General features: G+C 39.3%; 2 protein-coding genes and 1 pseudogene across 2 annotated transcripts; 1 reads left to right on the forward strand and 2 right to left on the reverse strand.

The window, feature by feature from the left end:
* Positions 1–824: 824 nt before the first annotated feature.
* On the reverse strand, positions 825–3,538 carry LOC121944084 (uncharacterized; annotated as a pseudogene).
* A 6,940-nt stretch (positions 3,539–10,478) lies between these two features.
* LOC121944083 (nuclear receptor subfamily 5 group A member 2-like) lies at positions 10,479–46,652 on the forward strand. Its single transcript, XM_088077231.1, has 7 exons — positions 10,479–10,725; positions 13,508–13,626; positions 14,130–14,271; positions 15,289–15,944; positions 33,332–33,451; positions 36,926–37,073; positions 41,284–46,652. The coding sequence occupies exons 1-7, from the start codon at positions 10,704–10,706 to the stop codon at positions 41,535–41,537; spliced, it is 1,461 nt and encodes a 486-aa protein (XP_087933357.1). The 5' UTR covers positions 10,479–10,703; the 3' UTR covers positions 41,538–46,652.
* Positions 46,653–54,252: 7,600 nt separating this feature from the next.
* On the reverse strand, positions 54,253–108,421 carry adgrd2 (adhesion G protein-coupled receptor D2). Its single transcript, XM_042488886.2, has 25 exons — positions 108,026–108,421; positions 107,711–107,768; positions 106,331–106,570; positions 105,613–106,242; positions 102,243–102,365; positions 97,999–98,093; positions 96,714–97,004; positions 93,371–93,482; positions 88,649–88,783; positions 88,173–88,281; positions 87,134–87,239; positions 86,998–87,053; positions 86,681–86,807; positions 86,429–86,532; positions 86,101–86,203; positions 84,356–84,509; positions 80,866–80,999; positions 78,227–78,342; positions 74,312–74,432; positions 68,007–68,048; positions 67,814–67,867; positions 67,447–67,594; positions 61,745–61,803; positions 61,633–61,663; positions 54,253–56,680 (listed from the first exon to the last, which is right to left on the reverse strand). Exons 1-25 carry the CDS (start codon positions 108,068–108,070, stop codon positions 56,673–56,675), a joined length of 3,201 nt encoding a protein of 1,066 aa, XP_042344820.2. The 5' UTR covers positions 108,071–108,421; the 3' UTR covers positions 54,253–56,672.
* Between the last annotated feature and the right edge of the window lie 35,758 nt (positions 108,422–144,179).

The following is a 144,179-nucleotide window of genomic DNA, read 5'->3' on the forward strand; positions in this document are numbered from 1 at the left end:
CATGTGTCACATGACTAACTGTTGCCAGAAAACACCGTGGGGCCAGGGTCTTACCCATTTACAACTTCATCGCCATGACCACTTTACATTTTCAGCATCTCAGTCAGTCAATAAGAAAATGTAGGACATAAGAATATATTTTAGTAGAAATGTCTGATGGGAAGTTCCCTTGAGCCTGTGGAGGTATTGTAATTATTGTGTTTATGTCTTTTATTATATATTTAGGGCACTTTATGTCTTTTATTGGATAGCCTATCTAAGAGAAGTGTCAAGAAATTAAGGAAATACACTTAATATAAACCCTTATAACCCTAAAGCCAGGGCAAATTGGCTTGAGTGCTTTCAAAAACATGGGACAAAGGCAAAGAGCCACTTAAGAAGAAATGACCCAGAAATTGGCAAGGAAATATTAAAAATAAATAAATAAATAAAAGCACAAAAAAAAAAAATATCTGAAAACAAACAAAACAACAACAAAAAACCCAATCAAACAGGAAAGTTAAACAAAAAAAAACAACAATAGGGAAATGACCTGAAAAAAAGAAACTGCATATAAATAAAATTACTCTGTAAAATAATTTTCAATTTTTAATTATGAGGATTAGAAGTGTAGTTTTCTGGAAATTGCTCCCTAGCTGTTTTTGGTGTGTAGATAAATCCGTGGATGCGCTGGGACACATCTTCAGTGATGTATCATGAGATCATCGGGTGTTTCGGGTCTTTCAACATCAAACTCCCTCCCTCAGGTGACCCAACCAGGGGTGATAAGACCCTGACTTGTGTCCCAACAGCGTTGGCTCACTTCTCTGACCTTTTGCTCCAGATCAGGTTCTCTCTGCAGCCTCTGTGGTGGACCTGATGGCTCTCTTTTTTGCAGCTCCTGTGATGCTAAGCAGGGTGAAGATCTTGCTGAGGGAGCGGGCAGCAAGCCTCGACATCCCACCTCTATTGGCTCGCAGCGGGTTTTCCAACCTGTCCTCTGGCATTCCTCTGTGAGTTTGTGATACTTGAGCCGCTTGTGTTCATTAGCCTCCTCCATGCGGTCCTCCTAGGGAAATGTTAGCTCCAATACGAGGACTTGCTTAGAGGAAACAGATGTAAGCACCACGTCTGGTCTCAAGGAGGTCGGTGTTATATGCTCTGGGAACTTGAGCTGCCTGCCCAAGTCAACTCGAAGTTCCCAGTCTGATGCTGACGAGAGTAGGCTGGCTGCTGATGTTTGCTGTGGTTGTGGCTTTTCTCCAGCTTTCACAAAAGGTATTGTCTTCTGGATGTGGATATGTTTGTTGTTGGCCACTGCAGTAGAGATGTCTGTCTTTAGTACCTGGTCATGGTGCCAACGGTAGCGTCCTTTGCTGAGGGCTGCTGGGCAGCTGCTCAGGATGTGCTCTAATGTGTACCTTCCTGGACAGACAGGGAAATGTTGGAAGGTCACTCTTTCAACAGACATGCAGGTTAGATGGACTGGGTGGCACATCATATACAACTTGGATGATGAACTTGATCCGCTGTGGCTCTGCCTCCTTGTGCGGGAAACCCTGAATTCCTCTTACGCACTGTTGAAGGGAAGCTGGAGTTTGTTGCTCCTGCCGTACAGAGCAGCACTTGTGAGACTGCGTGGAAGACCCAGCCATCTTCGGAGTAGGAGCTGATCTTTCTCTCCAGGGTCTCTACAATGGACATAGTCACCTCATAGACCAGCAACAGCCACAGTACATGGGTCAGGATGCCATGTTGGTATAACCATGCCTTGAACCTGCCAGGTAGGCCAGACTTGTCTAGTGCAGACAACCAGGCTTCGAGCTTCTTGACAGTAGCTTGGACTGAAGCTGTGTCTCTGAGGCTGCAGTTGAAAACCCTGTGCTAATGATTGTTTTCCCAGTGATGGATGGTATTGACACGCCGTCCACAGACAAGCGAAACTTGTCCACAACTTGCCCTCTCTTCAGGACCATGGACCTGGATTTTGTTGGTTTAAAACTCATCCTAGCCCAGCATATGAGCTTTTCCAGGCCCTGAAGGATCCACCTGCATCCTGGGACTGATGTGGTGGTAACCGTCAGGTCATTCATAATGGCACAGATGGGGGACTATCGAATTCCAGACTTTGACAGGGGGCCTCTACACTCCGTCTCAGCTGCCTTCACCAGCATACTCATGGCAAGGGCAAACAAGATAACTGAGATTGTACAGCCAGTTATGATCCCTTTCTCGAGCCGGTGCCAGTTGGATGTTATACTCCCTGATGTCACTCAACCTGAAATCCCCATAGTAGTTCAGGATGAGGTTCTTGATCTTGCAGGGTATGTGGTGTCGGTTCAGAGTAGTTTCCACCAGCTTGTGGGGGATCGACCCATATGCATTGGCTAGGTCCAGGCAAAGCACTGCCAGATCTCCCTTCTCCTCACGTGCCTCCCTGATTAGCTAGGTGACCACCCCGGTGTGTTCCAGGCACCCTAGGACTCCAGGAATGCCACCTTTCTGTACTATGGTGTCAATGTACTTGCTCTTTAGGAGAAAGTCTGTCATTTTCCTAGCAAGGATGCTAAAGAAGACCTTTCCCTCCACACTGAGGAGTGAGATGGATCGGAACTGCTCCAGCCTGGTTGAGTTCTCTTCCTTAGGTATCCAGACTCCCTCCGCCTGTCTCCACTGATCTGTGATGGCCCCCTTCACCAAATCACTCACAGCAACTTCCAGAGGATTCTGAGAATGTTTGGGCAGCGCTTGTACACCTTATAGGGTACCTGACTAGGACCTGGAGCAGAGCTGGCACTGTTACCACCTCCTGGACTTCCTTCCAAGTGGGATCTGAGGTGTTAAACTCAACTAGAGGGGCTGGCATGTCCAGGAGAGCTCTCTGTGATCCAAGCTCTTGCTCTCTGTGTGGGTCACTGAGGGTGTTGTACAGGAAGTTGTCTACTTCCTCCTGGGTGCACTCTGAGCCACCCACTTCGTTCCTGCCCTAAAAGTTGCTTTGTGAAACCAAATGGGTTGGCTAAAAAGGAACTTCACTTGTTGGCTCTCAATCCTCCATCTCCTGTGCCATTCAGCTCTATGCAGGGTCTTGAGAGACTTCCGGATGGTTTGTCGGAGCTCAGCAAGAGGTGGCTTCTCCTCCTCTGTTGCTGCCTTGAACGTCTTTGCCAACATCCACAGTTCTTTCTGCAGGTAGTGGATCTTATCTGCCCTACGGTTGTTGGTGTGAGCGGGCTTGCTGGACTTGCTCCTTGACGCCAAACCTCTCAGCCCCAAAGCTTGTAATGACAGTGGTCAGGTTCTTGAGTCAGCCTTCAACACCTCCCCTTGTTGCATTGATAATGCTAGATGTATCCTTATCAAACTGTTACCACAGACTGTGCTGCTTTGCTTGAGGCCACTTGATCTGATGGTTCTGGACTTCTCTGCTAGGAGTAGGAGTGCTGGGCACTTGGAGTTTCTGGGCTCTGTGGGTTGTCTCTGGACAGGGCGCCTCCTGCGTCTCACCAGGCGTTGGTTCTCTGCGCTGTGCTGCAGTCTCCTTCACTAAGCATTTCATCCGGCTCTGATGGACTTTCAGGCCTCAGTCAATCTTGCAGACCTTTCCACAGATGCATCTGCTTTTCATGGTTGATAGTCCGTTTTCCAAGGTCATCATCATTAAGTCCATCCTGTTGGGGTGCTCAGCTGTTGGGGGTATTTATCCATGGGATGATCTGTAGCTTGGGGGCACTCTTCCTGCCCCGGGTTGCCATCTCTCCGTGCTGTCCACTGTCTCTCCAGTTGTCACCAAACTTTCCTGGTCGTCACCCATTCTTTTCCTGGGAGTCACTGGACGAGTCAGTTGAAAGGTGTGTAGATACATCCCTGGATGCGCTGGGACACATCATCAGTGATGAAATTCTTTAATGACTAATTTCTTGCAATTTGGAGGACAATTCTTGCCAAGATGTTCATTGCTTTTTTTCCCCCACATTTTCACAAAAAATCAAAAACATTTTTAAACCAACTGCTCACGGTTAAATGTTTTAAATACTTGTGGAAGGCATCTGAATGCCACACAAGAACAGTGATGTATTATTGATCTAAGTTTCAAAGTATTCAACTTTTCATTATAACATAATGGAACAAATTGTTGGAAAATGTCAATTTAAATATCACTAGTCAGAAGGCAATTTGAGTCTGTCCTCTGTTTCAGGATAACAGCAAAATGACCTTTAGCATATTTCTGCAACATAGTGGGAAGTAGCATTACATTTTTATTCTTCCAATGAAGGTTGTATGGAAAAGGTCAGATTTGATGAATGAAAGATGAAACTGCACAGCTGAAGTGAGCGTCCTAGCTCTGACAGAGCTGTCGTTAGCATGATCAAATCAGATCAGATTAGAGAATTTTGTCTTTGGACTTTCAAGAGAACATAGGTGACAAGACCACACACGTACAATCAAACCACAGTTAACAAACAGTATCACCTGCAGATCCACACACTTTAAAATCTGACAAGGTGGTCTTACTAATTTTTTTGAAACCTGAGCAAGTTTGCTTGATTTCATTCAAAAACATCTGAAGAAGCCAATGAGCAACAAAAGAAGAAATCACAGTGAAAGAAACAGTGAAAAGTACAAGAAAATATCCTGAAAATTTGAAGAAAGTGAAAAAAGAATGAAAAAGAAAAAAGAGAGTGAACAAGGAAAAAGTGTTTAAAAATATAAAAAAAACATTTAACAAAAAAAAATAACATAAAAAGTACAAGGGAAGTTTCTTAAAATAAGCAAAACAAACAAACAAACAAACAAACAAACAAACAAACAAACAAACAGGAAAATTTGAAAAAGGCCTAAAAAACCCTCTTAAAAATACTCTGTATAATAATTTTAAATTTATAGTAATGATAATTAGAAGTTTAGTTCTGTGGAATTTTTTCTCCAGCTGTCTTTAAATTCTAAAACAACTTATTTCTTGCATTTTGCAGGATAGTTTTGCCAATATGTTTGTTGCTTTTTACCCATTTAAAATAAATAAAAATAATAATAAACTAATGTGCTCAGGGTTCAAAGGTTTGAACACTTCAAAGGATCAATGCACAAATGCCCTACAAATATTAACTACACAAATCTGATCAATCCATCCTGATTACTGAACAGACAGTTTGGTTGGATGAAATAAAAAGGTTGAATAGAAGTAGTGCCAGAAACTCCATATCATCAAAACCCTCTTCTGCACCAACAAACAGCCTGTTAAGTAAACTTGTTGAGCCATTTCTAACTTTAAATGCACCTCAGTCTGACCTTACAATAATGAATACAGGATTTAACCTCTACAGAGCCCAGTTCTCTAAACCTTCTGAGACCAAACTGAGGCATTATTTAAAGTAAAACAGGTGTCCACTGGTAACAGAGATTGTGGGTTGATTTAGACATTTAAAGGTTATGAAAGGTTGATCTATGAAATATGGTTTTGGATTTTGACTTACACTACTGTCTTAACTCTAGGCGGTTTCCATTACAGATTTGTGTGAAACCTGAGCGATATTTTTGAAATGTAGATAAACCACAGTTGTGAGATGCCTGGGTTTCCACTGAGTGATATTCTGTGACTTCTACTCTGGAGATAACATTTCAAGAAGCATGGTAATGGATGTTCAAAACATTAGCAGCTTTATTGTAGCCACTAGCTGTCATTATTTCTAATCCAAGGCCATGTAGGTGTGAAGTTGTCACATGGTGACGGTTGGGCAGTGACTGTCCATGTCAGCCTATGACATTTTAGGTATCCCCGCCATGTCAAGTTTTGACATTCTGAGTTTGGAGTGAGAACGGGTGGAGTAACCATGTAAGGAGCGCGAGTGCGCTTATAGAGGGCAGGGGGTGGATGGGTCACACAAACAATTGACTTTTGTGTGGGAGTCGGGAGTGTGTGTGTGTGTTTTGTAACTTAACCATTTGTGATTCTGGCGCCTAATCCTAACCATCATGACAGTTTGCGCTGTTGTGGGATAATGTCGCTTCATCTAACCACATGTTTTGACATCATGTCAAGGGGCTGTGTCATCCCGGCATGACGTCATCCCACCACATGCATATCTGTAGCAGCAACCTGGCACAACATAGCTTGGCTTCGCAAGGATACCTAAAACGTCATAAGTTGAGTCTGAAGGTCACTGACCGTACGTTGGCATGTAATAAGTTCGGAGTGAGAATGTGTTGGCATGTTATACAAGCGATGATGGAAAGGCGAGCCCCTACTACGTGGGAGGGTCCACATACGAGTGATTTCTGGAAGGTGATAGTCCACGATTTCACAGAGGAATTGTGGATTCACAACTTCTGGGATAATCCGCTCAACTTTTGATGAGTTCCTCTTGTAGCGACTCTTTGACTCTTTGCTGTACATCATGTGACCTGTAAAAGCCAAAAAAAGTTATTTTTTTTATTGCAGTTTTGCGACATGTGACTTTTTGAAATCACCTGAAATACCATCTCATGCAAGCGTAAAAAGTTTTTTGTGATGAATGGAAGTTTTTTCTGGAATGTGTTTCCATTAGGCGTAATTTATTTTCGCATTTGCGCAAGTCGAGGGTTAATTGAAACCTGCGTACTGAGAGTGCAAGTGAGACTGTCCTTCTTGTCTAACTGGAACAATTCTGGTAAATTACAGGAAAGCTGAATGAACATTTATCGGACCCCACCTCCTCAAGGACAGTCAGGGCTCTGGAACATGTTACTGAGAGTGACATCCTAAGATGACGAGGGCGAGGAGCCTTCAGATACAGAAACCTTCACGCTTCTGCAGAGACTAAACCCAGCTGACAATCCAGAAAGGCGACACTACTCAAAGACAGTGACTGGATGTGAATGTTTAATGTTGACTTCAGCCATCTTTGTGTTTCCTGTCTTTAAAATGGTGCCGTGGTCTCTCTAGCTAAGGACCCTTAGCTTTGTTCATGTGTCCACACAGTGACCCTCAGCAGCCACCCACTACTTCCTGCCTCAGCTAACAATAGACAGTTTGACTTTCCACAGCGCTTACCAAGCAAAATGCCCTGTCAGGGTCAATTAATATTAATGCCAATGTGTTTCATTCTGCTGAAACATATGCACTTAAACTGTGCACTGTCCACCAGCGAAGATAAATGTAGAAATCTACAGAATGAAACAGCCTGCATTGTTTAAACTGCTAGTGTAAAAATAAACTGACAAGCAGTAAATATACCAAATGATCATGCACAACATATTTCTGTTTGGTCAGTTTATCAAACAAAACCAAATGTCTAAGGCCCAATTAGCATGGTCTACCAAATGTATTGGATGGACCCTGGTAATTTTGGACTTAAGGTAAAATAGAACAAATAAGGTTTTCCATCTTGGGCTCTTTAATTCTTTGAAACCTGGATTGACATCAGTTTTCTACTGCTGCGCTCAGAGACACTTTCACAAATGTAAGCAAATTGGAAAATAAAGACAACCAGCAACTTGGAATGTCCTGCAAATTGCAAACTGAAAAAAAAACAACAACAAAAAACATAATTAAGATAAAATCTGTAAAAGGTGACAAAAAAATGCGCGCGCACGTGAGAGAGTCAATATAAAATTATGAAACTCAATTTTCAAATAAAATATTAAGAAATGTGTTCAAAATTGGGTCATTTTCAGTTTTTAACAGCCATTTCCTTTTTGCTGGTTTGCTTCTCTTTTCATTCTTTCAAGTTTCAGGTAATTGTCTTAAAACTTTGAATTATTTCCTTACTACTTTTTAAGTGATTTCTTGTCCATTGCCTTCTTTCAAGCCAAACTGCTCAGGTTTCAAAGGGTTAAATATTAACCCCCAGTCACTGAACATGTTCCTGACTTGTTGCTACAAATGTGCTTTACATAAAATATATATATGTATATATATATATATATATATATATATATATATATATATATATATATATATATATATATATATATATATATATATATATATATATATATATATGAATGATCTGAGATAGATAATATGGGTAAAGCAAAGACTTAAAGAAATAAAAAAAAATACTGGTCACAGAAAAACCATGTGGCACATGGATTTTCTCATGTTGGAAATAAGAGGGCTACCGCAAAAACAATAAGGGTGCAACAGCACGAATGGCTGTAGGATGTTGCATCATATTAACTATTTGACTTTTAATCAAAATATTTCCCCCAAAATACTTATGTTTTATGACAAAGGGGTTTGTGTGAGTACACAATCAGGTAAAGCAAGTAAAACTAAACATTTTTCTGAAGTGAAACCAACATATTTTTAGGCACAATAAATGCATGACTTCTGTTATAGTGGCCACTCTGTAATATGTAGCACGGTAAGTCAGAAAAGAGAAAGCATGGCAGAAAGTTTGACAAACTTTTTTTTTTTAATGAATAGCCATAGGTGAATGATTTAATGATATAATGACTGAAATAATACATTTATTTAAAAATTTAAAAAAACAAACATGATTGTCCCATTTTATCTGAACATGTCATCAGAGCAAGGTTGGGGTTTTTGATGTGTTTCAAGGTCCAAAGTTGCTGAATTATATTACTTGGCAGCAAATTTTCTTTATGGCAGAGAACCATGACAAGTCCTAAAAGTAAAACCTATGGTAGTATTAAGAGTTAGTTGGCTTAGTAATCTACCAAAAAGTGTCCCACATGACCTGACTTCACTCTATATGATTGTGTGCAACATATTTTTGTTTGGTCTATTTAGTTTAATACCAAACAAAGCAAAATATACAACAACAACAACACTACTATTACTTCTATTAATAATAATAATAACTTTATTTAAAAACAATTAAACAAAAAACAATTGTTTACAAAGTGTTTGACAGAAAAAGCAAAGGCAGGACTTGTGACATAATAAAATTAACATCAACAATCTACCAAACAGAGAAAGGTCAAGAAAAGTCAAACAAAAAGGCCAGAATAAAATGCAAACACAAAAGGTCAACAGAATAAAGCAAATAAAAAGAATAGAAAACAGGCAGATCTCGAAAGATAGTTGAAGCGCTCAATAATTAGGTTTTAGAAAAAATGAGAGTAAAAGCAGTACAATGACAATGAGAATGATGATAAAAATATTATAAGAAGGCGACATCACATCAGTGCATGTGGATAAAACAAAGATAAGAAGATATAAACAGATGAATAAAAGAAAGATGAACAAGTAAATAAATGAAAACATGAAAAGATGGTAAGAACAGGACAACAGAAGGATAAGGTATGGAAGCAGCAAAATGAAAATAGGAAGAGATAAAAAATGAATGAATAAATACACAAATAAACAAATGAATAATTAAACAAAGAAAGGTGAAACAGCACATAAAAGCAAGTCTGTAAAAGCCAGTTATGAGAAGTGATTTAAAAAATGTCACTGGACATATAAAGACTAACTAGCAGACTTTGCCAAAAATATCCCGCTTATTGCTTTTAATAATATAATTACAATTACTATTTTGATTAACAATATTTTATTACAGCTGCAGCTAGGTATATATACAATAGAACTTAAGAATAGGATCTGTATCTGGGTTGTGAGTCATCTCAAAATCAAACTCATTTTAAGAGCAAAAGTTCACTGCAACAAAATTTCCCCTAAAATTATGATTAATTACTGAGAACTCTAGCTGCCAGCATCCTATTGTTATTTTATGGTGTCAGAATTGTATCCAAGTTCAAAGGCATAGGATCAAATTCTTTATTTTTTTTAAGACAGACATATGTTGATGCTCCAGCAGCTTTAGTTACAAAAAATCCTATACTGCAAGGGTGGACTAAACCATTTTGCGTGAGAGGGGCTTCAGAGGGCTTCCACTATTTCTTTCATACAAAGTTCAGCCTTCCACATTATTTATTTTGGCAATTTCAATTTAATTCTAGTGCTAATTACTAAATAAAATATCATAAGATAAATAAAAATGAATAAAAATCTGAAAAAACAAACAAACTGGCTTTGCACCCCCCCGCTGCTATTACATGTATCACAGTACATGTGTGAGGTTAACAGTGTAATACTGTAACGAACCCGAATGTGGCCTCTGTAAGGCCTATTTCTAAAATAAAAATTAGAATGTATAATGCAAAATGTAGTCATACACCCTGCTGGTTTTGTTAACAGTTGTTCTGGCCCCAAAAAGCATTATGCAGTTTTTTCTATATTTTGGAAAAATAACAGTGAATTGTTGTTAGACTTTGAATGTTTACAACAGTTTGTCACCGTGCTATTGTGTATAAATCCTCTCAATTGCTGACTGTGTGCACATTTCAGACAATTTTAATGTAAAAAGTTTGGATTCATTTGAACAGTCCTTGTGTGCACATGAGGTGCTACTCCTCCATCAGCACCGCTCGGTTCCTCTGTCCAAGCATTTTCCCGGAGGAGGCAGAGAGCATCCGTCACGTGATTTGGCCTCCACCAATGGCGTCGCGGCAGTCTAACTTTTGTGATAAGGGGAGAGCAGTAAAGAGCGAGCGGACTTAAGGAGTTTCAGTCTGAGCTCTTCAGTGGTCAGCATCACACACGAAGCCCACTGACTCTAAGAGCAGCTCTGTCACACACACTAATCAGCAGGATCGTATTATTGCTCTTTTTCTTCTTCTGGCTCTCCTCAGCAGCCCATGCAAGGCTGCAGCAACACCTCCACCCAGGTTTGAATTATCTGACAATCATCAGTGACTGGCTGCTGGCTGCTGATCAAATGTTGGGAGACAAGGCTCACGGTAAGACTGTCTGCTATTCTACAGTCTGTGTACTGCACTCATTGTTCGTATCAAGAAACTAATAAGCCCAATAAATTAAGATAAATATTGAAAATTAAAAGCCTCAGTAGTTGAACCATGCAGTAATTCCAGTGCATTCACTTCTAACCCGTTGTTTATTTGTGAAGAGTAATAACTGTTGATGAGGACATTTTAATAATTTGGTTTTAGCGCCTTTATAAAAGAATTATAAACGGAACCAACAGACCAAATAAAAGCAGAATGGCGCTTTTTTTTTTAAAAGTAGGAGTATTTTAAAATAAATAAATAAATAAAACAATCATATAATTATGAAAAGTTCCTGATAATAAACTACAATAATGTATTATATAAATATTAGTAAGAATGCCCCCTATGTAATATTTAGTAATAATTAGTGATTAATAATAATTGGTGACTCAAACTTAAACCTTTGCAACTGTGCCTACAATAGAATATCTTAGAATTTTAATCTAGTTGAGTAACAAGTAGTTGTAGGAAATATATAAATAGGTTAATAATTTGAGTAAATGTAAAAAAAACCCAACCCAAAAAACGCATAATAATAATAATAATAATAATAATAATAATAATAATAATAATAATAATAATAATAATAATAATATTTGAGGCATTGTGTTTGACTTCTGATGCCAGTGGTGCCGACCACGCAAGTCTCATTGTTGCGCGTGTCCCCCGGGCTGCTTCGCGGGGCGAGAGTCGCTTTTATTTCTTGGCCTGCACATTTGACACCGATCCCGCCCGCCCTGTTCGTTGCTTGGTTTAATATAACCCTCTATGTTTTTAATATGGTATTTAATCAGCAATAGCTGAATATTATATTTCAGCTGGCGGCCGGATGGTTGTTTTTTTGAAACACTGAACCGAAAAGAGACGAGTTGAGCTCCGAAGGAAAGGCTTAATAATATTTGTCACTGTCATCATTTTAATCAGTGAATTCGCGAAGTGAGCGATGAATTCACACTCACACACACAAACTGATAAAAGGCTTCATGTGTCAACCATCAGGTGGGTGCGCGTGCTGCTTGGCCTGACAGGCAACATCATCCACCTCCGCAAAGTGACGGCTGCGAGCCAAGAGGAATGAAATATTTTATAAATGCATGTGCAAATGCGCAGGATGCAGTAGCAGTTAACCCTTTCAAACTGAGAAAATTGTCTTGATTCATTTAAAAACACATGAAGAGAGCGACGGACAAATGGCCCCCCAAAATAGTAAGAAATTAGATTCTAAAAATCACAAGAAAATTGCCAGAAAATATACAAAAAAAAAAAAGAAAAAAAAAGTTAAACAAAACAAAACTAACAAAATCAAAGAACAAGAGAATAACCCCAAGCAAGTGTGTTTTTTTATTACACGATTTTAAACACATATGTAAATGAATTATAATTATACTTTTTTGGACATTTTGTCACAGTTTTTGTTTTATTTTTTGTTAACATCTAGCCAAAGAATGCACCCCCAATATTTTCAGATCATTTCCTTGTCACCTTTTTTGCAGTTTGCAAGACTTTTCTTGACAAGTTGCTAATTATCTTTCTTCACGTGTTTTTGTCAGAAATAATGATAATAAAAAAATCTCAGGTTTCAGAGTTTTAAATGCTCGTGAAATGCAGCATAAGAAATGCCGAACCAGGCGTTAAAGGGCCACCTTAGAGAACAGTTTGGCCACCGTGATATGAATCCTGTCAAATGGAAATGCAGGCATATATAGAGCGGTGTCAAACTGATGGGACTAAAAAGGGTACGAGAAAAATAAAATCAATACGCTATGTCTACATTTATTAGTGATGGTTTTGGTTGTTATTGGTTTGAGTGGGTAAACGAGTGGAGACAGTGCTTTATAATGTTCCGTTTATATTTATCCGCTGTGACAAACTGCGTACGCCTTTATACGCGCTTTCAGTATACACGCTGTTTGTACCACGAATGCGAAAATATTCGCTTGGAAGTTTACTGAAAATGTATGTTCATAATGTTGGTCTACACGGAAATATTCTGCACAAATACAAATAATTTATATTCAATTGTTCAATAAATGCAGGCCTATATGAATTTAGGTCTATTCATGCGTGTCTGTGTTATTATTAGCCTATTATTATTATTATTATTATTGTTATTATTATTATTATTATTATTATTATTATTATTGTTATTATTATTATTATTATTATTATTATCATATTAATACTTATGATAATAATTATTAGGCTATTTCTATCAAAATAAATGTCTATTTATGCAAAAAGTTTATTTAAACTTTCTGTTTCATGAAAGGTCTAGGGCTAATAAATATATGTGGAAGCTTATTTATTTATTTATGGGTTTTTTTTCACGGCAGATTAAGTTTGCTTTAAATGTCAAACAAAGAAACAAACAAACAAATAAAGAAAATAGTAACCTGAAAGCACTGGAGCCATTCTCGTAATATTAAACAGCGTAAACATTTAGACAAATTACAAATAAATGCATTTTAGGTTTAGGAAGAAGAAATATAGACGAAACATCATGTGTGTAGAAGAACATTCTATTATCCGCTGTTCTTCAGTCTGATGTCAGACATCTGACGATCAGATCAAAAGGCATCCTGAACATATACCCCAAGTGCATATTGCTTTTTCTTTTTGTTTATTTTTCCTTTCTAAATGACGTAGAGAAAATTCTGCATCGTGCGCTCTGTCGCCGTGCCTTTAGCAGCCTAATGCATGAGTCTGTGTGTGTATGTGCACGTGTGTGTACCAGGTGTCACTTTGAAGGTTATGGAATACACATATGATGATGACCTGGAAGAGCTGTGTCCTGTGTGTGGAGACAAAGTGTCCGGATACCACTACGGCCTGCTCACCTGCGAGAGTTGCAAGGTAACAACAAATCCGAGCCTTCCCACAAATAAAAAAACCTTTATCACCAAAACCTGTTACGAGAAAAAAAAAATTAAAAATTAAAAAATTTTGCCGTTTAAACTGATCTTTTCATTATGGTTTATGTAATAAAATATCACACATCTTCAACACCCTCCACTATTAATTAAAATATTTTGACATTTAAAATATTTTTTTCGGTATTTTAAATGTGTCTTTTTCTATTAGAACTACTTTTCAAAGTATAATAATAATAATAATGATAATAATAATAATAATAATAATAATAATAATAATAATAATAATAATAATAATAAATGTAACATTACATTTAATCGCTTTAGCTAAAAATACAGTCTCTAAGCACAGTATTATCGAGTGTTAATCAGGATTATGCAATAATAGAGAGCAGTATGGTTTAGCCGCGACGTTTTATTGCGAGCGCGTGAATTTGTATCTATCAAAGTCAGTGTCTCTTCTGCTGTTTCCGACGCGTTTTTCAGGGCTTCTTCAAGAGGACAGTGCAGAACAACAAGAGGTACACATGTGCGGAGAACCAGGAGTGTAAAATAGACAAAACCCAGAGAAAGAGATGTCCTTTCTGTCGCTTCCAAAAGTGCCTCAACGTCGGGATGCGGCTCGAAGGTACGTTTTACAGGAAAGTACAGGTAACCAAGTGCCTTGAATATTTTTCAGTAATATGGGCTAATTATTAATCTTAAATTTATGTTTACTTTATAACTAATGGAGTTTACATAAAATTTAGTGATATTTGCTTAATTTCGTCCAAACTGACAAGTGGAATTACATCAATATTTCTACATTTCTTCATTTATATTTTCTTAAATATATTAGGAAAACCGAACTTGCAGATCTCCTCGAGTCATCATTGGAAAAATCTTCTTTGTCATAGTCAAGTTAAGTCAGACTAACTTGATTTACTTATGTTGCTAACACTTAGAATAACAAGTCAATTTCAAGTGTCATTTTTAAGTTGGAACAACTTCACAAAATTAAGTAAATACAGCCAAATTTCAATTAAACCTAACACTTTGATATAAATTAAACATAAATTAAGATTCTATTTTGATTTTAGATAATATTTACCTTTCTTATAAAAGGCAATCAGTTTCCAAGATTTTTTTAATTCAGAAAAACTTGTCAGCTTTTACAATGTATTGTGTGTATATTCATTTTTATTTTATTTTTTTATCTTAAATGATTATCATATAATTACTGTAGTAAAAAAACCCATGAAATATTTCTTGATTTGTAGACTGGTGGCTCTGATGTTGTTTCCTTCTCACATGGGATGGGGTTAATTCCCAGACAGCAATGCAGGAAAGCACCTGCTTCCGTAGCAGAAAAAGGACACATTCTTGACTTACTGATAAAAACCCAGAGACTCCCCTGTTTTAAATCAAAAGCTCTATTTAGACTACAAGGAGGAGTGGAGCTTCTCAGGCTCTGGGGATTCTTCTCAGGCCTAAAAAGGGACGTAGAAATGACCAACATGCTTATTATTTAGTCTGTAGGGATAGTTAGGAATACGCGATGATTTTACTCTCTGGATCTGTTCTCATTAAGCGGATCTTGACAGTTCAGGAGAGTGGAGTCGGTATTTCACCTGTGGATTTGTTTTTCACCTCTCTTGTGTGACAGCGGTGCGTGCAGACCGCATGCGTGGGGGGAGGAATAAATTTGGCCCCATGTATAAGAGAGACAGGGCCTTGAAACAGCAGAAGAAGGCTTTGATACGATCCAACGGCTTCAAGCTGGAGAACGCAGCTCCTCCGCCGGCCTCTCCTCTGCAGACTGACTACGGCTTCACCGGCACCGTGCACAACCTGCCAACCATCTCCAAAAGTCTGATCCCCTCCACCCCGAGCTCCATCACCCCTACAGACTACGAAGCCAACCTCTACGGACCCCCGTCCCTGGGCATATCCATGCAGTCCCATGTGCCTATCACCACTCAGTACCAGTACACAGCCTTCCCCAGCAGGGCGATTAAAGCTGAGTGTCCCGACTACACTAGTTCCCCAGAGTCTCTGACAGGATACCCTTATCCAGACATGTACCCCTCAACCTCGCCGCAGCCGCCCAGCCTGCCGCCACTGGTGCTGGAGCTGCTACGCTGCGATCCAGACGAGCTGGTGGTGCAAAATAAGATCGTTGCTCATCTGCAGCAGGAACAGGGCGGCCGGGGACGACTGGACAAACCCAGCACCTTCAGCCTCATGTGTCGCATGGCAGACCAGACTCTCTTCTCCATAGTGGAGTGGGCTCGCAGCTGTATCTTCTTCAAGGAGCTCAGGGTGAGTCAAGTCCTTTATTCTGTCCTCATGCTCCCACCAATGCGCATGCACAGACTCAGGTACACACATGATAATGTCACATTTTAAAGCTTCACTACACAGTTTCTTTTATGTGAAACTCCACTTTAGAGCTGCTGTCAATCACAAAAGTTCAGCACAGCTTTGGCTTGTCTCCTTTCTATTTACCAGCTTTTATACACACATGCTATCAAATTCATTGTTATATTCTACAAAATGCTACAGTCCTGTATTTGTGGCATTACAACAAAATTCTATTTGATATTTCTGCAAATGCAGGATTTTCATGTGTCTGTACCAACATAAACCTTCACATCCATAAAAAAAAGATTAATCATTTATGATGCAAAATAGAGGGGGAGAGTGACAAAAATATGAAATATTGCATGGAAACATGAGGGCAACACAGACCCTGCAGGGAAACAGCTGAGCTGTGGCTCTGCTCTGATTCTAAAATAACCCTCTCTTTTATCTTACAACATACACATTTTGTTGTCACTTGTTACTTCCTTTCACTTTCTTTTATCAATATTTCTCCCGCTCATCTTGAGACATCAATGGTCCTGTTTTAAGTCATAAAAATCACATATAATGCAATCAACTGTTTGTAAGGCAAAAGATGCAAATGCTTGAATGCCATGTTCCGTTTTTCTCTGGTCTACTCAGACTAGAGCAAACTGAGCATAAACTGGTGGGATTGGTTGTGATGTCTGTTTCACAATTATACCGGAAATCATAAGATGAGTCTATCCCTGTAGGAATTTATGAATCAAAACTAAAATTTGAAATTCAGAAAGACCAAAAGCCCAGAAAGAGCAGAAAGAGCTCTCACACTGGCTGCACCTTTTCAATATCTTCTCCCATCAATCATGCGGAAAATTAAAATCAAGCTGGATAGAAAAATAAACATTCATGTAAGATTGTTTGTGGTAATGTCCTGTCTCATTTTAGGCCTCAAAATGTACAAACATAGAAAACTTGGATGAATCCACCAATAAAGTACAAGTCACAACTAATGTTATTAGTACTATATGAAAAGCCGATAGATGGTTGTTTTTAAAGGGCAGCTACATGCTAATGACAACAGCTGATGTTGCATTGCAGATGTCACCAAAAAGGCTCATCCCATCCCAGGGGAGTCAATAGGCCTGGGCATCCAAGTCTCCATATATATATATCTATCTCTCTCTCTCTCTCTATATATATATATATATATATATATAGCCTATGCTCTGTGTTTCTTAAAAAAAATGGCCTAATAATAATAAAAAGCTCAAGAATAGTTACATTCCACCACTGTTCACATAAATGCATAAATTTTACTTTTTTTTTTCAATTCTAGTCAATACATTTTTAATGATGCTGGTTGTAATATTCTGTTTCTCAGTTTCTACACAGTGCTTATTACTAACAAATGCTAATAATTTTATTGTCACCATTTATATTTATGTGGAAAGTAAAAACAGATAATTGGGGGGCAAAGAAGGTTCCGGAGTGTATAAAAATCATCGAAATAGAGCTTCCTCATTAAAAAAAAAAAAAAAAAGGAACAAAGGACCAAGTTAACCCCCCATTATCCTCAAATCCTAGAAATGCCCCTGGTTCATTCAATCAACAATCACAGGCTTTAGCAAGGACATGCCATCCTGTTCTTCTTTTATTTCCATTTTCTATTTGTTACTTTTTCTCTTACATTACATATTAATAGCACAAAAATAGTACGATTACATAACATTTGCTTTGATATAAGAGAATAAGAAAGGTTGTTTTTAAGATGAGGCGACTTGTTTTAAGTCTGTATTCAGTTCACAGGCCTACATGCCTTTTCAGTATAAAAAAATATCCATGAATGCCTTCACAGTTGATAAAGTTGACTCATACACCCACGATTCACTCACAATTCAGTCACAATCCACGCAGAATGGACTCACAGCTTTCTGTAGGAGCACAAACCACAGTTGGCAACAGCTAATTCTGGTATGTCATGAAAATCTACTTGTGGAGACTAACAAACCTGCTTTAGGTAATAAATGTTAATCTTATTTTTGGTCTAGTATTTGTCAAAGTTAAAGGCGCGCTATATAAAATTCAGAGCGTTAATATATCAGTACACCACTATTTGCTTTGTAAGGATATGATGGAGTAATGAGGTGCTGAGCAGAGAGTGATGTCACCCTCCTTCTGTGTGTGTTGTAATATGTGCTTCTCTGTGGTTTGTTGTGGTAACCTGTTTTGGCCGTGTGTGCATGTCCGTGCATGTGAGTCCCTGTTTGTGTATCCCACTGGCTAGCTCACTGACGCCACTCTGCATGGCCCCCATTTGGCAGCCCATTCTCATTCAGAAATTGTCAAATTCCACCACTTATGCAGCGCTTTCGGTGTAAGATCACAATGCCTAAGGCCACCTTTCACATCTGCATGATAAACCATTGGACTTCACCAGCTGAGAACGTGGCCGGACAGACCTTTCTGCAGTGTATTATGCTGCTGGATGACCAGACAGTACCTGCTGCATTTGCATAACACATGTACAGTCAACATCAGTTGAGAACGCAACCACATAGAACCTGTGACGTCTGCATGATACACAAGGTTGAAATGCTGCCAGTAACAAGATAATGTAAGGAGCGCAAGGGTGCCTCAGCGGCATGTCAGAGGGGTGATGGATGGATTTAACAAACCCCAGATTTGGGAGTTCTGTGTTCACTTCCTATCTGAATGTGATGATTTTCCGAACCACGTGCCCTTTTGCCTAATTATAACCATTTGTGCCAGCATGTGCTTTGTTTGCAATGTAGTTTTGTTGCCTAAACATAATCACATGCAGTGTAATCCCACTATTTGCTTATCTATCTATCTACACATCATGGTAGCAGCATCCGAGGACATAAACAGCAGATGCACAATAATACAGAGAGCTTGATATGTAGACAAGGAAGTCCACTGCAAAGCGACAACATGTGATGACTTGGGATGAGAACGTGTTGCATTCTGTGGTTACCACTGGTATCAGGACGGTGGCATCACAGAAGTGTTATTGTCCATACTCTGGTTCCCCTCAGGTTAACACCATTAGCTCTGTCAGCACTGTGGCTGGAGCAGCTGCCTGCATGAGCAACACGGAGTCTGCCTTTTTGTCAGAGAGTCAGAGAAGCTATGCTGCCTGCATGAGCAGTGCTGGTCAGCTGTGTGCAGACAACTTCTGAAAATAAATACACTCTGAATATTGTATAGAGCCTCTTTAATATTAGTTGTGATGAACTGCCTAATCACCCACGTCTTTGCAATTGGATAACCATATATTAGGTAATGACTGGAGTTTGGAAGGGAAAAACCTGTGGTTTGCTTGACAATAATAATATAAAGTACACATAATTTAAAAGAAACCATGGCTAAACCGCACATGAGCACTACAGCTGTGCATTAGTGTTGCCCTGCAGGAAGAAAATCAAATGTTAAATTTAGCTTTATGAAATTACATGTTTTTATATGTTGCATCTTAAACATTTTATAAGCTTAATGTACTTTATATGATCTGGTGTGCCATGCTTACAAATGAACAAACACAGTGTTCAATGGAAATGTAAAAAAAAAAAAAAAGTAAGCTCTAAGAATAGAAAGACACAGTAATGAGGAACAAGTACTGTGGTGGGGTACATTCAGCCTGCTAAGGGCAGTTATTCCTGCTGTTTTTCCCTCAGAGTTGAATAGTAGCTGTCCACACACACAAACACAACTCCGGGAATTAAGATTGGACATCAATCAGTGTCCCACTCGATCATCTCCAGCTTGTCTTTGTGAGCTGTGCCACAGACACATTGTAGCAGCAGACAGTTCGGAAGATTTAGTGACACAGTCAAACTGAAGTCCCATGCTGGAGAAATCAATACTGTTGCTGTGGTTAACATTGTTGCTGAAGACATCTATGGTTCAAAGTAAAAATAGGAGATTATAATTATTTTCTGTCATATCAGGCTGGTTACACAACAATGAAGAAATTAATACCTTCCCCTGTGAGTCATTAAATAATGTGCTCAAAAACAAACATCTGTCAACAAGCCATGGTCAAAGTGACTCACCCAATTAAATGGTTTAACAAAAGGTTGATTCTGGCCTTGGTGAGATTTGGTGAGATTCCTCCCTGTCTTTTGATCAAATTGAGTTTATTTACTCTGGTAGCAAGTCTGCTCCTTTCATGCTTCACACACATTCCCTTGTTTCTTTTCTAGGATGGTTCTGCTGGTTACATAAGAAAATAATATTCATTCTCATAATATGTTTATAACAACATTTTAGCAGGACTCTTCACACCTAAGACATCTACTTAGCCTGGCTTAGCCTGGACCTCCATTAGCATTTTTTTCTTTTGAAAACAAACTCTGTCTGTTTTCTCTTTTATGCACTCTGGTGTCTTACATACCCTTTAAACCAAGGCCAGTTCTAGGCATGGGCACGGGGCACTAGCTAGGACCTATGTCTAGGTGTGGGGATCCTCCTCTGCCACTTTTTTGATAAACAAGCTCTGTTTTTAGCTCTATTTATGCACCTTATGTATACTAAAAGTACAAAAACAATTCTCAGTGTGAATCACTTCATTTTTATTGTGAATTGAAAGGGTGTGACAGGCCAGATTTGGCTCATGGGCCACAAGTTATTACAAGTCATTACTTCCATAGTGCATAAAAAGGCACAAAATTCAAGGCACAACTGCCTGCCATTCAAAGTACTTTAGAACCCGGCTTGCTTTAACCCTTCATCAGTTTTCTCATCAGTTGTCCTGCATTCAGACGAGCAAATTGGTTTGATTTCTTTTAAAAACGTGGGGATAGAGGCAATGAGCAACTTGGCAATAAATGTACCATAAAGTGCAAGGAATTAATAAAAGGGCAAATTAAACAAAAATGGAGAAAATCTCCAGAAAAAAAAAAAAAAAAAAAAATATATATATATATATATATATATATATATATATATATATATATATATATATATATATATATATATATATATATATATATATATACATATTTTTTCACTCAATATTCAGCACTTTTAGGGAGCATTTTCTTGTTAATTTTGTTTTTTAACTTTTCCTTTGTGCATATTTTCAGGGAATTTTCTTGTAATTTTTTAAAACTAATTTCTTGATAATGGCCATGACTTGTTAAATTGTTAACAAACCAATATGCTAAGGTTCTGAAGGGTTAAACAGATTTGTTTCCCAGTTTAATAATGACTTAATTGATGTTAATTACATTTAAACCTAATAAAATAGTATTGAGTAAAAGCAGAATACATTGACACTTTCTGCTACTTTATTTCAGAGGGAAAAATTATATGTTTTACTGCATTACGACTGGCTCAAAAGACATTAGAGGTTAGATGTAAAAAAAAAACGGAAAGTTATTTACAAAAAGGACAAAAAGAATGATAAGGACACCAAAAAGCTACATCTTGCTTGCATACAAAATATTGTAAACTAATGTATGATAATGTATTATTGTAATGTATTATTATAGATTAAACTACCCAGCAGTAAAATCTTTTTTTTTTTAAGTTTTGTGCAGAGCATAATAACAATTAGTGAAATAACAAATCGTAAATACAGAGCCATACCTCATCCATATGTGCCCATTGACTCCAAAAGGAAAGTTAAACCTTTTTTTCTAACCCTCCCCTCCCCATGGCTACCATGACTTAATTTGACCATGCAATAGAGAGTTTCAGAGACATTAGGCTGTATAGCCATTAAATAAATAAATTAGTCAAGTCAAGTCAAGTCAGTTTTATTTATATAGCCCATTATCACAAAACATGGTTTGCCTCAGAGGGCTTTACAGAGTACGACATCCCTCTGCCCTTAGACCCTCACATCACCCAAGGAAAAACTCCCCAAAAAGAACCCCTGTAACGGGGGAAAAAAAGAGGAAGAAACCTCAGGAAGAGCGGTAGAGGATAGTGAGGGATCCCTCTTCCAGGACGGACAGACGAGCAATAGAAATAGAATAGAAATTAGCTGAACCCATCAGTTGCAACATGAAAGTTTCCGATGCATGCAATATCTAGTGCAAGTACATGATCACAAAAAAATGTGTTTATCAATTTTGGGGGGTTTAATACATAAATGGAACAACAGAATGTTACATCCAGGGATTTTTTTTTTTATCATTAGACCCATTCTTATTCTTATATATAGCCTATTTTTGGAATAGGTTATAAAGGTAAATCTGAGGCTATTAAGAAACCATGGGGCTGAAGCCTGGGACTCTCAGGCCTAACAGCACCACTGGCTAGAAAATATATTAAGCAGAGCTGGATCAACAGAGCTGGATCACTTTTCAGTGTTTCAAATTCCTGCAACATGTGTGGTGCCTCCCGATTCGGATTCTTGCATTAAAAAGGGAACCAAGCGTGTTCATACTGCAGCATGGATTTTGAAATCATATGACTGAAAGCTGTGTAGCTTTCAGTCATATGATTTCACATATGATTTGACATCCTGAATCTTCTATGAACCCCAGACTTACATACTTCATATAGTAATAGCTACATTCAGTCACATCAAAGGGTCAGGTCACCCAAAATTACAAAAGAAAGAAAGAAAAAAAAAATTCTAGAATAAAAGGCATGGCAATGTTACTACATAACTAACACCCTGATGTTCAGTTCTCTTTTGTTTTTATGTATGTAATAATGTTAACACAGATGATGGCCGCTACCTTTCCTGCATCATTCTCAGTAAATTTCCCGGTAAAGAGTTGGTGCACCCACATTATTTTTTGCCGTTACTTTTGTACCTTCCAAGTCTCAAAAACAAAGAGCGCATTGTGGTGCAGAGGAGATTTGTTGTATCTTCTCCGATTAACAACAACAAAGTATCTCTGTAGTGACTGTGGAAGAGGGATACTCAGCTGAAATGTTCCTCTGCTCTGCTGAGATAAGAGAGGAGCACAAAGGTTGCTCATTTTTCATTATCATGGAATTGTAAGATAAGAAACAATTACTATTGAATTCTCACCAAAATATTCAGATTCTTTATGTACGTTAATTTCAAATATGCTTGTCTATTTGTTTCCATCGGTCAAAAACATCCTCTGTGCCTGTTCTCATTTTAGAAATCCTCCGACTGGTTGGAGGTGATGCATCAAAACAGATTCTTCATGAAACTTCTGTTTCATGCATGTTACAACATTATCATCATGTTATTTAACCAACAAATCGTCACACATAAAGAGAACAGGTCATTTGTCAGTGATTCCCAAAATTACACGGTTGAAAATTACCAGTGAGGGGCATACATACTAATGGTCACAGTGTTAAACATGTGATAAATGTTTAACACTGTGACCATCTAAACAACTTGGTAAGGTTTAAAAAAAGATTATGGTTTGGATTATTAAAGTGTTTTTTGTTATAGTTAGGTACATGAGGTCAGTACATCATGTAAGTGGTTGTCTTAATTAAGTATGTTACTTAAATTACTACTACTAATATCATACTGTGATTTTTACAAGTAAAAATTCTAAAATGTCACAAAAGTAAAAGTAAAGAAAAAAATAATGACCCCCCCACTGATTACATAAGTGTTCATTAAAAAAGCTGTATGTTTATACTCTTACTTTGTATCTAATGCAAAAATATGAATTTGTAAAGTAACTAATTACGAAAGCTGTCAGATAAATGTAGTGAAGTAGAAAGTACAGTATTTCTCTTTGAAATATAGTGGATTAAAAGTGGCATGGAGATTTAAATTTTAGTAGAGTGCTTGATTAAGTATACCTAGTTACATTCCACCATTGGCAAAGGACGATGTGTTTGTTTGGTGCAGAAGAAGTCAACAATGACGTTTGAGATGGGATGTGTTTATGGCTTTATTATTTTCCTTAACATTAACCAACTTTTATTGCCAAAACTATGTTGGACCCGTATCCTGGTCTCTGGTGCCCTGCTTGTGCATAGTTTTGGCAGTAGTTATGTTTTCCTGTAAATATAAATAGCCAAACAAATAAGCAGGAACATAATCTCAAGGAGACAGGGTTGGTCTAACATATATCAAGCATTACCTAGCAGCAGTGGTATCACTTATTAAAGTACAGTCGTCTTTTAACCAGAAAAGAAAGATGCTGTTTTAAGGATTGCCTTTTGCCTCTGATTTTCTTAAAAAAAAAACAAAAAACTTTTATTTAACCAGAAAAAAACCTCTTGAGATGAAAAATCTCCCCTTCAAGAGTGTCCTGGCCAGGACAGGCAGCAACAAAAGTTACAGACAGACAGCATGGAAAAAACTAAAACAAAATAAATATATACAACTCCAAAACAAACAATATAAAACACAAAAGGACAGATAATAAAGTTAACACAAGGAAGGACTAAAAACATGTTAACACACGCAATAAATAAACCATAAAATCAAAACAATTAAAAGACTAGCTAAGACACACCCTGACAATGGCATGTAGAAGATGACACACAAATGTCAATAAAGCTTTGAGACGGTCTCTAGGAACCAATGAGTGCAGCTTTAATTCTTTCTGCAGAAGATTCCACATATATGGGAATGCATGCATAAAAGCTATTAAACCAAACTCCATACAAACCCTACAGACAATAAGAACAAATTCTGTGAATGGAGACCACAGCCATTTTTAATTGTGTGCTTAATGTAGACACATAAAAATGCTGGAAGCAGGCCGATAAGAGACCTCAACAACCTTGAAGATAGTTTTTATAAGTTATAATTTTCTCTGTGATTTCACAGTGGGTTGAGAAAAAATCACAACCAGACAATCATTCATCAGTTATGATCTTACAGATGAGTGTGTTTAGTTGTAGGCAGGCCAGCCATTGACAGGGGAAAATGTTGTCAAATTGGGCCCCTCATCCACATCCACTCCAGCTCAGGCAATTTTAAATGCTTTCACTACAATGAAATGTTCACTACTGGGACTAATATCTTCACACACTGGCTGATTGAATCCACAAATGTCTCATTTTTTCCATCCATATATCTAATGCACAGTTCCAACACTGTTTAGGGACCCCACTAGGCCAGCCATTAGGAATTACAGACAAGTCAGGTGACATGTGTAACAAGGTCTGCATGGGGAGGACGTCAGGGTGGATTATGGGTCAAACAAACACAGGACTTTAACCCAGAACCGCTGTTGTATCCCAAAAGTTTGAAACCAAAAGACAATGCTGATTTATTATAAGTGAGCTCTTTAAAATGCTGATAACATCAATATAGCAGCAAACCACTTTTTGCTATGTTAAGATATAGCAAAGTAATGGCATCCGGAGCAGAGAATGAAGTCATGCTATCTCTCTTTCTCTCTCTCTGTGTTGTGTGTGTTGTAATGTGAGCTTCTCTGTCATTTGTCTTGGTAATGTCAGCTGGTCTGGCTGCTTGTATGTTATTACTTTCTCTTTGTAGTGTGTGCATTTGCGAGCACATGACAGCCCTTTTCAGCCGTAATTATGAGTGGGAAATTGCCAAGTTGCCAAGTTGTAACGTTTGTGTGATGTTACAGGGCAGCAGATATGGTGGAAAGCATGAAAATAATGTCCATTCATGGTAAATGGTAAAATTTTGTTATTTTGTTCCTAGTACCTATCATTTACTTTTAGTAATTGCACATTTTAGTATCTGCATCTATGAAGCAAACAAGCAAACTTTGAACTCTAAAGCATGCCCAGCCAGTATACTAGCATTGATAAAGTTACTTTATAACACGAGTGACCGACTTGACATCATAAATGCATAAACATGCTAGGCAAAAGTATTTTTTATTAGTTGGTGTATTAAATAGCAATTTCTGATCACATGTAAAGTGTAATATGGTGTTAATATTGACTGCTGTCTATGTAGAGTGGCCTATTTTAAATATAAAAATATGATTAGAATAATATCTATCTATCTATATATATATCTATATATATATAATATTAAAAAAATTAAAAAATACTTAATATATAAAAGTATAAATCAACTGGAAACAGCTATCAACCTCTTGTTTAAAGGCTCTTACCATTAAAATGCAATATGTCTTATTTGTAGCTTCCATGTTGTTCCCACTTTCCGACCTCAAAGCACATGAACGCAACCAAGTTGGAATAAGGACTTCCCAACTACAACCTTCCAACATCATATGAATGCAGCATAACTCCCACCCACTGGTCCCCCCATCCAAGTTAACACTGTAAGCTCTGTCAGCACTGTTTCCATTGTTAGCAATGTTCATGTTGTTAGCAATGTTAGCTGCTGGCTGGCAGCTCAGCCACCTCCATGTGTAGAACTATGTGTAGACAATCCTGGCTCAGACTCTGAATCATTGATGTGCTCTCAATGCCGTAAAGACCTCCTTTAAGTAAAGAAACTGCATTTTTCTTCCACTGTAGGCAGGTTTCCATTATCACTCAAATTGTGCAAGTATTGTCCCAAACAGACAAGAAGATCAGTGTCACCTTTTTCACTCTTAGTAGGCAGGTTTCCATTAACCCTCAAACTCTGCAAATTACAATAATAAAATACACTGAATGGGAACATGTTAATTTAAATTGGTGAAACATTTTTTGTTTACACTTGCATGGTTTTTCTGGTGATTCAAAAAAGCGATATTTTGCAAAACTGCAATGGAAACACTTTTTGGCTTTTATAGGTCACATGATGTACAACAAAGAGTCAGAGAGTTTCTACTAGAGGTGTTATGCATCGCATAACTCTTAAAAAGTAGAGCGGACAATCCAGACGTTTTGAATCCACAATTCCTCCGTGAAATTGTGGAATGTTCCCTTTAACTCAGCTGCTCCCATACATTGCCTTTTCATTATGGCTCCATAACACACCTACGTGTCCTTGGATTGGAAATAATGACAAGGAGTACAGCGGCTGCAATAGAAATAAAGCTGCTAATGTTTTGAACATCCATCACCATGCTTCCTGGAATGTTATTGCCAGAGGTGAAGTCACAGAACATCACTCAACGCAGTCATCTTTTGATTGTGTTTTATCAACATTTCAAAAATATTGTTTTACACAAATATATAATGGAAACCAGCCTCCTGTCTTTCTTTCACCTTAACCAAGAGCTGTAAAACATAACCAACAAAAAACGTTAAATTATGCTGGAGCTGCTTCAAGCAGACATATTTCAAGGGTGGATAGTGAGGGAAAACTAATTATGCAGAGAAGTTCAGTAAGAACATTTTGAGTCTTGACAGAGACCTTCATTAAAGAGCTTTCTTCATTATGCTTTTGCAAACGAGCATATATGAATGCAATTTCTAGTACTACAGTACACATTTGAAATTGCTGTTTAATTTCTTAACGACTTACTGAATGCTTTTACTGTGCATTGTGAGTTATTTGACGCACTTATGAGCAAAGAGGTTACAGTCTGTGTGTGAGGGAGGAGTAAAATGATGCTAACACAGGCAGACTGTAGCAGCATATTGTGCAAAAAGGTCACATCCACAATTTCCCAGTTTTTCACATCTTTTTGACATATTTTTTTCTCACTATAACAACTGTGCAACTGTATTTTGCTCCTCGGAGCCTCGTGTTCTACACATATAATATATTCCTGTTGACAGTCAGAGAGTTCTTGCGAACAGTGGACAGCCAACATAGCCAGTGAGAACAAAGCTGTACATGTTTTGCCAAGAAAGCCTCGCACAGAAAGAGCTGTTTCCCTGGACTGGATAATTACATTCCATGCAGGCGATAACGGGGAAATGTCTGCTCTCCGGCGCTCTGCTCTCCCCATGTTCATCTACATTGTTGCTAAATTGTGAGCAGAATGGAAGCTATTGATTTTTTGCAGTTGTGCAGTGTGTTGACCTTCCATTTACCTATTAAACATGGAGGATGCTGCTGAGGACGTGCACACATTGAATATTTCATAATTGTTCACCCAACGGCAGCATGCAGGAGACATCCAATTTAAAAGTAATATGTCCAAGAAGGTTTGAAAATAGGTGTAAGAGATATCTACTGTGAGTACAAAAGATAGCCCACACTATTTGAAATAGGAGAGGCAGTTAAAAGACTGCAAAATATAGATTTTCTTTTTCTCTGTTTTTAGATATTAAGTCTTCATTTGTTCGGTAGACCCACTATGTTACATTTAACCCCTTGAAACCTGGGCAAACTGGCCTAAATTCTTTCAAGAACATAAGAAGAAGGCAAGGAGCAACTCTATAAGAAATATAGATAGATATACCCCCAATATGGCAAATAAATTAATGAAAGTTAAGAAGATTTCATGAAAATGAGCAACAAAAAAAGTAAAAAAAAAACAAAAACATGACCCGAAAAATATCTAAAATAACATATAAATATAAAAATATAATAAGAATATAAGATATATTTATATAATATTAAATGTTAAATTTCTGTAACCTATTTTAAAAATGTAATTACAATAAATAAGTAGAACTACTTATTTACTACAAAAATATTGACATTTTTCCTTTTTTTATAATTCTCTCCTTAATAACCTTTATTATTTCTTGCATTTTTCCAGACATTTCTTGCCAAGTTTCTCATCATCTTCCCAGTGTAATTCTAACACCATGCTATATAACAGTTAGTGAAGTTAAGCTGCGGATTGGCTGAGTGGAAAGTGTCAGGGAGGTGCTGCTGAAATGCGGCTGTATTTCTGCCGTTAACCCCCACAGGTGTATTGATAAGGTGCTGCAGGTTTAATTTTTTTTGAGTGTGATTATGTGCTGACATCAGCTTGTCCTTAGGCCACCGGAGTTTGTTGTATGTTTGTGTTTGACTGTTTAAATCAGTTCACTGTAGCTATGCACAGATTTTACATTTCCAAATATACAATCTATGTCTGCTGCCAAATGAACAAATACTGAACTCTGCCAAAAGTCCCTCCAGGCCGACAACTGCTTTGCTGCACTCAGCGTCTCACGAAAGAACACTGAACATTGCTCCACTGCTCTTCAGTGAAGAGACACAATAGTAATAATTCTAATACCACTACTACTACTACTACTACTACTACTACTACTACTACTAATAATAATAATAATAACAATAAAATTAATACTAAGAAGTAATAATAACTATTGTTATTATTCTGATTCTTCTTATTCTTCTTATTTTTCTTATAATTATTTATTTTTAATTTTTTAAATCAACGAACAAAGCAAAGCAAAAATAGGAAATAATAGAATACAATACAACAACAGAAAACCTAACAGTCCAATCGAACAAAAGCAAGATGAAACGAGGTTCAAGTTGGGATAAAAATACAACAAGAGGAAAAATAATGCAAGATGCTGGACACATAAATGTCAGCATAAAGTAATACAAAAAAATAGACCAAAACCAACAAAAGCAATAAAAGCAACAGAAGCGCAAAGTAAAAGGTAATAAAATATGAATAAAATAGGTTAAATAAATAAAAAATAAATGAAAAGGAAAAAAAGACATAAAAATAATGGAAAGAAATCTTTTTTGAACTAACACTTCCACACCAGCAAAAGACACTGACAACACAATTTTTTAGCCTTAATTGATAATTCCTCAAGAAATAACAAATGATTTGATTAGCAAGCATGATATAAATGTGTCTTGTCTGATACGAGTGGCATTGTTGTGCCTGGGTGTCTGAGGCTTCAGCTTCGAATGTTCGATCATAGATCAGAAATCCAACTTTTGGGTCCTTTGTTATTCAACCAGTGTATTTTTTAGTTTCATGTATGCATGCGCAAGAGAGAGCACTTGCACCAATATTTTGTATTACTAATGTGAGTCTTTAAAGTAGCCACAGCTAATATAGTGGAGTAAAAAGTGCAATATTTCCCTCTGAGATGTAAAGGAGCATAAAGTAACATAAAATGGGTATAAGTAACTCAAAATTCTCTAAATTTTTATCTGTGCAATACTAATTAGTACAATTTTATTACATTTGATATTTATTTTATTTAAGAACACAATTTATAGCCTAATTAATATGGAAGAAAAACCAACAACGCAGTTTTAAGGTTAAAAAATGTGCCAGAATGCATAACCCCTTCCGAACAAAATAGAGCTTGTTCACTGAGATAGTTCTGAGGGCTGATCCCTCCCTGAAGAGGTCCAGGCTAAGCCCCCAGTGACCTCAGATTCAAAAAACACCCTGTCTGATACTGTGGGCTGTTTCCACTCAAAGCAAGCTAAATGTAGACTTCCCGCACCTTGTTGCAGACACAACTTTGTTTTTACTCGAATGGATTTTTAAACGTTGATACTGATATAATATATTTGTGCCAATGTTGCTAATTCCAAACATTTCTGTTGATATGAAAAGTCCACAACAAAGTTAGTCTCTGTTGCTCAACTGGAATACTGTCAGCCATCTGTGGAGGACAGAGGATGAGAACTATAACAGGAGCAACATAGAAACCACAATACGAACAATTCTGCAGTCAATTTCTGTTATACTCAGCATTGCACAGAGTGTAAGTGAAGTCGCATTATAAAAGTTTTGTTGTGTGTCTTAAGGTCTTGTTAAAGTTTAAATAAAATGGCATTAAAAAGATTATAGGAGCTGCTCTGTTTCTAAAGTTGTTTAAACATACAAATATGTACCAAATGTTTCAAATTCACTGGTCAGTGTGGTGGTAAAAAGTTCATATTGAGGCCTAAAATAGTGTGGAGCGGGCTCTGTAAAGAAACACAAAAATGCTGCCAACATGGAGCTCACTTATTAGGGATAATAAAACAAATATATGAACATGGATATTAAAAACCATCAATAAGCAAACAAACAACCAATAACAACAAACAGTAATAGTAATGTATGATAAGTATTTTTAAAAAAATAAACAGAGGAGAATAAACATAAGATGGAGTACATGTATTGTTAAAAGCATTTACACTCAATTATTCCTTTGAAACCCGGATAAACATTAATTTTCATGTCCTATGTTCAGATGCTCTTTCACAAGTTTTGACCCTTTGAAACTGGAGCAAAGGCAATGTCCAACTTGGTAATAAATGTGCCTCAAATTGCAAGAAATAAGTAAAAAGTTACAAAAAACTTCCCTAAAAATATCTTTTTTAAAAAGAGGGGAGGATTATTGGAATATTATCCAAAAAAGGGAAAAATGTCCAGAAAATTGTACCTATATATACAATAATTATATATATAGGTACAAATATATATATATGTATATATATGTGTGTATATGTATGTATATATATAAAATGTTCTGCATTACATATTGTCTCTAATTTTTTGCTCATTTTGGGGCCATGTCTTGTTAAGTTGCTTGTTGTCGTCTATCCATGTTTTTGAAAGAAATCAAGCCAGTTTGTACAAGGGGTTAAATAAGGAGTGTCTGAGGCCTATGGCAATTATTCCATGTTGCAGGTCCACTGTAAGAGAATGACATGTTTCCTAGTTCAAGTTCTGATTTGGGGAATGTGGAGCAAGAAGCTATTCTGTGAGCAACTACCAAGATTATTAGAGTTCAGAGTTAAAGGGGATAATAATAGAATAAGCAATTTATAGCACCAGTGTCTTGTGTCCTGTCTTTCCTCTATGCTTTTATAATGATGACCTCTGGTCTCCTCTCACTGCACCACCAGCAGGATCACGATGCACACTTTTAATCTCCTGATCAGAATTTGACTGTATGGATTTGGAACAAAACAGTAAAAAAAAAAAAAAACATGTAACACTTCATTGGCTAATGTTACCTGCAAGTTGCAATAATGTTTGAAATAAAACATTTTAATCAAATGTTCAAAGAGTGATTTAAGGATGTTTATCATTTCAAATAATGTTCCTACAAGGTTAAATGCTGACATAATGTTATACCTGCAACATTCTGAGGATGTTTTGGTGATGGTGATGTTGAGAGGTGACAGAGCATAGGATGTTCTTTTCATGAAATGTTCTTTACTTTAATAACATTTTAGGAACTAAAGGAAAACTGACTGCTGAAAAGATTACTAAAACATTGCATTGGTTGCATTGTAGCGTTCTCCGAACATTTTTAGAACCAAAATTTGCTAGCTGGGTTGACAGATATGTAAACTGATCAACATCAGTCTGACCCAGTTCTGAATTTGAACACAGACACAGAAACACTGAGTATCAGCCCTCCTCCCCATGCTCAGGTCTTTTGAGGGCTTTTTCAGAGTGATTTTTTGGCTGCAGCTCAGTGTCCAACTCCTCTTGGAGAGGAAGCGCAGGAGGTCGCAGAGACCTCTTGCTTCCTTAACCCCTTCCTTTATCATTGACTATAAACCTAGACCCCACTGCTGCACGGGGCCAGATGAGTGTGTGGCCAACAAGATTGGACCCTCTCCTCTGCACATGATAGATAGTTTGATTCAGGCGGACAGTAATTCTGTCAACTCTCTGTCAGATGAATACGTGTCTGGGCCTATTAGCAGCTGCGACTGCAGAATTACTGACTGCCGTGTCCTTCAGCTTACGGACAATATTGCAGTGAAGCGGGGGGGGGGCAATCTGAAAACACACCCATCCCCCATTGCAGAGCAGATGTGACTGGGAGGTAGGTGTGTGTGTGTGTGCGTGTGTGTGTGTGAGGGGGGTTAGAGAGAGGTGAACAGGTTGAAAAGGTCTCAGACGATGCTTGTAAATACACAACACACGACATGGCAATAACACATGAGCACACGCTCACACAAATACCACCGAGCTCCATCTCTCCTCTCCTTTTTAATTTTACCTGTTTTTCTCACATATTTCTGATACATTTTATTAATTTTAAATCTGACAAGATTTAGTGAGATTACACATGACAGGAAAGCAGCCGTGTGCAATAATAAACACAAAATGATGGAAACAGTTGAACAATATTGAAAAAGAATGTACTGATTTTGTGCTTCCATACAACCTGAAAACATGAGGCTGTGGGAGACTGTGACAGAGGACTAATCAGGGTTAGTCGCAGGATTCAAAGAAAATTTCAGCATTTCGGTAACAAAGACAGAGGACACCTCAGACGTGGTTTAAATCTTTGAAACCTGGATCGTCTTTTCTTTTCTTATGCTGCATTCAGAGGCCTTTCCCAAAAAGTCCAGAATACTTTGTTTATAGATATCATATATATATATATATATTTAAAGACATTATTAAATTTTAATTTAATTTAAGCATGTTTTTTCAGGTCATTTCCTTGTTTTTCTTCTTGGGGGGATTTTCTTGTACTTTTTTACTAATTTCTTGCCAATTTCTGGGTCATTTCTTCTTAAGTTGATCAACGCCTTCTTTATGTGTTTTTGAAATAAACCATGTCAGTTTGCCCATATTTCAAAAGGTTAAGATAATGTCTTTTTTTTCCTGTCTCTCTCTGTATCTGTCCCTGTGTGTGTGTGTGTGTGTTTCCTGGAGGTGGGAGATCAAATGAAGCTGCTCCATAACTGCTGGTCTGAACTTCTGGTGCTGGATCACATTTTCAGACAAGTGCAACACGGACAGGAAGACAGTATCCTGCTGGTGACCGGCCAGGAGGTAACGACTCCCTCACACGGCTTCCCATCAGCACAATGTTCAGTCTGCTTCATTCACTCGTGCCGTACTTCATTCAGAATGTGGTTAGAGAGGGGCTGTTCTCCAAATCTGTGGACCGTCATTCCAGTGTAGCGTCCAGATTGTTTCATTGTGTTTGATCGAGTAAATGTACCAGCTGTAAAACTAAATAAGTGAAGGACTTTGGAATCTTTTTTTTTTTCATTTTTATTTGTAAGGTTTGAAGGTTGACACTAATGCTAATATATTTGAAGCCAATGACAGTCCATGCTTTGCAACAAAACTCAAAATATCTTTCTATGATTTATTTTTTTAATGCCCCAAACTTATACTGCGCTTTATATAAAGTTCCCTGAAGAACTGTGTGAGTGTATCAGCCTCTGAAACAGATGAAAGAGAAATTCTTTTTGGGTTAGTATCTTTGTGAGGCATGATGACCCACCTCACCTATCCAGTGGGAGGAGCTGATTTGCATTCTTAAGTGCAAAACAATCTTTTTTTTTTCTTTTTTTTTTTTCATATTTTGGTGTTTCATGGGGAGACTAACAGTGACTAACATGTCATTTACTCCATGTTAACCCCCTGTATCAACGTATCAGTCGGAAGCTTTAGGGCAGTCATCACAGAGCTGATTAAATGGCTGGAGTGAGGTGAATTTATTCATGAAGACATTTTTTTATAATGGTGCTTAACTTTTGATGATAGAGAGGCTACTAATGAGGAGATTTTGCTGATGACCTAATGAACACATTGAGGACAGCGTCACCACACGGCAAACCCGAGACCAACTAGAGTAGGCTATCAAAACTGACATATTTTGAAATATTGACCAATGAATGGATAATAATAATAATAATAATAATAATAATAATAATAATAATAATAATAATAACAACAACAACAACAACAACAATAATAATAATAATAATAATAATGAATATATGAATAAATGAATACATACAAATAAAACAATTGATTAATTGAATTGAATTGAATTAATTAATATAAACAAATTCTATTTAACCCATACACTGCAGAGTTGATGAATGAGTCAGTGAAATGCTACATACACATATTTTGGTGTTCTTTTTCTGTGTGTTTAAAATAAAGTACAGGCATATGTGTCAACCTGACAATGGAACACAAAGGCAAGGATTGCAGGAGTCCTACGATGATTGTTTTTATTTTGAAGTTGCCTTTATTTTGAAAAAGTGAGACATAACTTTTCAAAATCATTAATAACACAATAATCATGGCAACAAATCAGTGTCATACTTTGGATTTGAACTATTAAATTACATCGCCACTATAAAAAAATAAAATAAAAGGAGAATTAAAATAAATAAATAAAATCAATAAAAACACACACACACACACACACACACACACACACACATATATATATATATATATATCAGACACTCAGAAATATATAAAAGACTCACCTTGTACCCCCATACCTTAAAGGGGAACATCACCTTAATTCAGAATTCCAATATGTTATTTCCATGGTCTAAAAGGTTCAGTCTCCAACATATGATGTCATCAAGTACAAAGTTTGGGATGCATCTGGAATCCCATACAAACATGTTATTTAGCAGGCTTAAACAGTGTGTGAAATTTTGTATGTATGTGAAGTATGTCCAAAATTATTAAGATACCAACAGAATGTGAATTCCAAACTATTTCCGGTGAAATGTAGCAGTATGCAAACACTGGACATTATGCCAGCATAAGTATCCCACAATACAAAGCAGTACTGACAGCAATATTCATAAGTAAGCACTCAATACCATTCTAGAGGTAAATAACTTTGGTTATGAGTCTTCTTCCAGATGTGCAATTTAGGAAACACTGCTGTGTATGAAGTATTGTGGTAGGGGGACCATTGCAGATGACATATGATATTTCATGATTACTCAGCTTTATTATGAGTACAACATGCTTTTTGTTAGCCCTGCTAGTGGCGTGGCTGCAAGGATGTCAGTCAGTCCACAGCCTTGATCCAGGATGAAATATCTCTGTTTGGGTGGTAAGCCATGAAATGAGGAACACACATAAACATTCCACCTAAACATCAGCCTGTTAGCATGCTGATGGTAGCATTGAGCTAATTTAAGCATTATCTGGCAGCAAAGATGCCTGCAGAAGTAACATTATTCCTACAGATGTGATGAAAAACCAAACATTGGAGAGGTTTGTCATTAGATGCCTGTAGAGCTGGGTTTGGAATTGGTTACTATGGTTATGTGTCTTTATTCGACAAGTTGGTTCTCAAGATATGGCGAGATAATTACAGCTCAGTGCTTCCAAAAAGAGCCATACATTTATGTACACAAAAGTATGTAGAACACTGGTTCACATACAGCATATGTAATGCAATCTTAATGCAGTGTTGGACACGGGAAATGATTATATGAACCCAGGACATTTGTTTCCATTTTTATACCCAAATTAGTTTTCCTCTATTGTAGTGTTCTCAGTTCTGGAACAGAAAATGCCCTCATATACTCAAAACATCTCCCCAGCTGCTTTCTGTCAGTTACAACATCTTTGCCAATTGACTGTCTATGTTGCAGTTCCAGATATTATATTCTATGATACTCAGTTTATGGCCAAATCTGGGCTCCAAAAGGCTTCCGGGTGGCTCCCCAGCCATTTTCTAATTCACAATAAAAGTGATTCACGCTGAGAATTATCTTTGTACATCTAGTATACATAAGGTGCCATAGTGCATAAAACAGCATCAAAATATAGCTTGTTTATTAAAAAAATGTGCCAGTGGAGGATCCCCACACCCTCTGACAGAGGTCCTAAAATCCTAGATATGTCCTAAAATCCTAGAAACATCCTAAAATCCGAGAAATGTTCTAAAATCCTAGATATGTCCTAAAATCCTAGAAATGTCCTAAAATCCTAGGAATGTCTTAAAATCCTTGTAACATGTAAAGGGCTGCTGCAACTGGCCCCAGGCTTCATGTTATTTTACAAAAGTTGCCCCCAAGCAAAGCAAGTAAAGTATCACTATCCAATTAAATCACAAATATGAATTTCAGCACTATAGTTTTTGGATTTGATCATGTTAACTGTTATTTTGGAATGTTTTAGACCATAGAGATAATACATATGAATTTGGAAAATAATACTATGCAACTGATATTGATCAATAAAGTTAATTTCCCCAACTATAAAACTGGAAACTTTCCCAAGGCTGTGAGACTCCTCAACTCCTCATTCAAGGCCAAAAAGATGTAGCAGAATTTAGGATCTACAATATTTCATTTCTTCTTAAACCACGTTTAAGAAAAATAACAATATATCTACCTTGTACATTGTACCTTGAAATGCAGAAGGAGAGAAAACATAGTGAAAATCTTTAAGTCCTTCAAAAAAGCCATGTTTGGGGTTTGAATTGTAAAGTGCCTCATTGACCTAACCAGTGGCCTGTTTTTTCAGGTCGAGCTGTCATTCATCCTGTCCCAAAGCGAGGCAACTCTGTCCAGTCTGGTCCAGAGAGGTCAAGAGCTGGCAGCTAGGCTGCGGGCGCTGCAGCTGGACCGCAGAGAGATCGCCTGTCTCAAATTCCTCCTCCTGTTCAACCCCAGTGAGTCAGCCTCGTGTTTGTGTCTCATTGTTGTGGTGAATGTGCGTAAGGTGTAGCCTGACATGAATTGTTGAATTGTGAGTCAGTAGTCAACAGCCGTCACATCTGATATTTTTAAGAAAGAGAAGCTGTCGACATAGCTTCTATCTGACTTATGTTGAAGTTCATATCAGGTCTGAAACGGGTCAAAGAAGAACAACAGTATTCTATGGAGTCTCTTCCTTTAAGTCCAAATGGAGGTGATTAATCCTGGTTTGACCTGTGTGCTAATAGCTGTGGGAGCTTACACGTGCAGCCTCTAGATTGTGTGCTTTCAGAAGAATAGAGGGTTTTGATTTAAAAATCTAACATCTTGTTGGGGCTGCAGGGCCATACTGATGCTGTGCTTTGGCGGAATTTGAATAGCAACACTGACAATTTAATGAAAAAATGTCACAATTGAAAATTATCTGCAGTCGCTATTTATCCGTAAGGTTACAAACGTTTTCCAAACTGGCCTTTTTCCCTGCGATAAATTCACTTAATTAAATTTCTAGGGTTGACAAAAGCCAATATTAACAAAGACATCCTCCTCCATTGTCCACTAATGGCATTCAAAAGAAGCGTAATGGATGGGTCTATCATTCGATGGCAGGACCGACATTCATGTAGCGGCTTGTGCAGATGGAGAGAGCATAGACGTGGCTTGCCCAGATTCTCAGAAGTGTTTGCTGTTTAGCGCTGGCAAGCGGGGAACAAAGAGCTTTTGAATGGGAAGAGCACTTGTCATAGACGGAAAATATTTGCTGTCTTTGCCTGCGGCTGCTTTGCTCTCGCTCTTGCTCTCCCTCATCTTCAGAGTCAGGTTTGTCGGGGGTAATTTAATTGCCCTTAAGCAGTTTGAAAAGATGATTCAGAACATTGATTCAAAACATTTAATTACTGTGTGAATGGATTCTCCAAGATGGGCTCAGCTGATGCTGAATGCCGGTCCACCGGAGGGCTTGGCTATTGTCTCTCCTTCTCTCTCTCTCACTCACACACACACACACACACACACACACACACACACACAGAGCCACCCACACTCCATGCACTCACCTTATTTCATACTTAAAATAAAGATACAGCATACAAATAAAAGCTAGTATCTAGCATTCATATCTTAAATGAATGGTTTACATTCAGTGTTCAGACTGTTTTATTTCTCCTTGCTTTCTCACTCTTTATACTACTGTAGTTGCTCTGAGCGTCTAATATTGCCAAAAATGCATTTATATTTGAGCGAATTGAAAACCTGATGTTTCTCATACAGATGCTAAAGGGTGTCTTGTGTGTCTGTGTCAGATGCAAAGGGGCAGGAAAAAAGTGAATAAGTTGCAAGAGATCATCAACATCTCTAGGCTGTCTTCCTGCTGAAGCACAAGTCCGTGCTAATAGCCACGGTCATCAAATACCGCCACATGGTCAGTGATTTCAGCATCAGACAACAACCCCAAAAGCCACCTTTCATGGCAGTATGATACAGCAACACATTCTCATCCCAATTTGTAACATATCGCTGCTTTAAAGTGGACTTCTGAGTCTACATGCTATGCACTAGGGTATCCTTCTATATCTGCTATTGACGATCCATGATTGCAACCAACGCCGGGACGTCAACAAACCACATGCTGGCATGGATGGGATTAGGCAGAAGAGGCACATGTAAGAAAAAAACCCATCACATTCAGACAGGAACCGAACACCGGACTCCTGCATTAAGTACGGGATTTGTTGGTTCCATCCACCACATCCTCCCACTTATATCACTTTGTTACCGGCAGCGTTTTAACCTGATGCCATACAGAGGTGTATTATATGCATGCAAATGGTTTAATCCGCCAGCGTTCTCAATTGACTCTGAGCATCCACGTATCATGCTGCCATAGCAGGTGTCATCTGCTGAAAACATCCAATGGCGTATCATGTGGACTCAAGTGTGGCTTTTGGTGTCGGGATCTTACTCCAAAAGCACTGCAGATGCAGCAGTATTTGACAACTTCGGACATGTGAGCGTCTAAGGAAAGAGGGATGTTGTATGCTGTAAAGCCCTCTGAGGCAAACTGTGATTTGTGATAATGGTCTTTATAAATAAAATTGACTTGAATTGACATGTCATGGCAGTAGGATACATTTCTGGATGGCATCAGCTCAGCTTAAAATGCTGCTGGTAAGGAAGTGGGAAGTCCCTATGGGGTAGACCAGAGGGATGATAGATGGGTCCAACAAACCCCAGACTTCCCCTTGGAGTTCACTTTTCAGTTCCCATATGAGGGCAGAGCCAAACCGTGGTGATTTTTTCTAACCTAACTACATGCTTTTGTTGCACATGGAAATAAATATAAGGGTCGTTTATTGACAGTGTAAGCTTAGTTTGAAAAAGACTGCATGTTTCCAATGAGCAGAAACAGTGCATTTCCTGTGAAAACGGATGTGTATATTGAAAAGACACAATGCATTTAAATGACATGCCTTCCACAAACGTCAGCAACAGATGCAGGAGGATACCTAGCACATCATATGTAGACATGAACGGCACCGACCAAGCTAGTATGTAACGAGTTGGGATGAGAAGGTGTTGGCCCATCTTACACCTGGCAACATAAGAACAGAATAGTCTCATAATACCCTGTTTACAAGCACAAAGACCTTCAACAAGACTCTTTACCAGTGCCAGTACACAAACTGTGCCAATACACACCACATATGTATTCAACCAAAGTGATTAAACGACACACAAAGTCTCAACACAAAACTTTAGCCACCAAAAACTACAAACTGAAGTTACACACCAAAAGTAGCACACAAATAGATTTCCTTGAATACAAAATAATAGTCACCAAATCATCCTCATACAAAAAACAGACCTAGCTAGGATACAAAGCTTGTACACGAACACAACTTACGTATGAACCATTGCAAACTAATCAACTAAGCTGCTGAGTTGATGATGCTCAACACAACAGCTAGCCTACAGAAAGCTACTGTCTCACCCTTTGTACTCATACTGTGAACTTTTACATTCTCTTGATGATAGTTGCACATTTCCGAACAACTTAACATTTTGCAAACACACACTTAACTAGAAGTTAAGTTGCCGATCTTGCAAAGTTAACAAAAGCGAAAACTAATTTATGAATCCACCGCAATCCACTGCTCCAAAATTGAATGGGTCTTTCTTGGCTCATGCTTTCAGCAAGTTGAAGGAAAATTAGGCCTGGAGGTTTTCCTTGATCTTGCTAACAAATAAACCAAAAAACATTTTCTGTCCGTCTCATTTTATTTTGCATTATGTCTTTATACTTTTGCCCTGTCTTTATTCTCATCCCAAGTCATCACACGTTGCTGCTTTGCAGTGGACTTCCCATCTACATATTACGTTTTAGGTATCCTTCTGCATCTGTTTTTGAGACATCAACAAACACACATGTTGGCACAGATGTTTAGGATTAAGCAAAAGAGGCACATGGTAGGGTGTAAACAAAAAAAAAAAAAAATCATATTCAGAAGGGAACACCGGACTCCTGCATGAGTTTTTTTTTTTTTTTTTTTCAATCCATCCACCGCCCCTCCCACCTGCCCTAGAGGTACCTTCATGTTTCTCATATACTGTCATTACGGGCAGCATATCAACCTGATACCGTCCAACACTGTATCATATGAACATATAGTAACACTGTAAATGGCTATGTCAAGTCACGTTCTCAGCTGATGATGTCCAATGGCGTAACATGCAGATGCAAAAGATGGCGTTGTGACCATATGCCAAAAACACTGCAAAACTGGCAGTATTTGACTTTGGAATGAGAATGGGCTGTTTTTTTGTAATTCACAAATGGGTCAGAGTCCTTGCATGTACAAATCTATTTTGGAAGTAAAACATTTTTGATTCTGATTCTGTAACAAAGCTATTTTGCAGACAGAAGTTTTATCAGTTGTAGTAATGGGAACCCCGTGTCCCAGCCTACCAGGAGAATCTAATGCCGAAGTGTGAGGTACAGCACAACCTCAACAACTGTGTTGTTCAAATTTTACATGTGTCAGCTCAAAGTTGAACAAGTTAATGTTTTTAGTTCACAATTTGAATAGTGATGTTGTGTATAACTGCACCCACAGCCTGACTCAGCCACATGTCACCTGATTAATATTTTTCCCCACTGAATCATATTCATCCTCTGCATGTGTGCAGATGTGAAGCTCCTGGAGGACCAGGCGTTCGTGGAGGGCGTCCAGGAGCAGGTGAACGGGGCTCTGCTGGAGTACACCCTGTCCACTTACCCTCAGTTCCAGGAGAAGTTCAGCCAACTGGTGGTGCGGCTGCCAGAGCTACGCTCCCTCAGCACGCAGGCTGAGGACTACCTGTGCTACATGCACCTGAGCGGAGAGGTGCCCTGCAACAACCTGCTCATTGAGATGCTGCACGCCAAGCGAGCGTGTGTGTGAAGGATCCTCGTCATGTGTTGTTGCTCTTGGTGAGACTGTGTGTGTGGGAGGGCAAGTGTGAGTGAGATGAAAAAACCAAATGAAGATAGACAGGTTCATATTGAGTCATCTTTGCGAGGGATTTTGTTTGAGCTGGAGAGGAGAAAAAGTTCTTTGGAGTTTGGAATTATAAAGGTCCATCTGTACTCAAGGTAGTTTTAAGAGTTTGAATGTTAATGGTTTATATCATGCAGAGCTACATTAATGTGACCTTTCTAAACTGGATTTTCTACCCTGTTTTCAAAAATCTAAAATTAGAGGTGCCTGTAGAGTTGCATTATATCCTCTTTGACCCATAAGAATCCACTGAAAAGATTTACATTCCACAGAGCTGCCCAGCAAACATTTAGACTCAGAGGAGGATGGTCAAACACTGAAATGTGTTGATCTTACTTTTAAAAAAATAGGAGACTGACTGCCTTGAAAAAGGTTAAGTAAATATAACTATTCCTACATTATGTCTATTCTATATTGATATGCTAGGTTTACTTAAAATTTTGTTGCATTTGCTTCATTTTGTGAAGTCTGCTTAAAAATGACTATTGAAATGAACATGTTCTTTGTTATGGCAAATTTAAGCAAATCAGGTTAGTGTGACTTAACTGAAGAGTTGTGCTTACTCTGTAGTATTCAGGAAACTAATTGCATTTGATAAATAAAGTAAGGATTATTTTCATTTTAACAAAACGCCTTTCTGAGCATCTTAAGACAAAAACCAATGTATTTGGAAACAAACGAAATTGCACAATCAAAACAAATCCAGTAGTATGCCTTATAAGAAAAAATCTTTAAAAAAAATTGAAATATTCAAACTTAATCTCTCTCTTTGACTTTCCTTAAGAGGACTTCATGTCATGTCATTACATCACAAACATCAACACTCAATCAAGCTTCAACCAATTTGTAAAATAAATGAAATATTCCATCAAACTTGCATTTTATGCACAGGCCTGCAACTGCGATAAACTAAACAACACTGTAAGTGTTAACATGTGTATTCTGCTGGTTGCAAACTTTCAGTTACACATGTTTATTCTTAAAAATGTTAACAAAACAGAACTTGCAAACTGTACAGATATCCTAAATCCTCCACATGCAAAATCGTTTTCGTCATGGAACAAAATACATAAAACTGTTTAAGGCCGACTAACTTGGTTAATTTAAAAACTTGTTGCTGACTCTTAAAACTAACTAGTTCATTTCAGTCGTCATTTTCATGTTCCAACAACTTCACAAGTTAATACAACTGAAATTTTAGTAAATTAGATATGGAACAAACATAGAATAAAACTAATAGGTAAATTTACTTCCTTTATCAAAGTAGCTTCCCAGACTTCTTAAATTAAGATCAGCCTGTAAGTTTACAGTGAACCTGCATCATTGCTGAGCAGTCATAAAAACATGGTGTCAAAATGACTGTTAGGATATCTGTCCCCAGCTGCTACCTGCATCCTTCTGGAACATCCACACCTAAATATTGCTCTGATATCACTATAAAACTGTGTTCAACTCCACTATAGGATTCTGTTGTGAAATCTGGTGCTGGGTGGCCTGATGTCACATCACAAACTGGGTGTTGAATGCTTGCTGGGTGAGCTAATGTGCACCTATCCAACAAATTTTGTAGCTTCTTTTCAGAGAATGAATTTAAGTGTTTAATTATGCATTTTTGATCCAAATTTCAGATGCAACTTTATGATTCCAATTTCACCAACGCTGTTCCTAGATCATTTATCTTATTTTTTAGATGAAGACAGACTTCAGGATAACAAGACACACTCAGTACGTTCACATGATGTAAGAAAAAGTTGAATCGTGTCGCTAGTCCGACTAAAACTGGACTTTTAAAATACATTTAAACATGTTAGTCCAGCTGAAATCGTACTAAATTTAATTTCTCAAAGTCAGGCTAACACACCTCAATAATGCTCTTGGGGACTGACTTACTCTCTAATGTAAACGCCTCAGTCGGACCTGAATTGGTTTAAGCATTATGCACATGCTCCGTAGTCCCTGTGCCGGTTTTGACCCAGAAGTTGAATAGCATAAAATTGTAGAGGAAAGCTGGGAAAACCAAAAGAAGAGGAAGAGAAGAAACAAAATAAGTGTAGAGAGCATATACGAAATGTACAGCATTGAAAAAAATATCCTTGTTGTCTCCATTCGACATGCAACATGTTTGCCGCTTGCTAACGTGTTTGGTTTGTGACGTAATAGGTCAACTGGAAGAAGGTCAGATAGCAACGAGCTGAAAGAGGGCATATCGCCACCTACTGTGGCAGAGTCAGACATACGTCCATCAATAAATGGATTCTGCCCCAGTGCTTATATTCTTGGACAAGGACAGTAGTCCAATAAATGGCCAAATGGAGCTATAACCGCAGCTTGACTTAACTGTGCATGGAAACGTACTGACTGCGGTCTCCTCAGACTAGACTAGCACTTATGTTTGTATCACTATATTTTTTCTTTTTGCCAACACTGTTAAAAAAAGAAAGAAAAAAAGAAATATGAAAGCTCTATGCGGTTCAAAATAGTTTTGTTTTAATCTATTTAGATGTTAATATATGGATATATCAAAGCCAGATATGTTCAGAAAGAGAGAATGCAAGGGACAGAAAGACAGATAAAACAGAGGGACACAGACAAAGAAAGGGGGAGATGAAAAAGCAAGTGACACCACAGACTGCAATGCTTTATGGGTAAAAAAACAAAAACAAATCAAAGGATGCCAGAGCAGAGAGTAACAGATAGGAGAGAAAAAAAGACACATCAATTAGGAAGACATGAATGACAAAGACAACATTTTTCTCCCTTTAAGTAAATATGTGAATAACAAAAGGAAGCATTTGTCAGTACCAAGGAGCCACACAGAGATGACTCAGGAGGGAAAAGATGCATCTGGCAACATTTGGTTTCAAATTTCTTTGTAAAATTTAAAATTTGTAAAATGCCCTGAGAAACAATGGATCCTTAAAAAATGAAGGTGTCACATTCACACACACATTTGTGTCACTTTTCAACACACTGTACTGTATGTGGACTAGAGATTGACTGATCTGCGCGTCTGCAGATACTGATATGGTTTGCACTGAAGCTGCTGTGTGATGGGTTTTGGTACCCATAATTAAAATTATTTAAATCTCCAAACTTTATGTTAAATAATGTTAATGCTTATTTTTAGTAAGTAGTCAAAAAATCCCACAAAAAACCCTAAACTAACATTGTCTTTCAGTACTTTATGACTTCCCCAAAAGCCAACAACAAAAACACAACAAAACACAACCCCATCTTGTAGAAATTTTGTGAAATGACAACCTCTTAACACTGCACAACATGGTGGTAAACATATCTTCATATTACAGTTCATATACCTTATGAATCAGCAGTCCACAAATGATGTTACAAACTTTCCGAAGAGTTAGTTGGCGTCATGCTCATTTGCAAAAGCACTGACAAAGTGGTGCTATTTGACAATCCGATTGAAAAGGGGCCTGGATTTTTGCCATTGGCTCAGTAAAGTCGTGGTTACATTTAGGCAAAGAAACACGGTGAGAACCTTACCAGAAGAACCAGTATACCGCTTAGCACTAAGAGCAGCCTGCGTGGTGGCATGTATTGTGATGAAATTGTGTACCTACACCACTGACATCATGCCTTTTGAAAGTTAGTGAGGATCCTTTTTTCGTAGTGTAAACACTTATTCCCAGCTTCAACATTGCCACGCAATGGCTGGTGGTTTCTGTCAGGAGTGGTGGATAGGTCAAAAAACACCAGATTTCCAACCAGGAGACCTCCATCAGTGTCCTGTTTGCAACTATAATCAGTATGGCCCATCTTCCCAGCTCCTTTTATTACGTTGTTACTAGTATCATTTCAAACTGACCCTGTCCAACGCAGTATCATATTTTTGCGGCAGGTTCGTACCGACTGTATTATAAAATGATGCTGTTGGACGGCATATTATACCATCACAACAGGTGTTGTTTGGCTCACCACCGGCATAGCACATCACCAGAAAAGGTTCCATCCGGCCACATTTTAAACTGATGCTGTCCACCAAAGCATCACAACACCGCGAAAGGTGGCTGTTGATGTTGGTGTCTGACACCCAAATCACTGTCCAAGCAGTCATATTTGACAAGTTTGAAATGAGAACAACATTTAATAGATAATATGATGTCTATGATGATTATTTGACAAATATATGTTCCCTATAAATAGTTAAATAAATAAAAAAGTTAGTGTTCAATACATCATTTTGTTTTTGAGTGTAACCATCCTGAGTCGCTTATCTCTACTAATAACAGCATCTGACATATTCCTGTATAGTTTACAGCTGTCTGATCAGCATCTGATCAGACAGCTGGTGGACATCCCTGCAAACCTTATCAGTCATATAAACACGATCAGAAAGCTGAACCCTGTGTATTTGTAGCAGGCAGTGATTAATCTGTGGCACTTACTATGTTGAAAAGTAACACTATCGGTCCCCAGATTTATGAAAAGTGACACACCCTTCATAAAAGCACATGACTCTCAGCGATGATGACAATGTTACTGATATTCAACTGAAAAAAACACACAGTCAAAGCAGTGTTTGTAATATTGTGCAGCTCAACTTTCTCACTGTGGACACTGAAAATCATTCCTTGTTCGTCCATTTCAAGGTATCGTAGACAATCACTCCACCTGCCTTAACTTAATGTCTGCCTGAAAACATACACAAACACACCTTGGTTTTCCAGTTGAGATAGCTGTGTGTTCTCACTCTGTACAGTATATTTATGTTGTGAAGTGAATATCTTACTGCAAGATGAAGATACATTTCAACTGAAAGAGTTCTCCGCTTTATGTTGAGGCCAAATCGCTACTGTTGTGGAACTGATTCTCTTGATATTGCCTTTGTTTTTGCTCTTTGTTAACTCTTTTTTTTCCTGTGAGTTGACAGTCCCGTCTTAAACTGAAGTGTTTTTTTTCTCCCAAAAGACCAAGTGACCGAGGCATTTTGTTTTCTTTAAATATATTTTATTGTAATAGCATCAGACCAATAAATTTCAGTGAAGTAAAGCTCCACTTGTGTGTAAATTATTATTTCACAACATGCAACGGATGTGTACAAGATTCATACAGCAGTCATAATGTGGCTGATATTTAGCCTTGTCCGACTTTAAGAACGAGAAAAACTATTCACTTAGTCATCTACTGATTGGGGGGAATTTAACTGCCCATACTTGGATAGGCTATCCTCTGCCCCGCCACCTAATAGTCTTGCTGTAAAAACCCTCAATAATTTGATAAAATCGAAACGAGCGGTAGATATCTGGAGACTTCCGCATCCATCTGACCGTGATTATTCTTTTTATTCTCACATGCACAAATCATATACATGGATAGACTATTTGTCTTTAGTTGATTCTAGACTAATCCCTAAAATTGACCACACCAGATATCATGACATAATAATTTCAGATCACAGTCCAGTCTATCTCAACCTTCACCTGTCTCTCCCCAGGCGTGCCTATAGCTGGCGTTTCAACCCCTCTTTGCTTGCAGACCAGACATTCAGACAACACATTACAATGCATATTTCACAGTTCCTTGAGACCAATGACAATAGCAAGGTGACTGATTCAGTATTGTGGGAAACACTCAAAGTGTACATCAGGGGACAGATTATTTCTTATGAAGCAACACGGAAAAGAGCTAAGAGAAGCAGATTGGAAATGTTTGAGAAAGAACTATCAGCTGCAGAACTGACCTACAGAAACTCTCTGCTCCTGTCAGATTACAACAATATTCTTAAATTAAAATATGAATACAATGCTATTTTGGGAGAATAGGTCAGCAATCTTTTACTTAAACTTAGGCAGAGACACTTTGACTTTGTTGACAAACCACTACGCTATTGGCTAGGCAGTTGAAAGGAGAACAGGCCAAACGAGCCATTTACAAAATAAAGTCTAGCTCTGGTCAGATGCTTACAGATCTAAAGGAAATCAATTAACGCTTTAAAGAATTTTATTCAGATATTTACCCCACAAAATCAACAGCTACACAAGGAGATATTAATCAGTTTTTCAACTCCACAACTGGACACAGCTTTTCGGGAGAATTTTGATTTTGACTTTTTGCTGTCTGAGCATCAGGAAACAATCAAATCAATTCCCACTGGAAAGGCGGCAGGACCTGACAGGTGTGGGCCAGAGTTTTATAAAGCTTTTTGAGATGTCCTCACACCAGTATTGTTAAGAATGATTCATGACACATTTAAAAACAGGAATCTCCTATCTTCCTTAATAAAGCAAATATTTGAAATTTATTAAAAAAAAAGATAAGGATGAAACAGACCCTGGTAGTTACAGGCCTATCGCTTTACTCAATTATGATCTCAAAATAATAACAAAAGTAATGGCAAAGGAAGATATTCCTTTTGTAATGTCCACAAAATTCTCAACATCCTTTATGCCGAATATGGTGAAGAGGATAGAGCTGCCATATTGTCTTTAGATGCTCACAAGGCGTTTGATATTATTGAATGGCCTTATCGATTTGCAGCACTTAAGAAGTTTGGCTTTGTTGATAAATTTATAGAATGGGTCAAAATATTGCAAACTAATCCAAAATCCTTCATATTAACAAATGGGGATCCAACCCACTCTCTCTGCAATGTGGTGCTCGCCAAGGGTATCCACTGTCTTCTTTACTGTTTAACATTACATTAGAGCCTCTGGCAATTGGCATCAGGGAACACCCAGGCATCAAAGGTATCAAGCTGAGTGGTACAGAGACCTGCATGGCTTTGTACACGGATGACCTCTTGGTCTGTTTAGCTGACCCAGCAGCTGTTGCCATCTAACTGAATTACATAAATTCCTTTGGAAACATTTCTGGCTATGTTATAAAGTGGGGAAAAAGCGAATTCATGCCATTAGAAGATCAATTTACAGATTACTTCTTAAACAATTTACCTTTTAGGGTTGTGAAGGATTGTTTCACTTATCTCGGACTTAAGCTGACCAGGAACCCAAAGCATCTCTTTAAATTTAACTTTACAAAATCAGTAGAAAAATTGAAAGTGAATATTGAGGCCTGGAGAATGTTACCTTTAGCCATGATTGAACAAGTTAATGGTGTCACAATGGTGAGCCTGCCCCAAAATCTGCCCCTATACTTAAATGAATAAATCCTTCTTTAAGAAGCTTGATTCTGTCATCTTTCCCTTTATATGGGGTAATAAATCACATAGGATAGCAAAGGCTCACATCCACAAATCCCTCAAAAAAGGAGGTCTTGGTCTTCCCATTTTAAAACACTACTACCGGGTTGCTAACTCCAGGGCTCTTGTCTACTGAAATTACATAAAGGCAGAAACAGAAAACATTCCTTCATGGTTACAGTTGGAAGCCTCTGCTGTCAAAAACTCTTCACTTTCTTCTGTTTTCGAATCCTGCCTCGGTAGATAAGTCAACACAGAAAAGCTTTGTAATAAAGAATTTCATACGAATATTAAATCAGATTAAAACTGCTTGCCGGACTGTCAGTGTTTCTGTTTATGCTCCCATTTCCCAAAACCATTTATTTATGCCTGGACAGCTGGATGCTGTGTTTACAGTCTGAAGAAATAGAGGTATTAAAACCTTTTTTAGATTTGTACATTAATGGCCAGTTTGCATCATTTAAACAATTAAGCACCAAGTTTAAACTCCCTAACTCTTTTCCACAATCTCCAGCTTAGGCACTATGTTAAAGAAAAATGCCCACACTTTGAGTCCTCTCCCACTATTCACCCTTTTACTGAGAATCTCCTGCTCCCTGCAGATTCTGAGCAGCTAGTATCAAAATTTGTAAATATCTTTTTGAATCCAGTGTCATCAAAACATATTAGGGAAGCATGGGCCATTGATTTGAATTCAGAGATAACAGCAGAGTTCTGGGAGGAGGCTATGTCACGGATCCATTGCTGCTCCATTAACTCACGATACAGGCTACTCCAGTATAGGGTGATGTATAGACTGCATAATTCAAAAACAAAACTGAGCCGCATTTTTCCATCAGTGTCTCCTAAATGTGACAAATGCTCCTCAGCTGAAGGATTACTAGCACATCTTTTCTGGTTCTGCCCTACTCCAACCAATTTCTGGACTGAGATATTCAAGTGGCTTTTGAAAGCCTATTCTAGAGACATTCTGCCCAGTCAAGAGCTTGCTATCTTTGGTTGCTCTACAGGCACACCTGAGTTGTCTTATGACTTACAGGCTGCTCTGGATTTAGCAATACTGGCTGCTACGAAGCTCATTCTCCTGTTTTGGAAGTCTACCTATCCACCGTGTTTTAAGCAATGGCTTAAGGAAATGTTGTCTATCATACAGATGAAAAGACTGCGCCTGTATAAGACTAATATGAAGAGCAAACTCTTTTGCATAATTTGGGTCCCTTTTTTAACTCAGTGCAATATTACTCCACCTCCACTGAGACTTAGACCTGTCTGAATGTGCGAATAAGTCCAATGTCTATGTTCTCATTTTACCTCACTGGTTTATATTGTCACATAATTGTTTTAAAATTGAAAAATAAAATATAATATATTGAGAAAAAAAGAAAGAAAATCAGTTATATATTAAAACATCAAACCAACGTTTTAGAAACAAATCAATACTGGAGAGTCATTCAATGTCTCTATAAATAGTCTTTTTATGACATTTGTAATCTCCCATTAAAGTTATGAAATGTTGATTTAATTTTTTTCCCCCATATTTTCAAGGAGATAAACATTTCATGGGAGAGCGAAAGTTTGTAGAGAAAAATTGATTTGTGTCTCAAATGTCCATCTGAAAAAATGTCTAAAAGCAGAAAATGTGAATCATGTTGTACAATACACCATATCTGACTACTAGAGGCAAGGGGTCATTTGGAGTAAAGCAAGCCCAACCTGCAGGCAGCAGACAGAAGGTGTGGTTTTAGTGGTAATGACTAACACTGAAATTAATACAAATCTGGATTAACCCTTTGAAACCATAATAGGCATAGCTTTTCTTTTGCTGCATTCATATGCCTTCACAAGTTATTTTAACTTTCAAACCAACCTAAGCAAATTGGCTTACTTTATTTTGAAATCATAGCAAAAAGGCAATAAGCAACTTGGTAAGGAGTTTAGAAAATTATTACAAAAAAAAAATATTTGACAGTATTATTATTTTTCCAGGTCATTTCCCTCCTTGCTAATTTTGGTTTGAACTTTTTTAGGGTATATTCTTTGTACATACTACAATTTATTTAGTTTTTTGGATAATTTCCTACTATATTGCACATTGCCTTTTTGCTTTTTTTTTTTTTTTTTCAAGAAATCAAGCCAATTTGGTCAGGTTTCAAAAGGTAAATGCATGCATAAAATGCTGATTATTCTACAATTTAAGGTCAGGGGTTGATAAAATAGTTGTCTTCAGTGCACTTGGCTCAACAGGCTGCTTTGTGGGTAAAGCCCCACAATCACAATGTCAAGTGCCCCAAGTGAAGGGAACAACAATACACATGCCCAAAGCCAATGGCAATAGAAGCAGATGGCACAAATTTGATGCCAGGTGTCTCTCATTCCCCTCCTGTCACACTGCTGCAGTGTTTTTCCACTCTCCCTCCCTCTGCTCCACTCTACCTGCCAGCCACGCCCATCTTATCAGCCCAACTCTGCTCACCTGCCTCACAGCTGCAGCTCATTACAATCAGCCCTGCATATAAGCCTCTCCAGCACTCTCACTCATTGCCAGATTGTTCCTCAGCGTCATGCAAGACTTTCCAGCATTCATCTCCTGTCTGATCTCCTGGTGCCGACTCTGCCTGTTCCTGACCTGCTCTCCTCGTCTGCCTCCCGGTAAACTCACCTGCCTTCTGTCCCTGACCTCGTGCTCTGCCTCAGCGTTTCTGGTATCTGACTGCTCTGCTGGTAACGACTCCTCTGCCTGGCCTCGTCTATCCTCCTGCTTGCTCCCCATCGGTGCCTATGCCTTCACGGACTGCTCATCTGGCTACGACCCCCGCCTGCCTCCGACCATTCCTCTGCTCTCTCCCCATCGGCACCTCCGCACGAACAGCCGGCTCTTCGGGCCACGGAGCTTCCTCCTCGTCGTCATCGGCTGAAGTAAGCTATGTCTCTTCCCCTCGTCTGAGCCCCAGAGACTGTGTGAGGGCTTTCAGCCTGAAGAACGAACTTTATTCTGTGTTTATTCTATCTGCTCCGTACCTTGTTTGCTGTGGTGAAAATAAAGGTCATTGCCAACTGTTCCTGAGCGCCAGTGTACTGCATTTGGGTCCAAACCACACCTGTTTCACTGAGTGTCTGTTGCTCCACTGCAAGATCCCAGCAAAGTCAAGAGTGACTGAGGTGGAAACAAATTTGTTCTTTGTTCAGAGAGTTTAGCCACTGAGCTATGCAGAAATGTTTCCTGTGGTTTCTGTTGTTGGTAAATGTGTTTTGTTCTTTGAACACTGGATTGTGTTAATGTATTAACTGGCTAACTAGCATCATCTTCCAGTTTCCCTTTTTGAATAACAATTAGACAGCTGGTTTGGAGGGGTATTTCCTCACACAAACGTAGAACATACGTACTGGTTGGCTGTCAGTTAAAGTCTGTGTGGTGTGTTTTGTGTGCAGCTTTTTGGCTGAGACACAGGCACCTTGAGGCGATGCTACGGTCAGCTGTCAGTTTGGTGTGTCTGGGCCTTAACATTGACCCACATGAAACTCAAACCCTGGTCTCCTGGGTTAAAGCCCTGTGCTTTACCCATCACCCCCATGACTGTATCTGTTGGTTTTAAACTATGTCAACTGAATTTCTGGAAAAAGCCCTGCAGGCTATTTCTTTTTTTTTATGTGATCAAAGACAGCTTGTGATGAGACAGAAATATGTATATGTAGGTAAACGGTGTTTTGTGTTTAAAAATGATGTCTAGTCTTACTTGCCTTTTTATATGCGAAGTGGAATAGAGGGACTTTGTATCTATTCAAAGTACTTGTTGCCCTGCTATTTTTTTTTTTTTTTTTTTTGTTTTACAGAAAAACGCTGCTGCCTAACACCAAGACAGAGAAAGGACGTTTTAGATTGTGGCAGACCTTGTGAGCATAGCAACAGACATAAATGTTGAATCTTATTTTGAACAATATAAACATCAGCGACTAAAGCATAATTTCTGGCAGGCCAGGCTATCTTACAAGCCTACCAGAGTAACACAGTATAAGAGTAGATACTGTAGATAGAATTAGTAGTTGGATACTGAACAGAAGGCAATGCGTGTCTTCATATTTCTAGAATGTTACTGCAAACATCTGTGTGTATCATACTGCTCTCTGTGGCAGTTCTACAGCTTCATGCCTGCTGAGCTGCAGTGGTTTAATATAAGGTTTTACATATGTATTTACAATAAGGGCTCAGTTTCAAACTTGGGAAATCTCACTACATTATACTTAAGCACGTTCTCATCTCAAATTATCACATATTGCTGTTTTGCAGTGAACTTCCATGTCAACATAGTATGCTTTCGGTATCCTGCTGGGTCTGCTGTTGACGTTCTGGAATGCTGGTGCTTTAATGTCAACAAAAGCACATGGTGGGATTACGCTGCACATGGTTTTGTTTAGGCAACGAAAGCACAAGCACAACAAGTGCTGTTACGGATGATTAGGATAAGGCAAAAGAGGCACAAATGATAAGGTGTAGGGAAAAAACATCACATTCAGACAGGAGGCAAACACAGGACTCCCTCCCATCATCCCTATATTGACCTTTGTGCTCCTACATCATTACCAGCAGCATTTTAACCTGACACCGTTCAGTGGTGTATCATGCAGATGTGACAGGTTCCATCCAGCCACGTTCTAAGTTGACACCTCCTGTCAGTGTATCACGTTGCTGTGACAGGAACCATCTGGCTGCTTATAATAACACCATCAACAGTTCTGTCTGGCAGCATTCTTAGCTGACGCCATCCGGCAGTGTTCTTAGCTGATGCTGTCCAGTGTCATTTCATGCGGACACAAAAGGTGGCCTTTGGCATCGAGATCTTACCCCAAAATCAAGGCAAAAGTGCTGGTATTTGATGACTTTGGAATCTGAACTGGCTTTATATGTCCATGCATCCTTAATGTTGGCATAGATACAGCCAATAGATGGCAAAAGTTGAAAGTTACACAACAACAAATGAAGCAACAGTGTAGGGGGTCGTAGTAACGGAGGCATTACTGATTCATGCTGTGTCTTTGTTGTATCCTACATTCCTATCTTGCTTGAACTACGCTACACTGCTCCCACAATATCCGGTGTTACTGCTATGTTTTGTCCATATCTGTAAGCTTTCAGAAAACATACACAAATACTGACAAAATGATATGGACAGAAGGCACCATCTGTGTCTGTATGTAACGTTGAGCTTAAGTGATTTGTTAAACATAAAAACACGTTAGGAAGGCATTATCAGTTTGGTCGTCCATGCTGAAAATGTTTGGGAATTGTGGGACATCATGTCATGTACCACAATAAATGGCCGTATTAGGGGCATTAGGCCTTTGTTTTTTTTGTCATAAACTTGAATTACTACTTGTGGAATTATTTACACAAAACATGACAACAGAGGAGTAATAATGAAGCCAAGTATTAACATCAGTTAAACACAGGGGATGGCCACATCAATGTTAGTGTCATTTTATGGAGTATATGTGACAATTCATGACTCAACCTATGCCGTATAGGTTGAGTAAGTAGTTTAAGTTCAATTGAACTATTCTGTGAATATGTAGTGAATAGTCACACACCCTGAAGATACATGTCTACAGACAAAGCCAAACAGTTGAATTGTTGAATCTAATAAGCTAATGAAATGTTACAAATATTCTCAGCTATCTGTCACTGGACTATCCAAATAAAGTGTTACAGAGAATTATGTTTGAAGTAAAAACTATCAACATATCTTTAGTAAAGGCAGTTAGATAATACCTGTTCAATATAAAGTTTCTGTGTGGGTGTAGGTACACCAGCAAGAAAAAATAAAACCAATGTCACTTCTTTTAAAATTCAAAGGTTACTTCACCCATTTTTGCAAAAGTATGTACAGTTTTATTAACTGAAGTTTTCAGATAACTGCTGCTGAGATTTCTGTCTCCACTCACTATTGTGCATGTCAACAGAATTTCATTCATGCAACAACAAAAGCAATTTTCCACAGACAATGTCCTGATGACACAGAATCGGAAGTCTACAGTTTCCATGGAAGTGTCTTCACTCCATTGTCCAAGTTTCTAATAAGAGCTTTTGACAGTGAGGTCTGTGGAGTATGGACTTCACATTGCTTCTGAAAAGACATGCTGCTGTTGCTTTCAAATGCTATTTTCTGATGCTGGGAGCCCAGCAGCAGAAAACAAAAATCTCAATACCTTAGTGAATAAAACCTGACTTCCTGTTTGGGTGAACTGACCCTTTAAAGTTTCACGTGATACAAAAAAATATCTTCTTTTGGGTTGCAAAACAAAAGACTCATTTATGCCTTAAAAAGACCAGTTCACCTGCTTACGCTTTGTTTAGGCAACAAGTCACAAACACAATACATTTGTAAAAGCATGGTTACTTTCTTACAGTTACTGAGTATGTTTGCATACACATCAGTATTCCCAATATTATTTTGATTATGACAATGTTCTGAATTCGATAAAGGTCATGTAAATGGGATGTGACGGTATTATTTGGATTTTAATAGCATTATTTGGGCATATAAACAGCACATATGGAATTTTCGTCTCATTTGTTTTCTTTTTTGTTTTTTTTTTTACAACACACAGCCTCTTCCTTGTTAACAGTTGGCTTTGTGCATTGCCATGGAGATGTTGTACATAAACCAAACATTTGAAAGGTTAGTCTGGTCAGAAAAAAAGGAACACACCTACTTTTTAACACAATGAAAGACATGGGTATCAATAGGTATATGGATTTGTGCAAAAATGCAACACTTAGCAGTGGACTTCCGCGCGTACATATTACACTTTAGGTATCCTTCTGCATCCACTGTTTATGTTCTGGGATGCTACTACTGTGATTTCAACACAAGCACATGGTGGGTTTACACTGGACATGGTTATGCCTAGACAACAACAGCACATGGCAACCAATGCTGGTGCGTCAACAAACGCTCATGCTGGCATGGCTGGTTAGGTTTAGGCAAAAGAGGCACATGGTAAATTGTAGAAAAAAAACATGACATTCAGACAGGAAGCAAACACTGGACTATAGCATAGAAGTCCGGGGTTTGTTTGATCCATCCATGCCCTCCTGCCTGCCCTACAGGGACCTTCGGGATCATTACATTACATCATTACCAGCCACATTCTCAACTGACACTGACCGTCCGTGAACCGTCCACCGGCATATAATAATACTGCAAACAGTTCTGTCTGGTTGCGTTCTCAGCTGATGCCTTTCAGCGGTTTCTAATGCAGAATGCAAAAGGTGGATTTCGGTAGAAGGATCTTAAGCTGAAAGCACTGCAAAAGCAGCGTTATTTGATGACTTTGGGATGAGAACGGGATAATTAGTCAATATCATTAGACAGGGAAATAGCTTAGCAGGAAAATTGTCTTTTTCAGAGAAAGGGCAAAAAACCCTGAATACTTTGTGTATGTAAACATAGTCACTGATGTATGGACATTAACTTAAATGATGAATCCCATCGAAAGAATCCATTCCTTCACGACTCAATTTGTTTCAAAGCTGACTGATAGTGAGGAACCTGCAAAATAATTTTTAAACTTGGTCTTTAGTCATTTTGCTGATGATAAAAACACACAACAAACGTCATGTGTTAAAAAAGTGAGACGTTGAGGGAAAACTGATCTGATCTGAAAGCAGAGCAGGGAGAGAAGGTAGAGCTCAATTCTTCATCACACTCTCCCAGCAGAGAGAGAGAGAGACAGAGTGTGTGTGTGTGTGTGTGTGTGTGTGTGTGTGTGGTGTCCGTGCTCTTCCTCAGGTGGTATCTTCATGTGTGTCCAGTCCTCCCCTCTTTCAGCATGCTGCATGCTTATTGTAATTGAGTATCAGGATCCACTCCATTTGCGATTCAACAACCTGCGGTGAAATAAAGTGAAAGGCATTATAACTACGACTCCAAGCTCAACCTGATGTTTAATGTTTTTGCATTATAGGTGTGCGAGTGTGTTTGTGTACAAAAGAGAAAACAAGAAAGCAGGGGAAATGAAAGGCAGAGTGAGAGAGAGCAGGTGTTGGAGTGGTTAATGGTTGATAGCGTGAATAGACAGCCCCGTCCGCTCCTGATTAAGGGAATGAACTTCTTCTTTGTCTCGGCGGTCAACAATGAACACCCAGCAGCACTCAAACGCCATCCATCAGGCGTTCCTTACAGACGGCCAAACATTTAATGAATCTAAAAACTTCCGTCTCCCCACTGCCGGGCAATTTAGAGCGATTGACAGTGACTTGACCCTCTGGAAATATGGGGACCATCTGTTGTGTTTGCCTGCACATTCAAATCAACAAAAGACACTGGGGCAGTTTTCACATAGGCCTAATTTGCTGCACTGTGCAGGTAAATGGAGACAATCTAGGAAAAATAAAACCCCTTTGGCTCTCTCTTCTCCAGTCAGCTTTCAATTGTTAGGACTCAAGTCATTAGATGATGCTTTCTGCAAACACTCAGCGCCTTTCAGTGACGTGCAGTCCCTTGTAAATCACATTTTCTAAACCAATAATATTTTGTAAACTGACTTATATTTGTAATATTATTGATTATTCTTGTGATGTCTATCTTTCATTTGTGTATTAATTAAATCCAATTTTTATGTTCCGACAGGAAATCTAGCAGGTACAAATTGAATATGAAAAAAATCAGGAAAAAGAGCAATGCTTTTAATCCCCATTCAATGTCAATGTGAGATAACACTTTGGTCCTGTATATGTGTTTGTCACAGGTGAGTTCAGATGTGGACCCAAATGCAGAACAAAATGAGCAGACAGGTGCACTAACAAAATGTGAGCTTAAATGCCGATGATGATAACAAACGAAAATACAATGTACAAAAAAAACATGAATCAAAAGCTAAACTGAAACCAACAAGGAAGAACTTGGGTGAAGACAGCAGCAAACACAGTGGAAACAGCACGGAGGATAACAGACAAACTGACGAGGGACAAAGGAGACACACAGGTGTATATACACAGAGAACTAATCAGGACAAAGAGACACAGCTGGGGGAGGTGGACACAGAGAAAAAGGAGAGAAACACAGGGATTGGCTGAATTTTGAAGGTGCGACAGAAACACAAGGATGGAGCAAACAAGACTAAAACACAACAGGTGTGCAGGGAAGACTGACATGGAGGACAAATGAGACTGATACAAGACAGGTGTGATCGTAAAAAGGAGGGAAACAGACAAAAGCTGTGGACGCTTATTAATGTGCACAGGTGCAGGTCACCCTGTGTACAGATTAATGTCAACTGTTGCATGTTTCTATGTCATATTGTTTGTGCTTTATGTGTTTTTATTATGTTTTTACACATGCTGCAACACAAATTGCCATTGTGGGACCAATAGTAAAATGGAATTGAACTGAATTGAATTACACTGAAATTCTTCACTCGCTCACTCACTCACTATTCTACATGTAGTGTGTATTAAAGAGTGAATTATATGATAGCAAAATATATACTTATAGATGCTCCAGATATTCGTGTGACACAGCTGACACACCCAGTACCACGTAAACAAACCAAGCACTCAGGAGGACAGATGAACGGAGGTTATATGGATGTTGCATGTTAAATTGTTGAAATTCTGATGATGTGGAAGTGTGGGTTTGTCATACATCGTCCTGTGTCCTGATAGCAAGTTGTAATAGCCCTCCATCTATTTAGTTCACAAGCTACTTAGCTTGCTCAAACAAGGCACATAGTGAGATACAGAAGAAAATGTCACATTCAGATGGGAAGCGAACACCAGGTTTGTGGGACCCATCCACTGCCCCTTCCCACCCACCCAATAGGCATAGGCGCCTTGGTGCTCCTCCTATTACCTTATTACTGACAGCATTTCAACCTGACACCATCCTGCCCAATTTGTGCGGATGCGACAGGTGCTGTCCAGCTGGTGTATAAAAATGCTGCCAATGGTTCTGTCTGATCGCATTCTTACCAGTGGCATTTCATGCACATGCAAAAGGAGCTTTTTGACATCAGTTGGAGGAGTTTTAAAATGCTGACGTTTTTGTAGCTGATGTAGCTGTCACCTGAAAGATCGACGGATGGATGCTTTCTAAAAGATTCAGATCTACAGAGTCAGTGTACATTTTGGTTTGGCTTCATATCGAATTGACCTGTGTTTTGTTGCTGCAAACTTAACACAAGACAGAAACCTTTTGGTCACTTTGCCATAATTGAGGATATGATTGCATTCTAATACTGAACATAATACGACTTTTGCTTCATAGTGTCATCTCAGAACTAGTTTGTACGCCACTCTTGCACAATATGTGAATCCTATCATGTGTGCATGCCTGTGCACATTCATGCATACAGTGAAAAAACCCCCCCCAAAAACACAACAACATTTTATTAGTTATATTCTGACTTTTGTAACACAATGCCTACCCTGTTAGTGACCTCACGGCATGCTACTGGTACCTTAACAGTGATTTTCATACCAGAAAAAAATCAGTTCAGTGAAAATTAATACCAAATAACTACTCTAAAAACCACACTTAGACCACCAATGACACTCAAGCACAGAACACTTGTGCTAATAATAAAGATATTAACATAAACTAGCATATATTTGGGTTCATTCAGTTGACACAAATGAGGAATTTCAATGTGAATAAAATTCAAATATATGAAATAGCTTTGTTCTCAAGGCTGCTTTAAAAATCTCCATATGCAGTTTAATTCACAGCCAGACAAAGAGAATGCAGGTAGAGCTCAATGTGCTCCTAACACGAGAAACCATGACGACACAGAGGCCAGGTGGTTGTTGGAATTTAAAACATATGCGGCATGCAACAAACAAATTGTCATTTTCAGAAATGTATGGGTGATGGCATTGACCAAACTCACTTCAGGAAGTGGGAATAAATTTTAAAATTGATTCATTTACCGTCTTTGATGACCACACCTGCTGCCACAGAGCTGATTTAACCCTTTGAAATCTGGAGCAACATAATTTTTCTTGTGCTGCTCTTAGATGCTTTTTACACATATTTGAACCTTTGAACCATGAGCAATTTTTTTTGACAGATTTAGAAAATTATTATTTTTTAAAAATCCAAGGGAAAAAAGAAAATGCTGGCTGAAGACCAACAATCACAATTATATGTTTAAAATGATTTTACATAATTATTATAACTTTTAAGCACTTATTTTCATTTCTTTGTGTGTTTATTTTTTTTCCTTTTTTGGGATAATTTTTCCATTGGATAATGTTTCTGTTTTTCTCTTTAGAGTCTTTTGTTGCTCCTGTCCCAACTTTTTGGAACATGTTGCAGGCATCCAACTCAGAAAAAGTGTATATGTTACAAAAAACAATAAAGCGTATCAGTTTGAACATTGAATATCTTGTCTTTGTACTGTAATCAACTCATCATAGTTTACCTGCAAATCAGTGCATCGATTCCTCCTCATGCCTGCCAGCTCGGCCCCTCACACCATCAAAGCTCTATTTTGCAGCAGCAGTGAGAAATCAGTGCAGCTTCCTGCCTATGCCACAGGGTCGGACACCTGCTACAGTATGCAACACCCACCATATGACCCAGGACCAGGGTTATGGATTTACCAAAATCAGCACCTTCAATAACCTTTAAAATCTTTACATCTTTACTTCTACAATTGCTTGCTGACAATCTGCGGATGGATGTTGTAGTTTTGCTTTTGAATTGATACTAAATTACAAAGTCCCGTAGTTGGTCTGTTTTGCTTCTACACAACGAATTGCACCAGAGTCAGCTCAGAAGCACCACAAAGAGAGAGAGAGATATGTAACAACAACACGCTCTCATCCCAACTCGTCACATGATGCCACTCAGTCAGTGACCATCTGTTTCTACTTGTGATTTTTTAGGTATCTTTCTGCGTCAGCTGTTTATGCTGCATGATTTCAACAAATGAACATGGTGGGATGAAACAACATGGTCCTTATGTTTTAAACAGGGCTGAAGGTCGTAATGGTTAGGATTAAGCAACACGAATAATTAGATTTAGACAAAAGAGGCACATGGGAAGGTGTAGAAAAAAACCCACAAATCCACATGGGGAGCAAACTCCGGACTCCAGCACAAAAGTCAGTTGTTTGTGGGACCCATCCACCTCACCAGCCACCTGCCCACCTTGTAAGTGCACTCATGCTCCTTAAATTACTTGGTTAGCGGCAGCGTTAGACACTGTCCGGTAGAGTTTCAAGTGCAAACGACTGGTTCCGTCCTGTTGTGTTCTCAAGTGATGCCGCCAACGGTTGTTGCATGTTGACGGGCCTGGTGCCATCCAGCCATCCTCAGGCGTGTAATACCAACATAACCGGTTCTTACTGTGCATGTTCTCATCTGATGTTTTTCAGCCGCCTTCTGGTTTGACGTGGAAGGTGGCTTTTGGTGTCACACTCGTAAGCCAAAAGCACTGACAGAGTGATGCTATTTGACGAGTCCGGAGTGAGAAAGGGCAGATAAAGGAGCACGTCTTTTGTCCCTGCTGATTCAGTCACCACCAAAACAACCATGGAACTGTCATTCTATCTCTCCACTCTATTAACGTTCTGTGTAACTGTCTTTGCTTTATGCGACACTCTGTTCATAAACTTTGTTTTTGCAATTCAAAGTGCACTAACTGCATTCCATGCTGCTAACACTGCTCTCTGCAGGAACAGGCACTTTACCTGCCATCCACTTCCATCCCCTCCTGTTTCCTGTCTTTAATTATTATGGCAGCTTCCTTATCTCCTCATTTCATATGTGAGTATTTTTGTTTTCATGCATCTATTGTTGGTCTAATACAAACTATCAAGTGATGTTAGAGTTGTACCTGATGGCTTGAACCCGGTCAGCTGGACCACCTAAAACACAAAAATAATACTAAGACATATTTAATGACTATGACATGACGGCAGTGTAGTGATAATGGACACGTTACTTACTTGGTTTCCTGATGCTGTCTTTAAAGAGAAATTCACAAAGCTTTCCTTTCTGAAGCTCTCTGAAAGAGAAAAACACACTTATTTGTATTTTAAAGTTTGCATTTGTCTTTCCACACATTTGTTTATGCAAGGTCAGAATATGTAAGACAAAGAGATACCGCACAAGCAAAACAAAGAACAGTAAATAGGCATCTTTATAAACCACACACAGAAACACAAACAATATGAATGACAAAAGAATATTATGAGAATTGTCAGTATTATTTTTTTTAGTAACAAAAATGCCATTTGCCTACAGGAAGAATTGTTGTTAATGAGATAAATCAAGATATGAAATTCAAAGACACAGGATCATCTGCAGTCTGATATCTATCCTGATCCAGGGCCGTAATAACCTAATTACATTGGGGCAGGGTTTGGGGAGTTGGGGACCATTTTCAACTGAAACCCTCTGCGACCCAAATCGCAGGGGGAATTCACTTTAGGAGACATTTTTATAAACTTCAGCTAAACTGAACATTTTAGAGTATTTCAAAACAAAAATCTTTGGTCAAGTTTTGCCGACTGAGCACCATTTTAGGGAGCCAGCATATGATCAAAGGCCACGCAGGAAAAGCAAACACACTGACTTTCTTTCTGATTTTTTTTTTCATATCTTCTTCATGACATACAGTGCCTTTTTGCGACTTTTTTTTGACGGTGGTCTGCTCTACGTAACACTCATTTAGGAAGTTCTCATGCATTGTTTGTATGTTTACCAAAAAAAAGTAAAGCACAACAAATTGTATATATCCCACTTAATGATGAGCCAGTAATTGGTACATAACTAACATTTATTGGACCCACTGGTCACCACTGTTATTGGTCCACTTTTTTTTCCCATCTGGATTGTTTGTGTGCTGATTTTTGTGAAGATTGCATTATTCTTGGTCATGCAACAATGGTCATGCCCCTTAGGCCCTTGGTCATGCCCCTTAGGCATAACAAAGATCACCTTGGCCTTGACCGTCTCTCATTTTTAATTTATTTAAGCCACAAATGGAGTGAAGGTGCAGAGTCTCATCCACAGCAGAGGTGGACATGTCGGTAAAAAAGCCATTGAAAAAAAGATGAAATGACATCGTCTTTGACCCTCTGTGATCTATAATATAAATGTTTTTGATCACCGCCTGATCCTTCCTCCACTGCACTCCTGAGACAACCTTTTGTAATTTCATTCTGAATTCTATTCATATGGCTCTAAGGATAACAAAAACTAGCACACTGTTAGTGTCACGTGGGTATGTTCGAGGCATCAGGTAATGGAAATAAATGCATACAATCCAAGCTGACCAAATAGTTCAGTTATTATTTGAAAGGGTAAGGATAATTAACCTTCCTGACATGTGCAGAACATCTGAACAGAAGTAACTGAGAGTTCAAAGGTGAACAGTAATGCAGCAGGTTGTAATCGTTTAGGGCAACACAGGCAAGTTTTTGTATCAGAGTTTAGCTTCATTCCAATAAATTGCTTCTCCTGTCCTCAAATGTGCATAATTGAGATTGACAGGGCACTGACTTTAATAACTGATTACTGACAAGGTTGCATTTCTTTGCAGGTCATTCTAACTACTACATGTCACGGACGTGGACATGTAATCTTAATGCCTACGCACCAGCCATTACGGTGGCTGGGGGCATCAGCTAGTCCATCTGTCCATCTGTTTGTCAGTAGTCAAATAGATGGACAGTATCTTATGAACACCATGAGAGAGTCTCTTCTAAATTGGCAGAAATATTCTTTTGGCCTCACCGTATACTGATAAGATTTCAGTGGTGAAATGTCAAGGTCAATGTGAGCTTTTATGTGTCTCATTCTCTTCAACAGGATACCTCACGGACACTTTAAGGGACTGTCCTCAAATTAGGCACAAAGGTTCACTTGGACTCAGCAATGAACTATTTACGTTTTGGGTGGTTCAAGGTCAATGTCAATGTACCCTTGCATCCATCTCATTCTCGTGAACATGATAAGTCAAATACACATACAAAATTTCTTCAAATTCATGTCCAGTTGGTCTAAACAATGAACTGCTTAGAGTTTGGTGGTCAAAAGGTCAAGATCACTGTGACTTTGCATCTATCTCATACTTGTGAACTAACCCATTTTCATTCCAAACTCATCAAATAGCACCGCTCTGTTAGTGCTATCGACGTACCATGTGACGGGTTCAGACTGAGAACATGTTGGTGAACAAAATATCTCAAGAAGGCCTTGAGAGGGAGGTTACTCAAATTTGGCACTAATGTCCACTTGGACTCAAAAGTGAACTTGAACTTGGATTTGGAGGTCAAAGGTTAAGGTTACTGTAACCTGACAAAAACATGTTTTTGGCTTTAAATCAAGAATTCATACAGTTTATGACAAAATTTTGCACAAATCTTTAAAAGGATATAATGAAGTGATACCATTTTATTTCTAGTTTTGTGTTGTTTCAATGTGGAATATTTTCCACCAAATATGGTGCACTCAAATGTGGAAATGTGGGATGTGGACATGTTAGCCATGAACGCAGTGTTTGGATGACGTGCTGCTTTCATGATGCAGTCTGTGTTGAAAGGGTGCCCTCAACAGTTCAGGAGCTCATCTTAGTGGCTACCAATGAAAGCAACAGTCAAAAATCACCTATAAAATCATGGGATTCTTTACATGACTACATATAGTTAGAAAACAATCTCTTCAATCATCATGAAGAGCAAGCACAAACAGAAATGTCACGGATTGGGTGGCTAGAGAGCTATAACAGGCTACCATTTCTGTGTAATATAAGGGTAAAATGAGCGATTCAGCTATCAAACAAAAGATCAGCAGTTCAATACCCAATTCCTCCTCTCCACATATTGAAGTATCTTTGGACAAGTTTGGGGAAATTGCTGCCAATGGCTGCTCCATCCATTTTTATTGCATAACAGATGGTACTTTGTATGGTTGCCTCTGCCATCAGTATATGAATGTGTGTGTGAATGTGACATTAAGGCATAATTGAGTGGTTCAAAGACTAGATAGTCACTATAAATGCACGTCAATTAACTCACTGAGTACCACTGACGTATATATACGTCATTCAAAAGCCAACGCTTGAGTGCCCTTGACATATATATACGTCATAGTGTGTTTTCTGCGGCTGGCACAAGGGGGCGCTCTCACTCTCCCTGTGTGTAATTTTGGGGCTGCTGGGATTCGTAGTGGTAGTACAAAAGACGGTATATCAAAGCATGAAGTGGAGTAGCCGGGATCAGAGAGCAGTGTGATCTGTGTGGAGGTGAATCGAAACTACAGCAACGAAGCTACATCAGTTCAATATTGGCATAAAATGCCCCCCAAAAAACGGAGAGGGTCAAGTAGCCAGTTTCGCCAGCGGACGCTGGAAAAAAAAACTCTCATGGAGAGATGTCTTTTATGTCACTGAAGGCAAAATTATAACATTCAAATCACTGTCTTGCTTGATGGACTATCTTTCACAAAAATGCATTTTTCTCAGCTTTCTAGAAAAAAAGTGTTTTTTTTATGAAACTAGCCTCTATTCAACTTCAGATAAATCAAGAATGGAACAAGGTGCAAACAAACGTTTTTTCATGATGAAAAAGAGAGTTTCTTCTTTCATTTGAGCTATTCGGTATTTTCAGAGTCTTTGTACAAAATATTCTGTGGGTCTTGAAAGATGACTCAAAATGGCCAGAAAAGCTGGCACAAGCCACTTTCCATTATATAATAGGGCTGGCACTCAATGAGTTAATAACAAAAAATGGACACAATGAATTCCAGCATGAGGGTGCAAACTAAACAATGGAGGGAAGTAAACTAAATGGCCATGAAACATATTTCTGAAAAATACGTGTAGGAGATTTCTTTTAACCTTTTGAACTCCTTTTGAATAATTTAACACCCTGCTAATGAGTATAACTGGCTGCTACAGCCAAATCATACTGTACTGGCTTTATTTTGCCTCATTAAAAGACATTGAAAGTAAATGTTGGAAAGGTACGTAGGTAAGGTCATCTAAAATATAACTCAAACTATGATAAAATTGGTAAGTGCGTCCCATAATATAGCAGTAGAACAAAAAAATGCTGTTGCCTTTTTACAAAAAGATCACACCATAAGGCCTCCACTAAGTCCCTTCTTTGTTGCATCTTTTCATTTTACCAAACAATAGTGGCTTCATTCCACTCTAGTTGTGATTTAAGTCAGCATACCAGCATTGCATAAAAATGGCATAACGTGACAAATATAATCACTTGGGTCCCTGTTATATTGCAGCTGATCTCATCCTTTGCTCAAAGGTTAAGGAGTTATTGGACTTCATTGTATTCCCAAATAGCAGACATTTTTGGCAGCTGTTTTTCTTTTTTGAATTAGCTGCTAAATGCTTTTAAAATTTTTCGACAGTGGGTGGCACACTTTAGACTTTGACAAAAATGTCACACCTGTCCCGTCCATGGTCCCATCCTGCCAGCACTGTCATTGCCTCCACTGCCAGTTTTATGGCAAGACAACTGCATCCCACAATTTCTCAATCATACCTTTTAGAAAGAATGACTGGGCGGAAAAAAGGCTGGAAATTTAGTTGTGTAAAAGGGGATTATTTAACCCCTGCAGCCTCTAAACCTCTGCCTCCTTGTTGTTAAGTCACAAAGCCTATATAATATCATTTTCCATTTCTGATAATGTTGGATTTGCTGATTTACAGATGTTGGTGCCACCCAGCAGTAATATCTATGTGTGTATGATTAAACAGACCTGCAGATTGTGCACCTGCTTTTCCTAAATGTTAACATTTAGACAGTTTCCTGCTACAGATGTTCCTTTGGCGCTTCTAAACAGTTACACAGTATTCAGTAGTGCTGCTTCCTCAGTTTCACCTGCAGAAAATCTCAGAATGGTCCTTTGGTAATAATAACAAACACAATTTGAGTGTGTCCCACAATCCTTTCAACACTCCCCCCATCGATTAATTTCAGTGTAAGCCAATTCTGTAAACCACCTTTCGAGGCTATATAATATGCCACTGGATGGTATCAGCTAAAATGCAACTAAAAATAACTGTTACTGGTGTTATGATATGCCACTGGACGGCTGGCAGGGCACCTGCCGAGGCAGTATATGTGGACGGCGTTCACATGATTTACCGCTGGATGGCGTCAGGTTGAAATGCTACCTGTAGCAATTTAGTAGGATGAAGGTCCCTACAGGACAGGATGAATCAAACAAACCAAGGACTTTCATGTGGGAATTTGGTGTTTACTTCCTGTCTGAATGTGATGTTTTTCTCCACATTGCCCTTTTTGCCAAAACTTAACCATCTCTGTCTTTTTGTCTAATCCCAAGAATGTGCTTTTGGTGACGTCCAGGCGTTGGTTACCATGTGCTTTTGTTGACTTAAGATAACCACATGCTTTTGTGGTGTAACCCAATATGTACTTGTGTTAACATTCCGGCGTCGATAGTAGCATCCCAGAATTTCTGCAGCAGATGCAGAGCGATATCTAGAATGTAGTATGTAGACGTGGAAGTGCACTGACAAAGTGGTGATAACTTGAAATGAGAACATGTCGCCAAGTCTCTCTCTCTCTCTCTCTCTCTCTCTCTCACACACACACACACACACACACACACACACACACACACACACACACAAATCAGCTCCAGGTTAGCAGCCTACCGTTCTTGATGACCAGTGACGTGGAGATGGAGCTGGGGGGTCCAGAGGTCTCACTGGTCTCAGGGCTGGAGGGTGTGGGTGGACTGCGGCCCCAAGAGGTAACTGGGGCCCTCTGGGATGGTAGGAAGCTGGTTGGCTGGGAACAGTTCAAAAAAAATACATCATAACCCAATCAGAAGTGCTGCAAAGTGATAATTTTTTTTAATAAAGTAGAACATGTGCACTATAGACTACTACACTACGAAACAAAATAGCTGCCCATGCAAAAGTCAGAGGTCCTCTAAAATCAACATTTGTAAAGAGGGAATTTATTTTCTGTCCTGCACTGATGGACCTGATCACGGCACTGTGCTCTTTGCTCACTCACCGTGAAAGATAAGGCCTTTCTCTTTTCTTTGATCCTCTTTATGGCATTCCTCACCTAAATGAGAAGCAGCGTTTACACCCACTGGTTTGTCCAAAAAGCTGGCAGCCTCACATACCATACAAAGATACATTCTGATATTCTGCTGCAGAGCTGACAGGCAGCAGTACTGACAATGGACTGAATGCCTCCTTACCTCACTGTTGTAAACAGCATAGACTAAGAAGATGTACAGGCCCTGTGGAGAGGAGAGAAGCACAGCAGGCATGTGAAAGGTTGAAAATGGAAAAGAATAAATTCCAATTGCATTTTTACAGCTTTTATTGACAATAGCTTCATCAAGTCCATTTAGTACTCCACTCTGTCAGTCAACCTCTGCTTTTCTCTTTGGCAACGAAAAGAGAATTGCAAAATATCTCTTGGTGCTCTCAGTGTGTGTGGTTTTCTACTCCCTTTTGGCACGAGCTTCAGTTGAATTCAGCAGGGTGCGGCACTCAACTCTTCCCTGAACTGAATCCAAATTGGATCTCTTCAATGTAGCTGTCTATACAAGACATGCCATTTGGAGAATGTTTTTTCTAAGACTGCATTTTGTTGACGGCCTGTATGTCTGCTGATGTTCTGAAGCAGTGGGGTAACTATGAAAATGTGATCCCTTAAAACTGCAGTAAGAGTCCGCCCCTCTTCAGATCAGGTTATTCTTGAAAAGAAATAGTTTATCTGTAGATGTGCTCATTTTCAGATAGTCTCTGCTGGAAGATAGTGTTGCAGTTCAGACTCAGCTTATGTTCCCAGTAAGATTGTTGCTTTTAGAAAGTTACAGGAATTGTTGTATACTCTTTTGGTTTCAGAGGCTGATAAGCATTTTTGTTGAGAACACTAGTGCATTTAGCTGCAATTCCTGCAAATAAAAACCCCTCTTGTAATCTGAATTAAAAGTCACAAAAGTGCACTAAAAGTCTATTTGGCTTCCAGTCTTCAAAACCAAATTATAAAACAGATCTGGCACAACACATATGACCTTTACAAAAATGATGATTTGTTTTCTGATCTGCCACCTCTAGGATTAAGGCCTGATTTAGTTTAGGCCACTCAGACCACTTTGTTGACTAGATAAACGAGACTTGGCTTATGTTGCACAGTTTGTGAGAGTTTGTAATCTGTAATCTGATATAGTCTTGCTTTTGTTGGTATTTGCACATTTTGCACATACTGCACTAAACTGTACAGTTTATCCTGAAACAGCTATATTGTATATATTTATGCCATACTACTTTTAAATGTAGATTTGTCATATTGTGACTGTAGTTTTCTAATCTTTATTTTGCTTATTTGTGTTGCTCTTAAGAAATTCTTGGTATGCTTAATGTATGCGCCATAAAACCAAAGCAAATTCCTTGTTTTTTAACACATAACTGGCAATAAAACCTTTTCTGATTCTAATTCTGGTCCCCAGGGTTTCAATTCATGAATAATGTTCACCTTTTTTGGATTCTCCATTCACCATGGAAGCATGTAAAAATAAATAAATAAATAAATAAAGTAATATATGATGAGTAATAGATTAATGAATACTAATTTTGCAGGTGAAGCGCGGAAGACTGATGTCATTATTCAAGCTGCTTGCATAAACTGTTTGTCCGTTTTCCTATGAAAAGCAATGCACTCATTTGTACATATGCCATCTAATCATGAGCCAGTAATTTGTGCATAACCCATGTATTTTGGAAGGCTGTGATCACATGACCAATGCACTGCCAGGAGTAAACAAGGAAGTGGTCCCTGGCGGTCTTGTGAGGAGGATGGCCGGGGTGACTGATGGGTTGCAAATTTTTCCAATGGAGACGTGTTCAGAAATGCGTGAACTTTGAACCATTTTAAGGAATGTGGTCACCATATTTCTTTTCCAAAACCTAACCTCCATAACTTGACCTCCCTCAACATCCATCCATCCATCCATCAATCCATCCATTTTCTTCCGCTTATCTGGGGTGGGGTCGCAGGGGGAACGGGTGGAGCAGAGCACCCCAGACGTCCCTCTCCCCAGCAACACATTCCAGCTCCTCCTGAGGGACCCCTAGGAGTTCATTCATGCTCCATTCTACCCTCACTCATGAAAAAGACCCCGAGATACTTGAACTCCTTTGCTTGGGGCAGCAACTCACTCCCCACCCAGAAGGGACAATCCCTCAGCGTAACCAGCGTAACTAAATTTTACATTAATTACGTAACTTGACATTCTTCGTGCGGCACTGATTTGTACGTTACCATATGAACTAGTATGTTGTTTTTTTAAACTCCAATCTAAAACAAAGTAACGCGGAGCTTCTGTAGCAGTAGTCCTGTTTGTTTCTGCAAGCAGAGAGCATGCCAACCACCATCTACTGTATGCAATATACTGACCATCCATCCATCCATCCATCTACCATCCATCCATCCATCCATCCATCTACCATCCATCCATCCATCCATCCATCCATCTCATCCGGGGCTAAGCAAAGTACTCCAGACATTCCTCTCTCCAGCAACACTTTTCCGCTCTTCCCAACTGTAGATGCATAAGTATCTTATACAGCCCCACTTCAAAAATCCAGAACTATCATTTTGAAGAATGCCCCATGTGAAAGGCAAAAAATTACATTAGAATTGCATAGTAAATTCAAAATTGCTTACTTCTTGATGGGTTTAGGGTATGACTGCAAAGAAGATTTTTTAAGTCTTAATATGCTACATCTGCTGCCATTTTTTTGTATATCTAGGTAAAACATACCATGGTGGCTACTTTGTTGAGGCTTTCTGGGGGGCACCTCTCAGCCATTTGTCTCATAATCTGCTCTGTAGTGCTGAAACAGAATAATTAACAAACAGTCCTATAGTGGGCAACTCTTAAAAAGATTTAACTACTTTGACTCTGATTATCAGTGTATATCCATAATAATGTACATGTAAACAGTCTAATCGAAAAATATGTCTAATAAATCAGACGTGTTTACAGGCAGCCCAATGAGGTAACTTTTTTTTTGAAGAAGAAGAAAATGGGCTAGCCCTGCATCGTCCTCCTACCTACATAAAGAAGAACTCCTACTGTCGTGTTATCTGCACTCAGCTGGACACTGGCAGTAAATCTAAATTAACTAGCAGCTCTCCAGGGGTCACCCAGGGGCTAGAACATTTTGATTAATTAAAGACCAGGGAAGTGCACTGAGGGGTGGGTGGGGTAAGAAAAGACAAGAAGAGAAAGACATCCTGAATGGGCAGAAAGTATAAGGACAGGGAGAGTGTGTGTGGAGAAAAGGTTGAAGTGAGTGTGTGAGAGAGGAAGTAGTGTTATGTTATCAGGGGAGGAGGGCTGGAGGTAGATGTGGAATGACCTGCCATTCAAAGGACTCACTGCTCTCTCTCTCTCTTTTTTGCTCGCTCTCTCTCTCTCTCTCTCTCTCTCTCTCTCTCTCTCACACACACACACACACACACACACACACACAAAAGTGCATGAATACACAGTTAGTAATGATGAACAGATAAATATGACTCATGGAAAAAATATCATACACGGACATTCTTGACACTGAGTAACAGCAAATAAACACACAATGTACACACACAGACCCACAGGTCTCGGTACTCTAATTTCTGTCAAGTAACTGACAAAGTCGAAAAAGAGCCATGAAATATTCATTTAATATCAATGAAAATGAATGAGCTCACGAGAAAAGGCATAGTTCTGAGGCTAGAGTGAATGATGAACTGGATTAAAAGAAATTACCCAGTTAAAATCTCAATCGTACTCTCACTGTTTATTTTATTATAGCATCAATTAAATTATTCTCAAAAAAATGATGACATTTCTAGTGAAAATTATTGCTGGCTTACCCAGTCAATCACTTGAAAATACAGCCTTGTGTACTCTCTTCTGTCAGTATCTAAGAGCTAGAGCTTCATAATGATGACGACAAGTCCAGTCAGAGCTCTGAGGACATGCCAGATGAAGGGCAAGCTCTCCAAAAGTACAATAATGAATATTTATTTCTACAATTTACAATTCTACAATTTCATTTAGCAGACGCTTTTATCCAAAGCGACGTACAACACAAGCAAGAATTTAGACTTAAGGAAAAAACCCTGAGTAAGTGCAAAAAGTGCTTCAGGTGTGATTGGTCACAGGTATTGCCGTCTAGTGGGTTTTTTTTGAAACCAAAGTAATAACCAGTAGCGATCTCAGCATCTGAGATTCAACAATCTCAGTATCACTGCTTATGATGACAGTCAACATACAACATCACACAACTTTGTCAGTGCTAGATAATCATTAGGTGCTGGGTTTTGGACCTTCTGACTTAATTTACCCCAAAGGGCAAAGCGGAGAAGAGTCAGGTTATTATTTCTGTAGCTTTACTTTGTGAAGTAGTTCTTGTGCTAAACAAAAAAAAAAACCAATATTTTAATAGTTACAATATAAGTGGCCCATTGTGATTTCATGGAGATTGGCCTGCCTGAATTATTATCCCTGTCTGCCCCTTATTTTTATTATATTCATCATTCATTAACATATTTATCTCAGTGCTTCCATGTTAGGCATGTACGGGTGCTGCATCATGGTCTGCACTCTTTTTGGTTAATTTGATGGTACAACAATTTGGACTTTCCTAATTGTAGACATTTGGGCTTCATAACTTAAAAGTTTTCCATGACAAAGACATCATGCAGAGATTTCTGATTTTTTTTTTGTCTTGTGCTTAAACATGGCTGATTTTTGGCTACTTGGGGAGAGCAGAAACAAATTGTAAACACATCGACTTTTAAATTGATATTGCAAAGTTGTTAGTGAACAGTTGCTTATTTACACATCAGGCAAACACAGACCGACATGATCATTCACCATATGGAGTTTGTGGCCGCGTAACGAATGTAAGTGACTGTCATAGCCTCTGGTTTTGTTCTCTACCAAATACTTGGAAAAATCTGCAGCCCGTTCTCAATCCTAGGGCATCAAATACAGGTGCTTTGTCACACCCCTTAGCATGTGATGAAGATACCAAAGGCAGTCCTCTGTAATGTAAACCCATTCATATAAATATTTCACACTCAGAGCAGCTGACATTGTAGAAAGAGCGATAAAAAAGCAGTGTGCTCTCACTCCAAACTCTTCAAATAGCTCTGCTCTGTCAGTGCTTCTGTTGTGTGAGTGTAATGCCAAAAAAGGCACCTTTCGCCGGAACACATCTGGGCGGTGTTAGATGGGAACACATGGCTGGTCGGTGTCAGATGGGAGTGTACTCATAGAACCATTATTATCATATGCTGGCAAACAGCTGGATGGCACCAGCGAGTCCACAAAGATCATGCACAGGCAGCTTGAGAATGCAGCTGGACAGAACCAGTCGTGTGTGCATAAAACATTGAAGGACAGGTAATAATGTTGCCGGTGACCACGTAATATAGGGAGTGCAAGTGCCCTTAAAGGGCGGGCAGGTATGGAGGTGGATGGGTCCCACACACAACTGACTTTCGTGTGGGAGCCTGGAATTTGCTTCCTGTGTGTGTATGTGTGTGTGTTTTTCTCTACACTTTACCATGTGCCTCTTTTGCCTAAACTTAACGATCTATGACTCTGTTGCCTAATCCCAACCATCTACATACCTACATTTTTGACATCTCACTCTCACAAGAGACTGTTCCCTCCTGCCTCAAGGCTCTTACCCCCATCCTGATGAAGTGCTTTGAGAAACTGGTTCTCCAGCACATCAAAGATAACATTCCTGCCAGCCTGGACTTTCACCAGTATACTTTCAGAACCAACATACCCACAGAGGATGTCATATCTACTGCTCTTCACTCAGCCTTCACTCACCTGGAGAATAAGAACAGCTACATCAGGATGCTGTTTGTTGACTTTAGCTCAGCATTTAACAGAATCTCTCCCATGAAGCTGATTGGAAAACTGAACACTCTGGGCTTCGGTGTGCTCTGCAACTGGATACTGGACTTCCTCACATGCTGACCCCAGAGAAGCTTGAATTGGCAGTCACACCTCTTCTACATTAGTGGCTGTGGCCAGCCTCCTGCTGTTCACACTGTATACCCATGACTGCACTCCCAGACATCAAAAGTACTCTATTGTGAAGTAGGCGGACAACACCACCATAATTTGCCATATTACAAACAACGATGAGAGTTCATACATTTCACAACTGTAACATCATGGTGCAAGGTGTTTCACCCAGGACACAGCTGTGTGTCACATAAAGACGCTAAAGGGTGTGTCTCACAGAAACACCAGAGGGTGTATTTGATTGTTTTGATGATCTGGGATAAGAACTTGTTGAAACGTCTTTAGCTACTTAATGCTTCACTGTGTTCATCTGCTTGTCTCTGACTTTGTCCTCTTGCCGTTGAGCAGGTAATGCACTGACAGTTTTTTAGAGCTTTTTCATTGAGAATACACCTACCTGCTGCTGCTGGAACTCACACAATGAGCAAGGTGAGAGTTTGTGTGTTTACCTGTAGGGCGTTGAGAGCGATGAAGACATAAGCAACTACTACTGACAGATGGACCAGCACTCCACACAGCCAGGTGAGACCAAGCACTGGCAGCAGGATGAGAACTGGACGGGTCACAGCCCTGAAAACATGCACACAATGCACATACATGAATCACACATACAGTACGTGCATGAATCATACCCACATATTCCCAAACATAGACACATGAAAACGAGGTCCAACAGATCCCCCGAACAAAACTTCAACTCAGTGAGCTGAATTCCTTCTCTAAATTAACCATTTTAGAAAACGTAAGTACAGGTCGACAGAAGGAGCCAGCAAAGTGAAGTTTTCAAGGTATTCTGATGTCATTTTCCTCTCGAATATTTCCTCCTTGAATCCTCATCAAACATCTCTGTGCAGTTATAGATTTTACCGCCTACCAAAGTCATCCTCCTGTTGCTTTGCAATCATCCTTTCAGTGATCCTGGTGCTTATACGGCCAATAACCATTTCATGGGGCAAGGCAGAAAAGGTTGCCTTTGTTCAAACCACCATTGTTGTCACACTGCTGCACCTGGGTAGAGCGATTGAGTTTCAGACTGCACTGTGTCTGCAAGGACAGTGCCGGCACTCACTTCCCTCTTTTCCCTTTATTTTTGAAAGTCGTTTTCCCTCTAATCTCCTGAATTCACAGAACACTCTGGAGCTGGCACAGACATCTACTTTCAATCTGTTTGTGAGGGCATGAAGAGATAAAGTGAGATGGGGGTGGTGTGTGTGCGTGTGTGTGTGTGTGCGTGTGTGTGTGTGTGTGTGTGTGTGTGTGTGTGTGTGTGTGTGTGTGGGTGTGTGTGTGTGTGTGTGTGTGGGGGTGATGTGGGTGATTGTGGCATCTCCAACTGCAGAGACAAATCTGGATGGAAAAAAATAGGATAAAGACAAAACATACTGTAAAAGAAAAATGAAAAAGTCTATCTTCAATGTTGAAGCTTGAATCTCTCTGTGGTTTTGACTGGCCTTATGTGCTGGCGGCATGGTACTGCATTGGCCAATTTGAGCCTGTTGGTTGAAGGACTTTTTCCTCTGAAAGATTATTTTTAGTGATTTTTTGCCTTTATTTGATAGTGTAGAGGTAGAGATGGGAAATGTGGGAGACAGACGGGTATGACATGCAACAAAGGCCCCAAGGCTACTGAAGAATCAAACCTGGGACTTTGCAATAATGTGGCATATGCTCTAACCATTCTTTGCTACCAAGGTGCTCTAGGTTGAAGGACTTTATACCTGAATGTGAAAGGAGATCCAGGTCTGTCCACAGCCACAAGACATAGTAGTAAAACTCCTTTTAACTATAGAATACTGACCTGTTTTTAACCACATTATTACAAAATATTAAAAGAAAAATGTCCCTTAAGCTGTCCTCACATACTCCTCAGAGATATTGCACTTCCTAGTTGTGCAAACTAAATTACAACATACACGCATTCAAGTGCACTGGTCAGAAAAAAGCAACAAATGTGGACGCTAAAAGTAAAAAGGTTGTTTTATTTCGTGGCTGATGTTTTGACAAAAGCAAGTAGCACAGAGTTCCTCTGTGCTTCAGCTGTGGAACGAAGCAATTGTGCTAATTCCGGCAAATACAATATTTTGCAGAGCACGCAAAGGGAGCATTAAGCACACTAGGGTTTAAATCCAAAGTTTCAACACAATACAATATTAGATCAATTCTTTGGACAATAATATGATTTTTCGTAATATCTACAAGTCTGCCAGGATACAATTTTGATTTAATTTCATTCAGGGGCCTGCGATCGATATGAGATGATATCAGTAAATGTCCCCATCATTTTCTTGGGTGCTTACCATTGTCTGCCTGGCACTGGGCCAATAGTACTGTCTGAATGTTTAGAAAGAAGGTGTGATCGTACATGATATGAGAATTTCAAAATAAAGGGGTATCAAAAAATAACGATATTAATTGATGTTTTCACTTTGTATCGATGAAAGTGGATTTTGATCACTGAATCAATGTTTTGATACAGATCAATGTATTACCCTACTAATACATATTGCACATAGATTCCTTCATCCATGTATATATCATATAGGTGGTGCAGTATTAGGGAGATTTAGATGGTGTGATACAATCAGCCCATTCTCATTTTAAAGGCACAAATTTGAGGAAACCCTCAAGGCCGTTTTGAGATATTGTGTTCACAAAAAAGAGAAAGATGCACGGTCACATTGGCCTTGACCTTTGACCATCGAAATCTAATTGGTTCATTGTTGAGTACAAGTGAATGTTTGTGCCAAATTTGAGGATATTCCCTCAAGGTGTTTAGGAGATATTGTGTTTACAAGAATGAGACAGATGCAAGGTCATAGTGACCTTGACTTTTGACCTATGACCACCAAAATCTAATGTTAACATCCTTGAGTCTAAGTGAACATTTGTGCCAAATTTGAAAAAATTCCTTCAAGGAATGTGTGCGTTATCACGTTCACGAGAATGGGACATACAGTCAGAGGTTTGTCCGGATGTATGGAAAAACCCGAATACATGATGCCTTCAGCCACGACTATCTGTACAAAGAAATAAAAATGCACTAATTCCTCGTTTGTCTATTGTTTGATTAAAAAATCTAGTGGCTTGGTATTTTTTGAGATTGCCGAGGCTTTCTAAAGATGAGACTATTATTTGTTACACATTGTCAGATAAACAGGAATGAATGAGTTTGAGGCTCAGAGCCACAGACAGGGTAGGGAAGTCAGAGAATAATGAGAGACTAACACATTGTTGGGTTCAGTCTATTCACAGGATTTGCTGACAGTAAGGAAAACATGGCCTGCGATATCCTTTAACTTGATCATAACTAATGAAAGTAACAGAATTTCTGTAAGATGTTATGAAATGAGAGAACGGGGAAGGGGTTCTGTGGCCAGTCAGAATTGTGTTTTCAAGGTCCTAGAACAATGATGAAGCGTGTACATGGATTACAAAAGGCCTTCAAAACTGTCCTCAGTTATTAGGCTTGTTCAGTGGATGGCAGAAACTCTAAAGTTACCATTCTGACTTTACTGTTGCTGGCATGCGTCATGTTTTAGACCCTGATCATGTTTTTAAGTGTCTACAAGAACTAAACAGTCAGTACGTTTCCATGCACAGTTAAGTGGAGCTACAGTTATAGCTCTATTAGGCCATTTAATTAGAATACTGTCCCTGTCTCAGTATACAAACACCAGGGGAGAATCCATTTATCCATTTAAAAAATGACATCAGTACTGAAACAGTAAACTTCATTGGGAATTTGATCATTCCAAATCCAAAGCGCCTTTTGTGCATTATGTTCTGTTAAAAACAAACTTATCGCATGCATATCTGACAACATATAAGCCGCCAACGGTGGCCAATATCAGCTGATAAAATCTTCTAATCCATATATTGGTCAGGCTGTTTTTACATGTATTTCAAAAGTCCAGTTTTAGATGGACTAATACAATAATTTGACTTTTTCTAACATTAAGTAAATGTTTTGGATGTTAGAATAACAAATCCTGGCTGAATGCAGTAAAGACAGAACTCAAAGTGTAGCGTGTGAGCACAAGTACACACACGCATGCACGTACGCACACACACACACACACACACACACACACACACTCACAGATGTGTTGGGACCAGGTGTTAAGCTGATAAGCCCTTACAACTCCCACAGCAGAATCCAAGCCTAAAGTTACAAGCACTCACACTGTCTTTATTGACTGTGGCTGGCTCGACCAAAGAGGAAACAGTAAGTACGTGTGAAACGAAGAGAGTGTGTGAGAGAGTGGGCGCACAAGAGAAAAAGACTCATGAAAGAGCGTGCACAAAAAGCAGGAAGAGCGAGAGGCAGACTGACAGAGAGAGGTAGAGAAGCCATTGTATCTCACCAAGTGAGGTCAAAGGTCTGCATCTTTGATGCTGAGCTTGGACTGAGCATCTTAGCACGACGACGAGCGCTGGAAACGGTCACCATGACAACCCGACACAGCACAACTGCATTGACCTGCCAGCAGAGGACAACAGCATCAACATGGCCTCCAGCAAACATGAGACGTGCTGCTGCAGACCCACTTGGCCTCAAGCTCACATGTAGAGGAGGGCACGTTTCCCCTCCTCCTCAGGCTGCAGGAAACCACATCACACTGAATAGCACTCAGCCATGAACATTATTTCATTTTTCACTGCTCCTGGCCTATCTGAGATGAAAAAAATAAAGGAGAAAATATATGTATCAGGGAAATTCAGAAGCTCTATCCTCATCTGGAAAACAGGATCCTGTGAGTTGTTTATACTCATCTTCTGCTTGTGGCAGCATGGTGGTGCAGTGGTACCTATGAAATGTTTTTGTACCTTATTTATTGTTTAAGAACACTGCAGAGCAAATCAGGAGATCAACATACATGTGTAGTCAAATTAAAAACATCTTTCCTTACCTGCAGTCCCAACATGAATACATAAAACACAAATGATAAAAACACACAAAGGGCAGAAATTTGCAGCAAATTAAATAAAAGATTAATATCACACACACTTGTATTGCTCTTCACACAAAATGTGCTTTTCAAAATCAAGATTTAAAAAATATATATGTAAATTTTGTACTTTCATTAAGAGAGAACTAGCACTCAGCCATTAAGTTTATTTTTCAACCAACATCAGCCCTAATCATAAATATCAAATATTAATTGATTTTCAGATTTTTAACCCCTAAAAGTTTTTGTCATGATGCCTCTATGTTTTTGGATGAAAAAAGACACAAAAATGAATTAGATAAAGATTTTTTTTGTTGATTTTTTTGTTAAATTTTTCTTTCTTTTTTTTGTTTTTTTATGATCTGGGATTTTTCAATGATTAGCAGCAACATTGATCGTGACAGTGCACCGAGTGGAAATAGCGAGTATTTTCTCCATATGTCAAATATGGTTATGCATGTTTTTTTGTTTTGATGTCTGTGGGTTAAAACATTGCAGTTTGAATGAGTTTTAATGGTGCATTTTTTTGCACTTAACAGTATGAATGTAACAATTTAGCGTGTTTCAGACTTATTGTAGGAGCTGAACTGGAAATTCCAAGATCAAACAAAAGTACACAATCTCGCCAAAATGTATGTCATCTGCATGAACACAGCCAAAATGAACAAACACTGATATTCTCTGCATTAAATGTACAAATGGAAAGTATTTGTGATTTGCATAAAATTACAATGCCAACATTCTGGCGACTGGGTTGACGCACTTTAAGGTGCAACTATCAAATATTGCTTTGGACTTTAACTCACATATCAAGCTGGTACTGTGTGAATTTAATACTGAATAAAAAAAACATAATTGCTGTCCCTTATTTTTGCTTTAAACATTTGAAATAAACTAATTTGAAAATTTTAAATAGTGATTATAAACACTATCAAATTCACAACACAAAACAATTGCAAAGGTTTTAGATTTTAAGGTCCAATGTGTACGATTTAGGGGGATATATTGGCAGAAATGAAATGAAAATATGTTGTATTTAGTGTATAATCATGTGAAATTAACACTCATTGTGTTTTGATTACATTAGAATGAGTCGTTTACATCTGCATAGGGAGCGAGTCCTCGCTTATGAATATCGCCATGTTCCAAACCATGTTTCTACAGCAGCCCAGAACAGACAAAGGTTGGAACTCGATTTGTCCATTTAGTTGGACTACTGTCCTTGTCCCAGTAAACAAGCACCCGGGGGGAATTGATTTATTGACAAAAGAATGTCACAGTTGGACATCTACTTGCTTCTTCTGGTTGACCTATTACATCATATACAAACAAGTTAGCAAGTGGCAAACTGCTTATGGATTGCATGTCGAACGGTAACAACATGGATGACTTTTTGGTGCTGTACATTTTGTATATACTCTACGGGTCAAAGTGTGGCTTTGTGTGGGGCCTATGGAGCATGCACAGAACACCTTGACCAGTTCAGGTCAGATTGAGGCGCATACATGAGGCACATACATGAAAGAGTAAATCAACCCCCAACTGCATTATCTAGGTGTGTTAGTCCAGCTTTGAGAAATTTGATCTTGTATGATTTCAGTAAGATAACATGTTTAAATGTATTTTAAAAGTCTAGTTTTAGTCGCACTAACACAAAATTTCAACTTTTCTGACATCATACATCATGACTGACTCTAGATAGGTTCAAGGAGTTCTTTTGGATTTTTTTTGCGTCAGCTACATAGTAAGACGACCTGATTTGCAAACTGAAACAGCTTCATGTGGTATTTACAGGTTTAAATCACCTGGTCAGTTTGTTCTGGAGAGGAAGAGACCTACGTGAATATTTCAGCTCCTGATAAAACCTCCTGAACAAACACTGAAGGAATCGTCATGAATATATGCCACACTGACCCTAAGGAGTGTGTTTTTTTTCAAAGGCAAGTGAATGAACATAACCACAATACCCATGAAGCTGTCTCCACACACACACACACACACACACACACACACACACACACACACACACAAACACAGAGTGTAAGATTACATACCGCCAAGACAAATATCACGGGTCCCACAAAGGCCCAGATGGTGTCAGTCTTCACATTGAGCCAGCAGTGATCGTCTGCCTTGTATTCATCCACTGATACTGCCAGTGTTATTCCAACTATGAGAACAGGTAGTCCTGAAAAACAGTTTGATAAAGAAAACATTGACTGTGGCAGTGCTGTGACAACAAAAGAATCAGCATGTTTAAATACATATTTATGGAGCAGACTATTTAGTCTCAGTCTATTTAGTCTGAGGTGGAACATTTGGCACATCTGCACGGAGAGCTCAGAGGAACACCTTAATACAGAGTGTTTGTTGTGCTTATTCATTCACTGTTCCACATAACACACAATCACAGATGGAACTGGGAACATGAACAGTAGCAGCAGGATGTTTAGAAAAAAATGGGTTAAAGTTGTACAGCATAATATCATATCCACATTACAATGTTATTTTAAATGTTGATTTAAAGAGTCTGGGAGCCCAAATCACCAAAAATTTCTTAATATGCAATTTAGGGACTTACATGCATAATCAAAAGCATAAAAAATGATCAGACATTAGCCTAAATCCATATGTGAAATATTGTCATTTTAGTTAATTCAGTTTTCTGAAGCTGGGTTGATTTGGCTGCAGTTATTCTGGCTCTGTATCACCTAATAAGGATAAAGACAAAGAAAAATTCAAAGTCAGCTGTCAGTTGATACTGATTTAAGGTACAATGCATGAGGTAGATTTATTTGTCATTTTTCTCAAACGTAGTTTCAGAAGAAATAAAATTAAAGTTGATCCTAAATCCTGTTGTTATGACGACGGCGGCACATGCAGATGCAGCAACCAGTAACTCCTCCTAGTTATTTAACATGCCAAACTGAAATCCCTCTATGCTCCTTTCAACAGGCTGCATTCAGAAACACTAACACTGAGTGCTGGAGCACTCTGGCACAAACTGGACGTTGGTAAATTCGGAGCGCTGAGCATCGGATTGCAGAGTGTCAGATTGGATTTAGGAACGCAGCCAGAGTCAAAGGGCTGGAACAGATAGAACTGTACCAAGCCGACTCTGCTTTGCTCTGTTGTCGTGGAGACGAGAGACAGTTGACAAAGGTGAGATCCATGGAGGTGTCAATGAAAACGTGATCTGCCACACCCACACAGTCTGGGGAAATGTTACTATCCTCAAAATGAGCTGTTTTCAACTCACTTTTCTAAAAGTTGGAAACATTTATTTTTACTCAGATTTTTGTAGATACCTGCTTGTCAACATCACAGAAACAGCATTGCAGAGCGTTAACAGCTGATGCAAAAGGATACCTAAACATCATTAGTAGACGCAGAAGATCACTGACAGAGCAGCACCATGTGACGAGTTGGGATGAAAACATGTTGGATGAGGGGCCTGTTTTTGGAAAATTTTGTCCCTCAGTCAATAATTGCTAACGGCTGGCCTGGTAGGGGCCCTCACTTATCAATGCAATGTACAAACAAGCGCAGATCCGACCGCAGAAATCATCCTACGATAAGGTTAACGTGATTCATGCAACATGCTTATCTCGGTGATCCCAGTGTATGCAAATACTGCTGTTGATAAATGCAGCCGCTGAAAATGATCGTCTTTTAGAAGAAGAAGAAGAAGAAGAATGCTCTTTATTGTCATTATACAGTGTATAACGAGATTGGAGAGGGGAGAGCCGTGAGCCGCTGCGTCCGTGCGCGCCGCCATCTTGGAAACCCACATATCCCAACCAAACATATTCTGGGTTTAGAGATCTGGCCCCGAGAGGCTAGGGCATGAGGTTATGCCAAGAAGTGAAACTTCTTTGAGCCAGGTCCAATTTAACCAGTTCTGTTTTCTAAAAAGTGCCATTATAGGAAGTGTTACATTGACCTCCAGCTGAAGTTGAAATATATAATTCATCTATTTGTACTGACATATAGCCTTCATATATTAATAATATCAGCTGATATATTGTATCATGCTGATATCGTTATAATATACACATAAAAGCTTGTAATTGACTCGAATGTGAAACGCTTGGCCCTACATATCGGGACAACTTTCATAACCGGTGGAGGAGGTGACACAGATGTACCACCTGTGTCCGACACCAGTAAAAATCCAATCGCCTTGGCTGCTAGTATTTTGTAGTGTTTGAATCTTTTATCTGCTCTCACTGTATATTTTATCTAGATTTTATTATTTGTTTTTATTTGTGAAATGTGCTATATAAATAAACTTTGCTTGTTTGCTTGCAAGTATTTCAGTAATTACACTGTTGCAGAGTTTATTTCTTACTTTTCAAGGATAAATGATGTAAATTTGCTTTAGCTTTTTGATGTTCAAAATATTAGTGTCAGTTAAATTAGAGCGGCAGTGGTGTTCAGTCAGTCCCCCAGAGTCAGGACACTGCCAGCTTAGACAGCGAGAGATTAATTGACATAGGCCTTCCCAAAATGTAGTATTTTCTCACATTTACTTTATATTTTTAAGTGATTAATATGTGGCTGTAAATACTTAGATGTCAGTCAAAATAAAGTCTAATGACAATTCTCTGACTCAGCCAGATTTACTCTGCTGCACTGCCAGACCAGGCTGCCTCAAACTTGCATACACAAGCTAAGATTTGATTTAGATTTGCCTCCGCTTATGTCCATGTTAAAAAATGAGGAGCTTTGCGTGGAAATAACCCAGTTTTCTGTTGTATGTTTATTTCATAAATGAGGGTCAGTCTGATTTAACTGTCTATAACTTGCCCCTGAAACAGATTGAAATATGTGTTTAATTAAAGCAAATTTGGGGAATACATGTGAGTTCAAAGATGATGATAAAAGACACCATTTTTTTTTTGTTTTTTTTTGTTTTTTTTAGATTGCAACTTAATTATCTTGAGATCATGGTTCTGTTTAATTACTACATCTCATTATCAGCGGGTAATAAAATAATGGAAATGTAATGGAAATGTTGTGATGATGTCATCAGGCAGGTATGCAGATGCTGAAACCTATTCTTTCTGTGGACAGGCTTTTTATTTTTAATACCACAATACATTTTTTGGTCAAATTCAAGTTGTCATGTTTTTAAAAACTGCAACATCACTCATGATTTTACCCTCTAAGATATAATTGGTGATTATGATGATGAAAGTAATTACAAATATTTGAATTATGTTGTTAATTTTTTTAAAATTTCAATTTTTTTTTAGATTATTACAAAAACATAATTGGCAAGACCCCTAATGTGACATGAATATGTATTATTTTTGTCTCTGTCTTTGTCCATTTTTTATTGATTTATGAATTGATATTATGTTTATTTATTATTATTATTTATTATCTTCTGTGCAGAATGTGAATATATTTGTGCTCTCATGTGGGTTTGTGTTCATGTTTGTCTGACTTGGAATTGATTAATGGACTGATTGATGGACTGAAACTGCATTCATCAAATTTTCAAAGTTGACAAGTGCCTGAAGGGAGAAGAGAGCTTACCCCAGCCAATGATGTAGTAAAGCTTCATCCTGCGGTCCTCACTGATGTTGACTGACACCACTTTGCTCCAGAGCAGCAGGCCCTCCACCAGCATCCAGGAGAAGGAGGCCATGAAGAATAGGTGGAGTAGTGCCGTCACTGCAAAGCACGCTGCCTACAGGAAGAAATGTAAACAAAGATGGTTTGTGGGTTTATTGTTAACCACTGGAATATTTTGTTCAATAAAATTAATTGGCTACAAGTAAAAGTTCCACATTGTTACTCTTATTGAAGTAAAATTATTTGCATGAAAAGCATCAAAAGTAAAAGTACTCATTAGGCAGAATGATCCGTTATAAAATTGTATATTATATTGGATTATTATTATTATTATTATTATTATTATTATTATTATTATTATTATTATTATCATTTTCAAGATTACTTTTGGGCTTTTCAGCTTTATTGAATAGGAATGTCTTTAGACTGAAATGGGAGAGAGAATAGGGGGATGACACGCAGCAAAGGGCCGAGGTAAGAATTAAACCTGCAGCCGCTGTGACAAGGACAAAGCCTTTGTATACAGGGCGAGCGCTCTACCAGGTGAGCTACTGGGCGCCCCGGATTACAATTATTAATGCATCAATTTGTAAATCTCCAGTGTTGCATTTGAATTGATTTATATACTGCTGGGTATTAAAGCTAGTAACTGGTCCTTCGAGCTTTAAAATGAACACAGAGCAGTAAAAACTTGCTGCCAAAATGTAGTGGAGTACAAGTACATGATGATGACGATGTTGATGTGAGTGACAAGACAGTACATATTGTACCTGTGCGCTATATTGCAGCAGTGACCCTCATGCCAGTCCTGATGCTGCATTATTGTGACTGTCATGACCTGTTGGGGGGTGGGGATGTCTACTATACTACATTGAAAATGGTTTACATTATTAGGAGATGTCTTCATATTTAACACTCACTGAATTATTATAGGCTCTATGGACTTATGGTGAACACTTATTAATCTGCTCCTTTTTTGCAATGATCCAATATCCAATAGTAAAATCTCATAGGTTTTTTTGACAAGGGACCTAGGGTGATGCTAACTTCCTCATCACTAAAGCATTGTAGTACCTTTGAATTGGAGCATTTAATTAGAGGGGGAATTTTGCACAAATTGTTAGCAAATATACACAAGATAGAAATTATTGATAACTATACAAATGCAGGATGAAAACAGATGACATTAATGTGTACAGATTAATGTCATCTGTTGTATGTTTATGTGTCATATTGTTTTAACTGTATGCGTTTTTTATTATGTTTTTAAATATGCTGCAACACAAACTGCCCTCTGGGACAAATAATAAAATTGATTTGAACTGAACTGATTTGAACTGAATCAAAAATAACTGAATTGAATTGAACTGAAATGAAATTAAATGAAATGAAGTAGAAAGTGCTAAAATAAGTCACATTCCTCATACCTCTAGTTTTAGAGCATTTTTCTGAAAACAGACACCTACTTTGACCAAAAACAAGACTAAAAGTGATGAGTGTGAACCAAAAAGAGTGTTTGAGCATTGTATAATAACCCTCAGGTCATGTCTTGTGTGCAATGCTGTGGCAAAAAACATTTGATTGTCAGTGAGCACATATTTATGTGGTGAATAATGTGGACAGGATACTTTTTAAATCATTCGGTACATTTTCCACCTGCTGTAACACACCATAAAATGTACAAACATGTCATAAGTGGACTTCACCTCATTGTCAGACACCCAGTCACTGCACATCAACAGCAACTCAGCGACACCCAGAGCAACAATCAGGTTTTTATGGACGGTGGTCCGGTCGGATTTAGGGACACTGCAGAGGTATACACACACAGATACGCACATGCATGCAAACACACACAACATGCAATATTTGAATGAAGATCTCACAGTAGTTCTCAGGATTTTTCAAAAATCTTTCACCACGGTGCTGTTTTTTTTTCTCTTCCATTTATTGATGTGAATCTGGGAGGGTTTTATAAAATGCTTTTCACCCTCTGCGCTTTACAGAGTGCACTCTGTGATGTTTGTGACTCACCCCACAGCGATGAAGAGGATGAAGGTGAAGAGGAGGCCACACAGAGACACTCCACAGCCGATGAACGTCAGCACCTGCAGAGCTTTTTCGTTCTCTGGGCTCCTCTGACACACAAACACAAACACACACACACACATACACACACACACACGGACAGACACAGGCACAGAGCAGGAGCTGTAAATAGCAGCACACACTGTAGATAAAAGCATACAGAAAATACACAGTGATGATTGCAGAGAGCAGTGTTACCTGGGCTTCATAAACCTGCAGCAGCAATGCAAAATTGGTGGTGTGGTTGCAGTAGCACACAGTGTATCCATATTGTTTGGACACAACCTCACAGCCTTTGGTATTCCACCACCCACCACCCTCCGGACTAGTAAGACACAAACAGCACATGCTCACCAATCTACATACACAGAGGAATGCCAAGAATGAAAATATTCTCCTTTCTAAAAGTTTTCTAGCATTTGTTGCATTCTTCTGGTGAGACAGGTAAGATAAGTGAGCTATTACAGACAAATATGAGACCTCCAAATTACCTCCAAACGTTCCTTTGTACTTACGTTAGATCAAAATCCCAGAAGGCACACACTGGATCATACACAGTACCAGAGGGATTCTGTAATAAATGTGAAATACTAAATGAAAATGATATTTCATGAAGATAAAAAAGGAAATGACTGAAGAGGTTTTACTAACCTGTACTCTGTGCTGGAGCTGGAAGTGAACTGCTGTGTTCACTGGCTGCTCATCTCCCAGCACTGTGCTGGATATGACAGAAGAGCCCAGGACAGTTCCCAGATACCTGGTTTTGTGCACAAGTATACACATTATAAAAAAGGACACAAATGCTAGAATATGTAAAATAGTTTTACTCCAAGAGAGAAATAAAAATATAAAATCTTAACTTCATTTGCAAGCAAATTAGCGAATTATGCTTTGAAAACAAATTTCTCAACACAATGACTCCTTGAGTTGAGTTGAGTAACATTTTAGATGAAGATTCTTTAACATCCCCATATAAACCGTCATTTGATTTGTTTAGACCAACTGTCATGCAAACGTGAGCAAAAATGCTGTTTAAAATGCACTAGAGTTCTTATGTCAGCTAACAATCGCTTGTTAACGTTGTGGAAGGGTAGAATCATCCCTGATCTCATAGGGACAGGGGCAAACACACCGCAGTTTAAGAATACACAGGCATATTGAGGAAACATTTTCATCAATTTAAAGACACATGCACAGCACGCCCTGTGAATCCCACAACACAACACATTAAGAAAATGCTGCAAATACCACATACGTAAAGAAAATGTACAACAATACGTTATAACAAGACCAAAGTGATTTCAGAGGACACTTATTAGTGATGCACACATTCAGACGTGATTGTTTTGGCTGCAGTTTGTGACTTATGTTACTATTGCCCGTAAGTAGTGCTGGAAAATGAGCTAAAATGTACCTGTTTTTACTGCAGTCAAGCCAGCCTCTTCTCCGAAAAAGACAGTCTAATAAGCCGCCACCTTGTTTGGTTGTTTGTGTATATGATATGTATTATAGTAAGAGCATGTCAGAGCTGACTTCAGAATAAAAGCTCAGTTCAGGTGAATCACATTAATTCAACAAGTCAGTCTGTCATATATAAATGATCCAATAAATATATAAATAAATAAATATATGAATGAATCATGAAAAGAATAAGTGTTCATTTCCAGCTGCACTTATACTTTTATGTTACCTCTGGCTACCATCAGTGACAGTAGGAACCATGGTGATGTTCTCCTCGGGATTGAAAAGGGGCCGCAGAGATGCATACCACGTGTTGACCAACGTGAGCTTCTGGAAGCCTGCACTTTCAACACAACAGCAACAGGAGGCTTTCTTTAGCTCACAGCAGACAGCCAAATAAAACAGTAGCCCAAAGAAGAAAGCCCAAGAAAAAATGTAGTTAATTTACTATCACTTATTGTTCAGAATGAATAGTTGTTTCAAAGCCCAACAATGTGCCTCCATCTGCACTTCACTGTAAGACCTTGGGAGTGTAAGTAGGTAAATCCATGCTGCACATTCACAAGTTTGTCGTTCAAGATTTAAATGTGTGTTCTCTCTTTGCAAACACTCAGCATTGTGATAAATAAGTCTGAATAAGTGACTGCTTTAAGTGCAAGTGGAGGAAGATGGTGAAGTGAAGAAGGTTCTCGCAGCATTTCCTACCGTTGTTATGGAGATCTTGTATCTTCTGATGCGGGACTGAAATGCAATCTTGGCTGGTGTGTTTCTCTGTCTCTGGCCCACAGAAGCTCGATACTCCTGATCCGTCCTGCAGCCTCTGCTGCTGCACCTCCAGCTCTGAGAACACAGGATGACAAAAAGCAAACATTTACTGTATAATTTAAACTGTTTGGCACATTTACATGCTATTCATTCTTCATTTTTTGATAATTTGGGCTGTGTTTATAAATATGGCATACATTTCTGCAAGATTGTGTATTTTTGTTTAATCTTTGAATTTCCAGCTCAGCTCCTACAAAAAGTCGAAAATACACTGTGGAAACAAAAATGTTACATTCAGATTGTTAAGATAAAAAAAATGCGCCATTGAAACCCATTCAAACTGACATTTTTGATCCCACAGCCATCAAAGCATAAAAACATGCATTGTATTATTTCTGGGTGTCATTCTGGGCTCTTGCCTTGGAATTGGTCTACTATTTACTATTTACCACCTGATGACTTTTTTTTTGTAATTTATTTATTTATTTTTAATTTGTTTTACCTTATATGGCATAGGAGAAGACACATGCTATTTCCACTAAGTGCACTATCAAAATCAATGTTGCTGCTAATCACTGACATATCCCAGGCTGTGGTAAACAAAAAATAATAATCTATTTTGCATGCCGTACATAAAATATAATTCTTTTTTTTTAATCTCAAAACATAGTGGCATCATGACAAAAACATGGTATTTAAAGGGTTACATTTCTGAAAAATAATATCAATGTATAAAAAAATTTTAAAACCTCATTTTGAAAAGTGCATTTTGTGTGCAGAGCTATGCAAGTGTGTGTTATATTAAAGTGGGCCTTTAGGGTTAATGAGCCTCAAATCTTTGAAACCTGGATGGACAACAGTTTTTCTTGTGGTGCATTCAGATGCCTTTCACAAGTATTTAAACATTTTTTACCCGGTTTCATTCTTTTCAAAGAGATGGAAAAAGACAATTAACAAATTGCTGGAAACTGGTAAAAGGTGACAAGAAAACAACCAGAAAATTATTGTTAAAAAATGTACAAAATCATCCACAAAAAAGGGAGGAAATGTCCAGAAACTATATTTCTTATTATTAGAATCATATATTCAAAACGTGTTGCAAAATATTTAATTTATTTATTTGATTTATTTTATAGGCACTTTTTTTTTTGCAAATTTTCAGCCAATTTTTTAAAATATATTTTTACTGATTTGTTGCTCATTCCTTGTTAAGTTACCCATTTCTTCTTGTTTTTGAGGGAAATCAAGCCCCTCAAGAAAGTGTATCTTATGTCACATCTTTAGAATAATAGTCTTTTATCAGTCCAGTCAAATCAATACTGATGGTGTTAGAAATGTTGTATTGTATATCCCTATCAATATCAATGTAAAATGTAAAAAATAAGTAAATGTAACAAAACAAAAAACGTACGTATTTTGTGTCACATCATAATATCTTTACAGTGCATATTGTCTCATGTTATATTTATAAAACAGCAAAACTTTCTGAGCTTCCCACCATACAGTTTTACATCAATATCCACAACATCATAACAACAGTAGCGGTCTGAATATCTATCAAGATTGATTACAGTTTTTCTTAGTTGCTTTGGTACATTTCTCGAATCATTCTAGACATCTGATGATTGAGGTCACAGTTGTTCCGCCAACATTTGGCTGCACCAATGCTGCAACATTGTGTTGTGCTCCGGCTATATATATATATACCTGCCAGGTGATGGTTCATGAGATGCACCTTTGAGCTATTTCAGAAAACTGGTTGGTCATTGGTTAATCTAATGCTTCACACATTTCCCTTCGTTAGAGAAAGTCAAGATTCACCTGCGAGCAATTTACCAATTCAGGACAGTTTTAGAAAAAAAGTCTTATTGAAATGTGTAGAAATATGCTTGACATATTATGACAACTGGTTCAACCATTTTGCATATAAAGACTTGCAATGAACTAATGCCTAAATGTTGTGGACGGTGAGACTAGTCAACAGAGACCCATTATAATACATTTTGATCAAAATGACATAAGCAATTGATAATGTAGGAAACAGCAGAGAATTGTATATAATCATTTGCAAGGATGTACCAGAGCATTTGCAACTTGTTCAAAGAAATGAGAAACTGCTTTTTTGATATGCACAAGTGACACAATGATTTGAAGACTGAACAAGTAGTTTTGAGAATTTCAATTCTGATCTAAGAAATGTACCAAAGAGACTTAGAAAAACTGTAATTTGAGCTGAAACAGTGTAACCATGGCAACTTTATCATATTTCTGCTGGGTTTTAAGAAGTCAGTACTTTATTTTATCTCAGGAATCTACTTGAAATGTTTTTTTTTTTACTACGTCCTTAAGAACAATGCTGAGGTGAGGAAAATTAAAAGAAAAATAACGTTCCTTTAAAAGTTTCATGAACAAATCCTAACAATGCAAGCGACAAGTGGTGTGCTATGTCTCATTCCATTATTTCAAAAGTATTTCTAGAATTACAGTATGCCTCCATCACTGTATGTAAACAGTGGCGGACAAAAGAAAAGATAGATAGATAGATAGATAGATAGATAGATAGATAGATAGATAGATAGATAGATAAATAGAGAGATAGATAGACAGAGGGATGGACAGACTGACAGACAGACAGATAGATAGACAGATAGACAGATAGATAGATAGGTAGACAGATAGATTACAAATTGAAGATAAAACTTCAATTTGTTCATATCTTCAAATTGAAGATATGAACTTAGTACACTTTTCAATATATTTCAGAATCTTTACTAACACCTGATTTATTTCATACTGTCACATTCAGCAACATTAATTGTTTGATCATGACGACATTGCTAAAAATAGCTTCCATTGTTTATGACTTTGTTCAGAGATCTCAGCAGCGACCCATGCTGTATAGTTTTGTCTAGAGATAAACTCTGCTAACATATGCAAATATATGGTAAATGGTAAATGGATTGTACTTGTAAAGCGCTTTTCAGGTCTTATTGACCACTCAAAGTGCTTTCACACTACATTTCACATTCACCCATTCACATACACATTCACACACTGGTGGCCGAGGCTACCGTACAAGGTGCCACCTGCTACTGAGTAACCACTCACACACACTCGCACTCTGATGACGTGGCATCGGCAGCAATATTCTTCAATAAAACCGTTAAACATATCTTGTTGATAATGTGGTGCTTGCTAGTGAAACAGGTATTATGGATGGATGACATATTAAATTAAATAATAGGTATGATCAACTGAATTTGTCTTGGAGCATGCATGTATATATATATATATATATATGTGTATATATATATATGTGTATATATATATATATATATAGGGTTGTTATGAGGGTTTTAGGACAGAGGGATGTTGTATGCTGTAAAGCCCCCTTTACAAATAAAATTGAATTGAACGGAATTGAAATGTAGACATTTAAACAATCATTAATGTATCTTTTGTAATGATTTTAATCCCAGTCTGATTTATATCATCATATCATGCTCATTTTAAATTTTGCATAAATCTATGAATACTCACATTAATAAGAGATGCACCTACCAAAGGAAGCACAGTGTATAGCATGAAGTTATTTGTATGAGCATTCCTCTAGAAAGCTGCACAGTAGAGGTCAACTACTCGGCCTGTTCCTGATAGGCACATTTTGAATGTGAACTGCTCGGATGACATGAGTATAAAATGAAGCAGATGCAACACCAGCTTTGGAAATGAACTTTTTTATCCACCTGCCATTGTGGCTGGTGCTGATCTCAAACCCTTAAAACCCTGTAAAACACAAATACAGCCAGGGCTGGGCGATATGGAGACAGTCAAATATCAATGTATTGTTGACCAAATAACTCAATATTGATATTGTGAAAGTATTTTACGGTTGATTGTCACAAATTTAGGCCTGAGAGTTTGGAAGTCTTTCAGTGGGACATTCAGCATGACAACGACATTCATGTAATATAGCAAACAAGCTAACTGTGCTAATGATGTATCAGGAATGTGCAACAACAGTTTTTGTCAGCTCTAGATATAAAACATAAGCCAGACACTATCGTACTATGTCTGAGTCTGACGGGGCAGCTGCTAAAACACACACACACACACACACACACACACACACACACACACACACACACAAATAGACTGCTCAATTTTGAGGAATTACAGTCAACTAAGGAGTCTTTGACTGATGATTCAAATGTGAGACTATACATATATACAGCCCTATACATATATACACAATAACATTTTTGATTTAAAAAATTGTCCGTGATGTGGATACAATAACTAAGTGAGTAAAGGTGAATAACAGAAGAACTGCAACAGTCTGGGAGGTTCAGAAAATTACATCACTTTACTTTGTTTACATTCAATATAAACACACACACACACACACACACACACACACACACACACAAATTTAAAAAAAATCCCCGAAATTCTACACACTGGCCCTTTAAAGTTCAAATTTGGTATTTTTACTTCAGAGCAGCCAGTTTTACTGTCATGATGCACCCAGAAATGTATCAAACATGTTACCCCTTAGTATCAAAATTCCTTTGCTATATTAATTTCAGTTTTTAATATGTCAGTGTGTGTGTGTGTGTGTGTGTGTGTGTGTGTGTGTGTGTGCACGCGCGTAAGACTCACTGATGTTGGGTTTGTGAATTGTCAGGTGATCTGTCTTTGCCATCAAGCGAGGGCTCAGGCTGGTCACCATGCGGTCAATACTCCTGACCACGTCCATGGGGCCGTTCACCACCTGAATCAAACAGAGCAGCGGCATCTCAACAGCAGCAGCAACATTTTTCCACTCGGTCAAAGCTAAAGAGTTACATTTCAAAATGACCATTAAAGTGTCACACACTGGGGAAATGCTTTCAGCACAGTTAACTGTTTGCCAGGGTCTATGCACAGTTTGGCTGAAGAGGGCACACACAGTTCAATAGATTGGCCAATAATGACAGGCACAATTGTGGTTTTTGCCACTGTCTGCTCTGAAACCCCTCCTTCTGAATTCAACATGCCGCACTAAGAGCCGAGCCTTGGAGACAGAGCTGCAAGCAGAGCGAGGGAGGTTTGTAGATGAGTAGAGTGCTGCTCATCCATTGAGCCTGGGCTGAGGTGGCCTTGGAGGCTGGGGGGTGGGGGTGGGGGGTGGGGGGTAAGAGAAACACAACACTTGTCATAATGCAACCTGATCAAGTTGCACACATCAATAGTGCAGAAGTGACAAAAAAAAGACTTGGTGACAGAGTTTGGAGAGAACCCAATATACCAACTGTGTTCTGGGTTAGAGGAGGGTTTCCTTTTTGAATTCTGCTATTGATCAGAAAGTCACGATGTGAGAAATCGGATAATTAATCTGTGTCTTAATTCAACATGTATGGAGGCAGATACAGCATTTGTCACTGTATTCTGGTAACTTGTGATCACTCCATCATTCCAGTGCTGGTGAGGAGCTGTTATAATAGTGTATCTATATAAAAATACTGCCCTCTAGTGTTTTAGCGCAGAAACAGCAGTTGTCTGTCTGTCTGTCTGTCTGTCTATTATCTGATGGAATATCATTCAAGCCCTGATTCATCATACTGGCATATTCTACTCAGACTAAGGTCATAGTGCAGGGATACTCAACTTGCTTTGCGTGGGGGCCGCTTTGGCCAGGTAGTCTCAGCAGCATCATTCATGTTTCTAGGATTTTAGGACATTTGTCGAATTTTAGGACGTTTTAGGAATTTAAAATGATTCTAAGATTTTAGGACATTTTTATACATTTTAAGGTTGTTTCAAAGATTTTATGACGGGATTTAAGGGGAGGTTTCAAGATTTTAGGAGGGAGGTATCCTCCACTAGAATGTATTTTAATAAACAAGCTTGATGCTGTTTTATAAACCCTGCCACCTTATGTATACTAAAAGTACAGATTTGGCCCACAGGCCGTAAGTTGAGTATCACTGCCATAGTGGAACCAAGCGTGTTTTAAGTATTTTGGTTATATTTACATGCATTTCGCATGTGAGGTTAATCATTGTGCTAAGCTGCATGTTGACAAAGAGAGCTGTGTGAGGAGTTCTGAAAAGGTGAACTCGGTATGGACACCAAGAACAAGTATGCCCATCAGAAAAGGACCATTCAGCCTGTAAAAACAGCTCTGGCTCAGGAGGATTTTTCAAAAGTCTGAGAATATTAACACTGATGATGTCATTAGGTTCACCTTGGCGTGAGTTTGGGATAGCATTCTAAGCAGTAAGTCACAACAAAAAGCTTTCAAAAATAACCCTTGAAAACAAGAATTTGAAATATGAACTAAAACAGGCATGCATTACCTTGACTTACTTAAGCAGGGACGGAACTGTTGTGAAAGGGTGCTGGGGAGCGTGGGGACTGAGAATGATCTCAGTATACGGGTGGAGGATGTAGTTTTTCAATTTGTTAGAAAAAATATTAAATTCAAGAACTCATCATAATTATTTGGTAGCTGCCATGATAACTTGTAGTGCATTCATGATATCAAAATCTATTTTGTTGTAGATGTTCAATCTTGGGGGGGGGGGGTTGAAGAAACTGAGGACTTGGGGAGGGATTATAGGGTTTGGGGTGAGGTTTATTTTCTCTGCCTCTTACAACCCTTTCCCACTAACATGAAACTGGTTCTGTTCCAGTCCCCACACCTAACTTTGAACCAGTTAGAGCATTTTGACCAAAAATAAATCAGTTCAGAACCTGAAAAATTGGTTCTCAGCTGAAATCAGCGAACCATGACGACAGCAGAACATCTAGGATTTTAGGACATTTCTAGTTGTTTCTTAGTATGTTTCTAAGATTTTAGGAGGTTTGTAGGTTTTTAGGATTTAGGATCTGAACACTCATAATCTGAAGATTGAAAAAGTTGGTTCTCAACTGGATTAAAAAAACAGCAGGTTTTGCTTGACCTGAATGCGAACCGTGAAGAAATCTGTTGTCATATTCTACAGGCTGAGAAGAGAGGATGGAGAAGGTAACAATAGAGAAGTGAAGTTAGAAATCTTTACAAAAAAGCCTGCATTGGTCTCATTTATAGTTGTTTCATGCCTGTTTCTTGGATAAAAACAAATATCTGTAATAATAGAACAAAAGTTTGCAGGTAATCAATGTAATCAATAATTTTGCTTCTACTGTTTTTTTTTGTTTTTTTGTTCTGCACTGTGAAACACCTTTCGTTGATGATGCATCCTTAAATACATAATTGGACATGTGGGCTGGTTCATTACATAGCACAGAGGTTCCAAGTAGGGATGGGTGGTATACCAGAGTCTTTATAAATCCCAACAGTGTGACTGTCAATACCATCAAAAATACTGACCCTCATCTTTCTATTAACTTCATATTGCAAGGCTGTAATGAGGATGTTTTGTATGCAGTGCGCATCATGTGCCAGAGGTCAGTGTATTGCAGCAGGCAGCTGAGCTGACTGTGGGCGGTAAAGAGAATGTTATAAGACTGTAAACAGCTGGTGACAACTGTCAACATTGTTGTGCTTACCAAGAGAGAACAGAGAAACTGCAGGAAAACACATCTAACCATGTGAATTAAGGAATTATATCGAACAAACCCTGTGCCGACCAGGGGTATATGCAGAGCCATTGTATTCAAGGATAGAGCCGAACACTGATACAGTCATAAAATGTACACCTCAATGTCATTCTGGGAAAGTATGAAGGTATGAGTCTAGACCAGTTCCAAGAATCCTGAATGTTACTGGTTCAAGAACCAGAGCTTATTTGTCTGAGACCCTAAAATTCAATGACTGGGTAATGGCTGAAAATTTAAATTTAAAAATGCTCTAATATCCCCCTATACTCCAAAAGAAATAATCAAAATGATTTTTTTTCTAAATCTATGGAATTTTGCACGGACTTGCAAACTCTATATGCATCTTCAGTGAGGAGCCCCACATGCATCAGGGCTAAAGAAAGAATGAGAACATGCAGTTCTATTTGAAATGTGCCACCTCTTTGATGGCCTGCCACTTGAGGGCGTTGTCCTCACTGATGAGGCTGTCGGCGACGCTGATGAAGTGCTGGCTGAGCTCCTGGATGTCGGCCTGGCTGTGGTTGGTGCTGTGAGTGGGAGGCTGTGCGGGGACGTCAGCAGCCAGAGACAGCAGCTGGATGAGGGACACCATGTCTGTTGGTTCCAATCCCTCCTGCTGTGTATCCTTCAAGGCCTGGACAGAGACGTCCAGCAGGGCAGAGGCTTGGGCCAGGCTGCTCAGCCCTGATGGCTGCTGCCCCAGTGCTGCCTGGGGAACAAGAGAAACACTCTGTCCAACTGAGCTACATGACCTCTTACATGTTATCATCACAGAGTTTAAATAATTTGATTAAATATTTCTTGTGCCATATGTGAGTAGTGTTGGGGAGCTGTTTAAACTTAAACTTAAACTGAGATCTAAAGTTTCAGCCCTGTTAGCACATGGAACAACATAAATTTTCTTGTGCTGCATTCAGATGCCTTTTAACACTTCTCAGTTTTCAAATATATGGAAAAAGCATAATGAGCAATATGTCCAGCGATCTGCAAAAAAACCCTGCCGTAAATATCTGCACACAACATTAAGCTTCTACTGCCTAAGCCTATAGAAGCCTAGCAAACCCCCATAACATTATGTGTCAGATTTACATTTAAATTATTTTCCAATGCAGAAACCAGAGTTTGTAAAAAGGGGGGAAATGAAAAAAAATAAAATAAAAACGATGCTCTGTGTCTTGATTGAAGACAATTACCTTACTCTACTGTATGTTAGGTGTGATAAAGCCTTTGAAACCTGATCAAACTGCTTTGATTTCTTTCAGAAACATGGGAAGAAACTTAATACCACATGGCCCTAATAATAAGAAGAAATGAGACTTACAAACTTAAGAAAAAGGAAAGTAGCACAAAAAAGTGCATAGAATTGAACAATACATGTATCATTTTTTTTCTGACATAAGTTTAAATATACATTTAGAATGACTTTAAATACTTTTTTCTGGACATTTTCACCCTTTTTTTGCTTTGTCACCTTTAACTAATTTTCTTGCAATCTGTGGGACAAATCTTGTCAAGTTGGTCATTGCCTCTTTCCCCAATGTTTTAAAAGAAATCAAACAAATTTGCACACATTTCATAGAGTTAAGAGTTTTAAAAATCAGTTTGGTCGCAAAAAGCAGATGAAAACTTTTAAGGAGTGATATCTCTAGATAAGTGGTAGAAGAAGGGCAGTTATGCTAGGTGAGGATGCATGGGTGGTCTACCTGGCTTTTGTTGGAGAGCTTCATCAGATGGTTCATAAAGGCTGTGGGCTGTGAATTCTGAGAATCACTCATCTGCTTCATCTTCATGTAACGCTCTATGCCAAAAACAATAAAACATCAGTGAGGATGACATAATGGCAGGGGGGTCTGCTGCTGAAAGAAACTCATCGCTCAGCTGGAAGAGTTCATTCTGCAGCCTGCTAAAGTGCCCACATTAAAACATTCAACTCTCAGCAGAGCCTGATCTCTGACCTGCCGGGGATTCCCCTCTCTGAAAAAGAATAGTTCAACAACTACATGACCATTTGTAATTCCGTTATCACTGCCATGTTAAATTGAATTTGTTTTTCACGCATATCTCCCCAAAAATGGCAAACACACTGATTTACTGATCGATTGGGGTCCACGTTCAACAATAGTAAAACTTTATCAGAGGATCTGTTCTGATCACACAAGTCTTATTTAACCAGTTGTTTGCTCTGTGCTTCACAAACACATGCATTTTTATTTTTTTGGAAGAATATTAACAGTAAACTTAAGGCAAAACACAGGGCAAAAGAACAAAATGACAAAAAGCATTTGGTGTGCAAATAGACACAGCAATAACTAAGGGCGACAGAGTAGGAGGACACAATGTTCAAAAAGACTTGCATGATAAAAAAGAAAAAGAAAACAAAAAGTATACAAAACAAGAAAGTGGGTGGATGGGCGTAGGGGGGCTATTGAAAAATGATGGAGAAATACAGGGCATTGTGTTATGAAGACCTTGGTGCAGGGGCAGAACATGAAGGGGGCTTCTTGGGTCTCTCTGACTCGACCAGCAAAATCACTGTAGTGAATGTTCTAACTGGTGACATATCTCAAAAGTAAGTGTCCAGGCTGCCTTAAAATGTTAAGTTGTCTGAATTTGAGCAAACAAGTGGAGGTAATTTGTAATGATTCAACTTGTTCTCTCAAATCATGGATCCAACAGCTGATGGTTCGACAGCAGCACAGTGAGACAGACAACAGAGCGCAGCTTCACAGCACCAAAGTGTCTGAATGAACAAACAGCCAAATAATCAGCGGTGGAAAGTGCCTTCTTTAGACTTATAAAGATTTCTTTGTTTTAGTTTCAGGTTCAGTCAGGCTTTGAATTATTTAGAAACAGCAGGGCGCATCACTCCATGTCTCATCCAGCCACTCGCGCTGAGCTCTCATTATTATTACCAAAAGTAGTGCTTTGGGGGCCCGGAGCCACATGCACATTGCCTTATTTTCAACCTTTCTCTAACTGGGAATGTTGGCAGAGTGTTAACAGCTATAAAAGAAGTAGGCCTACTAAAAACCTTTTTTTTTCAGGTAAAATGATCAATAGCAAAGAGCAGAAGTTCAAGTCAGAGTCCCGCAGTCAGGATTGCAATTATACTAATTACTAACAACTGCTAATATTTTCACATCAGAATAATTCATTATTATTCTGGCTAGTAAAAAAAAAAAAGAAAAGGTTTTTGAGGTAACCTACACATTTAATTTTTCAGTGATAGAAATGTGAACTTTGAATGAATGAAAATGTGCTAGACTGTATTAAAAGCATCAAAATAGAGCATGATTATAAAAACAAACAAACAAAAAAAATTGTTCCCCCGGATTCCCCCGGATCCCCACTACAGAGATGCAGGCTAATGGGTGATTAAGCCCATTGCATCAAAATCTCACTCCAGCCAGTACCCAAAGCTGGCAACCCTGTGGAGAGGTGATGTATGGCAGATGTTGTTTCAGGTTTGTGAATCTGCAGCTGTAGCACCTATAGCAGGCCAGTATCTCTGAAGTGGTGAGGTAAGGTGAGGTGACTAGCCTCATATGCATTGCTGGCTAGCTGGCTAACATTGGCTGTAAGTATCTCACTGGCTAATATAACTGAGTAGGCTAAATGTTCTTCCATTGGCCTGATATTCAGTTTAGAGTATTGATGATCATATTTACTTGGCATTGTTGGGGATATTAGATTTGCAATTAGAGCAGCTGATATTATTATTGTATGAATTCATATGATGATACCATATGCTGATTTGTTGGCTAAACATTCATTCTGTGAACCCTACTCCAGCATGGTATAACAAAAATAGGTTTTCAGGTTTTCAATTCCTACCCTACCTATGTAAATGCAACTTAAAAATACCACCTCTTTTTAGGTGGCAAGAGTGAGAATTAGTCATCTTTAACATGTTTGTGTTCTGACTTCAAAATGATAATGACAGTTGGAAAACAATTCTATACAATATAAACATAGCACAATAATGTGAGTGTGTTTGGTAGATGATTTCTTTGTTGTAACAATGCTTCTTGGCAATAAATCTTATACCATTGGAAAGCCTGTGTGTTTCCCTTTTAGATGGTGCCACATTTGTAAGGAACATGGATTTGTGGGATGAGAAGCAGAGCTGAGTATGTGGGTTGCACCCATGAAAGATTAGCCAAATCTTCTCTGCCAATGCCAAACAGCTAATGCTGCTATTGACTCTTGTTTAGTGTTGTTTGGTGGATTGGATGATTGAAGTCTGAAGAAACAAGACATATTGGCAATTTAACAATTTATTCATTTAACAAACAGGAACCTCAGTAGCATGTGGAAGAATCATACACAGCCACAGCAGTCTGGCACCTCCTCCTTATGCTTTGTCACCAGCCTGGTCACACACTGCTGTGGGATGGCATCCCATTCTTGAACCAGCATTTGTTGCAAGTCAGCCAATGTGGTTGTGTTGGTCACTCTGGCACGATTCTTGGAGCAGACACCAACTAATCACTGTAGCAGGGCCCATGCTCACAAGTGCTGACAATCAGGTGCCAATCAGGCACCTGATTGTCAGCACCTGGGGGTACCAGATGCTCAAAACAAGAGTCAATAGCAACAGCAAGAAAAGCTGTTTTGCATTGGCAGAGAAGATTTGGCAAATTTTTCATGGGCGCAACCCACATACTCAGCTCTGCTGCTCATCAGACAAACGCATTTTCCTTACAAATGTGACACCATTTAAAAGGGAAATAAACAAGCTTTCCAATGGTATAACATTTATTGCCAAGAAGTATTGTTACAATAAAGAAATAATCTACCAAACACAAAGTTCCTTACTTTTTGTGTGTAATTTAGAATGCTAGCTCCACAGAACAATTTCTGTCCTTGGCAACTATTATGTTTTTCGCAAATGATGCGCAGCCCTCTAGACATGCTATTATCTTAAATGGCTTGAAAAATACTGCATCGTTGTCGTAAAAAAAGAAAAATCTCCTTAGGGACACATGCCGAGCACCATCCTAGGTTTGGGCTGAGCCCCAAACGATAACATCTGGCTCTGCCCCTGCCTTGGAGGACACACTTTAAACTTAATAATTAGCTTTTAGTCTTACAAATAAGTGAAGTCAAACAGATTTCAGTCTTTCAGCAGTGGAGAAGACTTTAAAACATAATTTAGACCTCCATCCAAGTGGAATTTATAGAAAAAGGTACGAATGAATAAGTAAGGGATGATTTGGACAGCGAACAAGTCATTATTGCAAGAATGAACCATAACAAGGTGCAAGTTAGTGTAGGGGTCTTGAATCAGCCTGAGGGCATTCATTTTGTAATAATGACCAGCTCACTGTGCGTGATCCTGCTTATTAATATTTTTTGTACACAAAATATTGATTGAAAGATTATTTTATTGCTTATGCTAAGTATCTCCCAACAGTCACAGTATATAAACTGTCTATTATTCATCTTAATGGTCTGCTCTTCAGAAGCAACAGGCCACAGAATGCCATAATTGACCAGTCAGATTCGAGAATTCCACAAAGCTGTGTAAAATAGTACAATACACAATTGACATATTTCACAGACTTTCTTTTTTTCCTGTCAGCAGTTCCTGTGACATTAAGGCTTACATTTATGGAATTTGGATTCAAGGCCTAAGCATTTCTAAAATCCAGGCTTTGGGTAAAAAATCATGAAATTACACTATCTTGTTTCATATGCAAAGTAACTTTAATGTTTTCACTTTAGTGGTATATTTAATATTAAAGTGAATGTTTGAGATCCTATATATTTACTACAGTTTTTTTAACCAACCCAATCACTTCATGAAGGCTAAACCATAGTGTATTTACATTAGATTGTACAATATAATATATCTAGCCACCATTATCACTGCTATACTATCGCTGACATTCACATTTACAAGACAAACCCTGATGTGTTTTAGCAGAATGTGTATGAGGCTCACCTGTGCTGCTCCTACAGATGAACGGCAGTGGATCGGAGCAGTCTGTCAAGCCCAACAGAGGGACCTGGTCTGACCAGCCCTCAAGAGTCCTGCAGCCCTGCAGCTCCATCTGCTGGTGCACTCCTGCTCACACATTCCCATGTTCATACGCATGGTGACACACAAGACAAGAGTCAGCTGAAGCATGTCTAAATATTGAAGAGAAATATATGATCAGTAGATGAGGAAAACGATAATGATCTCATTAAAAAGAACAATGACATAAGGAACATTAAGGAACAGGCATGTCAAACAACAAAAGCCTCTTCAAGCTTGCATTGTTATAGTAAAAAGAAAAAGGACTGACCGCAGCGATCTTGTAAGAGGAAAAGACAGTGGGGGAGTTATTGTTCACTAATGCATGGAGCTCTGTTCTTCCCCACACTGCCCCCGCACTGTTGCAGCTGTGGGAATCCCTCCATCCATCCACCACCCCCCCATCCTGCTTCTCTGACTCCTGACTCACTTTAACTGTCTGTTATCCTAATGTGTTTCTAGAGGTGTCCCTATCACTGTTCAGTCTTGCATTGTTTGGGTTTATGGGCCTTTTTAGGGTGGAATTCATCCTGAATGACTCCAAAACTAAGACACAGGCAAGTTAGAGCAACAGCTAGATTTCAGTTCTACCTGAACTGATCTGGCATCAGATGTAAGCATGTGAGTGTGAACAAAATGTGAACAAAAAAAATAACACGGCAGCAAAATAAGATATAAATGAATGCTGTCCCACAGAGAATAACACAGATGAAAAACAATGCTAAAAGTGTTGACACATACAGTGACAAAAGTCATAAAATATAAAGAAAGAAAGTACAGTATATGCACATTGTGATTAGTGTGTATATGGTATATGTACTGTTAAATGATTAATCGGGTCAAAGGTCAGAAGCTTACAGAGCACATATGATACACACAGCAGTCACAGATACACCCAACTCTCTATGATGCTTTGAGCAAAAAAAGACAAAAGTGGGAGATACAGTATGTTGAATGATGAGTGACTAATGTATGATCATGTTTACAATAAAAGTGGGCTGAGTGGGGGCACAGTCATATTTGGTTTTAAAGATCAAGATAACATTTGCTTTAAAGAATTTTGTAGTACTTTTCCTCACTGACCTTTTAGGAATGGACACAAACTCAGTTTGATTAATGAACAGTTTTGGTAAAGTTAGACTTCTCCATAACAGAGGCTCTAGTAGTTTTTTTTTTTTTTTTGGGGGGGGGGTCTTTAGTCGATGTGAGGGTCTAAGGTCAGAGGGATGTTGTATGCTGTCCTCTGAGGCAAACTGTGATTTGTGATAATGGGCTTTACAAATAAAATTCAATGAAATTGACTCAACTTGACTTATATAAGCATGATGCAAAGATGCAGCATGAGCATCAGCACAGGAATTAAGGATTTTTAAATGTCAGTCTGTCAGTGTGTGACCAGGCTAGTGACAATGTTAGTCTAGCAATTTCTTTTGTTGAACTTTGACAGCAAAGTTCAACAAGGCAAGAAACGTTCAGACAGACAGATTGGAAACAAGCCAACAGTTTATCCAGATTATTTTAGAAGTAAAAATGAAAGGGAGTGCCGGTGAAATAATACGTCTAGTATGGTCTACATAGGCCTATAGGATTTATTGGCATTTGAAACTTCTCCCATGTGCCAAGCATGTAGGAGCACTATTAACAAAATGTTCCCAACCCCTGTCCTAAATCCTACACAGGACCTTTAAGTAATCATTTATTCCACAGTAAACTTTGCATGCCCTGCTATGTTAAATATAGTAATTTAAATGGCTAACTGCAGAGACTATTTTTGACCTGTAACATGTATTGGTCTGTAGGTTAATTTTGCTTCACTTTGGTTTACTGTACGGCACTCCACCTCGCTCTGGTAGAAGCTAGCTACCAGTGTGGGTCATTCAATGTATACATTTCATTTCCACTAAGAACAAACCCAAAAGCATTGTTTTGGGAATATGCTGTCCAACCTCTGGCCACTCTTGCCCCATTGAATAAGCAACTCAATTATGAGCTGTAAACCTCCTTTAGCATAGTTAACTCTTAGCTCTGTTACCACCGGTAGCAGTGTCAGCATGGCTAGTGGTGCTAACAAAGTTAATGCTAAAGGGGTCATAATGAAGCTGCTTACTCACTGGGGCGACTTTAGAGCGAGACTGGTGGGTAGGCATGATGTAGGCACAGTGCATTCTGTCATTCGGCAGACTGCCGAATAATCAGGGTGGCAATTTTCGCTAACTAACTAACAACAGCTCACACTCGACCCAGGTGATGCCAAGCCCCCACGAAGTGCACCAGGCTCTGATGCAAATTTTACATATTGGCCAAAAGTGGAATTACACTCTCCCAGTCCATCAGATGATCCCATGGGCTCAGAAAGACTTTTTCCCATTGATTTACATCAGTAAAGAGACATCTGTAAATCAGTGGATATTTTTTGTGAACATCATAACCCTCGCGAAACGACTCATTTCAGTATCTAGATTTAATCCACCCAGTTCGATAACATTTGGAAAGTCCAAAAGAGCTGCAAGATTAAATTTTATAGACTGAAATCAAGCTAACAAAGTGCTAAACCGTAAGTCAGTCACTCCGCCGGTGGAAATTACCTGTATGGGCACACTCGGCCATGTTTGGCCACTGTAAGTCCAAGTGCCGTATTTTATACCTTAAAAAAGAGCCAAAGAGCAGCTTTCATAGGAAGGAATGGGAGCCCGCCTCCATGACTGTATTCAGACTTTCTTCAATCCAATCATAGGTGGTGCGCATTGCAGAGTGGCAAAGAAAATGAAGATCGAAGACTAGGCAGTGGGCATGTTTCCACATGTTAACGTTTACATCACAAAACATTAAAATTTTAACTCCCAAATAGAGAGCACTTTGAAATGCAGCACTATGGAGTAACAGGTTTTTGGGGTTTTTTTGTATTTCATGTCTGTGTTTTTTTTCTTAAAAATTAACCGCTTAGTCTTGGTTATTGAATGTCAGCTTTTTGAAAGCAAATTTAACCAAAACTGACATCCCTAGTTCCTATGCAATGAATGCTTTGAAATAAAACAAACAAAACTAGCAGTGTCAACTTGCAAAATGTTAAACTTGGCCACACACGGTCCCTGAAACAACCTCCCACCAACAAAGCCCCTTTTAAACAAGGCTAGTATCCTGTCTGAACACTCACTTACAGGTTGTTCTGCCCCTTACAAACAGAGACATTTGGTTGACCCTTTTGGAAAGGATCAATCCTGGTCATCCATGATAAAAGCTGAATTGAAAGAGACAGCCTGTGAAATGGGACTCAACATATAGAATGTGCTCTTACCTGGGCAAAACAGAGGGACCTGCATCTCTTTGACCACTGGGTGGCTGCTTAGATAATTAAGATTCCAATTGAAAAGCACTTCCTGGGTCATCGGTGAACATGCGTTGAGGGCACGGACATGTCTTGTTTCCAGAGAAGTATTCCAAACATTCACGTCAGTAATATTTCCAAAAAAGGGCTCTGTGAAATTCCCTCCAAATGAATCTTGGTCCTGACCCAGAATAAGTATTCCATCCCCATGGATATTCCTGGAAGTGTCTGTGCCTGAGCCCATGTCCTTCCTGTCCCCATCCACATAGATACCCCAGTGGCTGCTGCTCTGCCGCCACGTGACACAGATGTGATGCCAAGCTCCATCATTGGGGAAAGATGCCTTATACGGAAGGTGCTTCCCATGGATGATGAGCGCCAGGAGGATGCGTCCCTGCATGTCCACTTGGCCTCTAAGCTGGAACTCGTTGGTAAAGACAGGAGCAGCATAGGAAAAGATGGTGGACACCTCATTCCACTTTTGGTTCCACTGGACTCGAACACACACACTGATGGACGACAGGGCGGGAAAGGACATGTTGACACGAGCAAAGCCCTGCCGGGAGTCCTTTGGGAAGTTTAGAGCTAAGAACTGTATATCTAAAAGAAGAGGAATATATTAATCAAATTACAGTTTTGTATTTCTTAACTCACTTTATTCGTTTGTAGGTCCACTGATTGCACTCACACTGTTTGGAGAGGGCCACAGGCTTGGAGGCTGCTTTGCTGGGATCCGCGACCCAGATGGGCGGACGAAGTCCAGTCTGACGAAGCAGCTCCAAGACTCCCTCATGCTCCTTTAACTGTTCTGCATTAGCAAGGGAGCTGAACTGGCCTCTGCAGAAGCTGTGAGCTCTGGAGAAAGCCAGCGAGTCATTGACCAGCTGGAAGGCCCAATGGGAGGTTAGATGGACCAGTCTGAGTTGTGCTGGAGAGTGAGACACAGAAAACAATCACAACAGGCATGCATGGAAAATAATGAGACATTAATCTAATATGTAATTACTAGGGCTGTCATATGATCATTTCAATAATAAATCTCGATCAACCATGTGTTTTTATTTAATGTTTAGAATTGCTTTGCATGTCAAAACAGTTTTGATGTCCATAACAACAAGTTAAAGCAAATCTCACTAGACTGTCTTGATTGGGAATCAAATGACAATATTTGCACTATTTAGAAATTCTTGTTTAGTTGCTTTCTCTGAATCGTACAGGTTCTGTATGCATCAAACTATAAAAAATGACTGATCACAACATACCAACCTTTGAATGTAACTTAAACCTGAGCCTTCCATCTTGTGACTGGTCTGCAGTCAGTTTTCACACATTTTGTGAAGCAGAACCAAGTCAACTTCTTGGATTTAGTTTTATCCACAGGTTTATAGTGATTCACACTCTCCAAAATAGTGCTTTGCTGTCTTTGGCAGTGTGACTACCTGCAGACTTCAGTCTGATTAGCTGAACCTGTGCACTCAGCTCATAGGTGGTAGCAATCTTAAGAATGTTTAGTGACCCTGATATGCAGAAATATTCAAATACAATAGGTGAAAATAACATATTTTTACTGTATGCAAAAAAACTGCTTAGCATAAAGTGGACATGTCTGTAAAGGGGAGACAAAAACCTATTTTCATTAGATATCTTGAGGCGAGAGATTAAGGGACACCTTAGAAATAACCATGCCATTTTTCCTTCCCTAAGTTTAGTTTAACTTTGGGGCAATATGTATCCCTCTTCCTGACAAGCTAGCATGACATGTGTGCCACTGGATTCTTCAGGTCTTCTAGTTTCATATGATACTGGTATCATCACCATGGCTGTAAAACTCAGCCTCTTGCAGACAGCAATGTTGGCCAGGATTGCCCGTGATTTATTTAGAAAAAAAAAAAAAAAAAGACAAAAAAAACCAAATTTTAATCGGAATCCAAATAATGTGCTGAAGCTGACAGCGCTAGTATTTCATAATTTATTGATGGATTAAGAAAACTGACAAGAGAAACCAGTATATTATGAATTGAACTGAGATGGCCTCTAAATGGCCACCAAAAGTGATTAACAGTCTCACCATGTGAGTCCCCCACTCTGTCTGACCCAGCATGTGTCGGCTCACTCTCACACACCACCTACAGGAGGAAAAGTAAAGTTTACTTTATTATTTCGTCAGTTACTCTGCAGCATTTGTCCGTAAACATCATGCATAAGTCAGAGTTTATTCTCCATTTGAAAAACAGATAGTTAATGGATTTTTTTGTTAACATAGTTATCATTGTTGTATTTAAATATTCCAAAGTTAATGTATTGAGTAGAACTAACACAAGTTGATTAAATATACTATTTTACATGTCTCTTGTTATGTTATCAAGTATAGAATTGTTATTACCATAAAATAGAAGAGTATAAGTCCGGTACGCAGGGCTCCAGTCATCTCTAAGCCAGTGTAGTCTCCAACTGAAATAAACCACTGACCTTACCTAGAAAATATTTCCGTTGGATCCAGATGAATTTCAATCTTAAAAAAGTAACAAAGAAAATACAAGACCCTATTAGTGTGTCACTCCTTAACAGGTAGTTTTCATAAATTCTTGAGAGAATCTGCTGATTCATTGTTGCACTCTGCCCATTTTCTTCTCAGAGCAGCAGAATGTCTCTTCGCGTAATCTGTGAACAAACTCCATGTGAGGTTTGATCAAACCCAGATCTGGTCCAGACTCCTCATCCAGTACCTTCGCTTGAATACTGACCATATCCAGAGTTTCTGGTCTCCTGACTGGGTGAGAGCCAGCGATCCCAGTGTGTCTGTCCAAGAATCCCAGTCTGTCTCCTGCCTCCCTGCAGACCCCCAACCCCTCCCTCCCATTTTAGTACCCTGAAGCCATTGCCTTTGTCATGCAAATGCAGTAATTTTTTTTAAAAGAAGCCACTTACGCAAGCAGTGTCAAGCATTTGGCACAGAGAGTTCATCAACCGCAGCAGGATGGGAGACATTTTTACCACATAACCCTTCTTTAGCCTTCTATAGCATTCTTGAAAGTAAATGCTATAGAAGTTTATATAGAGTCTGTTTTATGGCTTTACATAATAGGCAATAAAAGATTAGGACTACTCGTGTAATCATTGTACAGTAAACTGTGCAGTTTGACTGTTTGGATGGCTTTCATCTAGCGGATTGTCATGCATGCTTGAAAAGCTTTTGTGTGCCCTCTGACATCAAATGCATGCGTTTTCACAACAGTAATTGTAAAGGTCATAGATTTAAACATTGGACCCCAAATCCAGATTTGGGCAAAAGAGAAAGAAGCTAAAGTTTTACTTTGTGGCTGACTGAAATACACTCAAGACCCTTATCACTTATTTTCCATTACTGACATATATATCATGACTCTTCAGTCTAGAAGCAGCATGACTTATATGATAAACCTGTTCTGATGAGATGGTTTGGTTTGTCATAAGAGACTTTACCTTTCACTCTACAATACAAAATTTGCAATTAAATACCCCACTGGTAAATTTTGAAACTTTTGTGTCTTAAAAAAGGCCAACAAGAGGCTAAATAATACTACAAATTCCGTCACCCCGAACACACCTTTACAGCCTCTTTGTAATAGTGAGGTTGAAGTCATGTGACAGTGGTGTAGTTTGCTGTAGTTTGTTTAGGCCTATAGTGTCATGATTGGCTGCCATGCAGCCTCCCTCCTCCACTTCTGTATGTGTTCTTCCTGTCCGCATATCCTTCTGTGTCTTTCCCAGCAGGCTGGGCCAGGTGCAGGCAATCTCCTGATGAGCTGGTGGAGTACTTATGCTGCGTTCCAATCAACTCGGAAGTCGGCTTCCGACTTGAAAAAGTGCACTGGAATGGCCACTGAAGTCGGAGCTCTGACTCAGAAAGGCGGAGAAAAAAATCTAGCCTGACTTCACAGAGATTCGCTCATCTGACATCACACAAAAATGGCAGCATCCACTGAAAAGCCAAATATTTTCATTAAATATAAAGAATGGAAGAATTTACTTAACATTATGTGTTCACACAGCAATGCTACAGTAGCGTTCGTAAGCTATATATATAGTAGTATATAGCTATATATAGTACGAGTAGAAGGCAATTTGTTTGAGAATACAAATACAATGTAAAATTAAATATATAAAGGCATTTTACCTTACACTGTCAGGGCTAGTGGTTGGACCCAAAAGCAACACAGGGACCGGACAGAGTCTTTCAGAGGCTTTATTGCCAAAAGCGAGCAAAATCACAGTCTCAACAACAAAGTCCACTTTGGTGATCCGCCGAGTCGAACCTTTGAGCTGGCTGAACCGATGACGTGGTTTTGGGCGCGGAACCCACCGGAAGAGCAGAGCAGGTGAGTTGAGTAGAGCAGTCGAATCCACCCCAACGATGGCGGATCTCACCGGAGAGCAGGCTCGCTGAATTCCTCCCTGTCTCAGGGAGCAGGAGGGAGGAAGGCGCAGATCACACTCGGTGCCGGAAATCGGAAGACAGGCCGGATCACCGGGGCAGAGATGAAGTAGGTTAGTCAGTGATGGACAGAGTTGGCAACAGGCAGGCAGGGAGGAACGGAATGCTGGAAAGTTTCTCATCACAAAGAACAATCTGGCACTGAGGGTGAGACACAGGGCAGGTTATACAGGCGGAGACAGGAAATGAGCAACAGGTGGAGGTGGTTACTGCTGACCAGGGTGCAGCCAGGCAGAGGGAGAGAGAGAGGGAAGCACAGGTGGAAGAAATCAGGTGGATTAGGAGAGAGGTGTGTGAGGAGAGGCTGCAGAGGAGCAGACGTGACAGAAACCCCCCCCCCTACCCCTCAAGGGATGGCCCCTGACATCCCAAAAGGAGAGAGAGAAAAAAAAACAAAAAACAGACAAACCCAAAAAAAAAACAAAACCACCACCAACAACAAAGACAAGAAAAACCCAAGCCGGGCGGGAGGAGGGGGGAAAAACAGGACGGAAGGATCAGGACCCCAGAGAGTCTGACCCGGCCAAGGCAGGCACCAGGGCGGCAGAAGCGTCATCGACGGCCTCCCCCTCAGGAACGTCAGGCTGGGATGAATCTCCGGCAGGAAGGCGACGACCCCGTGGCGGAGCAGCAGAACCAGCAGGCATGTTGGGGTGGGGACAATGGAAGATGACGATGAGGTCTGGATCCATGATGTGACGGGATGGGACCCAAGACCTTTCTTCAGGGTCGTATCCCTCCCAATCGACGAGGTACTGGAGACCCCTCACACGGCGTTGAGACTGGACCAGGCGTCGAACTGTGTATGCTGGGGACCCGTCGACCAGGCGAGGAGGAAGAGGAGGTGGCACCACAGGGGACAGCGGGCTTTCGTGCACAGGCTTGAGCTTGGACACGTGGTGCGGGGAAGCCGGAGACGGACTGCCGTCGGGCTGATGATCTGTTGAATAGGGAATGGACCGACGAACCTGGGTGCCAGCTTACGGGAGTCAACATGGAGGGGAAGATCTTGGGTCGACAGCCAGACCTTCTGGCCCACTTGGTAATCCGGAGCCGGGGATCGCCGACGATTGTCAGCAGCAGAGGCGTACCGCTGGACTGAGCGTTGAAGGGTGGCACACACTCGAACCCAGGTTCGTCTGCAACGGCAGATGAAGGTCTGAACGGACGGGCAGGCAGACTCTCTCTCCAAAGTGGGAAACAAGGTGGGTTGGTAGCCGTAGGCACACTGGAATGGAGAGAGGCCTGTGGCAGAGCTGGGCAGATTGTTGTGTGCGTACTCGATCCAGGGAAGCTGCTGTGACCAGGAGGGGGGATCCTGTGAGGCCATGCACCGAAGGGCCATCTCCAGGCTCTGATTGGCCCTCTCCGTCTGCCCATTGGACTGGGGATGGTAGCCGGAGGACAGACTGGCAGAGGCCCCCAGAAGGCGGCAGAACTCCCTCCAGAAGACTGAGGAGAATTGGGGTCCCGTTCCAATGTCATAGTTGCAGGGGACAGGCGACGGGAGAAGAAGGCACAGGGATGGAGCTTTTGGTCCAACGCAGCCTGTTGAGAGAGGACGGTCCCAATCCCTGTGTCTGAGGCGTCCACCTCCACCACGAACTGCCGGTCTGGGTCAGGAGTCTGGAGGATGGGGGCAGAGGTGAACCTGGCCTTCAGGTTCTGGAACGCCTCCCCGGCCGCAGAAGACCACCGGAACAGGACCTTGGAGCTGGTAAGGGCGGTGAGGGGAGCAGCCACAGAACTGTAGTTCCTGATAAAGTGGCGGTAAAAGTTAGCAAAACCCAGGAACCGCTGCAACTGTTTACGGGTCTTGGGAACAGGCCAGGAGGCAACAGCAGAGACCTTGGAAGGGTCCATTTGAAGGCTGCCTTCACCCACAATAAAACCAAGGAACGGCACCGAGGAGACATGGAAGAGGAGTAGACGTGACATACACGTTGTTTCCTCTCATCTTCTTCATTGAAATATGCCAGAAGGCTAATGTTATCACTGTTTAATTTTTTTGCCGCTTGCCAAAAGAACATTCACTTGTCATTGACCGCCATTTTTATGATACTTCCGACACGGTATGTCTGGAATGCTCTGAAGTCAGAGGTTGGAGTTTTCAACTCGGACTTCCGAGTTGATTGGAACGCAACATTAAGCTGCTGTCTCAGACCTAATAGTTGCCGGAGTATTACTCCTACTATATGGTAGATGTTCCTCACTGCCTCAAAGTGTTTTTTCCTGTTGTTTCTCGAGTTTTTGGATTTTGCCTGTGGGGTTCATTCCTTGTGTTTTTTCCTGCTGGCTCGGGGTCGCCTCTGCTCCATGCTTTGTTACTCCTGCCCCTCGTGTATCCATCTACCTGCATTCCTGCCTGCCTGCCTGCTTGCTCCCCTGCCTTGGCTCCATACGCTCACCCGAGCACCCAAAGCCTCACGGAGAAATAACGTCACCCTGGTATGAACTGTTTGCCTTTATCTGGAAACACGTGGAGACTGCACGGAAAATTCACGCTCGGTGAAAGGCCCGGCTTCATTCACCTTCCCCCTCCCGCTCATTTCCACTGTAGATAATAAACACTCTTAATTGTTAAAGACCTTGTCTTGTGTATTGTGTCAGTGCTTGGGTTCTCAATATGTCACATATAGCCTGATGTTAGCTTACTTCTGGCGAGTGCACTTTGGCTTCAAAAATCATAAAAATTAATATTTGTAACTATCATAAACTTCAGTTTATAGCTTAATAGCCTAATCCAAAATCCAATGGAAAAAAACAATTGACATTTATGTTGAGGGAACCATTAACTTTTGTGTTAACCTACAAAAAAATGTCATCCTTGCTGCATCCTTACAATACCATTATACTAGATTTAAAAAAGAAAATGAAATGGAGCCAGAAGCTGTGGGGTTGGGGTTGTCCAATACAAAAACTTCTGAGATTAAAGTCACAAATTCATGGTAAAAAAAGTAGTTTGTTTAAAGCTCTACTATATATGAAATTACAACAATAATGCACTTCCTTATATGAGATATTTATTGCTAGGCCTATTTGTTAGGTTTATATTTGGGTATGTTAACCTCCCTCTTTGCCTAAATACTCTTGGAGAACAGACAGGTTATGTTTATGCATATCGCAGAGTTCTGTAAATTCCCATTTACTATTACAATGAGCTCTGCATGAGTCTTGCGTTATCCTTATGAACAAATATTTTGCTCCTATTGAGTAAACCAGTGCACATTATTTAGTCGTTCACAAATATTCAGCAGAGTGGAACAGACCCCTGTTCCCACTGTGAAACATCGGACTCAACCAAACTGCAATACACATTTGATACTCACATATTTCATTTCAGTTCTCTTTACTTCCTGCCCTCCTGTGTTTCCTGCCTGTTTGATTACCTGCCCCGCCCTAATGTGCTGCACCTGTGTCTGGTTGTCATCCCTTCCAAAGAGTTTTTAGTCTGTGTGTTCTTCCCTTCCGTGCCAGTTTGTCTTGTCCTTCGTGTCAGCAGTTTAGCTATCCCTAGTGTGTTTCCTAGTAAGTTTTTGTAGTTTTTGACCAGTTTTAAATTTTGACCTTGCCTTTTGCCTTATGTTTTTTTTTTTGTTTTTTTTTTTTCCTGAGTTGACAGAGTTTGCTGATATCACCTGAGTCGAGCCCACATTCTTGGGTCTTACCTGTTTTTGTAACCGGATTAAGACTCAAAACAAATGGAAAAGGATGGCAAGGATGCAGATGTGCAAGGCTTGGGGGGATTTCTTCTTCCAAAAATCAAAAGTGGCAATTTACAAGGGGCGGTCCTATTTTAATAATAAAGATCAAATATCAAACAGCAGTTTAATAATGTCCTCAAATGAGCTAATAATGAAGTAACACTAAATTTCAATCCAAATGAACTATAAACAAACAATACATTTTAATAATGATTGTTAAATTTAATTTAACTTTACCTCACCTTTACAGCATGGTGTAAATGTAGCAAAGGGCTGAGGCCGGATTTGAACCTGCTTGAATTTTCAAAACCATCAAAAAGTATATATCACATATGGTGTTCTACACTGTTCCTTGTTTGAATAAATGTAATCTTCACTTTTTGTGAAACCATATTGTATTACTTTCAGAAATCAAAAAACTTGGCAATGAATTCCATGCCACCAATGCTTGATAACACACTGTCCTCTGTATTAAGCTAGTTGACTATAAAGTATTTCTGGAGTTTTGGTTGTGATAGAATTTCTAATAAAACTCACTAAAGAATAATAATAATTACTTTTCACACTTAACTGTTATCGTTTCCCTGTAATCAAATGCATTTAAAACAACTTTTTGCGCATTTCTTCTCCTTCTACAAAAAATGTTTACATCCATGAGGTACCTTTAGCAATAATAATAATAATAATAATAATAATAGTAATATTACTCAACCTCTGCTGTAGTAAAGAAAACAGTTATGACATGTTTGTTGTAATAAAACAAATGGATTCCACTGATTAAAATGCAGTCTTTCTGCAATGTGAAGAAGGGAAAACCTGGATATTCACAAAGTTTGTGATGAAAAACAGGTTGTTTCTTCATGCAAAATAGATGTGGGCTTCAACCAAGCTGCTTTATTTTAGGGTTTTAGTGAAGGTGGATCATTTTTGACCCTTAGGACAAGTTGTGTATACTGAAAGTAAAGGCAACACATGGGTTAAAACTATGAAGTGAAATTGTTAGAACTGTCTCCTGCTTTTTATCACGTGGTATTCTATACCCATATAGATGATTACACACTTCTATTGGGAAGAGCAATAATATACTTTTTATGCATTTTAATCTAGGCTCATTGCACATCAGAAACAGCAACATTATACAGTAGTTTACACACATTTTTTTAGACAAATCAGTCAGAATATGATTCGCCCTCCAAATCATATTCTAATTTCCAAAACTGTTACCGTGTTGAGCTCAATTAATTAAAAGTACAACAACTGGCACAATCCTTAAATATGAACTTCTTGTCTAGTGTGGCTTTACACACACCTGTCTAGACAGACTCATACAGAGACTGATGTACTTGAGAGTAAGGCTGATGGAGTAAAGCCATAACATCCCTAATGCCCAGAAGCCAGTGATCCAGACAAAGAGTGATTGAGACAAAGCCAACCATTGGTATTCCACTAAGGTACCCCCTCTCAGTGACAGAAACTGGACAAGAGCCCACAAGAACAAACACTCCTCCTCACTGAGACTTCTGGACATCACTCTCCCTCGTGCCCTCCTCTCTTGTCGCCTGTTCATCTATCTGAACAACAACTTCACTGAAGAGAATGAGCAGGGACCAATAGATCCCCAAAGGTTTCAACAAGTACAGAGGGGTTTATGTTCTTAAAGAGTGTCAGTTATGGATCCAAAATAAATGTTTAAAGTCAAGGTTTAGTAAGTCAGTGTAACTCAAATGAGAGGTGCTTCTTTAAATATAATGTATTAGCGGTGTCAGAGCAGCCAAACTGCAAAGAACATGTTTTCGGCATAGATTGCCACTTTGCAGTTCATCTCAGGTTGCTACTTTGCAGTGAGCTTCCACGTCTATTTATTACGCTTTAGGTATCCTTCTGTGTCTACTGTTGATGTTTCGGGATTACGCTGTGATGTCAACAAATGCACATGGTGGGATGACGCTGGACGTGGTTATGTTTGGACAACACAAGCACATGGCAACCAACGCTGTAATGTCTTGGTAATATACAGTGGGTTACGCAAAGTATTCAGACCCCCTTAAAATTTTCACTCTTTGTTATATTGCAGCCATTTGCTAAAATCAAAAAGTTCATTTTTTTCCTCATTAATGTACACACAGCACCTCATATTGACAGAAAAACACAGAATTGTTGACCTTTTTGAAGATTTATTAAAAAAGAAAAACTGAAATATCACATGGTCATAAGTATTCAGACCCTTTGCTCAGTATTTAGTAGAAGCACCCTTTTGAGCTAATACAGCCATGAGTCTTTTTGGGAATGATGCAACAAGTTTTTCACACCTGGATTTGGGGATCATCTGCCATTCCTCCTTGCAGATGCTCTCCAGTTCTGTCAGGTTGGATGGTGAACGTTGGTGGACAGCCATTTTCAGGTCTCTCCAGAGATGCTCAATTGGGTTTAAGTCAGGGCTCTGGCAGGGCCATTCAAGAACAGTCACAGAGTTGTTGTGAAGCCACTCCTTCGTTATTTTAGCTGTGTGCTTAGGGTCATTGTCTTGTTGGAAGGTGAACCTTCGGCCCAGTCTGAGGTCCTGAGCACTCTGGAGAAGGTTTTCGTCCAGGATATCCCTGTACTTGGCCGCATTCATCTTTCCTTCCATTGCAACCAGTCGTCCTGTCCCTGCAGCTGAAAAACACCCCCACAGCATGATGCTGCCACCACCATGCTTCACTGTGGGGACTGTATTGGACAGGTGATGAGCAGTGCCTGGTGTTCTCCACACATACCGCTTAGAATTAAGGCCAAAAAGTTCTATCTTGGTCTCATCAGACCAGAGAATCTTATTTCTCACCATCTTGGAGTCCTTCAGGTGTTTTTTAGCAAACTCCATGCGGGCTTTCATGTGTCTTGCACTGAGGAGGCTTCCGTCGGGCCACTCTGCCATAAAGCCCTGACTGGTGGAGGGCTGCAGTGATGGTTGACTTTCTACAACTTTCTCCCATCTCCTGGCTGCATCTCTGGAGCTCAGCCACAGTGATCTTTGGGTTCTTCTTTACCTCCCTCACCAAGGCTCTTCTCCCCCGATTGCTCAGTTTGGCCGGATGGCCAACTCTAGGAAGGGTTCTGGTCATCCCAAACGTCTTCCATTTAAGGATTATGGAGGCCACTGTGCTCTTAGGAACCTTAAATGCAGCAGAAATTTTTTTGTAACCTTGGCCAGATCTGTGCCTCGCCACAATTCTGTCTCTGAGCTCTTCAGGCAGGTCCTTTGACCTCATGATTCTCATTTGCTCTGACATGCACTGTGAGCTGTAAGGTCTTATATAGACAGGTGTGTGGCTTTCCTAATCAAGTCCAATCAGTATATTAAAACACAGCTGGACTCCAATGAAGGTGTAGAACCATCTCAAGGATGATCAGAGGAAATGGACAGCACCTGAGTTAAATATATGATTGTCACAGCAAAGGGTCTGAATACTTATGACCGTGTGATATTTCAGTGTTTCTTTTTTAATAAATCTGCAAAAATGTCAACAATTCTGTGTTTTTCTGTCAATATGGGGTGCTGTATGTACATTAATGAGGAAAGAAATGAACTTAAATGATTTTAGCAAATGGCTGCAATATAACAAAGAGTGAAAAATTTAAGGGGGTCTGAATACTTTCCGTACCCACTGTATATAATGAGATAATAGATACTTCATAATAAATATTAATGGTATCTACTGTTTATCTGTGTTTAATCTAATCAATGGAAATGTAGTTCCAAAAAAAAAAACAGTCTGATTGGTCCACAAAATATTAGAATGTGCTCAAGTTTGCAAGACAGTACCCCTTCTACATCACTAGAAAAATTACTTTGAGAAATCGTATAATCATCATACTATATCTGGAATTGGCCAAGAAGCATTTGAAGACAGCTTCCTAGTAGAGGATACAGCTGAAAAAATGAAAAGTAACTAACCAACACAAAGATGACAATAACATCATAGACCACCATGTTCTGAACAGACATATTATAAACATTGACAAAAAAAATGACAATTGTCTGTATGAATATAAACTTAACGGGAAACTAAAGCTTCTCAGTCCAACACTGGGCATGATGGGAAATAAAGGCTAAGTGCTTGGGACCGCAGTGAAAACGTTGTTTTTGAATGGCTGAATGCCATTAAGAAGTGGAATATTTCATTAGATAACAACATGTGAATTTTGCAAATGATATCTCCTTTTTCATGAATTTAGGGTTAGACTTTTGCTTTTGAGTTACTGAACATGTTTGGCATCCTCCATCAGCTGTGCTGTGACATGGGGCTACTAGCTTAAAAATACAAGTAAAGTTTGCAGATGTAATAGCTAAATCTGTAGATGGAAAATGTTTTTTTTTTTTTTTTTGCAGCTTGTGATGCTTGCGGACCTTGGTACTACATCACTGTTGTGCTCAAATGAAGTTAAAGCACACCCTCTTGTGTTGCTTAATTCAGAACTTTCTGAAATTACAAACTTCTCAGTTCCATAATAAGAAGATAAACAGAGATAGACAACAATTCTCCATGTTAAGTATATGATAAAGTCGAAACATGTTCCTTGTCAGCAAATTAATGCATTAATCTGATGCTGCTCTGCATTTGAACGAGTATCCAAGAAAACATTATTTCTCTGGACAGAATTATCATCTAACTCAGCCTGAATACAAACAACAGAGCACAAAACAGATGCCACACTGCTGTGTCACTGCAGTAAAACCCATTACAGGTTTATACGTAGCACCACAATAAAAGCTGCCACCTGTCTGTATACACTGACAGGACAAAGTTCAGAGATATGCACAATGTTGCCTTGTATTGTGTTTCTTTGCATTATAAGTTCATATTGTACTGTTGTGTGCCTCTCTGGGCTAACACAGCAGACAAATCCCTAGTGCAATGACTTGCAAATATGATTCTCAAAGACAATATAAAGCCCACTGTATTTTCTGTTAAGAGTCTTTATTGGGCTTCGAAAAGTTAAAAACAGAGTTCGATCATTTGAGCTCTCTTTTGCAATTTTAGCGAAGGCGAAACCTTTGTGTGACTGCCTCAGACCCTCTTCCTTTGTTGACATATTCTGGCATCTGTTGTTGACTGCTTTACAGCATTGACATTTTTGAGTTAGTGTCTCTGTTGGTAATTCACCATGAGAGTCACAGCTTTACATTGTTGTTGCTGATTGAGGTTGAGTTCATTGTATTTTTTAAATTATAGCTTATAGAGAAGGTTTTAATGAAGGTCTATTAAACTGCGCGACAACTGAAGGTAGAAGAGATAAGTTCAATTTCGAGCATATGCAACATTTGGATGCTGCTTACATGGAAAGGCATTCGTAAAAAAAACACACAAAATGAAGAAAAAGACATGCAAAATAACAACAAAAATAACAGACAAATAACCACAAAGAGACAAACAACCCCAAGTAGACATATACAACTCTAAAGAGACACAAAATAACCACAAGGACCCTCAAAACTACTACAAAGAGACACAAAACAACCACATTAAGACATAAAATGAATACAAACAGACACAAAATAACTACAAAACAATGCAAAACCACCACAAAGAAACACAAAATGACCACAATGGGACATAAACAACTACAAGGAGACACCGAAAAAAAACATGAGGAGACATAAACGACTGAAAGAAACAAAACAACCATAAGGAGAAATGCAACTTCTACAAAGAGACACAAAACAACTGCTAGGAGATGTAAAAAGACTACAAATAGGCACAAAACAACCACAAGGTGACACATAATGACTACAAAGCAACAAAAAAAAAGACTAAAGAAGACTCAAAATTACCTCAAAGAGACACAAAACCACAAAAAAGATGCATAACAACTACAACAGGATGCAAAACCACCACAAAGTCTGTGTGTCTTGCTCTAGTGTAGGAGACGTGGAGTGGCCCTCTGCATATCTGTGCCCAGGGGCCCATTGTCTCATAATCTGCATGTCTGGACCCACTTGTACTTTATCACCCAAAGGATTATTATTTTATTTTATTTTTTCTTTTTGTTTTTAATACATTTTTATTTCAGGCACGTGGAAACCCAGTCATTATCACTTCTGCAGCTTGTTTCAAATCAATTATTGCAGGTGTTGCAATAAAATCTGAACAAAGCATTAAATAACATCTATTTAATAGACACCTATACGACAAAATGCCTTTACTTTAACGGAAAGATTTAGACCCCTATAATAAAGGGCTTAGGAAACTCCACGACCAAGGCTGTTAAAAAAGAAAGAAGGAAACAGAATTTTCCTTTAACCTCGACACTCATTTCATTGTAGCAAACTCCTTGTAAAGCTGACAGCTGGTGAGAACAGGGCGGTGCTGGAGTGGGTCAACTACAATCCAGTGAACTGGGTCATAAAAACAGTGGCAGTCAACAGAAATGCAAAGCAGGAGATGCTGAGGCATTTCCCTGTGCATCCCAGAGCAACATGGCCACACAACATGACATGGCCCTGATCTACCCAACGACATTCAAGGTTTGGAAGATTTCTGTTGTGAAAACAAAAAGATTTGCCCACTGTGTCCTGGCTTTTCTTACACTAACACACTCTGATGCATTAATGCCCACTCTATTATCATGTATAGATATAACATAGACATTTTGTTCAGAGACAGTTGTTCAGAGCTCTTTTACCGCACACTTCAGCTCAGTAGATGACCAACTTAACGAACATTCAGGAGAGGACCATTCAGGTTTTTTGGGGATGGTTCAATACAGTCATTAATCCACATAAGTCTAATATCTATTGTAACCTCGAGCAACATCACTTTTCTTGTGCTGCTTTCAGATGCCTTATTTAAACCTTTGCAAAATGCAAACATGGGAAAAAAGACAATAAGCAACTTGATAAGAAATGTGTCACAATTGATAGATTAAGAAAATATTTTTAAAAAGCTAGGAAAAAAATACTAAGAGAAAGAAGAAAAAAAGTTAGGAAAAATATATATATTTATAATTATCATGATTAAATATTTTAAAATTATGTTACAAAATTAAAATACTTTTTGGCACTTTTCCCAGGTCATTTTCTTTTTTATTTAGGTTGTTTAGGTTACTTTTCTTTTATTTGACATTTGTTTTTTGTAATTGTCTTGTACTAGCTTGTTATTTATTCATTTGTTTGTTTGTTTGTTTGTTTGTTTAACCAGAAAAAAATCTCTTATGATTAAACATCTCTTTTTCAAGAGTGTCCTTGCCAAGGCAGGCAGTGATAAAAGTTACAGACAGATAACATTGGAAGAATACAAAATCAAAAATTTACAACCATAAAACAAACAATGTAAAACACAAAAACAACACAAAATAAAGTTATCATAAGGAAGGAATAAAAAAACATGTTAATATATGCTATAAATAACCATAACAAACAATACAATTAAAAGATACACTCTGACATTGGCATATAGAAGATGACACACTAAAGTCCTGTAACAGGGCTTTGAAATGGCTTCGAGGAACCGTTGAGTGCAACTTTAAGTCTTTCTGCAGTAGATTCCACAGATATGGAGCTGCATACATAAAGGCTTGCTAATTTTTGGGTCATTTCTTCTTTTGTTACTCATAATTTTCTTCCCATGTTCCTGAAGAGAGAACATGGGAAGTTGGGAAAGAGAGTTTCAGTCCATTACAAGGCTTCTCTGTGATAAATGGCATCCAGGTTTTTCCCGCTTATTTGAGTAATCTGTCCTGCTTTCTGCCTGAAGTCAACAAACGCCTTTAGTCAGAGCTCTGTTAATCAACACACTTGGCCACAGTGAGACGGAGCTCACAAAAGAGGCCGGGCTAATTGACCTCCTCCCTTTGCTCGCTCTTTCCTCCATTGTAACTTCGCTGCTACTGCTACCCAAAGTATTTCCATGACAACCTGGGGACTGTAAGAGCGGTATGGAAACGTCAAACACTCGGTGGGCTTGCATCGTTGCACACAAAAGGCCAGTGACCTACATGTGGAGCGGGGATGAAGGCTTTTCCCAGAAGAACAGGCCCAGCAGAACATTAGAGGACGGGACAGGAACATTGTGACAGCCTCCCCCTCCTTTTTTTTGTCTCACCAGCAGCTCGGTTGCAGAACAGGCTTGAACTGAAGTTGAGTTCTGCAGCATGTAAACCTGTTTACTGCATCCGAATCTCACAGAGGAGTAACCTGATATGGAAAGGTGCCGTTTGTGGAGTGACTCCTGAATACACTTCCAAGTAGGAATGCTTTAACCTTCAGATACCAGAGCAAATTGGTTTGATTTCCTCCAAAACATGGGATGATGATGATGATGAACATGGGTGTTTGGCTTAACAACACAAGGCCCAAAAAGGCCCAAAAAATTATGAGAAATTAGTGAAACATTATGAGAAATTGCTTGAAAAGCACACAAAAAAGAAAAGTAAAAACAAAAACAAGTAAATGACCCAAAAAGGTGAAGAAAATTAAACAAAGTCTGACTTTTTTAAATCACATTTTACTTTTTTCTTGCAATTTTGTGGGACATTTCTTGCCAGTTCGGCCATATGAATGAAATCAAACCACTTTGCTTAGGTGCCAGAGGGTTAAACCTGAGAAACATGAGAAAATTGTCTTGATTGTCTCTCAAAAACATGGGAAGAATGCAATCAAAACAGAAATGACTCAAAATTGGCAAGAAATTAGTAAAAAGTAGAAGAAAATTAACTGAAAATTAGTAAAGAAAAGAGAAAAGGAAAACAAAAGAAAAAACAAACAGGGCAAACAAGACTTGGATAAAGTGCTCTGAAACTGAATAATAATTTATTCATAAAACATAATTTTAAATATAGTTGTAGTTTTTCCCTAGCTTTTCTCTTTTTTTCTGCTGAAAATCCATACATTTGTTTTAAAATATAATTTTCTAAATATATACAAACCAATGCAATTTGTGAAAATGTTTACTTCCAAGTTGCTTATTGCCTTTTTTTTATATGTTTCTGAAAGAAATCACACAGGGTTCAAAGCTTTAAATAATTGTGAAAGGTGTCTGAAAGCAGCACAGGAAAAGTTATGTCATTCCAGGTTTCAGATAGTTAATAGTTAAATAGTTAAATAGCCTGATGAAAGGTGTCTAAAGGCAGCACAAGTAAAGGAAGTTTACATCATCAGATATTCTTCAGATCTATAACATATGATGCGCGTCTGTGAAGGTGAGGGTGGAAAATGGACACAGAACGCTCTCCCTTAGAAACAAGCATTCCTGGCTGGTCGGCAATCAGAGGCCATGTTTGTCCATCCTAATCTGGCAGCAGCAGATAGTCTTTATGGCCGCCCCTTGGCCATCAATCAGGCCTGCTACTGAGGACCTGGTCGACAGCAGCAGGGGTCACAGCGTCGCTACGGAGACCGCCTTTGAAAGCAGCCATATAAACCATATAGGGTGTTGGCATGGAACAAAGAGAAAGAGAAAGATGGAAGGAGAGTGGGACGGGCTGGTCCACTGTTAGCTGTGTCCTCTTTGGACAGAATCAGGGTCCAGCTTGAGCGAGACAATACTGAGCTGATTTCATCCAGTGCAACACAACAAGGTTCTCACTGATACTCGCATGACTTTGTCAGTAGCAGTATTTGATAAAAAAAAACTCAATTATATCATACAGTGTCTGTTGTCTCCATCTGATGTGTTGGATAGTTTTGATTGACTAGGTATGTACATTTCATTTTTTGTAGAATTTGCTAAAATTCTATAATAATATTACTTTTATAACTGACTTTTAGACTTTTAGTTTTATAGCTGACTTTTAGAAGATAGTTTTTAGGGTTGAAATGCTCTTCAGATGTATCAATAATATATTTCTGAGCCACACACTACAGTTGTTTTAATATGAAGGCATGTTGACCTCTAAATTTTGGATATATGTGCTCAGTTGATAGACTCGTCCGGGACGTGTTGGCCATTAACTGAATGTGTTAGCAGGTAGATAGCTTCTGCAAAAAGAGGAGAAATACACTTGGAGTTTCAACCAGCTTTGTATGAAAACAATAAGGGCAGTATTTGTAGATAAACCACCAACAACAAAAACAGTAATATTAAGCAGCACTGATTAAATATAAATCAGTATTCTGTGCATATTTCTCTGCTCAAAAGTTTTCAGAAACATGTTTTAGCTTACCATTTAATTGTGATACAAAGTCACTTCTTGCTCGCCAGCCGCCATTGTTTCACACATAGGAGTTCGCATTACATCACCCACCAATGGGAATGTTTATTGATCTGGTGCGGTGAAGTGCATTCTGGTAGTTGTAGGTTTCTACCCCATGAACAAAACCAGCTTAATAAATACATATGCACAAATAAACATAGATTTGAATATCATATTCCATTGCTGCCAATATATCCCCCACAATCCTAAACACCGGCCCTTTTATTCAACATCCTTGTACAGGAACATACTGTACATATTCTCTGCAAAATCCATGGCGATCCAAAGTCATCAAAACCCACCACTTTTGCAGTGATTTCAGCGTAAAATCCAGGCACCAAAAGCCTCCCAGGCCGCATGATACGCCACTGGACGGCGTTGACCGAGAAGGCAGCTGGACAGAACTGTTTGTGTTTTATTATGTGCCGCCTGGCGGGCACCTGTCTTAGCAGCATTATTTGTGGACAGGTGGTGTCAGTAAAGATGAAACCTGTCACGTCTGCATAATGATGCTGCTCCATTAATAACGATAGTTTAATGGTTTGGGAAGGACTTGATCTTATACAAACACATCGGCATATATATATATCTATATCTATGTTCTTCTAAGAAAACTTAAGTTCCAACAAGCGAACTATTTGTCAACTTCTATAAATAGATATCAATCCACTTTTCTCCACTAACACTGCAGGTAAAATAAATGAATAAATAAAGGTTTCACAGAGGTTTAAGTGTTTACGGGTAAAATATGAGAGGCAAAAAGTTTGAAGAGATTCTCTTATCCGCCTCTGTTTTTGCTGTTTTTGTGACCTTTCTGTTTGCAGGAGCTGAGCTTTATGTGTCTGTGTATATCATATGAGCTAATGTAAGTATCTTTTATAGTGAACCCTCGGAGGAGATGGCTGGCAATACAAAATCCCATGAAGAGAGAAATGAAAAGAAGCAGCTATAAAGGGAATATGGGAGAATGTAAAGCATGAACCTATTGGCCTTGTGAGACTCAATGAAAATGTGATGGAGATTTTTCAATCACTGCTAACTACACATGATGGTAAGTACATTTTTGTAATATTTTTGTAATATTTTTATAATTTTCAGGGTTTGTTGGTTTCACATGTATGTTTTACTTCCTGTATTATAAAGTCTTTCTGGGGAGCAGGGGGGTGGTCAAGATTGCTTCTCAAGTAGATTTAAACATCTGTATTTATAAGTTATTGTACAGTAAAATATAAAATATAAAATAATCATAAAATATGATGCATTTTAAAATTAATTTACTCAAATAACAGCAACAAAATTACTGCATCACCAATAATCTTCGAATGATAGATATGTCATAATATAAAGGTACCTACCTGCATGATGAACTCTGCTCTATATTCAATTACCTCTAGCTGATTACATGTTATAAAACCCAATAATTTGATTTTCCCAATAATTTAACTTTCCCAGGAATATAATAAAATATTTTGACTGTTGTTGTCATAACATGACAAAAGAACTGTACCATTAACTAATGTTATACAAAAGTTAGTTCGAACCAAGCAATTTGATTGGTCAAGAGGCCTACGACTGAATCACAGCAGTGATGATATACAAGCACAACATTACTCCCTCTCGTGTGATATTGCTTAATAACATCACATAGAAGGTAGAGGAAGGTAGAGGGTAGATTTATTAGTCATTTTTTAAACAAAGTTTAAAGAATGAAATCAGGCTACATTTGTCTTTGATCCTGCCACATAGCCTAGAGCCTTGACTTTATGGTAAAATGGTAAATGGACTATACTTGTATAGCACTTTTCTAGTCTTATTGATCACTCAAAGCGCTTGAACACTACATGTCACATTCACCCATTCACGCACAGATTCACACACTGGTGGCCGAGGCTACCATACAAGGTGCCACCTGCTACTCAGTAATCATTCACACACACTCACACTCCGTTGACAGAGCATCAGGAACAATTTGGGGTTCAGTATCTTGCCCAAGGATACTTCGACATGTTGCCTGGAGGAGCTGGGGATCAAACTGCTGACTTTCTGCTTAGAGGACGACCCACTCTCCCTCGGAGCCACAGCTGTCCAAAATATAAAATCAGTGTAATGTTAACATAAAACAAACAGTATTATAAATTTGTGTACTTGCAGACTTTACATTTCTGACAAAAAACTTATTTTTTGTGTTATCTTTGTAACTGCTTAATCAATTTTATCACCAGTTTTGAAAAAAAAAAAAAAAAAACCCCGCCTGTAAAATATTACATTATTAATAAAAATGTTGTTACAGTATCAGTCAGGACATTTAACTGTATTACTGTAAGTTACCACATCATTGGGTCCTTTTACAATTTGTATCAGTTTAAGGGCAATTTCTATTGAATTTAATATATAATGTAATACATTATATAGGCACTACACCTACTTTTACTAAATTTGGTGCTGGACTTTTACTTTGAGTATTTTTATAAGGTATTTGTTTAGATTTTACATTTGTTTATGTCTAAATACTTCCACCACTTTATTATCTGCTCTCACAAAGACCATTTTCTCAAGCTGCTGCATATTGATTGATTTAATAAATCTAACATTAAACGTATTAAATTCTATTTTGTCATTTCCAATGTGGGCTAATTTACTGAAAACTGTAGTTTTACTGTCAGATTTGGAACTCTCCATTTTGGCACACTGACACCATGTGGCACTGTGCAGCGTTGAAAACCACATTATACCACAATCCTGCTTCATTTCACTCAGCTTTCTCTCTGCACTCAGTAAAAGAATACCATTTTCAAGGCATCAGAAACTCCTATGCTTTCCTTACAATTTATGCATTAAGGATATTTAAATCACTGCATATGTGTTTTTATGGGTTTTCTGTTTCATTTAACCCTTTGAAACCTGAACTGACACAAACTCTCTGCTGCGTTTAGATGCCTTTTACAAGGTCTTTGATACTTTGAAACCTGGGGGGAAAAGGTAATGACCACCTTGGCAAGAGACATCCTACAAATTGCAAGAAAATAGTAAAAGGTGACAAGAAAATTACCTAAGAACTAGTTTTAAAAAAGAGGGGAGGGTTATCAAATTATTCAGAAATAGGGAAAATGTTGAAAACTATATTTATAATTAAATTAATTTTATAATTTAGAATATTTTATATAAAAAGTGATAAAATAAATATTTAAATAATTATTTAAGAATGTATTTTTGTTAGCACTTTTTTACATTATTTTCTTTTTTGTTTTGGTTTTTTGGCATTTTTTTTCTTTTTACTAATTATAGTTGCTAAATTTAGCAAATTTCATTGCCTTTTTTTCATGTTTTTGAAAAAAAAAAATCAAAACAATTTTCTTGGGTTTGAAGGGGTGAATTTCTTTGTTATAGATTTATTTACTTAATATTTTTTCCATTACTGTCTTTTAATCCCCAATTTATAATGTTTACTTTTGCATGTAAATAGTTTGAACTCACAAAATTTGCTCTATTATACCTAAAACTTTTTAAATGAACTACAAAAGGAAAGTAACTGTATTCTAGTTAAACTTTCAAGTGAAATAAGGGAAAAAAGGTCAATCCTCAATGCCCAGTGAGAATGTTTATTAATAAGATAGGAAAGACAGCATATGTGTACACCAATGTATGTGTAAAGGAACAATTGGCAAATCATAATATTTGAGTGGTGGGGACTTGAACCAGATTAATTTTTACAATTTATTTGCCTAAGTTCATGGCTTGTCCTCTTCGAACATGTTATCTTTTAAATATGTGCTTATCAAGAGCACAGTAATCTATGTGTCTATGTGTCCCTGAGTGTGTGTGTGTATGTGTGTGTAAGCGTGTGCGTGTGCGTCATAGGAAGAGATCAGACCATTATACAATGTCTTCATTCCATTTAGTCTGCACCACCTGCACGTGCAAGTCCCTCTTTTTCCACTAGGTGATGCTGTGGTGTAGGCCTAGACAGTATCCTCCATATGTATACGTCCTGTGTGAGTGCATATGTGTGTGCGCCCAGGAGATGCTGTCAAAACATCCGTCCCAGTTGTCCCTGCATATCTCTGCTGATCAGAGAGCAGACAGATTTTCTGGTCCCGCTTTACCTGCAGTCACCTGCAGCCGGCCTCAGTAGAGATGACTGAGGTGGAGGCAATTACAGGAGCAAGCAACGGGAAACAGATGTGCAATAATGAGAACAGAGGTTTGCACTTAGCCTGCTCATTGCCCCAGCGTCGACGCTGCAATCCACAATGCAATCCGCCGCAGCCAAATCCACAAACAGCTAATTAAGTCCTCATCACACCTAGAGAGCTACAAGCGCTGATCATCACAAACACACGTCGGAGTCAAATCTTCTGCTCGTCATCGGGTGCTTTAGCAGCGCAAACATCACCTTTCATTACTGATGAATTTTTAGGGACCCATAAATTGAATCCAAAATATGCCTCACCAGGCTGCCATGGTACAGATCCAAAGCTGTGCTAATGACTTTGTACCTTTAGACTGAGGCTGCCACCAACTAATATTTCTGCTGATACGCAGTCTTCAAATGTCACCAATTCATGCCAAATTATGTTTTCAGTAATTTTGTAAAAAAAAAAAAAAGGAAAAAAAAGAAAAGGCTTCAGTAGTAGTTACACAATCACAGTACATTAATATTCTCCACTGAAACATATCCATCCACCAGCCATCCACATGTTCTACCTAACAATATGAAAGGTTACAGAAGAGGACTGAAGACTGACTGTACCCTGTACTAACCCTATTGCAAGACCAGAGTATTGATATTGGGCAATTCCAAAAATCCCATAATCACATTAATAGAGAATAGGATGGTGATGTGTGTGAAAGTGAGCTGCAAAGAATCATGGTATTTTAGGATATGGAGGGTACAGAGTCCAAGAAGTAGCAAAGATAATCTATAATAAAAGATGATGCGTCACAAGCTGCAACAATCGCACCAATCATACTAAGTGGGCATGGTCGTATCCCCCCCACATCCCCCCACCTCATTTTAAAGTGTTGTTATACACAGCCAGTTCTCATTCAGAAGTCCTCAAGTACTGCAGCTTTTGTAGTGATTTTGGACATAGGATATCAAGACCAAATGCCAAGTTTCACAGCTGTATGATACGCTGTAGGGTGGCATCAATTTAGACGCTGGGCAGAACGGCTTTATAAGACATCGCCACATAGCACCTGGCGTGAAAGCATGATACACTGCTGAATGGAATCAGGTTGAAACGCTGCTGGTAACGACATTATATAAGGAACACAAAGGTCTCAAAAGGGCAGGCAGGTGGAAGGTGCAGGGGATCCAACAAACCTCATACTTTTATGCAAGCCGGTGTTTGTTTCCTGTCTGAATGTTATGTTTTTTTCTGCACCTTGCCAAGTGCCTCTTTTGCCTAACCATCCATGCCTTTGTTGCCTAAAACTCAGCATGTGCTTTTGTTGATGTCCCTGCAATGTTTGCAATTTGGTTTTATTGCCTAATCACAACCATGTGCTTGTGTTGACATCCCAGCAGAGGTAGCAGCATCTCGGACTGTCAACAGCAGTAATACGTAGACATAGAAGTCCACTGACAAAGTGGCAATTTGTGGTAGGATGAGGGTGTGTTAGGTATTTTAGGACATGGAGGGTACATTAAAGACTGAGTGGTAGCAAAGATACTCTGTTTCTAAAGATGTCACGTTCCAAGTTGTGTTCATGGTATGACAAGGAGAAGTGTTGTGAGCATTGTGTGGATGGATGAAAGTAGATTTAAAACAATACAACACTATACAATGTGCAAATGTAATATTTGTTCCTTATTTTGCCTATCGTTTTTAGGCCACAGGATCACATAAGTAATTACCAGTTCTCACAAGAATGTGTTGCAGAGACAGAGACAGGTCTCCAACAAAGTTCATTATTTCCTGATTTGTCTATTTGAAAAATGTCACTTTTAGTGTCAGAATGTTTAGAAGGTTGAGAGTTTATGAAAACTGGATCCAATATTTACCGTTATAGAGATGTTATATTTTTGTTACCAGTGACTGTGGGGAGAAAGAATTGATCATAATCCATGCTCACTTTCACTTCTCCCATTGGACTGAATAGATTCAGGAACCTACGCTAATATCCTAAAGCGGCGGAGCAGTGAAAAAATCCACGAAACAGAAACAAGAAATGACTCTAAAGTGAGCCATCTTGGTTTTTCAATGGTCTCCGGTAGTAGTAATTTAGGTAGATGTATTGGTGGTGTTTTATTCAATTGAAAAACACAGTGGAATGTGAATGCTAACTGTATTATCAGCTGCTATAATCATTCTCAGGACCAGTGTGGGAAATGGATCGCTTATGGAGTGCAACTCAATGGACAACAATGAAACTAAGGTTGCCGAGGTAACAAAGAGGTGTTGCATGGCATGGTTAGCAGCTGTAAGACAAATTAACATCACCTTAAGCAACATTTTAGTGTTCATGTCTGTGTGTTCATGGTGTTTTCACACAGCAGGTTAGAATCAAAACACATAACCTGTTACGAGTTTATTGCTAGCTCTGCATAGCTACATAGCTAATGATGGCCAAGCTGTGTTGTTTATTGTGGCGTTGTTGCTCACCAACTAACTTTGCAGAAATAGTTGGATGCAAGTGTCATCGTGACTGAGCATCTTCATTACACTTTAGGAACAAAGAAATCAAAGCACTGCACACTCAGTCAGTCAATCAGTTTAATTGAAGGACAAAGAGTGCGACAATGGCATTATTAATATAACATGTTGCTAAAATAAATTATGTTAAATTACCCCAAATATAAATCCCTTTATTTGTGTGACAAAAAAATCAATTAGCGCAATGCTGAAGTGAATATGTGTAAACTTGACAGGACCAATAAAATGCAACAGATAAAAGAACACGTGCACACTACACATGCATTGCTGACTATGACTGTGAAAATGTGCAGGTTCTGCACCCTCACATTTGTAAACTGAAGGTGGGCCTCACAACATACATAACTGCTGAACTGCTTAAATGTGTAAGCGCTCGCACCAAAAACAAGGTAATAAAACACTTATAGTTATACTTATAAACACACACTGAAAATGTGCTTGCAGAAGTGTTGAGATCACCCGATCAATCTTTGTATTTGTATGGTTAGACTGTTAATTTCATTTATTTTGTCAAAGTACTTCTCTCTGCAAGGCATCTTTTAATGATCTTCTACCATCAACTGTTGTTTTGTTTTTTTTTTTACCTCTGTTGATTTCTGTTTATTGTTGCTGTGGTGGTAGTTGAAAATGAATGATTCAATGTCAACGAAGTAGTGTATACTATATCATGTTGACCACTACCCAGAATGGACAATGTTTTTAAAAGTTTAGAGTCAGGTGTAGTATGTATCAACATGTTCTCATTCTAAGTCATCACATATTGCTGTTTTGCAGTGGACTTCCACGTCTACATATTACACCATAGGTATCCTTTTGCATCTGCTCTTTATGTTCTGGGATGATGCTACTGGGATGTCAACAAAAGCACATGGTAACCAACACCAAGACATCAAAAAATGCACACGCTGGCACAGATGGTTAGGATTCGAGGAGGCAGGCACATGCTAAGGTTTAGGAAAAAATTAAAGTCCGCATTAAAGTACAGGGTTTTTTGGATCAATCCACCATCCCTCATGCGCTCTTTAAAACAAGTCATTACCAGCGTTTCAGCATGACGCCGTCCTGCCGTGTTTGATGTGGACATAACAGGTTCTGTCCGGCCAAGTGATGCTGTCGTGTGCGTATCATGCGGATACCAGAGTATGTGAGGGGAGCGTAGCGGGAAGATTTTGGCTGGAGCGCCTTTCATACAAACGATGCAGCATCATAGGGCTAGGCGATATGGCCTAAAAATAAAATCTCAGATTTTTTCACACCAAACCAGATTTACGATTTCAATCAATTTTTTTCCTTCTTTAAAACAAACTACAAATGACAAAGAAATTACTCAAAGTAAATTTTGCTTTTGATTTTAGCAGTAAAAATAACAGGTAAACTGAATTTCCCTTCTGTTAGTATAATAAACTGAATTTACCTTATGGGGTTAAAGTGCAAGCTGTAAACTTGTCTTTAACACTGAAGGCTGCAGTAATTTCACAAAACATATTTACAAGAATTCATTTGTATCATATCTTTAGTAATATGCAGCATGACTGTATGAGTAACAGCTTTCAGTGTTTCTATATCACCTGCACTCGTCAACAGTAGTTACATTGAGGGTTTAGAGAACAGCATAACTTCTTCTACAGCTGCCAACAGCCCACCATCACTCCAAGTTAGAGAATGGCTGAAATCCAAGCCAGGCAGTTGGGCTGGGGCACCAGGCCCCCAAATCACTAAATCCGCCCCTGATAAGAAGGTGAGCAACAGAGACCAGCTGGATGAGAGGTCTGTCACTGCGCTGCTCTCAGTCTGCTCTGATGGATCTATCGATCAGCTGTGTGATCAGCCAGGTGTGATGTTTGTTTTTATTAAGCCCTCTTTTTGTCAGTCTTTGAAAATAGTAAAATGAATCACTTAAGCTCAGACAGGAATGTGTGTCACTAGCTGCGCTCTAGTATCCAAATGCACACACACACCTGGCGCACAGTCTGTATTCAGGCAGGTTTCATAAAAACAAAACAATAACTATTTTTGTGCATTTTCAGTATTAACTCTCTAACCAGCTGCTGTTGGATGTTCCTGCAATTTCCCTCTTTCATATATTGGGGCGGACAGGACCCCTGGTCCTCCATGGAGATAACGCGTCAGGTAGGGGGCGCTAAATCGGGGCACTAAATTGGGAGAAATACCGGGGGGACACCGGGAGAGGGCAGGGAAAGTTGAGAGGTTGGTAATTTTGCTTCTACCTCCTAAGGTGAAATATACAGTTCAATTTGCCGTCTTAGGCAAACTTCCTTAACGTTTCGGCCTGGCAGGGGGTCTCAAGTCTCGTTAACATTATAGGGAAACACTGCAGATTTGCAGCGGGTCGCTGTCCTGTCATAGGGGACACAGCAGGGAAATGCTTTTTACCGGCTGTTTGTGGGCTGACACGGTCTTGTGCATCTCTGAGACACAATGTCCCCCTCAGCTGCTGCCTCTGTTTGAGATGTTGAAACAAAGTGGTGGCGCTGCTGCCTTTAGTTGCAGCAGCCTTTAACCTTTGCGTTGAACTGTGGTTTGATCGAGATCTGATGACGCAAAACCGAAACCAGTTCCAAATGAATGACAAGACTGTGTCTTTATGGCGGAGGCGAAAATCGAGATTTTAATTTTTAAAAAAATCTCTAAACCACAAATTCCAATGAACAGAATTAATCGATTTGTAACCCAGCCCTACAGCATCACCTTATCTCGCTCACACTATGTGTTTGAAGCATGTCTGACCCAGAAAGTACTTTAAAAAGAAAGCTGAGAAGTCATGCATGCATGTGTACTATTCCTGTAAAAGTAACAGACGATGATATGGTAAAGATTCACTCTAGAATCACATTTACCAAAAGTACAATTGCCAAAATTGGAATGTGCAATGGTGTGTGATTTAGGTTGGGACTGACAGTGCCAGCAACATGCTAAAGGCATTTAACCTCCTCCCTGGCACTAAGGAAGAGGATAGTCAGGTGACCGCGGGCAGCGGAGACAGTGCAACAGCAGCGGTGATGAACATGAGGAAGAGGATGATGAGGGACCACCTGCGCTCCTACAAATCAAACGAGCTAAAATGAAAATACAAGACAGATGTTTTTATTTTCTGTTTTCTGGAGCCAGCGGGGTGAAATCTGATTGAAGGGTGGAGTGATAATTAGTGGAGCGGCCTGCGTGGCCTGTGAGCGGGTGAGCAGGCAGAATGTAGCCTACAGCTCGATGCACAAGGAGCGGGGATTCTCACTGCTCGGCTCCACTTACATGCTCCGGTGGATACAGCAGGTGTCATCTGGGCATCCAAAGGCATAATAATAATGCCTTTTGCATAATGCCTATGCAAAAGGTGGCTTATGGCGTTGCAATCTTATGCCAAAAGCACTGCCATCGCAACGGTATTTTATGAGAACAGGCTTGCATACTATGTTGACTGATCTGTGACTGGATGCTATCGCTGCTTCCTTGCATGACGGTTGAATGTGCTAAATACTCAGCCTTTACACACTTTCTTTTCCATCTTATTACAAAAAGCACAATCTAGGCTAGTGCTTGCACTGGCTCTGAGCTTTGACATTGTCCTCAACAATGACCTGCAAATTCCAGTAAGACCATAATTCATGTGGATACTATGCTGTCTGGACAGATCAATCAGAATCAGGGCTGAAACATTTATCAGGGAGGACACACAAACTCCACATGTCTCTGAATTTAGTCAGCGGATTCAAAACTTCAAACCAAGGAGCACTGCCAACCATTGACCTGCTGGGCTGTGATCTCTATTGAATACAGTAAGAACTATTACAATTGTGTTATTCATGGCACTTTAACACTTTCCTAGCAGAGGCTGAGGTCTGTTTTCACTGCAGGTTTTAGGCCATCTTATTCTAAAGGTTCAGAGAAGTGCCACCACCAAGCGAGCAATGGAATCTGTGAAGATGTGAAGCACACGCGCATCCACAACCTTAGAAATGACACAGCTTTGAAATGCTTTTGAAATGTCGACTTTGAAGTAGCAGCCCCTGTAATGGGACACCTGAATTCTCTGATGGTATGAACAGCAGTGCATGTCTGTCTGTGTCAGCACAGAATTTGGATTATTATCACATACCAAGGTCTCTTTAACTTATTGCTGGCTGGGATAGACTCCATACCAGGTGTTCACGAATTGGGAATTAAGTAAAATGGAATAAATGTGTGAACCATAGGTGCTCTGACGACCTTATCTCGGGAAACTGAAGTGTTCAGTAAGCTTTAAATGACCTATGTTAAAAGATGTGTCACCCAGCATCTAAAGACAAAGCTGATTAAACCTGATCACCCAAAAGTACTGTAAGAGCTTTCTTTTTGCTGAATCCTTTCGCCTCCCTGATTTTTACAAGAGATTCAACGGTCTCTGTGACAGCACACCTACACATGAAGATAAAAATGCACACTTTTTAATACAGTCAGCATTCGTGGTGTTACACTCACTCAGTGTTGCCAGTTTTGAAATGTTAAACTATCTAAAACTATTGTATAGTCACAATCACAAGAAGAATTAGTTAAATTTATAACTTTGGTAAACAAGTATTTAAATGACTTTTTGACACATTCACAAATCTATCCATACCCACTGCCTTGGAGAGAAGCTGTCTCTTAGTCTACTCGGCTCAGCCCACAGCTGACGTCATTTTTTTTCCCAGCATGCTGCCCGCAGCAAATGACAGTGGTGTGTGCTCGACACGACTGTTCGGGTCAAGTTCATTACATCATGGCCTACACCAAATGCAACTGACTGTAAGGAGATCATGTGAAAGGTGATGTGTAAACACAGATGGAGGAGCCAGGATAGAGTTAAAAAGAGATGTGTAAACTAAACTAAGTGCGTATTGTAAGTGTCACAATGATCAAATTATCACAAGTTACGGCAACTTTGGAATTATTGATCATGCACTGTACAGAGGGCGAAATTATTTTATTTATTGCTGACGTTTTTTTTTTAGGATTTTTACTAACAATCTGTTTGAATGCCTTGGATGCTTCTCAGAATGCCAACCTTTACCATGGACTTTACATTAACCCTTTGACACCTGGAGTGACATCACTTTTGCTATGCAGCTTTCAGATGCCATTTACACATATTCAAACCTTTGAGCCCTGAGCAAATTGTTGTGATCTCTTGGAAAAAGGGAGTAAGCAACTTGATGAGAAAGGAATTAATAGATTTACAAAAGTTTTTTTTTTTTTTTAAAAAGCTGGGAAAAATGTCTAGGGGCAAAAAAGGAAAAAAAAGACTAGGGAAAAACTACAGTATGTTATAATAATAATTATTATTACATATTTAAAGATCGGTACAAAATTATTAGAAGTTTTGTAAACACATTTTTTAATTTAGTTTTTTTTTAAATGTCATATTTTCAGGTACTTTTTACTAACTGCTTGCAAATTTTTGGTCATTTCTTCTTTCCTTGCTCATTGCCTTCTTCCCATGTTTTTGAAAGAAATCAAGCCAATTTGCTTAGGTTATAAAGCTGGACAGTCATTGTTTCTTATTTTTAGGTCCCTGTCCTTGAAGAATATGTCCTGTTAAAACTTGTTTAAAAAAAAAGTCCTAATCAAAAGTATTCTGACAGAAGTTATTTTTTTGATATGTAGTTGCCTTTTTTTCTCTTGAATATGGCACTTTTTATTACAGAGCCACGCATGCTTTTAGGATTTGTCTATTTAAGAAGTCAAAACCACATTTTCTAAGTTAAGGCCTTGATGTCCTGGCACATGGCCTTTGTGCTTTAAAAAAATTGCTCCACTGCCAGTATTTTGACCTTGCCCCAAATTTGACAAAAATCCAAAATTCCTAAAAATGACAGCTCACTCCACACCTGAAACTCTAACCACCATGTGAATGCCGTGTTGTGCTCACATCTCTGTCTGTGTTTCAGACTGTAATGAAACATCCCATAAAACTCTTCAGCATAAGACAGCATTTGAAGACTTCACAGCAACAGTGTGACCGCTGGTTAGGTCGACTATTTATATGCTGACACACCTGCACTCTTCCTCTCCTTTTGACTTATGCATGCCCCTGCTGACTGATAAAAACATGGGAGGCCATGCAGAATGAAGTGTGCCTCTGCTGATGAGGGAGAGACTGAAGGACCCACATGCGTTTCCTGTGTCTCTCCGGGCTTCTGAGGAGATCTGCTGCTTACTCAGGAGTGAAAGCCTCAAATTAAAGTGTTTGTGCTGACAAAGGACAAATGGGATTTTTCTTTTGCGCAAACGGTGCAGGATTGTGTTGGCTTGCTCAAAGTGTCAGGGAAAAAATGTCTCCTGGTCGACACCTCTAATGAAACATGCGCATGAAATTAAGGCCTGCATATTGCTGCTGATGTTTAGGTTGTACATGTATAAAGAGGCAGGCGGAGGAAGAAAAGGAGGTAAAAGGGAGAGATGAGGCAAGATACAAGAAGAGAGAAAACAGAGAGAGAGATGCTGCTCCTCTCTCCTGTGTATAGATATGTCTTTTGTACCCTTGAAGAAGGAGTAAATTGAATATTCATGAGTGAGCATGAATAAGTGCTCTGTCAGCCAGTAGTGTCACTGATAGATGAGGGGTGGACCTGCATGGAGCTCCAATGGCCAGCCGTGGTCCTCCATAGAGAGCCATGGAGGCGAGGGGCCAGGATGGACGGGTTAACCAGCAGTTTCATTAGGCCTGGGCGTCCAAAGCTTCAACCCTGAATGTTTTATCAATAGCACCAGATCTAAATATGTCTGTGTAAAGTTTCTAAATAACAATAGGCCTAAGGGAGTGTTCTTTATTTCCAGAGGATGGGGGTGGCTGTTTTTTTTTTATAACCCTCCCCAAGCCTACAAATATTTTTCCCCCTTAGGTCCCCCTTAGTCCCCCTTAGTCACTCAGAGGAAAATGCCTGAAATGTTCATCCCACATGATATGTTTAAGGGCCATCAGAATTTAAAAATTCAACAATAATTTCAGTTTCTGGCTGTGATTATTTTGGTGTAATATTGGTGATTTGATTTGATTGGTGAGAAAAAATAACCAGACAGGTTTGAAGGGGAAAAATGCAAAAACAAAAAAGTTAAGCAAAACAAATTGCTAAAAAGTTTTAAAGAAAAAAAAGAAAATAAAATCCCCCAAAGATTTTAAAAACCACCTCCCACCCCACTTTTTGAGAAAAGATTTTCTTTTTTGAAATGAACTACTTTTGTTTCTATAAAGGGCCAGGCTAAGCCCCCAATGTCCCCAAATCCTAGAAACGCCCCAAGGTGTTAACTAAAAGCCATGCATACATTCAGCTCTGGCTTTAAGAGGCCATGCCAATGTTGACTTGACAGTTTGGAGTTTTACTGACTGGGCAGCTGGACGGGAGAACACTGGGGCTGCGGAAAAAAAGAGAGCCAAAAAAGCTGATGGAGGAGAGATTCTTTTCCTTTTACACACGGCTGGACAGAAGTCTGGGGGTCTCTCCTCTGATTCTTGTTTTCCAGCCAGTGAGTCCATGGTCCAGAAACCTCCTCTAATTTCCTCTGACAAGTTCTCACAGTTGCTTCTCAATCCCCAGTGTCTCTCTCCTCCTCCCCTTCCCTCCTCCGCAAGAGAGGGAGGCTGACACACACACACACACACACACACACACACACACACACAAACACACACACACACAGAAACAGATAATTTCACCGCCGATATTTTGATATGATAATTTTATTCATGATGCCACTCCTCGGCCGCTGTGCAGCTCGTCTGTACAAGTGTAAATGAGGAGTGTTCCAAATGTAAAATGTTCTGCGGAGGGGGATCAACGAGGCGCTGTGGCCAAAACAAGGCAATATACAAAGTGAGTTGTGTTCCAGTACGCAGACTGGCCTGGTCTGCACCGACTCCAGTCAGCAGGCCTGGCTCCACTAACATACACCAGATGGCCTCACTCAGGCTGAGAGAGACACAGAGAGAGAGAACGAGAGAGAGACACACACACACACACACACGCACACACAAAGAGAGAAATAGAGAGTGAAAGCACTGGTGCTTGACGTGTCCCAGAGGTGCCGGGCTCAGTCAAAGTTACATCCAACACTGGGCTTAGATGCTGCTGGAGCTCATCTAATGTAAAGACTAACTAACTGGAAAAGCCTAAATCCCACAAAACTGACATAGCAGGCAACCTCATTGCATTTTCTCTGTCTTTCTTTTATCTCATTACGTGACCACTTCCTGTCCGAATTCAACCAAATAAAACTAAACCTTACTATGATTTTTGGTAAATTCCCCCACTTCAAGATCAGCCAGCCCGTTTTCATTCCAAAGTCAAATACCACTGCTTTTGGTATGCTTTTGGCGCAAGATCCCAATGCGAAAAGCCTCCTTTCGTGTCCGCCTAATCTGCAGCTGGATTGCATCAGGTGAGAATGCGGCCAGACAGAACTAGTAATGGTGTTATTGTTATTAAACGCTGCTAGACCCGCCACCACAACATTATACGCAGACAGGTGGCGTAATCTGAGACAAGGCCAGACAGAAACTCACGCATCTGCATACAGCTAGATGGTAATGATAATATTAGGACTACAAAGGTCCCTGTTGGGCAGGAAGGAGGGGCAGTGGATGGATCAAAAGACACACCAGACTTTCATGTGGGCAGGCAGTGTTCACTTCCTGTCTGAATGTGGTTTTTTTTTTCAACCTTACCATCTGACTTTTTCCCTAAACCTAACCATTCGAGCCCTTGTTGCCTAATCCTAACCACGTACAGCGTAATTCCACCATGTGCTTATGTTGAGATCACGATAACAGCATCCCAGAATGTAATCATGATATTCAGAAGGATATCCAGAAAGTAATATGTAGAAGCAGAAGTCAACTCCAAAGTGGTAATATGTGACAATTCAGGATAAGGGGGATGTGTGGGATCAGCGGTCAGAACATTGCAACATGCATAACATTCTTTTAGAAAACCTGCAGTGAAATCACGCATATCAGGCTGCAGCAATCCCAAAAACAGCCTGGAAAAATGCTGGAGGGACTGATGTTGGGTGGGTTGGGGGTGATCACATGAAACAGAGCCTATAGTAACCTTCTTGCCCCTGACATCCCCTTTGTTGTAATGACATTGTCATGTTACAATTAATCCTAACAATAGCTTGATGTCTATCATACATTGAGCACCTTGAAGAAGCTGCAGATATTTTTCATAATTATGCAAAAGTAGCAAAAATAGGCAAGAGTACCTGAAAGATGTGAAAAGCAAATGTCATTTTCCATCTCCGAATGGCCATCCAAAGCCATAATACAGATGGCCTAGTGGCCCCTCTTTGCCTCCCACTGCTCTGTTTTCATTCCTCTCTTTTGGTGATAATGTATTGTCTACAGGGTGTGTAATGATCCTCGAGAGCAGCCGTATACCACTAACAGGCACTTCTGTCAAACACATCACCATCGCTGTGCTCATTGATTTGTGTTGCCTTTAAAATGGGCTGTTTCCTCTACGCTGGGCGCAGCAGTAATTGCATCTTGCTTAAATGATTCAAATAAGGCGGTCTGTTGCTCTTACCTCCGCTTCCCCTCCTTCCACTGCCACTGTCACCCTCACTTATTTCATTACGGATTCAGCAGACTTGATAAAACAGCAGGGGTGCCCCATTCCACAGCGCTTAGCCAGCCCAGCCGAGACAAAGAAGTGGTCAAGCGGGGCAACAAATCACACCAAATGGAGCGTTTGCTCTTTGTGCAGCCTAGTTATGGAAAACTGATAGCAGCATCCAGAATACTGAATAGGTGTAATAAATGCTGAAGAAAGGGGATTCTTCTCCTAATTGGTGGGGGAGGGGGGAGGGGGCAATGGAAGCACTGGCATTCCCCTTTTTGTGTTTGAAAATGAGTTCTGTGAAATAGTCTAATAGCCTCTACACAGTTAAAAGGGGCAGTGCGATCCCCGCCCCCCCACCTCCTCCTCAAAGCCATCCCATCCTGTCTTTGGGCTGACAGATAAACATGTTCTCTGCTGGCTAATTGCACTACCTGTTTCTACCCAGTCTCAAGTGACAGGCTAGCTGTGTCTATGTGAAGCCTTAGATCTCCCGGACCCCTCGATGCTGGAGTAAAACACTCAAATATACAACACCCAAAGTGAGGCTGAGGAACTTCTGAGGGAGAAAGTAGAGGATTATGTACCTCGGAGTGCACTGTGTAACTTTCCAAATGAGCAGCGGAGTTTACAGCTAAAAGAGACAGCTGTCGGACAGGCATTGATGGATTAACCAACATGACAAGTGCGGCAGGAAATATGACAGCATCTGTCTAATGATATCAACGTCAACATGAGGGAAAATGCACGACAGTCAATTTAAAAGGTAACCCGAGAAATTCACATCTTAGTGCAGCGAGTCTCCTCTATTTCACAATGAAATAAAGATGTTCAAAATCAATATGCAGCCATATACATCAATATACATGTGCTGCGGGTCCTGAAAGTATTCCATGGAGGTACCTTTGTCTGAATGGACTGCAAGTGGTCATAAAAGATGCAGACCCTCAGCTGGACACTGACTCCCTCCAATCAGATGAATAATACTACAAAGGGCTGCTAAATCATTGAGACAGCTGCTCTGCTCTGCCCAGACTGCTCTAGTCCAGCACAACACTGCTAACAGATCAGTGCAGAGGACAGATCAGTGCAGACGAAGCTCGCTTTCTCAGGGAGTCAGAATTTTCAGCCTAGTCTGTAGGGGAAAAAAAAATTAATTAAATTAAAGTCGACCCTAAATCCTGCTACATCTTTTTGGCTGAGGAGCTGAGGAGTCTCACAGCCTGGGGAAAGAAGCTGCTCTGTAGTCTGGTGGTTCTGCAGCGGATACTTCTATCTTTTTCCAGATTTCAGCAGGGTGAACAGACTGTGGCTGGGGTGGCTGCTGTCTTTCAGTATCCTCTGGGCTCTATGCAGACACCTCACTTCACCGAGCATATAACTGTTGAGATAAATGGGAAACTGTTGAATTCTTAGAAGTCATGAAGGTCTGATCTGACCTTTTAGACATAAGAGGGTAGACTTGTGGAAAAACTCGTTCCTCAGATCCATGATCTTCTTGAAGAAGGAACAAGGGCAAGGAGTATGCTCGTCTGTTACTCAGTGTGTTTAAATGCACAGTTAAGTGGAGCTACAGTTATAGCTCAGTAAGGTCATTTAATTGGACTACTCTCCTTGTCCCAGTATACAAGGGCCAGGGAAGAATCGCTTTATTGATGGAAATGTGTCTGAGTGGCCATGGCAGGTGGAGATATGCTCCCTTTCAGCTAGTTGCTATTGGACCTTCTCCTGGTTGACCTATTACATCACATGCCAAACAAGCTAGCAAGTGGCAAACACGTTGCATGTTGAACGGTGAAAACATGGAAAACTTTTCGTTGCTGCACATTTCATATGTACTCTAAACTTAATCTGGTACCTTCATTTTCACTTTTTTCCGGTTTTCTTTTAATAATTTATGCTGTTTGACTTCTGGGTCAAAGCCCAGCCCATGGACTATCAAGCACGCGCAGAACATCTAAGCCAGTTCAGGTCTGGTTTTGGTTTATACATGAAAGAGTGAACCAACCCCCCACCTGCATTTTCTAGGTGTGTTAGTCCAACTTTGAGAAATTTGACTAATATGAAAGTCCAGGTTTAGTTGGATGAACACAATTTGACTTTTTCTAACATCATGTAAACATAGACTGACTCCCTCCAATCAGATGAATAATACTACAAAGGGCTGCTAAATCACTGAGACAGCTGCCCTTCGCTACCCAGACTGCTCTGGTCCAACACAACACTGCTAACAGATCAGTGCAGTGGACATAAGAGGCACTGAGGCCTGCAATCCTCCAGACGAAGCTTGCTTTCTCAGGGAGCAGTCAGAACTCTGGGAGACTTTCAACTCAGTCTGTATCTGTGGGAAAAAAGGCTGATTTTCCAGAAGCATCAAAACTGGCCGCATAATAAAAGCGTGACGATGTTCTGATAAATCGGAAACAGTTGAATTCTTAGAAGTTGCTACGGTCTGATCTGGCCTTTTAGACATGAGAGGGTAGACTAGTAGACAAACTGTAGTCTTTTCTTAGATCTGCAATCTTGAAGGGGGAACAGGGACGCACTCATCTCTCACTGTTTAGGAAGGGACCCAAAAATGGAGCAAGGTCATTGCAGCCAGTTTCATTTGGGTGTTAGCTGAGAGATCGGCTGTAGCTGGGAGAGAGAGGGAGAGAAAGCATGTTGTTTAAGTAAAACCCTCAAGAACGTTATGATTTATTTAAGTGAGGAGAAAATATGAATAATGTATTGGCTATACGGAGCATGAATCTCTTTTGTACTAATTGTCAGGAAGGCTTGCATCCAGTGTGTGAGGGGTGGAGGGGCTGGAGGACCCAGAGATCACAGGGGCGCTGCGGCTCAAAGCCGCCGGTCCTACAGCCACAGCCATTGACTTGCAAATGAGCTCAAGGAGGCTAATTAATGGGGGGGCTAATGAAAGCAGTGGTTGGGCTCGAGTGAAGAAATAATCTGGGACCCCTATTTCACTTTCCCCCTCTTTATCTGACTTTCTCGCTCTCTCCCTGTTCCACTCCCTGGCTCCATCGTCCTCTCTCTTCCCACAAGATGGCTCATGCCATTGAAGTTGATTGCAGAACGCATCAATATGTGAACAAAGTTGTTGGTGCTGGGGTGCAGTGGCGGCAGTGGTGGAGGGGGTGGTGGTGGGGGTGTTAGTAGAATTAGCATTCATTTGAAGCGAGCCCCACCCCGCATCCCCCTCTCCATCTCTGTTATTTATTCTGTAGCTTTTGGCACATTTTCTGGTTCTGTGCTCCCAGGAGGAGAGATAGAGGGAGATGGAGCAGGGTGTTTAAGATGTGTGACAGGCTGTAATGGTAACTTTTGCACTTTTTTCTTTCTTGTTTGCACTGGAGAGAGTTAGGCAGCAGCGAATAGAGAAGTCACCCTCTCCTCCTCGTTGCGGTGGTTAGAGGGTGAAGGCGCATGCTTGGATCAGATACTTCGCCCTGCAGTTGTCTCTTTTTGAAGCAGTGTGACTCCATTCAATGCCAGTGGAACTCCCTGTGACTATTAGCACTATTACTACTGCTGTAGCAACTTCATAGAAACATTAACTGTTGAAAACCATCTCAATCTTAAAATCACAGCAAGACGTGTGTACCTCCCAATTTTTGAGGGTGACAGCAGCCATGATGGCATTAGTATGAACTTATGTTGGGACATAGCGGACCTACAACCTCCCAAAGGAGAGAGATTCTTCAGACAGTGAGACTGTATCCTGTTCATCAGTAAGGACTCACAAATGATGCTACCAAGGACTCCAATGGCCTACAATGGAATCAATTGTAGGCCTTATAACTTGTAATGTCATTCTAGCCAGTAATGTCGTAGTTGTGATCACTGGGCAAAAACAGCATCTCTCCACTGGCTTTCATATTGTGAAACTTTTATTGCTTCACTCAGGTCTTCAGCCAGGATTTTGATCATATCAGTC

This window comes from Plectropomus leopardus, chromosome 4, assembly GCF_026936395.1.
Source record: "Plectropomus leopardus strain MGB_pleo_1.0 chromosome 4, ASM2693639v1, whole genome shotgun sequence".
NCBI lineage: Eukaryota > Metazoa > Chordata > Actinopteri > Perciformes > Serranidae > Plectropomus > Plectropomus leopardus.

Coding starts and splice junctions, on each gene's coding strand:
- adgrd2 (XM_042488886.2), bottom strand. CDS start 108,070: ATGACTGGAGCCCTGCGTACCGGACTTATACTCTTCTATTTTATG. Junction 87,054..87,133: donor AGCTCCAGCACAGAGTACAG/GTTAGTAAAACC, acceptor CATTTATTACAG/AATCCCTCTGGTACTGTGTA. Junction 86,808..86,997: donor TTCTGGGATTTTGATCTAAC/GTAAGTACAAAG, acceptor GTGTCTTACTAG/TCCGGAGGGTGGTGGGTGGT.
- LOC121944083 (XM_088077231.1), top strand. CDS start 10,704: ATGTTGGGAGACAAGGCTCACG. Junction 10,726..13,507: donor GTTGGGAGACAAGGCTCACG/GTAAGACTGTCT, acceptor TGTGTGTACCAG/GTGTCACTTTGAAGGTTATG. Junction 14,272..15,288: donor CGTCGGGATGCGGCTCGAAG/GTACGTTTTACA, acceptor CTTGTGTGACAG/CGGTGCGTGCAGACCGCATG.